This window comes from Hyla sarda, unplaced genomic scaffold, assembly GCF_029499605.1.
Source record: "Hyla sarda isolate aHylSar1 unplaced genomic scaffold, aHylSar1.hap1 scaffold_69, whole genome shotgun sequence".
In the NCBI taxonomy this organism is placed as follows: Eukaryota; Metazoa; Chordata; class Amphibia; order Anura; family Hylidae; genus Hyla; species Hyla sarda.
Window position 1 is genome coordinate 295,867 of NW_026610707.1, and position 107,500 is coordinate 403,366.

The following is a 107,500-nucleotide window of genomic DNA, read 5'->3' on the forward strand; positions in this document are numbered from 1 at the left end:
CTATAATGTAATGTTAAATAAACTATAATGTAAAAATGTTATGTATAATGTAATGTAATCTATAATGTAATGTAATCTATAATGTAATGTATGTAATCTAATAATATAAGTAATGTAATCTATAATGTAATGTTATGTTATGTATAATGTAATCGTAATGTAATCTATAATGTAATGTTAATCTATAATGTAATGTTTATCTATAATGTAATGTTATCTATAATGTAATGTTATGTATAATGTAATGTAATCTATAATGTAATGTTATATATAATGTAATATTATCTATAATGTAATGTAATCTATAATGTATGTTATGTTATGTAATGTAAATGTATAATGTAATGTAATCTATAATGTAATGTTATTATAATGTAAGTTATCTATAATGTAATGTTATCTAGTAATGTAATGTTATGTATAATGTAATGTAATCTATAATGTAATGTTATATATAATGTAATGTTATCTATAATGTAATGTAATCTATATGTAATGTTATTATAATGTATGTAATGTAATCTATAATGTAATTGTTATGTATAATGTAATGTAATCTATAATGTAATGTTTATTATGTAATGTAATGTTATCTATAATGTAATGTAATCTATAATGTGTTAATGTAATGTAATCTATAATGTAATGTTATATATAATGTAATGTTATGTAAGTATGTAATCTATAATGTAATGTAATCTATAAGTGTAATGTAATTATATATAATGTAATGTTATATATAATGTAATGTTATGTAATGTAATGTAATCTATAATGTAATGTATATCTATAATGTGTAATGTAATGTAATCTATAATGTAATTTTATATACGTAATTGTTATCTATAATGTAATGTTATCTATAATGTAATGTTATATATAATGTAATGTAATCTATAATGTAATGTTATGTATAATGTAATGTAATCTATAATGTAATGTTATATATAATGTAATGTTATCTATAATGTAATGTTATCTATAATGTAATGTTATGTAATGTAATGTAATCTATAATGTAATGTAATCTATAATGTAATGTTATGTATAATGTAATGTAATCTATAATGTAATGTTATATATAATGTAATGTTATCTATAATGTAATGTTATGTATAATGTAATGTAATCTATAATGTAATGTTATGTATAATGTAATGTAATCTATAATGTAATGTTATGTATAATGTAATGTTATATATAATGTAATGATATCTATAATGTAATGTTTCTATAATGTAATGTAATGTATATATAATGTTATGTAATGTAATGTAATCTATAATGTAATGTTATGTATAATGTAATGTTATGTATAATGTAATGTTATGTATAATGTGTAATGAAATGTAATCTATAATGTAATGTTATGTATCTATAATGTAATGTTATTTATAAGTTATGTAATCTATAATGTAATGTTATGTATAATGTTATGTAATCTATAATGTAATTTTATGTATAATGTAATGTTATCTATAATGTAATGTTATGTATAATGTAATGTTATCTATAATGTAATGTTATCTATAATGTAATGTTATCTATAATGTAATGTTATCTATAATGTAATGTTATGTATAATGAATGTATCTATAATGTAATGTTATGTATAATGTAATGTTATCTATAATGTAATGTTATGTATAATGTAATGTAATCTATAATATAATGTAATGTTATCTATAATGTAATGTTATGTAATCTATAATGTAATGTTATGTATAATGTAATGTTATCTATAATGTAATGTTATCTATAATGTAATGTTATGTTATGTAATGTAATGTAATCTATAATGTAAGGTTATCTATAATGTAATGTTATCTATAATGTAATGTTATCTATAATGTAATGTTATGTATAATGTTATGTAATCTATAATGTAATGTATCTTATAATGTAATGTTATCTATAATGTAATGTTATCTATAATGTGTAATGTTATGTAATCTATAATGTAATGTTGTTATCTATAATGTAATTTTATTTATAATGTTATGTAATCTATAATGTAATGTTATGTATATGTAATGTAATCTATAATGTAAATGTTATGTATAATGTAATGTAATGTAATCTATAATGTAATGTAATCTATAATGTAATGTTATATATAATGTAATGTTATCTATAATGTAATGTTATGTATAATGTAATGTAATCTATAATGTAATGTTATGTATAATGTAATGTAATGTATAATGTAATGTTATGTATAATGTAATGTTATCTATAATGTAATGTAATCTATAATGTAATGTTATGTATAATGTGTAATGTTATGTAATCTATAATGTAATGTTATGTATAATGTAATGTAATCTATAATGTAATGTTATGTATAATGTGTAATGTTATGTAATCTATAATGTAATGTAATCTATAATGTAATGTTATCTATAATGTAATGTTATCTATAATGTAATGTAATGTATAATGTAATGTTATGTATATGTAATGTTATCTATAATGTAATGTAATCTATAATGTAATGTTATGTATAATGTGTAATGTTATGTAATCTATAATGTAATGTTATGTATAATGTAATGTAATCTATAATGTAATGTTATGTATAATGTGTAATGTTATGTAATCTATAATATAATTGTAATCTATAATGTTATGTAATGTGAACAGCGTCTAATTCACTTGCTTTTGTTTTCATCGCAGGTACATAGGTCCACAAAGGGCAGCGATGACCATGACCGCCAACAAAAACGCAGCCATCCCTCAAACTGCTGGCGGCTGTAGGATCCCGCGGGATACTCTGGAACGGTAAGGACAACATCTATTTAATGAAGAGGATGAGCTGGAGAAGATGCTAAATCTTTGGTGTACAGAACAACAACCCCATAGATCAGTGTTCTCCATACTGTGTTTCTCCATCTGTTGCAAAACTACAACTCCTGTTGTGCAGTGACCAATCTGTGACTCTATAGCTCAGTGGTCTCTAAAGTGTGGACCTCCCAGATGTTGCAGAACTGCAACTCCCAGCATGCATGCAAAGTCGGTAATTTTAGGCTCTAGCTGTTGCAATACTACAATTCCCATAATGCCCTGATCAACCTGTGATTCTCCAGCTGTTGCAAAACTACAACTCCCATAATGCCCTAACAAACTTTTGACTCCCTAGCTGTCGCAGAACTACAATTCCCATTATGCCCTGACTAGCTGTTGCAAAATTACATCTCCCATCATACACTAACCTAACCTGTGGCTCACTAGCTGTTGCAAACCTCCAACTCCCAACATGCCCATTCAGCTGTCAGTGCATGATGAGATTTGTAGTTTAGAAACAACTGGAGAGCCACAGGTTGGTGAACACTGCATTAGATATTTGGCCATGGACTGCGGTGGGTGGCCTTTGAGTCCCTGGGCTATAGAGCTTGCACTTTGTCTGGACCCTCCTCTTCCGTGTTCTGTAATTGGCCTCTTTTATACAACTATCCCCTGTATATCAGATGTCTCCTCTGCAGCATACTTTCCCTATGAAGAAATTTATGTTAAAAACATCTGATGACCTGGCGCCGGTCCAGGAAGCGTTCCACATGTCTCACTGCATTTTATACGGTAAATCAAGGCAGGGACAGCCATGTCTACTAAGCAGTACTGCCGGGCATGTCTGTTATAGCATTCCATGCTGTCTGCATTGTGTGAGTCAGAGGGATCTGTCATGTCTTTAGGCTGGAGGTGACACATGTCAGGACTGTGAGGAGGGAAACGGTATAGCCTGCTATAGAACCTTACCGTATTTCTATAGATCCTAAATATGGCACCATAGTTTGCTATAGAACCATACTGTATCCCCATTGATTCTAAATATGATCTATAGCCTTCTATAGGACCATACTGTATCTCCACAGATCCTGAATGACCCCATAGACTGCTATAGGACCATAATGTATCTCAACAGATCCTGAATGACCCCATAGACTGCTATAGGACCATAATGTATCTCCACAGATCCTGAATTACCCCATAACTTTCTATAGGACCATAATGTATCTCCACAGATCCTGAATGATCCCATAACTTTCTATAGGACCATAATGTATCTCCATTGATTCTAAATATGATCTATAGCCTTCTATAGGACCATAATGTATCACCACAGATCCTGAATGACTCCATAACCTTCTATAGGACCATAATGTATCTCCACAGATCCTGAATGACTCCATAACTTTCTATAGGACCATAATTTATCTCAACAAATCCTGAATGACTCCATTACCTTCTATAGGACCATAATGTATCTCCACAGATCCTGACTGACCCCATAGACTGCTATAGGACCGTACTGTATCTCCACAGATCCTGAATGACTCAATAACCTTCTATAGGATCATAATGTATCTCCACAGATCCTGAATGACTCCATAACATTCTATAGGACCATACTGTATTTCCACAGATCCTGAATGACTCCATTACCTTCTATAGGACCATAATGTATCTCCACAGATCCTGAATTACCCCATAACCTTCTATATGACCATAATGTATCTCCACAGATCCTGAATGACTCCATTACCTTCTATAGGACCATAATGTATCTCCACAGATCCTGAATGACCCCATAACCTTCTATAGGATCATAATGTATCTCCACAGATCCTGAATGACTCCATAACCTTCTATAGGATCATAATGTATCTCCACAGATCCTGAATGACTCCATTACCTTCTATAGAACCATACTGTATCTCCATTGATTCTAAATATGATCTATGGCCTTCTATAGGACCATAATGTATCTCCACAGATCCTGAATGACCCCATAACTTTCTATAGGACCATAATGTATCTCCACAGATCCTGAATGACCCCATAGACTGCTATAGGACCATAATGTATCTCCACAAATCCTGAATGACCCCATAGACTTCTATAGGACCATAATGTATCTCCACAGATCCTGAATGACCCCATAGACTTCTATAGGACCATAATGTATCTCCACAGATCCTGAATGACCCCATAGACTTCTATAGGACCATAATGTATCTCCACAGATCCTGAATGACTCCATAACTTTCTATAGGACCATAATGTATCTCCACTTATCCGGAATGACTCCATAGACTGGGGACCATACTGTATTTCCACATATAGGAATGGGTTGATAGTGAACATGGTGTCGCAGTATCACACATCACTGTCTTAGATACTTGGAGCCGCCTTTCCCCTGGCGATTATGACATTCTCTGACACATTGGGTTGAGTCACCTGTGGTCTCTCTGCTGTCAGCACTCTCTTCGTCCTGAATGACAGCTCTCGGAAGGCTGCGGCTCGTATCTGCTGAGCAGGAAGCCTTTGTAGACATAACTATAGGGCAGAACAATGGTGCACGCTGAGCTCAGTATCCAGGGAGCAGAGATACTGCCTGTAATACAGTGACCCTCATCCCTGCCCAGTGCCATGAAGTCTCTGTAGAGGAGTCAGTGTCACCCAGGCTGTGAAAGTCACAGAAAACTGACCATATATTCCTAAAACATTAGGCTACAAGGGCGATCCCAGCCAACAAAGCAAATCAGCGTCATCTCAATGAGCACAGGCCCGACCGCTATCCTGACCATGTCCGGGCATCTGCCCTTAAGGGGTACTCCAGAGATAAAATAAGATTTTCAAGTCAACTGGTGCCAGAAAATGTAATGGAGTTGTATGTTACTTCTAGTTAAAAACCTGAATCTTTCCAGTACTTATCAGCTGCTGTATGACCTGGAGAAAGGCATATAGTTTTCAAGTACTTTTCAGCTGCTGTATGCGCTGGAGGAAGTCATTTAGTATTTCCAGTACTTATCAGCTGCTGTATGTCCTGGAGGAGTCATGTAGTCTTTCCAGTACTTATCAGCTGCTGAATGTCCTGGAGGAGTCATGTAGTCTTTCCAGTACGTATCAGCTGCTGTATGTCCTGGAGGAGTCATGTAGTCTTTCCAGTACTGATCAGCTGCTGTATGTCCTGGAGGAGTCATGTAGTCTTTCCAGTACTTATCAGCTGCTGAATGTCCTGGAGGAGTCATGTAGTCTTTCCAGTACGTATCAGCTGCTGTATGTCCTGGAGGAGTCATGTAGTCTTTCCAGTACTGATCAGCTGCTGTATGTCCTGGAGGAGTCATGTAGTCTTTCCAGTACTTATCAGCTGCTGTATGCCCTGGAGGAGTCATGTAGTCTTTCCTGTACTTATCAGCTGCTGTATGTCCTGGAGGAGTCATGTAGTCTTTCCAGTACTTATCAGCTGCTGTATGTCCTGGAGGAGTCATGTAGTCTTTCCTGTACTGATCAGCTGCTGTATGTCCTGGAGGAGTCATGTAGTCTTGCCAGTACTTATCAGCTGCTCTATGTACTGGAGGAAGTCATTTAGTCTTTCCGGTCAGAGATGTTGCTCTCTGCTGTCACCTCTGTCCATTTCAGGAACTGTCCAGAGCAGGAAATATTTGTTATGGGTATTTGCTCCTGCTCTGAACAGTTCCAGACACCACAGGCAGAGATGGCAGCAGAGAGCACAGTGTCTGAATGAAAAGACTACTTGACTTCCTCCAGGACATACAGCAGCTGATCAGTACTGGAAAGACTACATGACTTCCTCCAGGACATACAGCAGCTGATCAGTACTGGAAAGACTACATGACTCCTCCAGGACATACAGCAGCTGATCAGTACTGGAAAGACTACATGACTTCCTCCAGGACATACAGCAGCTGATAAGTACTGGAAAGACTACATGATTCCTCCAGGACATACAGCAGCTGATCAGTACTGGAAAGACTAAATGACTCCTCCAGGACATACAGCAGCTGATCAGTACTGAAAAGACTACATGACTCCTCCAGGACATACAGCAGCTAATGAGTACTGGAAAGACTACATGATTCCTCCAGGATATACAGCAGCTGATAAGTACTGGAAAGACTACATGACTTCCTCCAGGACATACAGCAGCTGATCAGTACTGGAAAGACTACATGACTTCCTCCAGGACATACAGCAGCTGATAAATACTGGAAAGACTACATGACTCCTCCCGGACATACAGCAGCTGATCAGTACTGGAAAGACTACATGACTCCTCCAGGACATACAGCAGCTGATCAGTACTGGAAAGACTACATGACTTCCTCCAGGACATACAGCAGCTGATAAGTACTGGAAAGACTACATGATTCCTCCAGGATATACAGCAGCCGATAAGTACTGGAAAGACTACATGACTTCCTCCAGGACATACAGCAGCTGATAAGTACTGGAAAGACTACATGACTCCTCCAGGACATACAGCAGCTGATCAGTACAGGAAAGACTACATGACTTCCTCCAGGACATACAGCAGCTGATAAGTACTGGAAAGACTACATGACTCCTCCAGAACATACAGCAGCTGATCAGTACAGGAAAGACTACATGACTTCCTCCAGGACATACAGCAGCTGATAAGTACTGGAAAGACTACATGACTCCTCCAGAACATACAGCAGCTGATCAGTACAGGAAAGACTACATGACTTCCTCCAGGACATACAGCAGCTGATAAGTACTGGAAAGACTACATGACTCCTCCATGATATACAGCAGCTGATAAGTACTGGAAAGACTACATGACTCCTCCAGAACATACAGCAGCTGATAAGTACTGGAAAGACTACATGACTCCTCCAGGACATACAGCAGCTGATAAGTACTGGGAAGACTACATGACTCCTCCAGGACATACAGCAGCTGATAAGTACTGGAAAGACTACATGACTCCTCCAGAACATACAGCAGCTGATAAGTACTGGAAAGACTACATGACTCCTCCAGGACATACAGCAGCTGATCAGTACTGGAAAGACTACATGACTCCTCCAGGGTATACAGCAGCTGATCAGTACTGGAAAGACTACATGACTCCTCCAGGATATACAGCAGCTGATAAGTACTGGAAAGACTACATGATTCCTCCAGGACATACAGCAGCTGATCAGTACTGGAAAGACTACATGACTCCTCCAGGATATACAGCAGCTGATAAGTACTGGAAAGACTACATGACTCCTCCAGGATATACAGCAGCTGATAAGTACTGGAAAGACTACATGACTTCCTCCAGGATATACAGCAGCTGATCAGTACTGGAAAGACTACATGACTTCCTCCAGGACATACAGCAGCTGATCAGTACTGGAAAGACTACATGACTTCCTCCAGGACATACAGCAGCTGATAAATACTGGAAAGACTACATGACTCCTCCCGGACATACAGCAGCTGATCAGTACTGGAAAGACTACATGACTCCTCCAGGACATACAGCAGCTGATCAGTACTGGAAAGACTACATGACTTCCTCCAGGACATACAGCAGCTGATAAGTACTGGAAAGACTACATGATTCCTCCAGGATATACAGCAGCCGATAAGTACTGGAAAGACTACATGACTTCCTCCAGGACATACAGCAGCTGATAAGTACTGGAAAGACTACATGACTCCTCCATGATATACAGCAGCTGATAAGTACTGGAAAGACTACATGACTCCTCCAGAACATACAGCAGCTGATAAGTACTGGAAAGACTACATGACTCCTCCAGGACATACAGCAGCTGATAAGTACTGGGAAGACTACATGACTCCTCCAGGACATACAGCAGCTGATAAGTACTGGAAAGACTACATGACTCCTCCAGAACATACAGCAGCTGATAAGTACTGGAAAGACTACATGACTCCTCCAGGACATACAGCAGCTGATCAGTACTGGAAAGACTACATGACTCCTCCAGGGTATACAGCAGCTGATCAGTACTGGAAAGACTACATGACTCCTCCAGGATATACAGCAGCTGATAAGTACTGGAAAGACTACATGATTCCTCCAGGACATACAGCAGCTGATCAGTACTGGAAAGACTACATGACTCCTCCAGGATATACAGCAGCTGATAAGTACTGGAAAGACTACATGACTCCTCCAGGATATACAGCAGCTGATAAGTACTGGAAAGACTACATGACTTCCTCCAGGATATACAGCAGCTGATCAGTACTGGAAAGACTACATGACTTCCTCCAGGATATACAGCAGCTGATAAGTACTGGGAAGACTACATGACTCCTCCAGGACATACAGCAGCTGATCAGTACTGGAAAGACTACATGACTCCTCCAGGACATACAGCAGCTGATCAGTGCCGGGAATGCATCCTGTCTCTTGCATCTTATGGATGGTCGTCTGTACATTAGGGATTATCTAAGCATTGTGGCCAAATAAGTTAATTCCTCCATAGCACCATGGCAGTCAATAGGACAATGCACCATTCACTTGGGTCGGCTGTCTGGGCATGCTGGAAGTTGTAGTTTTGCAACATCTAGAGGGCCACAGTTTGGAGACCACTGATCTGCAGGAACAGGACTGTAAGTTCTTCGCAGTCCCCAGATCCTAATCCTATAGACATCTCCGGGGTGAGGCAGAACGGGGCTGTTCAGAGTCTCCATCTAATGTGCGCTGATCCTGTCCACATGGGCCTATATTCCTGCAGAACGATTGCACCTGGGTAGTCAGGACGAGGACCCCAAAGTGTCAGATTACAGGACTATAGAGATAGTGACAGACCGGTCAGCTCCTGTGTAGACGTTCATTCTACCTTTCCCCCGCTCCCGCCCCAGACTGTGGTAATCGGCGCCGTAACTTAAGCCGTCCTGTTTGATTCTCCTTTTAGAGAACCTGTGATTCTTCCGTGAACTCGCTGAATCACCTTATGTAAATGTGCGCGGCTCTCGTAGCCTCCGGGGACGTCAGGTTGTGAAACGCGTTAATCCCATTCATCATGTTTGTGGTGTTTCTTGCATTACATGAAGCCTTTTCTCAGCCTGACAAATTATCGTGTCATTAGGCCTCGCCACAATCGTCTGCTCGCCGCCATTCTGCTCCACAATTACTTTCCTCTCCTGTCCTGAGGCGAAATCATTTGGAACAGGAATTTGTATATGAAATGAATGGAGCGTTCTTAAAGGGCCCCGCCATAATACAGGGGTGCACCTGCAATACACAGCTGTTTATAAAATTGGGGGTATTTTACCTTCTTGGTTTGCCACCTATGTCAACTAATACACAAAAATGTCCGCTGCACATGTGTCCTAGAGTTATGACAGAATCCAAACAAATTCTGTAGAAGCTTCAAGCTATGTATCCTCACACTGACAACCCTAACCCTGACTCTGTGCTGCTGTGGACCCTGCTCCCTCCACCACATAACTAGGTTGCCTCAAGCTGTTGCAAAACTACAACTCCCAGCATGCCCGGACAGCCAATGGCTGTCCGGGCTTGCAGGGAGTTGTAGTTTTGCAACAGCTGGAGGCACCCTGGTTGGGCAACACTGTCTTAGATCATTGTCTCTCAACTTGTGGCTTTTTAGCTAGTGCAAAACCACAACTCGCAGCATGCCCCGACGGACTACACCTAGAGAGCACTGTCAGCTTTCAGACTACAACTCCCAGCATGCTCCAACAGCCTTCAGAACTGCAACACCTAGAGAGCACTGTCAGCCTGCCAAACTACAACTCCCAACATGCCCCGACAGCCTTCAGAATGCAACACCTAGAGGGCACTGTCAGCTTGCCGGACTACAACTTCCAGCATGCCCCGACAGCCTTCAGAATGCAACACCTAGAGGGCACTGTCAGCTTGCCGGACTACAACTTCCAGCATGCCCCGACAGCCTTCAGAATGCAACACCTAGAGGGCACTTTCAGCCTGCCAAACTACAACTCCCAACATGTCCCGACAGCCTTCAGAACTACAACACCTAGAGAGCACTGTCAGCCTGCCAGACTACAACTCCCAGCATGCCCCAACAGCCTTCAGAACTGCAACACCTAGAGAGCACTGTCAGCCTGCCAAACTACAACTCCCAACATGTCCCGACAGCCTTCAGAATTACAACACCTAGAGAGCACTGTCAGCCTGCCAAACTACAACTCCCAGCATGCCCCAACAGCCTTCAGAACTACAACACCTAGAGAGAATTGTCAGCCTGCCAAACTACAACTCCCAGCATGTCCCAATAGCCTGCAATACTACAACACCTAGAGAGCACTGTCAGCCTGCCAAACTACAACTCCCAGCATGCCCCAACAGCCTGCAATACTACAACTCCCAGCATGCCCCGACAGCCTTCAGAACTACAACACATAAAGAGCACGGTCAGCCTGCCAAACTACAACTCCCAACATGTCCCGACAGCCTTCAGAACTACAACACCTAGAGAGCACTGTCAGCCTGCCAAACTACAACTCCCAACATGTCCCGACAGCCTTCAGAATTACAACACCTAGAGCGCACTGTCAGCCTGCCGGACTACAACTCCCAGCATGCCCCAACAGCCTTCAGAACTACAACACCTAGAGAGCACTGTCAGCCTGCCAAACTACAACTCCCAGCATGTCCCAACAGCCTGCAATACTACAACACCTAGAGAGCACTGTCAGCCTGCCAAACTACAACTCCCAGCATGCCCCAACAGCCTGCAATACTACAACTCCCAGCATGCCCCGACAGCCTTCAGAACTATAACACATAGAGAGCACGGTCAGCCTGCCAAACTACAACTCCCAACATCTCCCAACAGCCTTCAGAACTACAACACCTAGAGAGCACTGTCAGCCTGCCAGACTACAACTCCCAGCATGTCCCAACAGCCTTCAGAACTACAACACCTAGAGAGCACTGTCAGCTTCCAAACTACAACTCCCAGCATGCCCCAACAGTCTACAAAACTACAACATCTAGAGAGCACTGTCAGCCTGCCAAACTACAACTCCCAACATCTCCCAACAGCCTTCAGACCTACAACACCTAGAGAGCACTGTCAGCCTGCCAAACTACAACTCCCAGCATGCCCCAACAGCCTTCAGAACTACAACACCTAGAGAGCACTGTCAGCCTGCCAAACTACAACTCCCAGCATGTCCCAACAGCCTTCAGAACTACAACACCTAGAGAGCACTGTCAGCCTGCCGGACTACAACTCCCAGCATGTCCCAACAGCCTTCAGAACTACAACACCTAGAGAGCACTGTCAGCCTGCCAAACTACAACTCCCAGCATTGCCAAGAAGTGTATGTGACAGTGATCAAGGAGGTCATTGTCCCCCAACCTGTGGCTCTACAGCAAAATGAACAGCTCCCATCATGTTTAAGTTTGTAGTTTTTGCAGTAGCCTGGAAGCCACAGGTTGGTCGGGTCATGATGGGAGTTGTAGTTTTTCAATACCTGCAATATAATGTAATATAACAGTGTCAGATGCTAGATTAGCAGACTGTCCTAGAAAAGTCTAAAATCCTGAGGACGTGGTCACATGTGGTGGGAATTCCGCAATCATTTAGGCCTCATTCACATGGCGAATATTGGCGCTGATTTTAGTGCATAATCTGCTCCGAACTTTACACCAAGCTGTAATAGGAATCTGTAACATAGTATAAATGGAGAAATGGCTCGTCAGGAAGATCATACAATATACAGTGATCCCTCAACTACAATGGCCTCAACATACAATAGTTTCAGCATACAATGGTCTTTTCTGTTATTTTCTGGACCATTGTAACTTGAAACAAGACTCAACATACAATGTACAGACAGTCCAGCCCTGCGAAACGTGTCAATGGCTGGAAGAAGCGACCAATCAGAATGGGCATTTCACTAGTAAAACCCCGGTATTACTGCAGCGTATGCACTGAATTCCTGTCTGGTAGCGCCCCCTACAGTACAGGGAGGTATTACATGTTCTGTACTACTCTTAACCTATGACACGGTTAGCTGCTCCTATGGACACCAGGTGAGGGCGGCTCCGTGTTACTTTTTTTGGACAATGTGTTCTGTACAGGACTCTGAAGAGGCTCCTGTCCTCTACATAGACAGTGATTACAGCCCCAGCAGATCGTTATTACTTTTATATGTAACGACTTGCTTTATCTGTATTAGTTATCTACTTGGTTTGGTTTAATCCTCACTTTTTCCTATTTTTGGATGACATTTCGGTGGCTTCAGAACCAATTACCAGGCGCCTCAACATACAATGGTCGTCCTGGAACCGATTAATATTGTAACGTGTAGTGTGACGTAATATAACAGTGTGACGTCATATAATATAACAGTGTGACGTAATATAACAGTGTGACGTCATATAATATAACAGTGTGACGTCATATAATATAACAGTGAGACGTCATATAATATAAGTGTGACGTCATATAATATAACAGTGTGATGTCATATAATATAACAGTGTGACGTCATATAATATAACAGTGTGACGTTATATAATATAACAGTGTGACATCATATAATATAACAGTGTGACGTCATATAATATAACAGTGTGACGTCATATAATATAACAGTGTGACGTAATATAATATAACAGTGTGACGTCATATAATATAACAGTGTGACGTCATATAATATAACAGTGTGACGTCATATAATATAACAGTGTGAGGTCATATAACATAACAGTGTGACGTCATATAATATAACAGTGTGACGTCATATAAGTGTGATGTCATATAATATAACAGTGTGAGGTCATATAATATAAGTGTGATGTCATATAATATAACAGTGTGACGTCATATAATATAACAGTGTGACGTCATATAATATAACAGTGTGAGGTCATATAACATAACAGTGTGACGTCATATAATATAAGTGTGATGTCATATAATATAACAGTGTGACGTCATATAATATAACAGTGTGACGTCATATAATATAACAGTGTGACGTCATATAATATAACAATGTTACGTCATATAATATAACAGTGTGACGTCATATAACATAACAGTGTGACGTCATATAATATAACAATGTGACGTCATATAATATAACAGTGTGATGTCGTATAATATAACAGTGTGACGTCATATAATATAACAGTGTGACGTCATATAATATAACAGTGTGATGTCATATAATATAAGTGTGACGTCATATAATATAAGTGTGATGTCATATAATATAACAGTGTGACGTCATATAATATAACAGTGTGACGTCATATAATATAACAGTGTGACGTCATATAATATAACAGTGTGACGTCATATAATATAACAGTGTGACATCATATAATATAACAGTGTGACGTCATATAATATAACAGTGTGACGTCATATAATATAACAGTGTGACATCATATAATATAACAGTGTGACGTCATATAATATAACAATGTGATGTCGTATAATATAACAGTGTGATGTCGTATAATATAACAGTGTGACGTCATATAATATAACAGTGTGATGTCATATAATATAAGTGTGATGTCATATAATAGAACAGTGTGACGTCATATAATATAAGTGTGATGTCATATAATATAAGTGTGATGTCATATAATATAACAGTGTGACGTCATATAATATAACAGTGTGACATCATATAAGTGTGACGTCATATAATATAACAGTGTGACGTCATATAATATAACAGTGTGACGTCATATAATATAACAGTGTGACGTCATATAATATAACAGTGTGACGTCATATAATATAACAGTGTGACGTCATATAATATAACAGTGTGACGTCATATAATATAACAGTGTGACGTCATATAATATAACAGTGTGACGTCATATAACATAACAGTGTGACGTCATATAACATAACAGTGTGACGTCATATAACATAACAGTGTGACGTCATATAACATAACAGTGTGACGTCATATAACATAACAGTGTGACGTCATATAACATAACAGTGTGACGTCATATAACATAACAGTGTGACGTCATATAATATAACAGTGTGACGTCATATAATATAACAGTGTGACGTCATATAATATAACAGTGTGACGTCATATAATATAACAGTGTGACGTCATATAATATAACAGTGTGAGGTCATATAACATAACAGTGTGACGTCATATAATATAAGTGTGATGTCATATAATATAACAGTGTGAGGTCATATAATATAACAGTGTGAGGTCATATAATATAAGTGTGATGTCATATAATATAACAGTGTGACGTCATATAATATAACAGTGTGACGTCATATAATATAACAGTGTGACGTCATATAATATAACAGTGTGACGTCATATAATAGAACAGTGTGACGTCATATAATATAACAGTGTGACGTCATATAATATAACAGTGTGACGTCATATAATATAACAGTGTGACGTCATATAATATAACAGTGTGACGTCATATAATATAACAGTGTGACGTCATATAATATAACAGTGTGACGTCATATAATATAAGTGTGATGTCATATAATATAACAGTGTGACGTCATATAATATAACAGTGTGATGTCATATAATATAACAGTGTGACGTCATATAATATAACAGTGTGACGTCATATAATATAACAGTGTGACGTCATATAATATAACAGTGTGACGTCATATAATATAACAGTGTGACGTCATATAATATAACAGTGTGACGTCATATAATATAACAGTGTGACGTCATATAATATAAGTGTGATGTCATATAATATAACAGTGTGACGTCATATAATATAACAGTGTGATGTCATATAATATAACAGTGTGACGTCATATAATATAACAATGTGACGTCATATAATATAACAGTGTGATGTCGTATAATATAACAGTGTGACGTCATATAATATAACAATGTGACGTCATATAATATAACAGTGTGACGTCATATAATATAACAGTGTGACGTCATATAATATAACAATGTGACGTCATATAATATAACAGTGTGACGTCATATAATATAACAGTGTGACGTCATATAATATAACAGTGTGATGTCGTATAATATAACAGTGTGACGTCATATAATATAACAGTGTGACGTCATATAATATAACAGTGTGACGTCATATAATATAACAATGTGATGTCGTATAATATAACAGTGTGACGTCATATAATATAACAGTGTGACGTCGTATAATATAACAGTGTGATGTCGTATAATATAACAGTGTGACGTCATATAATATAACAGTGTGATGTCATATAATATAAGTGTGATGTCATATAATAGAACAGTGTGACGTCATATAATATAAGTGTGATGTCATATAATATAAGTGTGATGTCATATAATATAACAGTGTGATGTCATATAATATAAGTGTGATGTCATATAATATAAGTGTGATGTCATATAATATAACAGTGTGACGTCATATAATATAACAGTGTGACGTCATATAATATAACAGTGTGACGTCATATAATATAACAGTGTGACGTCATATAATATAACAGTGTGACATCATATAATAGAACAGTGTGACGTCATATAATATAACAGTGTGACATCATATAAGTGTGACGTCATATAATATAACAGTGTGACGTCATATAATATAACAGTGTGACATCATATAAGTGTGACTTCATATAATATAACAGTGTGACGTCATATAATATAACAGTGTGACGTCATATAATATTACAGTGTGACGTCATATAATATAACAGTGTGACGTCATATAATATAACAGTGTGACGTCATATAATATAACAGTGTGACGTCATATAATATAACAGTGTGACGTCATATAATATAACAGTGTGACGTCATATAATATAACAGTGTGACGTCATATAATATAACAGTGTGACGTCATATAATATAACAGTGTGACGTCATATAATATAACAGTGTGACGTCATATAATATAACAGTGTGACGTCATATAATATAACAGTGTGACATCATATAAGTGTGACGTCATATAATATAACAGTGTGACATCATATAAGTGTGACGTCATATAATATAACAGTGTGACGTCATATAATATAACAGTGTGACGTCATATAATATAACAGTGTGACATCATATAAGTGTGAAGTCATATAATATAACAGTGTGACGTCATATAATATAACAGTGTGACGTCATATAATATAACAGTGTGACGTCATATAATATAACAGTGTGACGTCATATAATATAACAGTGTGACGTCATATAATATAACAGTGTGACGTCATATAATATAACAGTGTGACTTCATATAATATAACAGTGTGACGTCATATAATATAACAGTGTGACGTCATATAATATAACAGTGTGACGTCATATAATATAACAGTGTGACGTCATATAATATAACAGTGTGACGTCATATAATATAACAGTGTGACGTCATATAATATAACAGTGTGACGTCATATAATATAACAGTGTGACGTCATATAATATAACAGTGTGACGTCATATAATAGAACAGTGTGACGTCATATAATATAACAGTGTGACGTCATATAATATAACAGTGTGACGTCATATAATATAACAGTGTGACGTCATATAATATAACAGTGTGACGTCATATAATATAACAGTGTGACGTCATATAATATAAGTGTGATGTCATATAATATAACAGTGTGACGTCATATAATATAACAGTGTGACGTCATATAATATAACAGTGTGACGTCGTATAATATAACAGTGTGACGTCATATAATATAACAGTGTGACGTCGTATAATATAACAGTGTGACGTCATATAATATAACAGTGTGACGTCATATAATATAACAGTGTGACGTCATATAATATAACAATGTGACGTCATATAATATAACAGTGTGACGTCATATAATATAACAGTGTGATGTCGTATAATATAACAGTGTGACGTCATATAATATAACAGTGTGACGTCATATAATATAACAGTGTGACGTCATATAATATAACAATGTGATGTCGTATAATATAACAGTGTGACGTCATATAATATAACAGTGTGACGTCGTATAATATAACAGTGTGACGTCGTATAATATAACAGTGTGACGTCATATAATATAACAGTGTGATGTCATATAATATAAGTGTGATGTCATATAATAGAACAGTGTGACGTCATATAATATAAGTGTGATGTCATATAATATAAGTGTGATGTCATATAATATAAGTGTGACGTCATATAATATAACAGTGTGACGTCATATAATATAACAGTGTGATGTCATATAATATAAGTGTGATGTCATATAATATAAGTGTGATGTCATATAATATAACAGTGTGACGTCATATAATATAACAGTGTGACGTCATATAATATAACAGTGTGACGTCATATAATATAACAGTGTGACGTCATATAATATAACAGTGTGACATCATATAAGTGTGACTTCATATAATATAACAGTGTGACGTCATATAATATAACAGTGTGACGTCATATAATATTACAGTGTGACGTCATATAATATAACAGTGTGACGTCATATAATATAACAGTGTGACGTCATATAATATAACAGTGTGACGTCATATAATATAACAGTGTGACGTCATATAATATAACAGTGTGACGTCATATAATATAACAGTGTGACGTCATATAATATAACAGTGTGACGTCATATAATATAACAGTGTGACGTCATATAATATAACAGTGTGACGTCATATAATATAACAGTGTGACGTCATATAATATAACAGTGTGACGTCATATAATATAACAGTGTGACGTCATATAATATAACAGTGTTACATCATATAAGTGTGACGTCATATAATATAACAGTGTGACGTCATATAATATAACAGTGTGACGTCATATAATATAACAGTGTGACGTCATATAATATAACAGTGTGACGTCATATAATATAACAGCGTGACGTCATATAATATAAGTGTGACGTCATATAATATAACAGTGTGACGTCATATAATATAACAGTGTGACATCATATAAGTGTGACGTCATATAATATAACAGTGTGACGTCATATAATATAACAGTGTGACGTCATATAATATAACAGTGTGACGTCATATAATATAACAGTGTGACGTCATATAATATAACAGTGTGACGTCATATAATATAACAGTGTGACATCATATAAGTGTGAAGTCATATAATATAACAGTGTGACGTCATATAATATAACAGTGTGACGTCATATAATATAACAGTGTGACGTCATATAATATAACAGTGTGACGTCATATAATATAACAGTGTGACGTCATATAATATAACAGTGTGACGTCATATAATATAACAGTGTGACTTCATATAATATAACAGTGTGACGTCATATAATATAACAGTGTGACGTCATATAATATAACAGTGTGACGTCATATAATATAACAGTGTGACGTCATATAATATAACAGTGTGACGTCATATAATATAACAGTGTGACGTCATATAATATAACAGTGTGACGTCATATAATATAACAGTGTGACGTCATATAATATAACAGTGTGACGTCATATAATATAACAGTGTGACGTCATATAATATAACAGTGTGACGTCATATAATATAACAGTGTGACGTCATATAATATAACAGTGTGACGTCATATAATATAACAGTGTGACGTCATATAATATAACAGTGTGACGTCATATAATATAACAGTGTGACATCATATAAGTGTGACGTCCTATAATATAACAGTGTGACGTCATATAATATAACAGTGTGACGTCATATAATATAACAGTGTGACGTCATATAATATAACAGTGTGACGTCATATAATATAACAGTGTGACGTCATATAATATAACAGTGTGACGTAATATAATATAACAGTGTGACATCATATAAGTGTGACGTCATATAATATAACAGTGTGACGTCATATAATATAACAGTGTGACGTCATATAATATAACAGTGTGACGTCATATAATATAACAGTGTGACGTCCTATAATATAACAGTGTGACGTCATATAATATAAGTGTGACGTCATATAATATAACAGTGTGACGTAATATAATATAACAGTGTGACATCATATAAGTGTGACGTCATATAATATAACAGTGTGACGTCATATAATATAACAGTGTGACGTCATATAATATAACAGTGTGACGTCATATAATATAACAGTGTGACGTCATATAATATAACAGTGTGACGTCATATAATATAACAGTGTGACGTCATATAATATAACAGTGTGACGTCATATAATATAACAGTGTGACGTCATATAACATAACAGTGTGACGTCATATAACATAACAGTGTGACATCATATAACATAACAGTGTGACGTCATATAACATAACAGTGTGACGTCATATAACATAACAGTGTGACGTCATATAACATAACAGTGTGACGTCATATAATATAACAGTGTGACGTCATATAACATAACAGTGTGACGTCATATAATATAACAGTGTGACGTCATATAATATAACAGTGTGACGTCATATAATATAACAGTGTGACGTCATATAATATAACAGTGTGACGTCATATAATATAACAGTGTGACGTCATATAATATAACAGTGTGACGTCATATAATATAACAGTGTGACGTCATATAATATAACAGTGTGACGTCATATAATATAACAGTGTGACGTCATATAATATAACAGTGTGACGTCATATAATATAACAGTGTGACGTCATATAATATAACAGTGTGACGTCATATAATATAACAGTGTGACGTCATATAATATAACAGTGTGACGTCATATAATATAACAGTGTGACGTCATATAATATAACAGTGTGACGTCATATAATATAACAGTGTGACGTCATATAATATAACAGTGTGACGTCATATAATATAACAGTGTGACGTCATATAATATAACAGTGTGACGTCATATAATATAACAGTGTGACGTCATATAATATAACAGTGTGACGTCATATAACATAACAGTGTGACGTCATATAACATAACAGTGTGACGTCATATAATATAAGTGTGACGTCATATAATATAACAGTGTGACGTCATATAATATAACAGTGTGACGTCATATAATATAACAGTGTGACGTCATATAATATAACAGTGTGACGTCATATAATATAACAGTGTGACGTCATATAATATAACAGTGTGACGTCATATAATATAACAGTGTGACGTCATATAATATAACAGTGTGACGTCATATAATATAACAGTGTGACGTCATATAATATAACAGTGTGACGTCATATAATATAACAGTGTGACGTCATATAATATAACAGTGTGACGTCATATAATATAACAGTGTGACGTCATATAATATAACAGTGTGACGTCGTATAATATAACAGTGTGACGTCGTATAATATAACAGTGTGATGTCGTATAATATAACAGTGTGATGTCATATAATATAACAGTGTAATGTCATATAATATAACAGTGTTTCCTCCATCCTTCTCCCTGGTACCAGCAGGGGTTAATCTCTTCAGCTCTCACCATTGTACATAGTAATCCGCCCTTTGGCATGCTGGGTACTTTCTGAGATGTCAGGTGAGCTGGGCGCAGGGCACACCCATAGGTGCTGTGTACAGGTAACGGGGAGACAACACTGCAGAGATCTGGATCCCCCCGTGTCCCTGGGGTTGGTATATGCCAGGGTGATGGTTGCTGTCCGTAAGGTCAGTGCTGGGCGGAGGAGTCACATACAGATGTATGGGCGGGCGGGGGCATCCATCATATGTACAGGTGCAGCTTAAAACTCCCGAAGCTGGAACATCCCCCTAAAATTTGTTCTACCTCTTGTTTTTACACCCACAGGGGTCAACAAGAAGCGCTCAGCTGCCTGGCTGTGCAGTTCTGTCATTCAGGGCTCTGGAAAAGCAGAGTTACGACCTCTGATACAGAATAATAGGAAATGAAGAAGTAGAAATTTTTTTTTTTTTTTTACAAGACCCTGATGCTTTGCAGAAGGGAAGGTGTTCTACAGCTTCTATTATGGGGGTCTGCTGTACTCATTGGGGGATTGTGCCAGATCAAACACTTGTGCATGCAACCATGATGGAGGGCGACCAACTGTGCACCTCCAGATGTTGCCAAACTACAACTCCCAGCTTGTCCGGACAGCCGTTGGCTGTGCGGACATGCTGGGAGTTGTAGTTTGTCACCAGCTGGAGGTGTACATGCAACAACTGAGATTTTGTTAGACGCTGTTCACATCTGCGTTCTCTCTTCCGGTTTTCTGTTCCGTCGCAGGTGCACCTGCACGAACACATTGTAACAAACGTATCAGGAGGGGAGATAGATTTGTGCTGCTGATGTGTTGCATTCATGCAGTTGTTTCCTTTTACTGACAGCAAAGAAAGAACTTGTCACTTAAAGGGGTACTCCAAGAAAACAAAATGTAAGTTTTACAAGAATAGTTAGTTAATCAAAATCGTAAATTACTTCTATTTAAAAATCTAAAACCTTGAAAGTACTTATCAGCTGCTGTATGTCCTGGGGGAGTCATGTAGTCTTTCCAGTACTGATCAGCTGCTGTATGTCCTGGAGGAGTCATGTAGTCTTTCCAGTACTGATCAGCTGCTGTATGTTCTGGAGGAGTCATGTAGTCTTTCCAGTACTGATCAGCTGCTGTATGTCCTGGAGGAGTCATGTAGTCTTTCCAGTACTTATCAGCTGCTGTATGTCCTGGAGGGAGTCATGTAGTCTTTCCAGTACTGATCAGCTGCTGTATGTCCTGGAGGAATCATGTAGTCTTTCCAGTACTTATCAGCTGCTGTATGTCCTGGAGGGAGTCATGTAGTCTTTCCAGTACTTATCAGCTGCTGTATGTCCTGGAGGAATCATGTAGTCTTTCCAGTACTGATCAGCTGCTGTTTGTCCTGGAGGAGTCATGTAGTCTTTCCAGTACTGATCAGCTGCTGTATGTCCTGGTGGAAGTCATATAGTCTTTCCAGTACTGATCAGCTGCTGTATGTCCTGGAGGAGTCATGTTGTCTTTCCAGTACTGATCAGCTGCTGTATGTCCTGGAGGAAGTCATGTAGTCTTTCCAGTATTTATCATCTGCTGTATATCCTGGAGGAAGTCATGTATTCTTTCCAGTACTTATCAGCTGCTGTATGTTCTGAAGGAAGTCATGTAGTCTTTGCAGTCAGACACAGCACTCTTTGCTGCCACCTCTGTCTGTGTCAGGAAGTGTCCAGAGCACAAGCAACAGCACAGTTTCTAATATGGACAGAGGTGGCAAAAGAGAGCACAGTATATGACTGGAAAGACTACATGACTCCTCCAGGGTATACAGCAGTACATGACTCCTCCAGGGTATACAGCAGTACTGGAAAGACTACATGACTCCTCCAGGACATACAGCAGCTGATCAGTACTGGAAAGACTACATGACTCCTCCAGGACATACAGCAGCTGAAAAGTACTGGAAAGACTACATGACTCCTCCAGGACAAACAGCAGCTGATAAGTACTGGAAAGACTACATGACTCCCTCCAGGACATACAGCAGCTGATAAGTACTGGAAAGACTACATGACTCCTCCAGGACATACAGCAGCTGATCAGTACTGGAAAGACTACATGACTCCCTCCAGGACATACAGCAGCTGATAAGTACTGGAAAGACTACATGACTCCTCCAGGACATACAGCAGCTGATCAGTACTGGAAAGACTACATGACTCCTCCAGGACATACAGCAGCTGATAAGTACAGGAAAGACTACATGACTCCTCCAGGATATACAGCAGCTGATAAGTACTGGAAAGACTACATGACTTCTCCAGGACATACAGCAGCTGATCAGTACTGGAAAAACTACATGATTCCTCCAGGACATACAGCAGCTGATCAGTACTGGAAAGACTACATGACTCCTCCAGGACATACAGCAGCTGATAAGTACTGGAAAGACTACATGATTCCTCCAGGACATACAGCAGCTGATAAGTACTGGAAAGACTACATGACTCCTCCAGGACATACAGCAGCTGATCAGTACTGGAAAGACTACATGACTTCCTCCAGGACATACAGCAGCTGATCAGTACTGGAAAGACTACATGACTCCTCCAGGACATACAGCAGCTGATAAGTACTGGAAAGATTACATGATTCCTCCAGGACATACAGCAGCTGATCAGTACTGGAAAGATTACATGATTCCTCCAGGACATACAGCAGCTGATAAGTACAGGAAAGACTACATGACTCCTCCAGGACATACAGCAGCTGATAAGTACTGGAAAGACTACATGACTTCTCCAAGACATACAGCTGCTGATCAGTACTGGAAAGACTACATGACTCCTCCAGGACATACAGCAGCTGATAAGTACAGGAAAGACTACATGACTCCTCCAGGATATACAGCAGCTGATAAGTACTGGAAAGACTACATGACTTCTCCAGGACATACAGCAGCTGATAAGTACTGGAAAGACTACATGATTCCTCCAGGACATACAGCAGCTGATAAGTACTGGAAAGACTACATGATTCCTCCAGGACATACAGCAGCTGATAAGTACTGGAAAGACTACATGACTCCTCCAGGACATACAGCAGATGATAAGTACTGGGAAGACAACATGATTCCTCCAGGACATACAGCAGCTGATAAGTACTGGAAAGACTACATGACTCCTCCAGGACATACAGCAGCTGATCAGTACTGGAAAGACTACATGACTTCCTCCAGGACATACAGCAGCTGATCAGTACTGGAAAGACTACATGACTCCTCCAGGGCATACAGCAGCTGATAAGTACTGGAAAGATTACATGATTCCTCCAGGACATACAGCAGCTGATAAGTACTGGAAAGATTACATGATTCCTCCAGGACATACAGCAGCTGATAAGTACAGGAAAGACTACATGACTCCTCCAGGACATACAGCAGCTGATAAGTACTGGAAAGACTACATGACTCCTCCAGGACATACAGCAGCTGATCAGTACTGGAAAGACTACATGACTCCCTCCAGGACATACAGCAGCTGATAAGTACTGGAAAGACTACATGACTCCTCCAGGACATACAGCAGCTGATCAGTACTGGAAAGACTACATGACTCCTCCAGGACATACAGCAGCTGATAAGTACAGGAAAGACTACATGACTCCTCCAGGATATACAGCAGCTGATAAGTACTGGAAAGACTACATGACTTCTCCAGGACATACAGCAGCTGATCAGTACTGGAAAAACTACATGATTCCTCCAGGACATACAGCAGCTGATCAGTACTGGAAAGACTACATGACTCCTCCAGGACATACAGCAGCTGATAAGTACTGGAAAGACTACATGATTCCTCCAGGACATACAGCAGCTGATAAGTACTGGAAAGACTACATGACTCCTCCAGGACATACAGCAGCTGATCAGTACTGGAAAGACTACATGACTTCCTCCAGGACATACAGCAGCTGATCAGTACTGGAAAGACTACATGACTCCTCCAGGACATACAGCAGCTGATAAGTACTGGAAAGATTACATGATTCCTCCAGGACATACAGCAGCTGATCAGTACTGGAAAGATTACATGATTCCTCCAGGACATACAGCAGCTGATAAGTACAGGAAAGACTACATGACTCCTCCAGGACATACAGCAGCTGATAAGTACTGGAAAGACTACATGACTTCTCCAAGACATACAGCTGCTGATCAGTACTGGAAAGACTACATGACTCCTCCAGGACATACAGCAGCTGATAAGTACAGGAAAGACTACATGACTCCTCCAGGATATACAGCAGCTGATAAGTACTGGAAAGACTACATGACTTCTCCAGGACATACAGCAGCTGATAAGTACTGGAAAGACTACATGATTCCTCCAGGACATACAGCAGCTGATAAGTACTGGAAAGACTACATGATTCCTCCAGGACATACAGCAGCTGATAAGTACTGGAAAGACTACATGACTCCTCCAGGACATACAGCAGATGATAAGTACTGGGAAGACAACATGATTCCTCCAGGACATACAGCAGCTGATAAGTACTGGAAAGACTACATGACTCCTCCAGGACATACAGCAGCTGATCAGTACTGGAAAGACTACATGACTTCCTCCAGGACATACAGCAGCTGATCAGTACTGGAAAGACTACATGACTCCTCCAGGACATACAGCAGCTGATAAGTACTGGAAAGATTACATGATTCCTCCAGGACATACAGCAGCTGATAAGTACTGGAAAGATTACATGATTCCTCCAGGACATACAGCAGCTGATAAGTACAGGAAAGACTACATGACTCCTCCAGGACATACAGCAGCTGATAAATACTGGAAAGACTACATGACTTCTCCAAGACATACAGCTGCTGATCAGTACTGGAAAGACTACATGACTCCTCCAGGACATACAGCAGCTGATAAGTACAGGAAAGACTACATGACTCCTCCAGGATATACAGCAGCTGATAAGTACTGGAAAGACTACATGACTTCTCCAGGACATACAGCAGCTGATAAGTACTGGAAAGACTACATGATTCCTCCAGGACATACAGCAGCTGATAAGTACTGGAAAGACTACATGATTCCTCCAGGGCATACAGCAGCTGATCAGTACTGGAAAGACTACATGACTCCTCCAGGACATACAGCAGCTGATAAGTACTGGGAAGACAACATGACTTCCTCCAGGACATACAGCAGCTGATCAGTACTGGAAAGACTACATGACTCCTCCAGGACATACAGCAGCTGATAAGTACTGGAAAGACTACATGACTCCTCCAGGACATACAGCAGTTGATAAGTACAGGAAAGATTACATGACTCCTCCAGGACATACAGCAGCTGATTAGTACTGGAAAGACTACATGACTCCTCCAGGACATACAGCAGCTGATAAGTACTGGAAAGACTACATGACTCCTCCAGGATATACAGCAGCTGATAAGTACTGGAAAGACTACATGACTCCTCCAGAAAATACAGCAGCTGATCAGTACTGGAAAGACTACATGACTCCTCCAGAAAATACAGCAGCTGATAAGTACTGGAAAGACTACATGACTCCTCCAGGACATACAGCAGCTGATAAGTACTGGACAGACTTCATGACTCCTCCCGGACATACAGCAGCTGATAAGTACTGGAAAGACTACATGACTCCTCCAGAAAATACAGCAGCTGATCAGTACTGGAAAGACTACATGACTCCTCCAGGATATACAGCAGCTGATCAGTACTGGAAAGACTACATGACTCCTCCTGGACATACAGCAGCTGATAAGTACTGGAAAGACTACATGACTCCTCCAGGATATACAGCAGCTGATCAGTACTGGAAAGACTACATGACTCCTCCAGAAAATACAGCAGCTGATAAGTACTGGAAAGACTACATGACTCCTCCAGGACATACAGCAGCTGATAAGTACTGGACAGACTTCATGACTCCTCCCGGACATACAGCAGCTGATAAGTACTGGAAAGACTACATGACTCCTCCAGAAAATACAGCAGCTGATCAGTACTGGAAAGACTACATGACTCCTCCAGGATATACAGCAGCTGATCAGTACTGGAAAGACTACATGACTCCTCCTGGACATACAGCAGCTGATAATTACTGGAAAGACTACATGACTCCTCCAGGACATACAGCAGCTGATCAGTACTGGAAAGACTACATGACTCCTCCAGGACATACAGCATTTGATAAGTACTGGAAAGACTACATGACTCCTCCAGGACATACAGCAGCTGATCAGTACTGGAAAGACTACATGACTCCTCCAGGACATACAGCAGCTGATAAGTACTGGAAAGACTACATGACTCCTCCAGGACATACAGCAGCTGATCAGTACTGGAAAGACTACATGACTCCTCCAGGGTATACAGCAGCTGATCAGTACTGGAAAGACTAAATGACTCCTCCAGGACATACAGCAGCTGATCAGTACTGGAAAGACTACATGACTCCTCCAGGACATACAGCAGCTGATCAGTACTGGAAAGACTACATGACTCCTCCAGGATATACAGCAGCTGATCAGTACTGGAAAGACTAAATGACTCCTCCAGGACATACAGCAGCTGCTAAGTACTGGAAAGACTACATGACTCCTCCAGGACATACAGCAATTTACAATTCTGTATGCAGTTTACTATTCTGGAGTTCCCCTTTTAAGCAGATGTGAGGTGTGCGCCTGGTGTCAGCGGCAGGATTGGCGGATTTTGCTTAAGCTCCGCCTCTGTTAGCGGCACAGTTTGGCATTTGCTCAAAACCAATATGAAAGGGCAGAATAGAGGGAGCCGCGGATTTTGTTTGAAGAGCTGCGGAGGCCGTTCTCTTGTGTTTAGAGAGTGAAGATTACTGCGCTCGACGTCAGGGCGACTCCAGCTGTTGCAAAACTACAACTCCCAGCATGCCCGGACAGCAAACGGCTGTCCGGGCATGCTGGGAGTTGTAGTTCTGCAACAGCTGGAGGCACATGTGTTTGGAAACACTGTATTGAATAGGACATGAGGGGGCGGCTGATGTAAAGGGGAGGGGGTCCGGAGTGCAGGGTTTCCCCATAACGTCACCACTGGTGCAGACGGGGCGTTTTTGGTGCAGTTTTTACCTTATTAGTCAGGGCCTCCTGTCTGGCTGGGGCTCAGGAGGATGTCACTGCCAGTCTCCCTACACCCCATCAGTCCGGGCCCCGAGCTGTGCGTCCGGCCCCGTCTGGCTCTGTTTGTCATGGTGATGGGATCCAAGCGCCGGACACCTCTGTGGACCAAGGCTTTTTATGGTGTTTGCTGTAGAGATGGGAGTCCTGTGGCTCGGCCCGCTATGTGGCGTAGACGGGGCCGGCCGTACGCAGCAATCAATTAGGGATGTCACAGTACTAGATATTTTCTTCAGGAGCCTGGGAAAGCTGGGTGGCATACAGTAACATCTGGTATTTCTCTTCATGTCTTCAGTATAGCTGTTACACCAGACAGATATTCTCTTTAGGAGACTGGGAAAGCTGGGTGGCACATAGTACACAGTGCAGGGCTCACAGTACTTCCCCAGCTTTATAAGACTCCTGAATGGCAGAATACTAGTGTGACATCTGGTACTCTTTTCTTTGTCTTCTATATGGTTGCTATACCAGACAGGTATTCACTTCAGGAGACTGGGAAAGCTGGGTGGCACATTGCACACAGTGCTAAGCTTACCGTACTCCCCCAGCTTTATAAGACTCCTGAATGCTGGGGCACTAGTGTAACATCTGGTACTTCTCTTCATGTCTTTAGTATAGCTGTTGCACCAGACAGATATTCACTTTAGGAGACTGGGAAAGCTGGGTGGCAGCCCATACACAGTGCAGGGCTCACAGTACTTACCCAGCTTTATCTTTATAAGACTCCTGAATGGCAGAATACAAGTGTGATATCTGGTAACTTTCTTTATGTCTTCAATATGGTTGCTACACCAGACAGCTATTCACTTCAGGAGACTGGGAAAGCTGGGTGGCACCCAGTACACAGTGCAGGGCTCACAGTACTTACCCAGCTTTATAAGACTCCTGAATGGCAGAATACAAGTGTGATATCTGGTAACTTTCTTTATGTCTTCAATATGGTTTCTACACCAGACAGATATTCACTTCAGGAGACTGGGAAAGCTGGGTGGCACATGGCACACAGTGCAAAGCTTACTGTGCTCCCCCAGCTTTATAAGACTCCTGTGACATCTGGTACTTCTCTTCATGCCTCCAGTATAGTTGTTGCCTTAGATACATATTCTCTTTAGGAGACTGGGAAAGTTTGGTGGCAAGCAGTATAAAGTTCAGAGCTTACAGTTCTCCCCCAGCTTTATAAGTCTTCTGAATGGCAGAATATTGGTGTGACATCTGGTACTTTTCTTTATGTCTCCTATATGATTACTACACCAGACAGCTATTCCCTTCAGAAGACTGGGAAAGCTGGGCGGCACACAGTACGCACTGCAGAGCTTACAGTACTCCCTCCATCCCAGCTTTCTAAGACCCCTGTGTGACAGAATACTAGCGTGACATCTGGTACTTCTTGTTATGTTTTCTATATGGCTGCTTCGTCTAACAGATATTCTCTTTAGGAGACTGGTACAGCTGGGTGGCACACAATACACAGTGCAGAGCTCACTGTACTCCCTCAACTTTATAAGACTCCTGAATGGCAGAATACTAGTGTGACATCTGGTCCTTCTCTTCATGTCTCCAATATAGCCGTTGCCTTAGATACGTATTCTCTTTAGGAGGCTGGGAAAGCTGGGTGGCAAGCAGTTTAAAGTTTAGAGCTTACAGTACTCCCCCAGCTTTATAAGACTCCTGAATGGCATAATACAAGTGTGACATCTGGTACTTCTCTTCATGTCTCCAATATAGCCTTTGCCTTAGATACATATTCTCTTTAGGAGGCTGGGAAAGCTGGGTGGCAAGCAGTATACAGTTTAGAGCATACAGTACTCCCCCAGCTTTATAAGACTCCTGAATGGCAGAATACAAGTGTGACATCTGGTACTTCTCTTTATGTCTCTTGTGCTGGTTCCCCGTGACATTACCGAGAGGGCTGGGGCTATGATGTCATCAGAAGCTCTCAGTAGTGCAGCCTCAGGCTTTAGGCCTAGAATAATCATGAACAGTGAGTAATTATTATTACAGTATGAGAATATTCATTTGCATCTCTACCTTTTAGGCCTTGTTCACACAGTTATTTCACCATGGGATTTAGAGCACAATATGGAGGCATAAGACGCTAAAGGGGTACTCCGGACTAAAACAATTTATTTTCTAATTAACTGGAGCAGAAAATGAAACAGATTAGTAAATAACGTCTATACATTAATCCTAATCCTTCCAGTACTTATCAGCTGCTCTCTGCTGACACCTCTGCCCATGTCAGGAACTGTCCAGAGCAGGAGAGCTGTGCTATGGGGATTTGCTCCTACTCTGGACAGTTCCTGACATGGGCAGAGGTGTCAGACAGAAAAGAACAACTCAACTTCAGCAGCTGATAAGTACTGGTAGGATTAAGATTTTTTAATAAAAGTCATTTACAAATCTGTTTAACTTTCTGGAGCCAGTTGATGTGAAAAAAATTGCTTTTCAGCGGAGTATTTGTTTAACACTGGGTGAAAGGAAGTTTATTGTAGCGCCCCCCAGTGGTAAGCTAACATTAAGGCTCTATATATGCTACATGACCACGCCTGTGATGCAATGCTCCAAACATGTGACGTCACATGATAACAATGTGTCCTCCTCTCTCCAGGTCTCAGTCGGTGTCTCCCCCACCGGTTCTGTCTCCGATCCGGACACCATCGTACCCTCTCAGTGACAGCGAGGAGATCTGCAGAGCCAACAGATTCCCCAACATATCCAACAATAACAGACTGGTCATCAAAGACTGGACCCTGCGAGGATCTACCGTAAGAGACCTGCGCTCTCCGGGGGCCGCCTCCAACCACTTGTCTAAATCGGTCAGCGTCGCTTGTCTGGACAAAAGACTCTCTGTGTATAAGGGACCCAACCAGAAAGAGAATGTATTGGAGGCCAAGGACGGAGACGTAATCGGGAACTGCCAGATCAGCCGGAGCACGCTCTCCTTGGGGTCGGCCGCCAACCAGCGCAGCCGACCGCATAACAACAGATCCACCATCCGCTCCAAAGTGCTCGACATCAGGCGTAAGATTTCAGAATGGGAATGCCGAGGAGAAGCGTCCCCGCGTCTCAGCCTCTTTGTGGACAGAGGAGACCAGGGTGACCGCTCCACCAGTGAAGGATGCCCCAGCACGTTGGCGTCGCCATCATGCAGTGAGAAGACCTTCGACTTCAAAGGATACCGGAGAATGAGCAGAACGTTTTCTGAGTGTTCTTACCCGGAGACAGAAGAGGAGGAGACGACTGCTTCTGAGCGGGAGTCTCTTCACCGGTATGAGAGGCGGTCCAGTAGGACAGAACCCGCCAACGCCTTCGTACGGGGGCCCAGGAAGGAGTCTTCTGCCGTGCTGAACAGGATCCAGAAGATCGAGCAGGCCCTGAAGGAGAACCCGGGTATGGGCCTCCCCCAGCTGCCCAGCAGTTGTTTCAGTGTGGACCTTGGGAGGAAACGCTCCATAACTTCTGGTACTTTAGAGAGTCCGAGCGACAAACCTGCGAATGTAAATACCATAAATGAACAGGAGCATTTCAACGAGAAGAATGCCAAAGCCAAACAAGGACTTACTCCAAACTCTGGTAGTCCGACTGTGGCCCCCGAGAGCCCCGCAACTGACGTCAACCCTGTCCCCAAACCCAAAAGGACATTCGAGTATGAAGCTGATAAAAGCCACAGGAACAACCCAAACAATCTACCTCCATCCTCATCTCCCGTATCCCCACCCCCGCTCCCCTCAACGCCGGCACCGCCTGTCACCAGGAGGCCCAAGAAGGATCACCGCAGATCTCAAAGCAGGTAAGTGATCTTTATATTACCATGTACAGGAGAGGCTGTGTGGTTATACCACTATGGTTCATATCACTATACTGTATACAGGAGATGCCCAGGATATACCACTATGGTCCATATCACTATATACAGGAGATGTCCAGGATATACCACTATGGTCCATATCACTATATACAGGAGATGTCCAGGATATACCACTATGGTTCATATCACTATATACAGGAGATGTCCAGGATATACCACTATGGTCCATATCACTATATACAGGAGATGCCCAGGATATACCACTATGGTCCATATCACTATATACAGGAGATGCCCAGGATATTCCACTATGGTCCATATCACTATATACAGGAGATGCCCAGGATATACCACTATGGTCCATATCACTATATACAGGAGATGCCCAGGATATACCACTATGGTCCATATCACTATATACAGGAGATGTCCAGGATATACCACTATGGTCCATATCACTATATACAGGAGATGTCCAGCATATACCACTATGGTCCATATCACTATATACAGGAGATGTCCAGGATATACCACTATGGTTCATATCACTATATACAGGAGATGTCCAGGATATACCACTATGGTCCATATCACTATATACAGGAGATGCCCAGGATATACCACTATGGTTCATATCACTATATACAGGAGATGCCCAGGATATTCCACTATGGTCCATATCACTATATACAGGAGATGCCCAGGATATACCACTATGGTCCATATCACTATATACAGGAGATGTCCAGGATATACCACTATGGTCCATATCACTATATACAGGAGATGCCCAGGATGTACCACTATGGTCCATATCACTATATACAGGAGATGCCCAGGATATTCCACTATGGTCCATATCACTATATACAGGAGATGCCCAGGATATACCACTATGGTCCATATCACTATATACAGGAGATGCCCAGGATATACCACTATGGTCCATATCACTATATACAGGAGATGTCCAGGATATACCACTATTCTCCATATCATTATATACAGGAGATGCCCAGGATATACCACTATGGTCCATATCACTATATACAGGAGATGCCCAGGATATACCACTATGGTCCATATCACTATATACAGGAGATGTCCAGGATATACCACTATGGTCCATATCACTATATACAGCAGATGCCCAGGATATACCACTATGGTTCATATCACTATATACAGGAGATGCCCAGTATATACCGCTGTGGTCCATATCACTATATACAAGAAATGTCCAGGATATACCACTATGGTCCATATCACTATATATAGGAGATGCCCATGATATACCACTATGGTCCATATCACTATATACAGGAGATGCCCAGTATATACCACTATGGTCCATATCACTATATACAGGAGATGCCCAGTATATACCACTATGGTCCATATCACTGTATACAGAAGATGCCCAGCATATACAACTATGGTCCATATCACTATATACAGGAGATGCCCAGTATATACTGATGTGGTCCATATCACTATATACAGGAGATGCCCAGGATATACCGCTATGGTCCATATCACTATATACAGGAGATGCCCAGGATATACCGCTATGGTCCATATCACTATATACAGGAGATGCCCAGGATATACCACTATGGTCCATATCACTATATACAGGAGATGCCCAGGATATACCACTATGGTCCATATCACTATATACAGGAAATGCCCAGGATATACCACTATGGTCCATATCACTATATACAGGAGATGCCCAGGATATTCCACTATGGTCCATATCACTATATACAGGAGATGCCCAGGATATACCACTATGATCCATATCACTATATACAGGAGATGTCCAGGATATATCGCTATGGTCCATATCACTATATACAGGAGATATACAGGATATATCGCTATGGTCCATATCACTATATACAGGAGATGACCAGGATATACCACTATGTTCCATATTACTATGTACAGGAAATGCCCAGGATATACCACTATGGTCCATATCACTATATACAGGAGATGCCCAGTATATACCACTGTGGTTCATATCACTATATACAGGAGATGCCCAGGATATACCACTATGGTCCATATCACTATATACAGGAGATGCCCAGGATATACCACTATGGTCCATATCACTATATACAGGAGATGCCCAGGATATACCGCTATGGTCCATGTCACTACATACAGGAGATGCCCATGATATACCACTATGGTCCATATCACTATATACAGGAGATGCCCATGATATACCACTATGGTTCATATCACTATATACAGGAGATGCCCAGGATGTACCACTATGGTCCATATCACTATATACAGGAGATGCCCATGATATACCACTATGGTTCATATCACTATATACAGGAGATGCCCAGGATAAACCGCTATGGTCCATGTCACTATATACAGGAGATGCCCATGATATACCGCTATGGTCCATGTCACTATATACAGGAGATGCCCATGATATACCACTATGGTTCATATCACTATATACAGGAGATGCCCAGGATATACTGCTATGGTCCATATCACTATATACAGGAGATGTCCAGGATATACCGCTATGGTCCATATCACTGTATACAGGAGATGTCCAGGATATTCCACTATGGTCCATATCACTATATACAGGAGATGTCCAGGATATTCCACTATGGTCCATATCACTATATACAGGAGATGCCCAGGATATACCACTATGGTTCATATGACTATATACAGGAGATGTCCAGGATATACCGCTATTCTCCATATCACTATATACAGGAGATGCCCAGGATGTACCACTATGGTCCATATCACTATATACAGGAGATGCCCAGGATATACCTCTATGGTCCATATCACTATATACAGGAGATGCCCAGGATATACCACTATGGTCCATATCACTATATACAGGAGATGCCCAGGATATACCACTATGGTCCATATCACTATATACAGGAGAATCCCAGGATGTACCACTATGGTCCATATCACTATATACAGGAGATGCCCAGGATATACTGCTATGGTCCATATCACTATATACAGGAGATGTCCAGGATATACCACTATGGTTCATATGACTATATACAGGAGATGCCCAGGATATACCACTATGGTCCATATCACTATATTCAGGAGATGCCCAGGATATACCGCTATGGTCCATATCACTATATACAGGAGATGTCCAGCATATACCACTATGGTCCATATCACTATATACAGGAGATGCCCAGGATATACCACTATGGTCCATATCACTATATACAGGAGATGCCCAGGATATACAACTATGGTCCATATCACTATATACAGGAGATGCCTAGTATATACCACTATGGTCCATATCACTATATACAGGAGATGCCCAGGATATACCGCTATGGTCCATATCACTATATACAGGAGATGCCCAGGTTATACCTCTATAACAGTTCTATAGGGACTGACAGTGTTATCATGGCCTCTGTATATGGTATAATCCCATTTTCTCCATATATTGAGGTTGTAACCATCTTCTTATAGAAAGTCTCTGGAGTTTGAAGACGCCTCCAGTGTTCAGTCCTTGGGTTCCCCGTCCCCAGTAGAGAATGGTACGGAGAAGAAGCGCCGTTCTGGTTCTAAAAGCACTTTAGAGGAGAACGCCTACGAGGATATTGTGGGTAAGGACCTTAATGTCTACATATAAGTTCTGTGTCACGTTTCCACAGATTTCAAGTTGATAAAATTCTATTTTACACTTAGTCACTTAAAGAAGCACTCCAGGATTTTTTTGCCCATTTCTTGAACACTCCCCATCACTAAGGCCTACAGGACCATCTGTTTCGTTCCAGCACAGCTGCATCTATGCAGTTCATTACTATAACTGGGTCACGTGATCACCGTCCTGACCCACAGAAAATCACAGTATTTAATGTGTCAGAGAAAGTGGTCAGTTCTGAGTCAGCTGACTTCCTGTCAACTACATACATCTATCTGTATACTGCTGCTATCTCTATGTGATCAGTACATATAGCAGTTCTACATCTCATCTCCAGCTCTATCTATATACTGCTGCTATCTCTATGTGATCAGTACATATAGTAGTTATACCCTCCCCTCCAGCTCTATCTGTATACTGCTGCTATCTCTATAGGATCAGGATATATAGTTGTTATATACCTACCCTCCAGCTTTATCTTTATACTGCTGCTATCTCTATAGGATCAGGATATATAAGAGTTATATACCTACCCTGCAGCTTTGTCTTTATACTCTTCTATCTCTATAGGATCAGGATATATAGTAGTTATACACCTCCGCTCCAGCTGGATCTGTATACGGCTGCTATCTTAATGAGATCAGAATATATAGTAGTTATACACCTCCCCTCCAGCTCTATCTGTATTCTGCTGCTATCTCTATGGGATCAGGATATATAACACTTCTACACCTTCCCTCCAGCTCTATCTGTATACTGCTGCTGCTATCTCTTATGTGATCCTGATATAAAGTAGTTATACCTCTCCCTGGATTTCCGGCATGCTGGGAGTTGTAGTTTTTCTACAGCTGGAGGCATCCTGGTTGGGAAACACTGTGATATATAGTAGTTTTACATCTATACTGAGGTTGTGTTCGCACAATTTTATTCTAACACAGCAAAAAAATTAATAAGTGCTGCTGTGCAATTTTGCTAATTACGGTAAAAAAACTGCAACTTTGCATCAAAAACAGCCAAAATGCAGTAAAAATTTGTTAAAATTGAGTAAAAATTGAAGGTGTGAACACAACCTAAAAATTCTGATCTTTATAAAACACCTAAGTTGTGATTTTAGGTCAAATCACTTTCTCCTGACAATGTTTCTCTAAAAAAGGCACGTTAATGGTCTATTCACACGTACAGTATTCGGTGCAGATTTGATGCTGCAGATTTCAATGTAAACTGAACACAGCTTGAAATCCTGCGCATCAAATCTGCGCAGAATACTGTATGTGTGAATAGACCCTAAGAAGATAAATACATATAAACTGCACATGATGTGAACTGATCCCAATCTTTTTAGTTCACCTGGGAGACCTCCAGCACCAGAAACCTGACTCCACACCTTCTCTCTCTGCAAAGCCAAAGGATTCATGGGAAATGTAAGAAGGATTAGGAAATCATTTCAGTGATGAAATTTCAATCGGTATGGCTAAAAACTTATGTCTGCCACATCCGCTAAAGCAGGGAAACACAATGCATACTCCAGAACCTCTACATTATTCTCTAATGATAGACTATTCTGCAATATAAGAAAAAAAATTCCCTGGAGTGCTTCTTTAAAGGGCTACTCCGCCCCTATCCAGAGGAAAAGGATAAGATGTCTGATCATGGGGGTCCCCAGATCTTGGCTGCGGCACCCCAGACATCCGGTGTCCATGCTGGATGACTGGCGATGCGGGGCGGAGGCTGGTAACATCACGGTCATGTCCCCTCGTGACATCACGGCCACGCCCCCTAAATGCAAGTCTATGGGAGGGGCGTGACAGCCGTCACGCCCCTCCCATAGACTTGCATTTAGGGGTTGTGACCGTAACATCATGAGCGGGTCGTGACAGTGACGTCACAAGCCTCCAGCGCTGCACCCGGGAGAGCAGCGGGACCCCTCTGATCAGACATCTTATCCCCTATCCTTTGGATAGGGGGATAAGATGCCTAGGGGGGGAGTACCCCTTTAACTTTCCAAGAGACAAATATAAATAAACGGAATTTTCGAGCTGTTGACATAAGAAGACGACTCGGTGACGTGTAGAATATCTGTATCTATAAATTCCCATGAAGCTCCATTCTTGTGTATTAATAGACTCAGGGATATGGCATGTAGATTGTTGCCCTATCTCTGGTTATGGTTGTCCAGCTTCATTCTCTGGGATTTGGTGGCGGTGCGTTCCGAGGACCAGGACAACCGTAGCCAATAGCGTCTGTCCACAGCCAGAGCCAAACATTGGTGTGAGCGCAAGTTCATTTCTCATATGTTACACGGATAAGTCAGCGGAGCCGATATTAAAAACACATTGTCTGCCGAGCAGCCGGAGCTCCGTGAAGAAGAAGCCATGGCTGTGCTCCAGATTGTATTTATATAAAGCGGAGAAGATGCAGAAGAATCCATCCGTGGGCCGAGTGCGGCGGCAGCGTGACCTCTGGACGGTCCTCGTGTTTATTCTCCCCACGGACAAGATGATCCGTCCTCTGTCTCGCTGATCACTATCTCCTAATATCCCCTCCTCGGAGGGATCAGTCTACAGCACTATATGAATCTCATCCACCAGGAACAAAATGGCATTTTCTGAAAATGTTCTCTCTTATAATATTCAGCTGAAATCAGACAAATCATAGAAGGATTTATTCAAAGGGAACATTGATGACCTATTGATGAACCATAAAGATCATTGTCCACGATTAGGGACCCCAATTTACTGCAAGGACCCTGGACACTATTCTGCTGGTGAGATCACTGTGTACATACATTGCATTACTTATCCTTTACTGATCCTGAGTTATATCCTGTATTATACTCCAGGGCTGTACTCACTATTCTGCTGATGGGGTCACTGTGTATATACATTACATTACTTATCCTGTACTGATCCTGAGTTGTATCCTGTATTATACTCCAGAGCTGTACTCACTATTCTGCTGGTGAGATCACTGTGTACATACATTGCATTACTTATCCTTTACTGATCCTGAGTTATATCCTGTATTATACTCCAGAGCTGTACTCACTATTCTGCTGGTGAGATCACTGTGTACATACATTACATTACTTATCCTGTACTGATCCTGAGTTATATCCTGTATTATACTCCAGAGCTGTACTCACTATTCTGCTGGTGAGGTCACTGTGTACATACATTACATTACTTATCCTGTACTGATCCTGAGTTATATCCTGTATTATACTCCAGAGCTGTACTCACTATTCTGCTGGTGAGGTCACTGTGTACATACATTACATTACTTATCCTGTACTGATCCTGAGTTATATCCTGTATTATACTCCAGAGCTGTACTCACTATTCTGCTGGTGAGATCACTGTGTACATACATTACATTACTTATCCTGTACTGATCCTGAGTTATATCCTGTATTATACCCCAGAGCTGTACTCACTATTCTGCTGGTGTGGTCACTGTGTACATACATTACATTACTTATCCTGTACTGATCCTGAGTTATATCCTGTATTATACTCCAGAGCTGTACTCACTATTCTGCTGGTGAGATCACTGTATACATATATTACATTACTTATCCTGTACTGATCCTGAGTTATATCCTGTATTATACTCCAGAGCTGTACTCACTATTCTGCTGGTGAGATCACTGTATACATATATTACATTACTTATCCTGTACTGATCCTGAGTTATATCCTGTATTATACTCCAGAGCTGTACTCACTATTCTGCTGGTGAGGTCACTGTGTACATACATTACATTACTTATCCTGTACTGATCCTGAATTATATCCTGTATTATACTACAGAGCTGCACTCACTATTCTGTTGGTGAGGTCACTGTGTACCTACATTACTTATCCTGTACTGATCCTGAGTTATATCCTGTATTATACCCCAGAGCTGTACTCACTATTCTGCTGGTGAGGTCACTGTGTACATACATTACATTACTTATCCTGTACTGATCCTGAGTTATATCCTGTATTATACTCCAGAGCTGCACTCACTATTCTGCTGGTGAGGTCACTGTGTACATACATTACATTACTTATCCTGTACTGATCCTGAGTTATATCCTGTATTATACCCCAGAGCTGTACTCACTATTCTGCTGGTGAGGTCACTGTGTATATACATTACTTATCCTGTACTGATCCTGAGTTATATCCTGTATTATACTCCAGAGCTGTACTTACTATTCTGCTGGTGAGGTCACTGTGTACATACATTACATTACTTATCCTGTACTGATCCTGAGTTATATCCTGTATTATACCCCAGAGCTGTACTCACTATTCTGCTGGTGAGGTCACTGTGTACATACATTACATTACTTATCCTGTACTGATCCTGAGTTATATCCTGTATTATACCCCAGAGCTGCACTCACTATTCTGCTGGTGGGGTCACTGTCTACATACATTACATTACTTATCCTGTACTGACTATATATGTTGTACAGCCCCCCCCCCCCCCTCCCTTCTCTTGCAGTTTCTGTCCTGTGGCCCATGTAAAGGGTTAATATAATAGTGTTCAGTTGGGGGTGTCTCCAGGTGCTGATCTCCTATCTCCAGAGGTGTCTGATCTCCCCCCCCTGTCCAGGTTTGTTATTGGATATTTTGTAGCCGGAGTCTTTGATTTCGATCGCAGAATTGAAACATTTAATATATATCATCCTGCACATCTGAACAAATAAACAGCGCTGGGGTCGTGCGGGGCTGCTGATCACGCCCATGGTCTTCTCTCACGTATCTCACTCCATACATATGAGCAAGATTCCCCAGAGGAGACCACCGGCTGACTGCCCAGACCGGAGGAGAACTGCGCTCTACATGGCGCCATTTACCATTGTGTCATCTCAGCACCAGCGAATCCCACAGCAGGATGGATATATGTAGGATTGTTACTATATTCTGGACTCTGTATGAAAACTCCACAGATACCCAATTTAGTGAGAAACTTTAGAAAATCCTTTATGCAGTGTTCTCTAGTGACCTCCAGAGCTGCACTCCTACATCTTATCTTTTCTTGTCATTCACACGTTCCTCTAGGTTACAAAAAAGTGTACAAAATGTGTGTTTGTTTGCAACCTTGTTAGCGTCTTAAAATAAAACAATGCAAACGTTCTTAATCCCTGATCCCTTTATATTCTATCTATAGGGCTCCTGTGCAGAACGATGTGTCTCCATGGTTACAGACTACAAACAATCCCTCTGCAGTCGCTGGTCACTTTACTTCTCTTGTTTTCCTCCTCTTAAAGGGCCACTCCAGTGCCCCATTGTTCTGAACATTTTGTTTAGAACACGCAGAGCCGGAGGCTGTGATCGTGACATCATGGCCACGCCCCCTCGTAACATCATGCCACACCCCCTCCATTTATGTCTATGGGAGGGGGCGTGTTGGCCGACACGCCCCCTCCCATAGACATGAATGGAGGGGTTGTGGCTGTGACGTCATGACCACTGTCACAGGAACCCAGCTTTGTTCAGAACATCAGATCAGACATCTTATCCCCTATGCTTTAGATAGGGGATAAGATGTCTATCAGTGGAGTATCCCTTTAATACTTTACAGCAGTATTCTCCAACCTGTGCCTCTCCATCTTCTACAACTACATCTCCCATTATGTGCTTTAACCCCCATCATTCAGTGACCAATTGGTAGGTCCCCAGCTTTTGCACAACTACAACTCCCATCATACCTGATTAACACATAACACTCTCCAGTTCCTTTATCTTGGCTGTCCAGATGTTTTGGAAACTAGAACTTTCATCATTCCCTGACCAACTTGTGCCTCTCCAGCTGTTGCAGGACTACAACTTCCAGCATGCCCTGACAGCCAACACCTGGGAGTTGTAGTTTTGTTATAGGTAGAGTGAAATGGAAAGACTAAAGTTGGAGAACATTGAAAAGGATAAAAACCAGAAACAAGTAACTGAAGGGGATCAGACTACACAGGGGATTGTATGTAGTCTGTTACCTTGGAGACGCATAGTTCTGCACATGACCTGCAGACACAAAACAGATCATTTGTATTGACACAATTGATAAAAGTTCCATTTAGATATTAGAATCATTGGAAACAAAGTAATAAAAGTCATATAATGAGGAACAGCGGGTGGCACCACCATATAGGTACAGATTACAGCCCAATTGTTGGTAAAAATTACCACGTTAGTGGGGGAGAGCCGGGAAAAACAATAGGGGTGCACATCAAATACAGAAAAAAGCTTTCCATAAATAGAAGAAAAAATAGAAACGTCGATGGCACTCACCTATAAAAACATCCACTTTATTGCTTCATATTAAAACATGCTGGCTCACAGCTGGACAGGAACAAAAGCCGCAGCTGTCGTGGCTGCACGGGGCGATGGCTGCTGCGGTTTTTGTTCCTGTCCAGCTGTGAGCCAGCATGTTTTAATATGAAGCAATAAAGTGGATGTTTTTATAGGTGAGTGCCATCGACGTTTCTATTTTTTGTTCTAAAGTAATAAAAGTGATTGCAAAAGTCTGCGCACCTCCGGAGAGATGAGCGCGTGCGGCTTCTTCAGATTCCACTGGACACGGTCGGTAATATTTGGCAACGCGGGAACGTTCTGTCCTAGAGTTGCAAAAACTCTTGAATGCTAAGAGACCAGATCTGTTTGTAGAAGATTATATTCACTTGTGTTGTTGCCTGGACGGGAGACAGGATGCGGCCAAAATCTGACAGTGACGTCTCCAGAAGCCTGATTGGTACCTGAACCTTCCTCAGTCTGCCCCAATCCATTAGAGATGAAAGAAATTTAAAGGGGTACTCCGTACCCAAGACATCTTATCCCCTATCCGCCACTGGGGACCCCCGCAATCTAGCATGCAGCACGCACCTGTAAGCACTGCAGGGAGCGCTGGAGGCTCTCATTGTCATGCCTCCCGAATACGGGGAAGGGGTATCGTGACATCACACCCCGCCCCTGTGTGACATCATGATCTTATTCAATTTTATAATCCTCCCAGGTCACTGCCCCCATCATGATAACCCCCCCCCCCCCCCCCCTATCTTTATTTTTATTATTTTTTAGTTTTCAACCTTGATATTTCTCTGTATTTTCTGCTCAGTCACATTCACAGACTGGGAAGGGGCGTTCCCCAGCAGGTGTGACATCATCATCTGAAGCCATACAGGGGAGAACTTCCTCCCTCACTCTGCTACACACAGCCCAGAGCAGTTCAGTGTGAGATGAGCTATGATTGGCTAAGGCTGCACATTTCCTGAATTTGGACTTCTGCCAGGCCAGCAGGAGTCCAAAGTCTGTGCAAAAGGTGGTGGGGGGAGGGGGTGATGTGCTCTGGCCAAGTAGGGAGACACCTAGTGGTGGCTTTTTTAAACACAAATAAAACATAGAAAACTTCCTTTTTTATTTAAAAAAAAAAAGTTTAATGAGAGTTCCCATTTAAAAACATCTGTCCAAAATCCTTGAATACACTTTGTAATAATGTCCAGTAATCTGCCAGACACCTGGAAACCATTATAGTCAATGTAGTGTGTTGGGCGCTGTTGGTACTTACTGCAAGATATCTGCTCCACCACCGTACACTCTCAGCCCTGTACTTTATTGTGTTCATAAACACAGAACCACTTGTGACCGCGCCAATAATCACTACAGGGAGGAAAGTCAGTACAGCGCAAATGTTACAAGAAATAATAACAATGATTTTTATTTCATGATGTAACAGCAGAATAGTGAGTGCAGTGAATAGTGAGTGCAGTCTCTGGAGGCTAAGACATGATGTAACAGCAGAATAGTGAGTGCAGCTCTGGAGGATAAGACATGATGTAACAGCAGAATAGTGAGTGCAGTTCTGGAGGTGACTGCAGTATAAGATATGATGTAACAGCAGAATAGTGAGTGAAGCTCTGGAGGATACAACATGATATAACAGCAGAATAGTGAGTGCAGCTGCTCACTGATTGTTGTTCCCGGGCTTATAAATAATATCTGGGGTCATCGTGATCTGGTGATATTGTTTATGGGGCGCTCACTTAATATCGTATCATTTTCCTCTTTCTAAGAAAACAATACCCTGTCTATAGCCGCTCCACGTCCTGGGAATGGAGAGGATTTGTCCCAGACAGGAGACTTGGCAAGTGGAGACGACGCAACACTAGAGCCTCAATACATAGCGGCAAATGATGTCCACATGTAGAGAGGCACCGAGGCCAGATAGTGACTGTGCCTCATCCCTAAGAAACCTGGAAACATAGCGCTACATAGTCACCAGCAGAGGCACCGCTACCTAGTCACCGGCGGAGGCACCGCTACCTAGTCACCGGCGGAGGCACCGCTACCTAGTCACCGGCGGAGGCACCGCTACCTAGTCACCAGCAGAGGCACCGCTACCTAGTCACCGGCGGAGGCACCGCTACCTAGTCACCGGCGGAGGCACCGCCACATAGTCACCGGCGGAGGCACCGCCACATAGTCACCGGCGGAGGCACCGCTACCTAGTCACCGGCGGAGGCACCGCTACATAGTCACCAGCGGAGGCACCGCTACCTAGTCACCGGCGGAGGCACCGCTACATAGTCACCGGCGGAGGCACCGCTACATAGTCACCGGCGGAGGCACCGCTACCTAGTCACCGGCGGAGGCACTGCTACCTAGTCACCGGCTGAGGCACCGCCACCTAGTCACCGGCGGAGGCACCGCCACCTAGTCACCGGCGGAGGCACCGCCACATAGTCACCAGCGGAGGCACCGCTACATAGTCACCAGCAGGGGCACCGCTACATAGTCTCCAGCAGGGGCACCGCCACATAGTCATCCAGTGCTCCCCAGCCTGTTGCAGTGCTGCACCATCCAGTATGCCTTCAGTTGTCCAGGGCATGATGGGGAGCTAGAAGTTTGGGAGTGCTGCTGTACCACCCTCCACCACACATTGGGGGAGATTTATCAAAACCTGTGCAGAGAAAACATTGCCTAGTTGCCCACAGCAACCAATGAGATCGCTTCTTTCATTTTAACAAGGCCTCTAAAAAATGAAAGAAGCAATCTCATTGGTTGCTATAGGCAACTTTACCTCTGCACAGGTTTTAATAAATCTCCCCCATTGTTCTCTGCATTAGCGGGATCAGCTGGTGCATTCTGGGTACAGCTCGGCCATCTGCAGAGATTGGGATTAGATTGTAATTGACTTCAGATGACAAATTCCCTGATTGAATTAATTTGGGAGAGGAAGAAAAGAGACAGTGACGGCCGAATTCCACCCGGAATTATTATATTCAAGGGCACAGTCATTGGTGCGGCCCTTGTCTAAGGCACAGTCATTGGTGCGGCCCTTGTCTAAGGCACAGTCATTGGTGCGGCCCTTGTCTAAGGCACAGTCATTGGTGCGGCCCTTGTCTAAGGCACAGTCATTGGTGCGGCCCTTGTCTAAGGCACAGTCATTGGTGCGGCCCTTGTCTAAGGCACAGTCATTGGTGCAGCCCTTGTCTAAGGCACAGTCATTGGTGCGGCCCTTGTCTAAGGCACAGTCATTGGTGCGGCCCTTGTCTAAGGCACAGTCATTGGTGCGGCCCTTGTCTAAGGCACAGTCATTGGTGCGGCCCTTGTCTAAGGCACAGTCATTGGTGCGGCTCTTGTCTAAGGCACAGTCATTGGTGCGGCTCTTGTCTAAGGCACAGTCATTGGTGCGGCTCTTGTCTAAGGCACAGTCATTGGTGCGGCCCTTGTCTAAGGCACAGTCATTGGTGCGGATCTTGTCTAAGGCACAGTCATTGGTGCGGATCTTGTCTAAGGCACAGTCATTGGTGCGGCTCTTGTCTAAGACACAGTCATTGGTGCGGCCCTTGTCTAAGGCACAGTCATTGGTGCGGCCCTTGTCTAAGGCACAGTCATTGGTGCGGCCCTTGTCTAAGGCACAGTCATTGGTGCAGATCTTGTCTAAGGCACAGTCATTGGTGCGGCCCTTGTCTAAGGCACAGTCATTGGTGCGGCCCTTGTCTAAGGCACAGTCATTGGTGCGGCTCTTGTCTAAGGCACAGTCATTGGTGCGGCCCTTGTCTAAGGCACAGTCATTGGTGCGGCTCTTGTCTAAGGCACAGTCATTGGTGCGGCCCTTGTCTAAGGCACAGTCATTGGTGCGGCCCTTGTCTAAGGCACAGTCATTGGTGCGGCCCTTGTCTAAGGCACAGTCATTGGTGCGGCCCTTGTCTAAGGCACAGTCATTGGTGCGGCCCTTGTCTAAGGCACAGTCATTGGGGCGGCCCTTGTCTAAGGCACAGTCATTGGGGCGGCCCTTGTCTAAGGCACAGTCATTGGTGTGGATCTTGTCTAAGGCACAGTCATTGGTGCGGCCCTTGTCTAAGGCACAGTCATTGGTGCGGCCCTTGTCTAAGGCACAGTCAGCTAAAAGGAGACGTTTTCGAGATATTCTTGACAGCACAGAGTATTTCAGCAGAAGAATGCACTGATCGTATGGGAGGTCACAGACTAAGAATAATAGTGAAGGATCAGGATCCCCTGCAGCACAGAGTATTTCAGGAGATATGTATATACAGCCAACGGCTGTCCGGGCACGCTGAGAGTTGTAGATTTGCAAAAGCTGGAGGCACACTGGTAGGGAAACACTGGCCTAGAATATAGCACAGCATTCCCTGAATAACAGTATTATCTGGGGTCTCTAAATATGGCATAGCGGGTGCTGCGGACCCTGTGGAGGTGGAGGACAGAGGAGTCTGGAGGAGGACAGAGGAGTCTGGAGGAGGACAGAGGAGTTTGGAGGAGGACAGGAGTCTGGAGGAGGACAGAGGAGTCTGGAGGAGGACAGAGGAGTTTGGAGGAGGACAGAGGGGTCTGGAGGAGAAGGACAGAGGAGTCTGGAGGAGGAGGACAGAGGAGACTGGAGGAGGACAGAGGGGTCTGGAGAGGTCAGCTCCTATCACCATGCCTGCTGCCCCCACACACATTAGATCATTGGTGGGCTCAGTCAGCTTGTATATGACTTATACATCCAGTGTATATCAGGTGAACCTTGTCTGGATGGAGGACGCTGTGATACCTAGAACATGCTCCAGAACTGTAGGATCCCAGTGATCATGTCGCTGCACTCACTCCCAGGCCCGCCCCGGTTTATTAATATTACAGATCCCGTCCCACATCATTCAGCCACAGATGAGACTAGAGGGCAGCGCTGTAAGAGTTAATCATCCCCTTCTCTGACTATAACTGGTCATCAGTCACAGAGTAGATGGCAGGAGGAGACCGCCGCTATTCCCGCTCACAAGAGCCCCATCCAGAGACACGGCGCAGCTGGACGATCTCCGCAGCCAGTCTCGTGAGTTATTTTTTTTTTTTTTTTTCGGGATAAAGAAAAAAACCCCATAAAGGATGGATAGTCGCGGACATGGTGCCAGATCCCAGCTGCAGATGGGAGAATGAGTCATGCAGGAATCTTAGACTGAGTTTTCGCTGCGGAGTTCTTGTTCATTACACATCATCGTATTTTTCTAAACCCAACTCTGTTTTTACTTCTCTGTTGAAAAGGCGAATCACCCAAGGAAAACCCTTACGAGGATGTGGACCTGAAGGGGCGACACTCGGCCCGCAAGTCCCTGCTGTCACCTGACAGTTCCAAGACGCCTTCCAACAGGATGCTCAGGACGCCCGACCGGAAGTACACGACGCCCACCCAGGTACGTCAACTCCTCGTCACATCACTACTGGGGTCTGTTAATCAAATGCATTGGGAATGAACCATGTTTCCCAACTAGTGTGCCTCCAGCTGTTGCAAAACTGCCATTCCCAGCATGCCCGGACAGCCGTTGGCTGTCCGGGCATGCTGGGAATGGCAGTTTTGCAACAGCTGGAGGCACACTGGTTGAAAAATGACGGATTTCTTGGCATGCTGGGAGTTTTAGCTTTGCAACAGCTGGAGGCACAATTGTTGAGAAACAACGGCTGTCCGGACATGCTAAGAGTTGAAGTTTTGCAACAGCTGGAGGCATCGCCCACTGGGGTACGTCTCCTTGTCACATGACTACTGGGGTCTGTTAATCACAAGCACTGGGAATGAGCGGTGTTTCCCAACTAGTGTGCCTCCAGCTGTTGCAAAACTGCCATTCCCAGCAGCTGTCCGGGCATGCTGGGAATTGCAGTTTTGCAACAGCTGGAGGCACACTGGTTGAAAAATGACAGATTTCTGGGCATGCTGGGAGTTGTAGCTTTGGAACAGCTAAAGGCACAATGGTTGAGAAACAACGGCTGTCCGGGCATGCTGAGAGTTGTAGTTTGCAACAGCTGGAGGCACTCCAGTTGGTACACAGGCTCAGGACGCCTGACCAGAAGTACACGACACCCACTTGGGTACATCGCCTCCTCGTCACATGACTACTGTTTCCCAACTAGTGTGCCTCCAGCTGTTGCAAAACTGCCATTCCCAGCATGCCCGGACAGCCAACGGCTGTCTGGGCATGCTGGGAATTGCAGTTTTGCAACAGCTGGAAGCACACTGGTTGAAAAATGCCGGATTTCTTGGCATGCTGGGAGTTTTAGCTTTGCAACAGCTGGAGGCACAATTGTTGAGAAACAACGGCTGTCCGGGCATGCTGAGAGTTGTAGTTTTGCAACAGATGGAGGCCCCCCGGTTGGTACACAGGCTCAGGACGCCCGACCGGAAGTACATGATGCCCACTGGGGTACGTCTCCTCCTCGTCACATGACTACTGGGGTCTGTTAATCACATGCACTGGGAATGAGCGGTGTTTCCCAACTAGTGTGCCTCCAGCTGTTGCAAAACTGCCATTCCCAGCATGCCCGGACAAACAACGGCTGGAAATTGCACTTTTGCAACAGCTGGAAGCAAACTGGTTGAGAAATGACGGCTTTCTGGGCATGCTGGAAGTTGTGTAGCTTTGCAACAGCTGGAGGCACCCAGGTTGGTACACACTGACCTAGACTGCCAGCTCAGCTTCCAGGGATGGTCCCCTATAGGACTTCTCCTGTTAGGCCCTTTAAAGAGCTCATCCAGTCTTTTCAATGAAAACTTCTGCAGCTTTCTAATATTCCTTTCCATATAAGATCGCCTACTGCCATCATTGTAGTTTTCTAAAGGCAGTGGGCCCATTAAAGGGGTACTCCAGAGGAAAAAAATTGCTTTCAAAATATCCAGTGACAGAAAATTATACAGATTTGTAAATTACTTCTATTTAAAAATGTTAACCCTTCCAATACCTATCAGCTGCTTTATGCTCCACAGGAAGTTGTGTAGCCTTTCCAGTACTGATCAGTTGCTGTGTGCACCACAGGAAGTTGTGTAGCCTTTCCAGTATGTATCTGCTGCTGTATGCTTCACAGGAAATTGTCTACTAGTTTCTAGTCTGACCACAGTGCTCTCTGCTGCCACCTCAAATCCCCATAGTGAACATCTCCTGCTCTGAACAGTTCCTGACACAGACAGAGGTGTCAGCAGAGAGCACTGTGGTCAGACTGGAAAGAACTACACAACTTCCTCTGGAGCATGCAGCAGCTGATAAGTACTGGAAGGATTAATATTTTTTTATAGAAGTAATTGCGAATCTATAAAACTTCCTGGCTCCAGTTGATTTGGAAACATTTTTTTCCCTTTGTAGTACCCCTATAAATCTGCAGCTTTAAAAATCTTTTTACATGTCCTACAGCAGGTCTAAGGACCCGCTGCAATCTGAACGTTTGTTACGTCTGAGCAACATGTAAAAAGTTTTTGCAAATGACACGAACGCTTTATTTCCTGTTTAGTTTTTTAGTTTATTGGATTAATCCTGCAGTATAAAGATGGAGGGTTGCGTACTTTTTGAGACATATATACTTATGAGGACAATTTCTCCTCCAGTTTTTATGAAATATATTAAATATTAGAATCGTAAAGTGCTGCAGAATATGTTGTTGCTATATAAATATTATTATTATTATTGATGGTGATGATTATAATAAAAACAACTAACATAATTAACAATAATAATAGTTATTGTTAATAATAGTAATAGTTAATATTAATATTATTATTATTGATGATGATGATTTTGATGAGTATAATAATAACTAATGTAATTAACAATAATGATAGTTATTGCTATGTTAATAATAATAGTTATTATTATTATTATGTTTATTAATAATATAGTTAATATTATTATTGATGATGATGATTTTGATGAGTATAATAACTGTAATGTAATTAACAATAATGATAGTTATTGCTATGTTAATAATAATAGTTATTGTTATTATGTTTATTAATAATATAGTTAATTTTATTATTGATGATGATGATTTTGATGAGTATAATAATAACTAATGTAATTAACAATAATGATAGTTATTGCTATGTTAATAATAACAGTTATTGTTATTATGTTTATTAATAATATAGTTAATATTATTATTGATGATGATGATGATTTTGATGAGTATAATAATAACTAATGTAATTAACAATAATGATAGTTATTGCTATGTTAATAATAATACCGGTAGTTAATATTATTACTATTATTATATATTCTTGTTGTTCTTATTTTTACTATTGTCAGACATCTGTGAAGTTTAGTGGTGGATACAACAAATATTAGAAGCTTCATGCTGTACACTGCAGGCTCAGTTCAGTAAACACAACATAATTTTGTTACAAAACAATCTGTATTTTAATTTTGTTATGAAACCTCTCTATGGACAGACTTTTTGCGGTTTCCTCAGTTGACTGTATGTTGTCCTGTTAGGGTTGGGTTCACACTGCGTTTTTGTTTCTGTTTAACATTTTGTTGTTTCTATTTAACATATATATTTTTTGTACACTTAAAGCTTTGCTAAACACGAGGCCATTTCTCATCAACTTACATCATGAAAAAAAAAGTAGACTCTCCATGTTTTATTTAGCCTACACAATCGCATAGTTTACTACGTTTTGACGTGCAGCAAAATGAAACGTTCTGTAATGGAAATTAAACCGCAGTGTGAACCCAGCCTTTACTTGGAAAGGTAGATTTTTGAGGGTGAAGTGTTGGGTTATCCTTCCCATGAACAACCCCTTGAGGGTCCCTGTTTTTTCCCCGATTCCTTGTTCGCCAGTTTGGCTTCTCCACCATGATCTAAATCTCTAATATTCATCATTGTCATTTTAGATAACGTCTAAGACTGGTAGCCATTCACTGCGAGTCGGCGATTCTTCCGAGAGGAAAGGTCATCGTACAGCGCGTCTGCCGAAGCGGCACAGCCACGACGACATGCTGCTCCTGGCACAGCTGACCATGCCGTCCTCTCCCTCTAGCCTGAATGAAGACAGCCTCAGCACCACCAGCGGCCTCCTGACATCACGTAGGGCCCGGCGGATCCCCAAGGTCTGTCTCCGCATTCGCAGTTTATATTTGGGTTTGCGAATCTATTCTGTAAAGTTATAAGAGTTCTTATCTCTCTTCTGCAGCTTGTGCAGAGGATCAACTCCATCTATAGCGCCAAAAGAGGCAAGAAACGGTTAAAGAAGCTTTCCATGTCCAATGTGGAGACCGCATCACTACGAGGTAGTGGATCATGTGACCAGATCATGTGACCTTGTTGTGTGTCAATCACCTGGTGTTAGGGGTTGTTTTTATGAATAATGAAGAATCCCACAAAAACTTTATGGATAACATTTCCTTCTTTGTGCAGATGACAACAGCGAGAGCGAAAGTGACTCAGATGACCGCTTTAAAGGTGAGCACTGAATCCATGGGGTTAGAAGCAGAGCTGCAGTGTACTTCATGGAGGAAAGACATAAAAGCAGCCTCAGCCACCAATCAAAAAAATGGTGCAGTTTAAACAACCACTGACTCTAATAGGCAGTACAGCTGAGCCATAGTCATTGATCATGGAGCAGGAGCTTATAAACATGTAAATAATTATAAGGATGATTTATAGATAATATCTAAGCACCACATCTGCTGTCACATATAAAAAAATGTATAATTCTGATCATCAGGAATCTTTTACCTTCACTGTTTCTTCATGGTTGGTAGATGGCATTTTCTGACCCTTTGACATTGGTTCCTGTTTCAGCACACACCCAGCGTCTGGTCCTCATCCAGTCCCTGCTAAACAGAGCTCCCAGTTACCGTACACTGGAGCTGGAGCTCATCGAATGGCAAGAGCGCGAGCTGTTTGAGTATTTCGTGGTGGTTTCTATGAAAAAAAAACCTTCAAAAAACACTTACATCCCTGAGGTCACATATCAGTTTCCCAAGGTATGTAAGTACTATAATACTGTCCTATGTAGTATAATACTGCCTCTATATATACAAGAATATAACTACAGCGATCCCTCAACTTACAATGGCCTCAACATACAATATTTTCAACATACAATGGTCTTTTCTGGACCATTGTAACTTGAAACCAGACTCAACATACAATGCACAGACAGTCCAGATCTGTAAAACATGTCAATGGTTGGAAGAACCAACCAATCGGAATGGGCATTTTACTGGTAAAAACCCTTCTAAAGTGCATGCACTGAATGGCTGTCTGGTAGCACCCCCTAGAGTACAGGGAGGTACTACACGTTCTGTACTACTCTTTACCTGTGCCAGGGATAGCTGCACCAGGTGAGGGCGGCTCCATTTTACTTTTTTGGGACACTGTGTCTACTGTACAGGACCCTGAAGAGCTCTTTTTAATTTTTTTCATGTAAGGACTTGCTTTATCTGTATTAGTTATCTACTTATTTTTCTTTAATCCTCACTTTTTCCTATTGGTGCTTCAGAACCAATTACCAGGCTTCCATAGATTTGTGGTCTCATCATACAATGGTCTCTACATACAATGTTCATCCTGGAACCACTTAATATTGTAACTTGAGGGACCACTGTACTATAATTTTGTCCTCTGTGTACAAGAATATAACTAGTATAATACTTCCCCTATATATGTACAAGAATATAACTACTAAAATAATGCCCCCCCCCATATACAAGAATATATCTACTATAATACTGCCCCCTATATACAAGAATATAACTACTGTAATACTGCTCCTATATACAAGAATATAACTACTATAATACTGCTCCTATATACCAGAATATAACTACTATAATACTGCTCCTATATACCAGAATATAACTACTATAATACTGCTCCTATATACAAGAATATAACTACTATAATACTGCTCCTATATACAAGAATATAACTACTATAATACTGCTCCTATATACAAGAATATAACTACTATAATACTGCTCCTATATACAACAATATAACTACTATAATACTGCCCCTATATACAAGAATATAACTACTATAATACTGCCCCTATATACAAGAATATATCTACTATAATACTGCCCCCTATATACAAGAATATAACTACTATAATACTGCTCCTATATACAAGAATATAACTACTATAATACTGCTCCTATATACAAGAATATATCTACTATAATACTGCTCCTATATACAAGAATATAACTACTATAATACTGCTCCTATATACAGGAATATATCTACTATAATACTGCTCCTATATACAAGAATATAACTACTATAATACTGCTCCTATATACAAGAATATAACTACTATAATACTGCCCCTATATACAAGAATATAACTACTATAATACTGCTCCTATATACAAGAATATAACTACTATAATACTGCTACTATATACAGGAATATAACTACTATAATACTGCTCCTGTATACAAGAATATAACTACTATAATACTGCCTCCTATATACAAGAATATACCTACTATAATACTGCTCCTATATACAAGAATATAACTACTATAATACTGCTCCTATATACAAGACTATAACTACTATAATACTGCTCCTATATATAACAATATAACTACTATAATACTGCCTCCTATATACAAGAATATACCTACTATAATACTGCCTCCTATATACAAGAATATACCTACTATAATACTGCTCCTATATACAAGAATATAACTACTATAATACTGCTCCTATATACAAGACTATAACTACTATAATACTGCTCCTATATATAAGAATATAACTACTATAATACTGCTCCTATATATAAGAATATAACTACTATAATACTGCTCCTATATATAAGAATATAACTACTATAATACTGCTCCTATATACAAGACTATAACTACTATAATACTGCTCCTATATATAAGAATATAACTACTATAATATTGCTCCTATATACAAGAATATAACTACTATAATACTGCCCCCTATATACAAGAATATAACTACTATAACACTGCTCCTATATATAAGAATATAACTACTATAATGCTGCCTCCTATATACAAGAATATAACTACTATAATACTGCTCCTATATACAAGAATATATCTACTATAATACAGCTCCTATATACAAGAATATAACTACTATAATACTGCTCCTATATATAAGAATATAACTACTATAATACTGCTCCTATATACAAGAATATAACTACTATAATACTGCTCCTATATACAAGAATATAACTACTATAATACTGCTACTATATACAAGAATATAACTACTATAATACTGTCTCCTATATACAAGAATATAACTACTATAATACTGCTCCTATATACAAGAATATAACTACTATAATACTGCTCCTATATACAAGAATATAACTACTATAATACTGCTCCTATATACAAGAATATAACTACTATAATACTGCTCCTATATACAAGAATATAACTACTATAATACTGCCTCCTATATACAAGAATATGACTACTATAATATTGCCTCCTATATACAAGAATATAACTACTATAATACTGTCTCCTATATACAAGAATATAACTACTATAATACTGCCCCTATATACAATAATATAACTACTATAATACTGCTCCTATATACAAGAATATAACTACTATAATACTGCTCCTATATACAAGAATATAACTACTATAATACTGCCCCTATATACAATAATATAACTACTATAATACTGCTCCTATATACAAGAATATAACTACTATAATACTGCCTCCTATATACAAGAATATAACTACTATAATACTGCCCCCTATGTAGATTCTATTTCTCATCCGCAGCTAGAACGGCCCACTAAGCAGATGCGGGAGGCAGAGGAGCGGCTTAAGGCGATCCCTCAGTTCTGTTTCCCTGATGCCCGGGACTGGGTGCCAGTGTCGGATTATAACAGGTAGGTGCCACCTCTGCAGCTATATCAGCTTCAGAATAGGCGTCACGTCTCGTATTTATCTGCAGTATGGTGACCATTAACAGCATGTCTTCCGTTACAGTGAGACCTTCTCCTTCATGCTGACTGGTGAAGATGGCAGCAGGAGGTTTGGCTACTGTCGGCGACTACTGGTAAGTTCTTGATATTTTCGCTTTTTGTACCTTTTTGTATTGAAGATCAGTTTCCCTTAGTTTGTTCAAACCTGGGTGCCTCCAGCTGTTGCAAAACTACAACTCCCAGCATGCCCAGACAGCCTGTGGCATATGATGCTTTATTAAAGAGGTACTCCGGTGGAAAACTTTTTTTTTTTTAATCAACTGGTGCCAAAAAGCTAAACAGATTTGTAAATGATTTCTATTAAAAAATCTTAATCCATCCAGTATTTATTAGCTGCTGAATACTACAGAGGAAACTCTTTTCGTTTTGGAACACAGAGCTCTCTGCTGACATCACTAGCACGGTGCTCTCTGCTGACATCTCTGTCCATTTTAGGGGACTGTCTAGAGTAGGAGAAAATCTCCATAGCAAACATATGCTGCTCTGGAAAGGTCCTAAAATGGACAGAGATGTCAGCAGAGAGCACTGTGTTGGTGATGTCAGCAGAGAGCACTGTGTTAAAAAAAATAAAAAAGAATTTCCTCTGTAGTATTCAGCAGCTAATAAGTATTGGAAGGATTAAGATTTTTTTTAATAGAAGTAATTTACAAATCTGTTTAACTTTCTGGCACCAGTTGTTTTCCACCAGAGTACCCCTTTAACTTTTGTTAGGCCTGGCTGGAAGCCCTTTAAGGTCCTAGGGCAGTGTTTCCCAACCAGGGTGTCTCCAGCTGCTGCAAAACTACAATTTCTAGCATGCCCAGACAGCGGAAGGCTGTCCGAGCATGCTGGGAGTTGGAGTTTTGCAACAGCTGGAGGCACCCTGGTTGGGAAACACTGTCCTAGGGTGAAGCTATACAAAGCCTTGTAACAGTGTAACAGAAACTAAACTGTTATGACAGCCAGAGGGATATCAAATGGTTAATACGGACCCCCGGGGATGGTATAGGGCCTGTATATGAGCCCCTCCCCTCCGGATTGTAGGAATACTCTCAGCAGTGTTATTGCTGTCTCCCTAGTGATTTCCGGAGAAGTTGTTCTGTGCGATTGTACAATGAAATCTCTATTTGCCTTTATAGCTCTTGGCTGGTACACAGAGTGACAGGCAGGAATGTTATTGTCAAGGTGCATGTCAGCACAGCTGCCGAGAGCAAATACACTGTAACAACACCCCCGCCACACATAGCACCGCAGGATGGGGGCTGTAGTGCTGCGTGCTTCACTGACAGAAGTTTCTTCTAATAAGTGACTGTATCACACATGATAGGATTAGATACAGCAAGTATCACACATGATAGAATAAGATACAGCAAGTATCACACATGATAGGATAAGATACAGCAAGTATCACACGTGATAGGATAAGATACAGCAAGTATCACACGTGATAGGATAAGATACAGCAAGTATCACACGTGATAGGATAAGATACAGCAAGTATCACACATGATAGGATAAGATACAGCAAGTATCACACATGATAGGATAAGATACAGCAAGTATCACACGTGATAGGATAAGATACAGCAAGTATCACACGTGATAGGATAAGATACAGCAAGTATCACACATGATAGAATAAGATACAGCAAGTATCACACGTGATAGGATAAGATACAGCAAGTATCACACGTGATAGGATAAGATACAGCAAGTATCACACGTGATAGGATAAGATACAGAAAGTATCACACGTGATAGGATAAGATACAGCAAGTATCACATGATAGGATAAGACACAGCAAGTATCACACATGATAGAATAAGATACAGCAAGTATCACACATGATAGGATAAGATACAGCAAGTATCACACATGATAGGATAAGATACAGCAAGTATCACACATGATAGGATAAGATACAGCAAGTATCACACGTGATAGGATAAGATACAGCAAGTATCACACATGATAGGAATAGATGGAGGAGATATCACATGATAAGAATAGATGGAGGAGATATCACATGATAGGAATAGATGGAGGAGATATCACATGATAGGAATAGATGAAGCAGATATCACATGATAGGAATAGATGGAGGAGATATCACATGATAGGAATAGATGGAGGAGATATCACATGATAGGAATAGATGGAGCAGATATCACATGATAGGAATAGATGGAGGAGATATCACATGATAGGAATAGATGGAGCAGATATCACATGATAGGAATAGATGGAGCAGATATCACATGATAGGAATAGATGGAGCAGATATCACATGATAGGAATAGATGGAGCAGATATCACATGATAGGAATAGATGGAGCAGATATCACATGATAGGAATAGATGGAGCAGATATCACATGATAGGAATAGATGGAGGAGATATCACATGATAGGAATAGATGGAGGAGATATCACATGATAGGAATAGATGGAGCAGATATCACATGATAGGAATAGATGGAGCAGATATCACATGATAGGAATAGATGGAGCAGATATCACATGATAGGAATAGATGGAGGAGATATCACATGATAGGAATAGATGGGGGAGATATCACATGATAGGAATAGATGGAGGAGATATCACATGATAGGAATAGATGGAGGAGATATCACATGATAGGAATAGATGGAGCAGATATCACATGATAGGAATAGATGGAGCAGATATCACATGATAGGAATAGATGGAGCAGATATCACATGATAGGAATAGATGGAGGAGATATCACATGATAGGAATAGATGGAGGAGATATCACATGATAGGAATAGATGGAGGAGATATCACATGATAGGAATAGATGGAGCAGATATCACATGATAGGAATAGATGGAGCAGATATCACATGATAGGAATAGATGGAGGAGATATCACATGATAAGAATAGATGGAGGAGATATCACATGATAGGAATAGATGGAGCAGATATCACATGATAGGAATAGATGGAGCAGATATCACATGATAGGAATAGATGGAGGAGATATCACATGATAGGAATAGATGGAGCAGATATCACATGATAGGAATAGATGGAGGAGATATCACATGATAGGAATAGATGGAGGAGATATCACATGATAGGAATAGATGGAGGAGATATCACATGATAGGAATAGATGGAGGAGATATCACATGATAGGAATAGATGGAGGAGATATCACATGATAGGAATAGATGGAGCAGATATCACATGATAGGAATAGATGGAGCAGATATCACATGATAGGAATAGATGGAGGAGATATCACATGATAGGAATAGATGGAGCAGATATCACATGATAGGAATAGATGGAGCAGATATCACATGATAGGAATAGATGGAGGAGATATCACATGATAGGAATAGATGGAGGAGATATCACATGATAGGAATAGATGGAGGAAATATCACATGATAGGAATAGATGGAGGAGATATCACATGATAGGAATAGATGGAGCAGATATCACATGATAGGAATAGATGGAGCAGATATCACATGATAGGAATAGATGGAGGAGATATCACATGATAGGAATAGATGGAGCAGATATCACATGATAGGAATAGATGGAGGAGATATCACATGATAGGAATAGATGGAGGAGATATCACATGATAGGAATAGATGGAGGAGATATCACATGATAGGAATAGATGGAGGAGATATCACATGATAGGAATAGATGGAGCAGATATCACATGATAGGAATAGATAGATGAGGCATCATACATGATACAATTAGATACAGCAGGTGTCACACATGTTAGGATTAGATACCGCGGGTATCATACTTGATAGGACTAGATACAGCATGTATCATACACAGGTATCACATGTAATAGGTTTAGATACAGAAGCTTATCATACAACATCACATATGATAGGATTAGATGGAGCAGGGAACCTCACATAAAACATTAGAATTATCAGGTATCACACATTATAGGTTTAGCTACAGTAGGTATCACACATGACAGGATTAGATACAGCAGGTATTACACATTGTAGGTTTAGATACATTTGCTCAGCAAACAGTATCACACAGGGTAGACTTAGATACAGTGGCCATGCAGTACATTAAGTGAATGTTGCGTTGTGCTTCCCTTTTTGTGGGCTAATCCTGTATTGCCCCCTCTTATTCTGTATTATGGCGTCTTGTGAGGACAGTCAGGGGGCTGATAGTTATACTGCAGGGACGCACAACCAGACTTGGGGAGATATATATGTGACACATGGGGGTCCCCCGACCTGAGTATTTGTATCTACAGGCTGGGGTGTGCGGCGATCGATGAGGTGTGCACTGATTGATGGGGTGTGCACTGATTGATGGGGTGTGCACTGATTGATGGGGTGTGCACTGATTGATGGGGTGTGCACTGATTGATGGGGTGTGCACTGATTGATGGGGTGTGCACTGATTGATGGGGTGTGCACTGATTGATGGGGTGTGCACTGATTGATGGGGTGTGCACTGATTGATGGGGTGTTTGACGATTGATGGGGTGTTTGACGATTGATGGGGTGTTTGACGAGTGATGGGGTGTGGGACGATCGATGGGGTGTGCTGCTATCGATGGGGTGTGCGACGATCGATGGGGTGTGCGACGATCGATGGGGTGTGCGGCGATCGATGGGGTGTGCGGCGATCGATGGGGTGTGCGGCGATCGATGGGGTGTGTGGCGATCGATGGGGTGTGTGGCGATTGATGGGGTGTATGTTGATTGATGGGGTGTACGCTGATTGATGGGGTGTGCGCTGATTGATGGGGTGTGCGCTGATTGATGGGGTGTGCGCTGATTGATGGGGTGTGCGCTGATGGGATGTGCGCTGATTGATGGGGTGTGCGCTGATTGGGGTGTGCGCTGATTGATTGGGGTGTGCGCTGATTGATGGGGTGTGCGCTGATTGGGGTGTGCGCTGATTGATTGGGGTGCGCGCTGATTGATTGGGGTGTGCGCTGATTGATGGGGTGTGCGCTGATTGATGGGATGTGCGCTGATTGATGGGGTGTGCGCTGATTGGTGGGGTGTGCGCTGATTGATGGGGTGTGCGCTGATTGATGGGATGTGCGCTGATTGATGGGATGTGCGCTGATTGATGGGGTGTGCGCTGATTGGGGTGTGCGCTGATTGATGGGGTGTGCGCTGATTGATGGGATGTGCGCTGATTGGTGGGGTGTGCGCTGATTGGTGGGGTGTGCGCTGATTGATGGGGTGTGCGCTGATTGATGGGGTGTGCGCTGATTGATGGGGTGTACGCTGATTGGTGGGGTGTGCGCTGATTGGTGGGGTGTGCGCTGATTGATGGGGTGTGCGCTGATTGATGGGGTGTGCGCTGATTCATGGGGTGTGCGCTGATTGATGGGGTGTGCGCTGATTGATGGGATGTGCGCTGATTCATGGGGTGTGCGCTGATTGGTGGTTATGCTGTCTTGATGACTCAATGACTTTATTTGGTGGACTCTTCCCATAAATGATGTCGTTTCTCCACAATTTCTCAGCAGATTTTATATTATTTGCTTTTTCTGTCTCCTGGAGATAAATGTTTTTGATTCATTATAATAAATGATCTTCTTCGCCTGAGCCAACTGAGTGATTTCAGTCCCATCTGATATTGTTCTAGTGACGAGACGGCTCCGCTGGTTAGAAATGCAGCAGTTATCGTATGTGCGGGAAGTTAGTAGGAGACAGAGAAAGGATGCAAGGAGGGAGAGGACCCCAGGAGGGAGAGGACCCCAGGAGGGAGAGGACCCCAATAGAGAGAGGACCCCAGGAGGGAGAGGATCCCAGGAGGGAGACAACCCCAATAGGGAGAGGACCCCAGGAGGGAGAAGACCCCAGGAGGGAGAGGATCCCAGGAGGGAGAGGACCCCAATAGGGAGAGGACCCCAGGAGGGAGAGGACCCCAGGAGGGAGAGGACCCCAGGAGGGAGAGGACCCCAGAAGGGAGAGGACCCCAGGAGGAATAGTACTTCAATAGGGAGAGGACCCCAGGAGGGAGAGGACTCCAATAGGGAGAGGACTCCAGGAGGGAGAGGACTCCAGGAGAGAGAGGACCCCAATAGGGAGAGGACCCCAGAAGGGAGAGGATCCCAGGAGGGAGAGGACCCCAGAAGGGAGAGGATCCCAGGAGGGAGAGGACTCCAATAGGGAGAGGACCCCGGAAGGGATAGGATCCCAGGAGGGAGAGGACTCCAGGAGGGAGAGGACCTCAGAAGGGAGAGAACCCCAGGAGGAATAGGACTCCAATAGGGAGAGGACCCCAGGAGGGAGAAGACCCCAGGAGGGATAGGATCTCAGGAGCGAGAGGACCCGTATATGGAGAATACCTGAGGAGGGAGAGAGGACCCGAGGAGAGAGAGAGGACCCGTATATGGAGAATACCTGAGGAGGGAGAGGACCCGAGGAGAGAGAGAGGACCCGTGTATGGAGAATACCTGAGGAGGGAGAGGACCCGAGGAGAGAGAGAGGACCCGTGTATGGAGAATACCCGAGGAGAGAGAGAGAGGACCCGTGTATGGAGAATACCCGAGGAGGATGAGGACTCGAGGAGGTAGAGGACTCAGTGAAAACATACAAACCTTCCGGTGCTGGTTCAGTTCACTAAAATCATATACCTTAAGTTAATTTATTCCATAACTATGTTATGGGCAGAATAGTAATCAAGGAGGGACGTGTTTAAAATTGGGGTCTCTTTACTTGTAGGTGAAATGGGTCTTAGACCTGACATCAGATTGGCATCTGACGAAGAGTCCAAGACCCAAAATGCGTTATTGATTTGAATAAATATACCTGGATCATACTACAAGATCCCTGCTTGTCCATTCCACATTGCGCAGCTCCTAGCCTACTGAGGGATTTTTTTTTCTGTTTATACCTTCAAGAATTGGAATCCTTTTTATCCCCCCAGATCAATCCCATGATCTTGGCTTTCCCCGGCTGAGCGTTGACCCTCTCGCTGGGAGACGTGAGTCATGTGTCACTTTCTTTTTCTTGAAACCAAGAGAAAAGAAGTATCGCTGAGCTGGAAACCCAACTGGGTGTCACAGAATGTAATCTGGCCACAAACACATCGCTGGACGCCGTCCAACCTGCCGATAAGAAGATTGAGAATTCTGGGCTCACACTCTCCAGTGAAACACTTTATATTTATAGAAGAATCCGAATTTCTATTTTTTTTTTATATATCAACACAAAAAAGGGGGAAAAACACATTGTACTCAGTGGTAATGAAGCGGAGCTGTGCACGAACTGTGAACACGTAGCAAGGTGCTGGAAGGCGCTGTCGCTACAAGATCTGGGCTCCGTCCCATGTCTACCCAGGCAGATAAAATACAAATCAGGAACACTACTCACTGTAGGAGTCGGGTGTCAACGATGAAACCAGGGGCCCCTCCAGAGGTTGGTGATAGAATTAAATCCGCCCCTAGACATCTTATCCCCTATCTGAAGGATAGGGGATAATATTACTGATCACAGGGGGCCCGCCGCTGAGGAACCCCACGATCTCGGCTGCGGTACCCCAGACATCCAGTGCACAGAGCGAACTTTTCTCCGTGCTGGATGACTGGCAATGTGGGGTGGAGGCTTGTGATATCACAGTCACACCCCAATCGAGACGTCACGGCCATGTCCCCTCAATGCAAGTCTATGGTAGGGGGCATGATAGCCGTCACGCCCCCTCCCATAGACTTGCATTGAGGGGGCCTGACCATGACGCCGCGAGCTGGGTGTGGCCGTGATATCACAAGCCTCCGGCGCCGCACCCGACACTCTAAACGAACACTGGGTGCAGCAGGGAGATCGGGAGATGTAGTTTTGCAACAGCTGGAGGCACACTGGTTGGGAACCACTGCTTTAGATTCTGCAGTCAGACTTTGTCCCAGGCCTGGCCAAAAGCCCCATTGGGTCCTAGGGTGAAGTTATGGGGCTCCTGTACTAAGTCTTTGGCTGTCTAGGCATGCTGGGAGTTGTAGTTTTGCAACAGCTGGAGACACCCTGGTTAGAAAACACTGCTTTAGATTCTGTGGTTTGACTTCGTTCTAGTCCTGGCTGGAAGGCCAATAAGGTCCTAGGGTGATGCTATGAAGCTCCTGTACAAAACAGTTGGCTGTCCAGGCATGCTGGGAGTTGTAGTTTGCAACAGCTGGAGGCACACTGGTTTGGAAACTCTGCTTTAGGTTCTGCAGTTTGACTTTGTCCTGGCCAGAAGCCCGAAAAGGTCCTAAGGTGAAGCTACGGGGCTCCTGTACAAAGCTGTTTGCTGTCTGGGCATGCTGGGAGTTGTAATTTGCAACAGCTGGAGGCACACTGGTTGGGAATCACTAATATAGGCCAATCCTATGGGTCGAGGGTGCTTAGTACAGTGGACATTTCGTGTGTATTACTCTTTTATTGTGGGACCATGGCAGAATATAAATCATGTGACCTACAATTCCTCGGCCTATATCAGAGAGCGTTTCATCTCTCCAGAATTTTCCTTCTTTGAACTTCATATTGAATTTTTATTTGGTAAAGGTGACAAGGTTCGCTCCAATGTTCCTAGAAGGCCTTGTAGACTTTGTTGGCCGGGAACCTATAGGAGGGCGTCAGACGTTTTCCTGGAAGTTCTAGGGCAGCAGTTATGTAGAACATCTATTTCTCATTGATGGGCGACTATAGTTCTTAGTATTGAGGATCAGAGTCATGTGAGGACGGGCGATTACGGGTCCATTGATTGTGTAACAATGAACGTGCGGTGGTCCAGAGGCGACACAGAAGGACCACCGGGTGCCATTCCTCATCCAGAGGAGTGAAGTCTGAGCCTAAGGTCACCAATCGCCTGATGTGAAAGGCCTGAGAAGTGTAAATGATTGTGGCGTCGGGATTAGGGCTGCGTGTGGTTTACATTCACTTCTCATTGTATTGGCAAATGTCAGAGATTACTCATAGATCACTATGGAGACGTCACAAACACAGGCCGGAGTAATGTCATTACCGCAGACAGGATCTGGATCATCTACATTTCCTCATTATTGATAATCTGATTATCAGAGAATTCCTGATGTGAACTCAGACAAATGACCAGTGAACTATGTGCACCGGGCACTGAGGACCAAAACGAAAGTGCTTAGAAAACTGCATCAGACTGCTCTGTGTGAACTTGGCCATGAGGCATTCCAGCCTTTAGATACCACCCATCATTCTCTTCTTTGCTATGCTTTTCCTGTGCTCATTCCCCCTCCTTCTGCTGCTCTCATTCCCCCTCCTGCTGCTCTAATTCCCCCTCCTCCTTCTCTCATTCCCCCTTCTCCTTCTCTCATTCCCCCTCCTCCAGCATTCATTCCTCCTCCTGTTCTCATTCTTCCTCCTGTTCTCATTCCTCCTCCTGCTCTCATTCCTCCTCCTGCTCTCATTCCTCCTCCTGTTCTCATTCTTCCTCCTGCTCTCATTCCTCCTCCTCCTGCTCTCATTCCTCCTCCTGTTCTCATTCTTCCTCCTGCTCTCATTCCTCCTCCTCCTGCTCTCATTCCTCCTCCTGTTCTCATTCCTCCTCCTGCTCTCATTCCTCCTCCTCCTGCTCTCATTCCTCCTCCTCCTGCTCTCATTCCTCCTCCTCCTGTTCTCATTCCTCCTCCTGTTCTCATTCTTCCTCCTGCTCTCATTCCTCCTCCTCCTGCTCTCATTCCTCCTCCTGTTCTCATTCTTCCTCCTGCTCTCATTCCTCCTCCTCCTGCTCTCATTCCTCCTCCTGTTCTCATTCTTCCTCCTGCTCTCATTCCTCCTCCTCCTGCTCTCATTCCTCCTCCTGTTCTCATTCCTCCTCCTGCTCTCATTCCTCCTCCTCCTGCTCTCATTCCTCCTCCTCCTGCTCTCATTCCTCCTCCTCCTGCTCTCATTCCTCCTCCTCCTGCTCTCATTCCTCCTCCTCCTGTTCTCATTCCTCCTCCTCCTGCTCTCATTCCTCCTCCTCCTGCTCTCATTCCTCCTCCTCCTGCTCTCATTCCTCCTCCTGTTCTCATTCCTCCTCCTGCTCTCATTCCTCCTCCTCCTGTTCTCATTCGCCCTCCTCCTGTTCTCATTCCCCCTCCTCCTGTGCTCATTCCTCCTCCTGTGCTCATTCCTCCTCCTCCTGCTCTCATTCCCCCTCCTCCTGCTCTCATTCCTCCTCCTCCTGTTCTCATTCCCCCTCCTCCTGTGCTCATTCCTCCTCCTGTGCTCATTCCCCCTCCTCCTGCTCTCATTCCCCCTCCTCCTGTTCTCATTCCTCCTCCTCCTGTTCTCATTCCCCCCTCCTCCTGTGCTCATTCCTCCTGCTCGCATTCCTCCTCCTGTGCTCATTCCTCTTCCTCCTGCTCTCATTCCTCCTCCTCCTGTGCTCATTCCTCCTCCTCCTCCTGTTTTCATTCCCCCTCCTCCTGCTCTCATTCCTCCTCCTGTTTTCATTCCCCCTCCTCCTGCTTTCATTCCTCCTCCTGTTCTCATTCCCCCTCCTCCTGTGCTCATTCTTCCTCCTCCTGCTCTCATTCCTCCTCCTGTTCTCATTCTCCTCCTGTGCTCATTCCTCCTCCTCTCATTCCCCCTCCTCCTCCTCCCATTCCCCCTCCTCCTGTGCTCATTCCTCCTGCTCGCATTCCTCCTCCTGTGCTCATTCCTCTTCCTCCTGCTCTCATTCCTCCTCCTCCTGTGCTCATTCCTCCTTCTCCTGTTTTCATTCCCCCTCCTCCTGCTCTCATTCCTCCTTCTGTTTTCATTCCCCCTCCTGTTCTCATTCTCCTCCTGTGCTCATTCCTCCTCCTCCTCTCATTCCCCCTCCTCCTCCTCCCATTCCCCCTCCTCCTGTGCTCATTCCTCCTCCTCTCATCCCCCCTCCTCTCATTCTCCTCCTCCTGCTCTCATATTCCTCCTCCTGTGCTCATATTTCTCCTCTCATTCCCCCTCCTCTTCCTCCCATTCCCCCTCCTCCTGTGCTCATTCCTCCTCCTCCCATTCCCCCTCCTCCTGTGCTCATTCCTCCTCCTGTGCTCATTCCTCCTCCTCTCATTCCTCCTCCTCCCATTCCCCCTCCTCCTGTGCTCATTCCTCCTCCTCCCATTCCCCCTCCTCCTCCTCTCATTCCTCCTCCTCTCATTCCTCCTCCTCCCATTCCCCCTCCTCCTGTGCTCATTCCTCCTCCTCCCATTCCCCCTCCTCCTCCTCTCATTCCTCCTCCTCCCATTCCCCCTCCTCCTGTGCTCATTCCTCCTCCTCCCATTCCCCCTCCTCCTGTGCTCATTCCTCCTCCTCTCATTCCCCCTCCTCCTGGAATCATATGGTTATTATTGACATTCATGACTTTCATTATGTTAGGATTAGATTGTTGAGGATACAATAATATTCTTGATCATATAAAAAGTTTGTGTAGAAATTACCAGTATATCCAAAAATGGAGCATCTTCATGCCAAAATCTTTTGCGTACAAAAAAAGGCGATCTTTTGATTCTACAAACTTAGACTGAGCATCTAGAATATCAGAAATGACCAGTCACTACGCAGTCGCCTTCCCCATTTTCCCAAATTTCACAATGGAAATTCCTGAGCGTCCATGAAGCTGCAGTTTTCCCTATTGTAACAGAACGCGGTGTCAGCTGAGACCTATTTCACCATGTGGATTCTGAGCTCGGCGCAGATATTATTCCTGGACTAATCTGGGACTCGGAATGTGATGCTTTTACTGGCACCCGCGCTCCTCCCTGGTGTCTCTCCAGGACCGCTGGCTGCATTCAGAATTCCTTCAGATTTGACACAATGGGGTTTAACTAACATCCAACATACTTGATTTAATGACTATGGCCGTCTGCTCTGCCTAATATGGACAAAAGACGAGATGGGTCCATGTATGTGCTTCACATGTAATTGTCTTAGCAGGTAGATTATCCCGGCAGGAAATCTCTATAAAGTTTGTGTCTATTCGCACGGCGGAATTTCCACTTGCGGAATTCCGCCTCTAAATTAAAGCCCATAGACTTCTATGGGATTCCGCACTCCCATTCACACTTCTGAACTTCCGTTTGCAGTAGCTGGAGGCACACTGGATGGGAAATACCGCCATCGCCTGTAAAAGGGGAAATTATGAAACTGTGCTGATACCTGAGAAGGATCCTGTACACACCGGGGTACACATCCACAGGAGATTACATGCGGCTCAGTGTGCATATATATTGGAGAGGGGGGGGGGGGGGCTTTTTATATATATATATATATATATATATATATATATATATATATGAGGGGGGCTTATATATATATATATATATATATATATATATAAGGGGGGGCTTAGTGCAGCTCTGGGGGATAAGACAGGATGTAACTGCAGAATAGTGAAAGCAGCTCTGGAGGATAAAACTTGAGGTAACAGCAGAATGGTGAGTGCAGCTCTGGAGGATAAGACATGATGTAACAGCAGAATAGTGAGTGCAGCTCTGGGGGATAAGACATGATGTAACAGCAGAATAGTGAGTGCAGCTCTGGGGGATAAGACATGATGTAACAGCAGAATAGTGAGTGCAGCTCTGGAGGATAAGACATGATGTAACAGCAGAATAGTGAGGGCAGCTCTGGAGAATAAGACAGGATGTAGCAGCAGAATAGTGAGTGGAGCTCTGGAGGATAAAACTTGAGGTTACAGCAGAATAGTGAGTGCAGCTCTGGAGGATAAGACATGATGTAACAGCAGAATAGTGAGTGCAGCTCTGGGGGATAAGACATGATGTAACAGCAGAATAGTGAGTGCAGCTCTGGAGGATAAGACATGATGTAACAGCAGAATAGTGAGTGCAGCTCTGGAGGATAAGACATGATGTAACAGCAGAATAGTGAGTGCAGCTCTGGAGGATAAGACATGATGTAACAGCAGAATAGTGAGTGCAGCTCTGGAGTATAAGACATAATGTAACAGCAGAATAGTGAGTGCAGCTCTGGAGGATAAGACATGATGGAACAGCAGAATAGTGAGTGCAGCTCTGGAGTATAAGACATAATGTAACAGCAGAATAGTGAGTGCAGCTCTGGAGTATAAGACATAATGTAACAGCAGAATAGTGAGTGCAGCTCTGGAGCATTAGACATGTAGATTACCAGGATTCATGGTCCTGACTAGACTCAGTAATTCGGATGTTTTGGTCATTGTGAGGACTTCAGTTTATCAGACATGGTGGATTATAGCAGTGCTGGAGGAGCGCAGGAGTAGAGAGCGTTCCTGACCACACACAGTCTGGAACTACTTCTTCAGAATAACATTGACTATATGTGGGTTATTGTGTCGGACCAGCTCCAAATTACAGGCTGGAGATTCCAAATTACAGGCTGCGGGGCGGCCACAATACGGTAATGACGGGGAGGACGGCCGCCATCATCTGCTGCAAACAGCTTAATATCAGGGTTCACTGTGCGGTGCCGGCTCATGTTCACCACCATACCATGTAATGGTTTATGTATTAATATCCATATTACTCCGGTGGGTCCCCCTACAGGGCGGAGAGCCCCTTTAGGGCCGGGGCCATGCACTGCACCATTACGGTTTTATATTGACCTTTTCCCTTCTCTCTCCTTACAGCCCAGTGGAAAGGGCCCCCGACTCCCCGAGGTTTACTGTGTGATCAGCCGGCTGGGGTGCTTCGACTTATTCTCCAAGGTAAGGGGTGAAATCCCCATAACAGTGTCATCTACAGATCCCCTCCCCCAATAACAGTGTGTCATCTACAGATCCTCCCATAACAGTGTCATCTACAGATCCCCCATAACAGTGTCATCTACAGATCCCCCCCATAACAGTGTGTCATCTACAGATCCCCCCCCATAACAGTGTGTCATCTACAGATCCTCCCATAACAGTGTCATCTACAGATCCCCCATAACAGTGTGTCATCTACAGATTCCCCCCATACCAGTGTGTCATCTACAGATCCCCCCATAACAGTGTGTCATCTACAGATCCCCCCATAACAGTGTGTCATCTACAGATCCCCCCATAACAGTGTGTCATCTACAGATCCCCCCATAACAGTGTGTCATCTACAGATCCCCCCCATAAGTGTGTCATCTACAGATCCCCCCCCATATGTGTGTCATCTACAGATCCCCCCATAAGTGTGTCATCTGCAGATCCCCCCCATAACAGTGTCATCTACAGATCCCCCCATAACAGTGTCATCTACAGATCCCCCCATAACAGTGTGTCATCTACAGATCCCCCCCATAACAGTGTGTCATCTACAGATCCCCCCCATAACAGTGTGTCATCTACAGATCCCCCCCATAAGTGTGTCATCTACAGATCCCCCCCATAACAGTGTCATCTACAGATCCCCCCATAACAGTGTCATCTACAGATCCCCCCATAACAGTGTCATCTACAGATCCCCCCCATAACAGTGTGTCATCTACAGATCCCCCCCATAACAGTGTGTCATCTACAGATCCCCCCATAACAGTGTGTCATCTACAGATCCCCCCATAACAGTGTGTCATCTACAGATCCCCCCCATAACAGTGTGTCATCTACAGATCCCCCCCATAAGTGTGTCATCTACAGATCCCCCCCATAACAGTGTGTCATCTACAGATCCCCCCCATAACAGTGTGTCATCTACAGATCCCCCCCATAAGTGTGTCATCTACAGATCCCCCCCATAAGTGTGTCATCTACAGATCCCCCCCATAACAGTGTCATCTACAGATCCCCCCATAACAGTGTTATCTACAGATCCCCCCATAACAGTGTGTCATCTACAGATCCCCCCATAACAGTGTGTCATCTACAGATCCCCCCCATAACAGTGTGTCATCTACAGATCCCCCCCATAACAGTGTGTCATCTACAGATCCCCCCATAACAGTGTGTCATCTACAGATCCCCCCCATAACAGTGTGTCATCTACAGATCCCCCCCCATAACAGTGTGTCATCTACAGATCCCCCCCATAACAGTGTGTCATCTACAAATCCCCCCCCATAACGGTGTGTCATCTACAAATCCCCCCCCATAACAGTGTGTCATCTACAAATCCCCCCCATATCAGTGTGTCATCTACAGATCCCCCATAACAGTGTGTCATCTACAGATCCCCCCATAACAGTGTGTCATCTACAGATCCCCCCCATAACAGTGTGTCATCTACAGATCCCCCCCATAACAGTGTGTCATCTACAGATCCCCCCCATAACAGTGTGTTATCTACAGAACCCCCCATAACAGTGTGTCATCTACAGATCCCCCATAACAGTGTGTCATCTACAGATCCCCCCCATAACAGTGTGTCATCTACAGATCCCCCCCATAACAGTGTGTCATCTACAAATCCCCCCCCATAACGGTGTGTCATCTACAAATCCCCCCCCATAACAGTGTGTCATCTACAAATCCCCCCCATATCAGTGTGTCATCTACAGATCCCCCATAACAGTGTGTCATCTACAGATCCCCCCATAACAGTGTGTCATCTACAGATCCCCCCCATAACAGTGTGTCATCTACAGATCCCCCCCATAACAGTGTGTCATCTACAGATCCCCCCCATAACAGTGTGTCATCTACAGATCCCCCCAATAACAGTGTGTCATCTACAGATCACCCCCCCATAACAGTGTGTCATCTACAGATCCCCCCCCCCATAAGTGTGTCATCTACAGATTCCCCCCCATAACAGTGTGTCATCTACAGATCCCCCCCATAACAGTGTGTCATCTACAGATCCCCCATAACAGTGTCATCTACAGATCCCCCCATAACGGTGTGTCATCTACAGATCCCCCATAACGGTGTCATCTACAGATCCCCCATAACGGTGTATCATCTACAGATCCCCCCCATAACAGTGTGTCATCTACAGATCCCCCCATAACAGTGTGTCATCTACAGATCCCCCATAACAGTGTCATCTACAGATTCCCCCCCCCCATAACAGTGTGTCATCTACAGATCCCCCCCCATAAGTGTGTCATCTACAGATCCCACCCATAACAGTGTGTCATCTACAAATCCCCCATAACAGTGTGTCATCTACAGATCCCCCATAACCGTGTGTCATCTACAGATCCCCCCATAACGGTGTGTCATCTACAGATCCCCCCATAACGGTGTGTCATCTACAGATCCCCCCATAACGGTGTGTCATCTACAGATCCCCCCATAACGGTGTGTCATCTACAGATCCCCCCATAACGGTGTGTCATCTACAGATCCCCCATAACTGTGTCATCTACAGATCCCCCATAACTGTGTCATCTACAGATCCCCCATAACAGTGTAACATCTACAGATCCCCCATAACAGTGTAACATCTACAGATCCCCCCCATAACAGTGTCATCTATAGATCCGCCATAACGGTGTGTCATCTACAGATCCCCCATAACAGTGTCATCTATAGATCCCCCACAACAGTGTCATCTATAGATCCCCCACAACAGTGTGTCATCTATAGATCCCCCATAACAGTGTGTCATCTACAGATCCCCCCATAAGTGTCATCTATAGATCCCCCATAACGGTGTGTCATCTATAGATCCCCCATAACAGTGTGTCATCTACAGATCCCCCCATAACAGTGCCATCTACAGATCCCCCCATAACAGTGTCATCTATAGGTCAGCAATCAGTGATAATGTTGTGGTCTTATTTAGATCCTGGATGAGGTGGAGCGGAGGAGGGGGATCTCGGCCGCCCTCGTCTACCCCTTTATGAGGAGTCTGATGGAATCTCCCTTTCCGGCTCCTGGGAAAACAATCCGAGTGAAGACGTTCCTCCCGGGCGCAGGAAACGAGGTACTGGAGACGTCTGGGATCTGTAGTCCCCCTCCACGTCTCCCTGGTGCTCACACATGTTCCTGTCCCTGTAGGTCATTGAGCTGAGGAGACCGATGGATTCACGGCTGGAACATGTGGATTTTGAGTGTCTCTTCCGATGTCTCAGCGTCCGACAGATCATCCGAATATTCGCCTCGCTGCTGCTGGAGAGAAGAGTCATATTTGTGGCAGAGAAGCTAAGGTGAGGGGCTCTGGGCGGAGTAGTGCAGTGATGTCATATATTGGGGGCACTGTAATGATGTCACATAGGGGAGGAGTAGTGATGTCATATATTGGGGCACTGTAATGATGTCACATATAGGGGAGGAGTAGTAATGTCATATATAGGGGCACTGCACTGTAATGATGTCATATATAGGGGTGGAGTAGTGATGTCATATATAGGGGAGAAGGAGTGATGTCATATATAGGGGCACTGCACTGTAATGATGTCACATATAGGGGAGGAGTAGTGATGTCATATATAGGGGCACTGTACTGTAATGATGTCACATATAGGGGAGGAGTAGTGATGTCATATATAGGGGCACTGTACTGTAATGATGTCACATATAGGGGAGGAGTAGTGATGTCATATATAGGGGCACTGCACTGTAATGATGTCATATATAGGGGAGGAGTAGTGATGTCATACATTGGGGCACTGCACTGTAATGATGTCACATATAGGGGAGGAGTAGTGATGTCATACATTGGGGCACTGTAATGATGTCACATATAGGGGCGGAGTAGTGATGCCATACATTGGGGCACTGTAATGATGTCACATATAGGGGAGGAGTAGTGATGTCATATATTGGGGCACTGTAATGATGTCATATATAGGGGAGGAGTAGTGATGTCATACATTGGGGCATTGTAATGATGTGACATATAGGGGAGGAGTAGTGATGTCATATATAGGGGCACTGCACTGTAATGATGTCACATATAGGGAGGAGTAGTGATGTCATATATTGGGGCACTGTAATGATGTCACATATAAGGGAGGAGTAGTGATGTCATATATAGGGGCACTGTAATTATGTCACATATAGGGGAGGAGTAGTGATGTCATATATTGGGGCACTGTAATGATGTCACATATAGGGGAGGAGTAGTGATGTCATACACTGCGGGACTGCACTGTAATGATGTCACATATAGGGGAGGAGTAGTAATGTCATATATAGGGGCACTGCACTGTAATGATGTCATATATAGGGGAGGAGTAGTGATGTCATACATTGGGGCACTGCACTGTAATGATGTCACATATAGGGGAGGAGTAGTGATGTCATACATTGGGGCACTGTAATGATGTCACATATAGGGGCGGAGTAGTGATGTCATACATTGGGGCACTGTAATGATGTCACATATAGGGGAGGAGTAGTGATATCATATATTGGGGCACTGTAATGATGTCATATATAGGGGTGGAGTAGTGATGTCATACATTGGGGCATTGTAACGATGTCACATATAGGGGAGGAGTAGTGATGTCATATATAGGGGCACTGCACTGTAATGATGTCACATATAGGGAGGAGTAGTGATGTCATATATTGGGGCACTGTAATGATGTCACATATAAGGGAGGAGTAGTGATGTCATATATAGGGGCACTGTAATTATGTCACATATAGGGGAGGAGTAGTGATGTCATATATTGGGGCACTGCACTGTAATGATGTCACATATAGGGGAGGAGTAGTGATGTCATATATTGGGGCACTGCACTGTAATGATGTCACATATAGGGGAGGAGTAGTGATGTCATATATTGGGGCACTGCACTGTAATGATGTCACATATAGGGGAGGAGTAGTGATGTCATATATTGGGGCACTGCACTGTAATGATGTCACATATAGGGGAGGAGTAGTGATGTCATATATAGGGGCACTGCACTGTAATGATGTCACATAGGGGAGGAGTAGTGATGTCATATATTGGGGAGGAGTAGTGATGTCATATAGGGAAGGAGTAGTGATGTCATATATAGGGGAGGAGTAGTGATGTCATATATTGGGGCACTGTAATGATGTCACACATAGGGGAGGAGTAGTGATGTCATATATTGGAGCACTGCACTGTAATGATGTCACATATAGGGGAGGAGTAGTGATGTCATACATTGGGGCACTGCACTGTAATGATGTCACATATAGGGGAGGAGTAGGGATGTCATATATTGGGGCACTGTAATGATGTCACATGTAGGGGAGGAGTAGTGATGTCATATATTGGGGCACTGCACTGTAATGATGTCACATAGGGGAGGAGTAGTGATGTCATATATTGGGGAGGAGTAGTGATGTTATATATAGGGAAGGAGTAGTGATGTCATATATAGGGGCACTGTAATGATGTCACACATAGGGGAGGAGTAGTGATGTCATATATTGGAGCACTGCACTGTAATGATGTCACATATAGGGGAGGAGTAGTGATGTCATATATTAGGGCACTGCAATGATGTCACATATAGGGGAGGAGTAGTGATGTCATACATTGGGGCACTGCACTGTAATGATGTCACATATAGGGGAGGAGTAGTGATGTCATACATTGGGGCACTGCACTGTAATGATGTCACATAAAGGGGAGGAGTAGTGATGTCATACATTGGGGCACTGCACTGTAATGATGTCACATATAGGGGAGGAGTAGTGATGTCATATATTAGGGCACTGTAATGATGTCACATATAGGGGAGGAGTAGTGATGTCATATATTAGAGCACTGCACTGTAATGATGTCACATATAGGGGAGGAGTAGTGATGTCATATATTGGGGCACTGCACTGTAATGATGTCATATATAGGGGAGGGGTAGTGATGTCATATATTGGGGCACTGCACTGTAATGATGTCATATATAGGGGAGGAGTAGTAATGTCATATATTAGGGCACTGCAATGATGTCATATATAGGGGAGGAGTAATGATGTCATATATTGGAGCACTGCACTGTAATGATGTCACATATAGGGGAGGAGTAGTGATGTCATATATTGGGGCACTGTAATGATGTCACACATAGGGGAGGAGTAGTGATGTCATATATTGGAGCACTGCACTGTAATGATGTCACATATAGGGGAGGAGTAGTGATGTCATATATTAGGGCACTGCAATGATGTCATATATAGGGGAGGAGTAATGATGTCATATATTGGAGCACTGCACTGTAATGATGTCACATATAGGGGAGGAGTAGTGATGTCATATTAGGGCACTGCAATGATGTCATATATAGGGGAGGAGTAGTTATGTCATATATTGGAGCACTGCACTGTAATGATGTCACATATTGGGGAGGAGGAGTGATGTCATATATAGGGGAGGAGTAGTGATGTCATATATAGGGGAGGAGTAGTGATGTCATATATAGGGGAGGAGTAGTGATGTCATATATAGGGGAGGAGTAGTGATGTCATATATTGGGGCACTGTAATGATGTCACACATAGGGGAGGAGTAGTGATGTCATATATTAGAGCACTGCACTGTAATGATGTCACATATAGGAGAGGAGTAGTGATGTCATATATTAGAGCACTGCACTGTAATGATGTCACATATAGGGGAGGAGTAGTGATGTCATGTATCGGGGCACTGTAATGATGTCACATAGGGGAGCAGTAGTGATGTCATACACTGGGGCACTGCACTGTAATGATGTCACATATAGGGGAGGAGTAGTGATGTCATGTATTGGGGCACTGCACTGTAATGATGTCATATATAGGGGAGGAGTAGTGATGTCATGTATTGGGGCACTGTAATGATGTCATATATAGGGGAGGAGTAGTGATGTCATGTATTGGGGCACTGCACTGTAATGATGTCACATATAGGGGAGGAGGAGTGATGTCATATATTATGGCACTGCACTGTAATTATGTCACATATAGGGGAGGAGTAGTGATGTCATATTGGGGCACTGCACTGTAATGATGTCACATATAGGGGAGGAGTAGTGATGTCATATTGGGGCACTGCACTGTAATGATGTCACATATAGGGGAGGAGTAGTGATGTCATATATTAGGGCACTGTAATGATGTCACATATAGGGGAGGAGGAGTGATGTCATATATTAGGGCACTGCACTGTAATGATGTCACATATAGGGGAGGAGTAGTGATGTTATATATTGGGGCACTGCACTGTAATGATGTCACATATAGGGGAGGAGTAGTGATGTTATATATTGGGGCACTGTAATGATGTCATATATAGGGGAGGGGTAGTGATGTCATATATAGGAGAGGAGTTGTGATGTCATATATTAGAGCACTGCACTGTAATGATGTCACATATAGGGGAGGAGTAGTGATGTCATATATTGGAGCACTGCATTGTAATGATGTCACATATAGGGGAGGAGTAGTGATGTCATATATTAGGGCACTGCACTGTAATGATGTCACATATAGGGGAGGAGTAGTGATGTCATACATTGGGGCACTGCACTGTAATGATGTCACATATAGGGGAGGAGGAGTGATGTCATATATTAGGGCACTGCACTGTAATGATGTCACATATAGGGGAGGAGTAGTGATGTCATATATTAGAGCACTGCACTGTAATGATGTCACATATAGGAGAGGCGTAGTGATGTCATATATTGGGGCACTGCACTGTAATGATGTCACATATAGGGGAGGAGTAGTGATGTCATATATTAGGGCACTGCACTGTAATGATGTCACATATAGGGGAGGAGTAGTGATGTCATATATTGGGGCACTGCACTGTAATGATGTCACATATAGGGGAGGAGTAGTGATGTCATATATTAGAGCACTGCACTGTAATGATGTCACATATAGGAGAGGCGTAGTGATGTCATATATTGGGGCACTGCACTGTAATGATGTCACATATAGGGGAGGAGTAGTGATGTCATATATTAGAGCACTGCACTGTAATGATGTCACATATAGGGGAGGAGTAGGGATGTCATATATTGGGGCACTGCACTGTAATGATGTCACATATAGGGGAGGAGTAGTGATGTCATATATTGGGGCACTGCACTGTAATGATGTCATATATAGGGGAGGAGTAGTGATGTCATATTAGGGCACTGCACTGTAATGATGTCATATATAGGGGAGGAGTAGTGATGTCATATATTGGGGAGGAGGAGTGATGTCATATATTAGGGCACTGCACTGTAATGATGTCATATATAGGGGAGGAGGAGTGATGTCATATATTGGGGCACTGCACTGTAATGATGTCACATATAGGGGAGGAGTAGTGCAGTGATGTCATATAGTGGGGCACTGCACTGTTGTGACATCACATATGGGGCGGAGTAGTGTAGTGGTCTTATATATTGGAGCCCTGCACTGTTGTGACGTCATATATAGGAGTAGAGTGATGTCACATATATACCTGCATACAGCACCCTCCCCCCCCCCCATATCTTATATAAAGTATACAGAACCCTGGACAGGTCGGCCCCCTGTATCTTATATACAGTATACAGAACCCTGGACAGGTCGGCCCCCTGTATCTTATATACAGTATACAGCACCCTGGACAGGTCGGCCCCCTGTATCTTATATACAGTATACAGCACCCTGGACAGGTCGGCCCCCTGTATCTTATATACAGTATACAGCACCCTGGACAGGTTGGCCCCCTGTATCTTATATACAGTATACAGCATCCTGGACAGGTCGGCCCCCTGTATCTTATATACAGTATACAGCACCCTGGACAGGTCGGCCCCCTGTATCTTATATACAGTATACAGCACCCTGGACAGGTCGGCCCCCTGTATCTTATATACAGTATACAGCACCCTGGACAGGTCGGCCCCCTGTATCTTATATGCAGTATACAGCACCCTGGACAGGTCGGCCCCCTGTATCTTATATACAGTATACAGCACCCTGGACAGGTCGGCCCCCTGTATCTTATATACAGTATACAGCACCCTGGACAGGTCGGCCCCCTGTATCTTATATACAGTATACAGCAACCTGGACAGGTCGGCCCCCTGTATCTTATATACAGTATACAGCACCCTGGACAGGTCGGCCCCCTGTATCTTATATACAGTATACAGCACCCTGGACAGGTCGGCCCCCTGTATCTTATATACAGTATACAGCACCCTGGACAGGTCGGCCCCCTGTATCTTATATACAGTATACAGCACCCTGGACAGGTCGGCCCCCTGTATCTTATATACAGTATACAGAACCCTGGACAGGTCGGCCCCCTGTATCTTATATGCAGTATACAGCACCCTGGACAGGTCGGCCCCCTGTATCTTATATACAGTATACTGCACCCTGGACAGGTCGGCCCCCTGTATCTTATATACAGTATACAGCACCCTGGACAGGTCGGCCCCCTGTATCTTATATACAGTATACAGCACCCTGGACAGGTCGGCCCCCTGTATCTTATATACAGTATACAGCACCCTGGACAGGTCGGCTCCCTGTATCTTATATGCAGTATACAGCACCCTGGACAGGTCGGCCCCTGTATCTTATATACAGTATACAGCACCCTGGACAGGTCGGCCCCCTGTATCTTATATACAGTATACAGCACCCCGGACAGGTCGTCCCCCTGTATCTTATATACAGTATACAGCACCCTGGACAGGTCGGCCCCCTGTATCTTATATACAGTATACAGCACCCTGGACAGGTCGGCCCCCTGTATCTTATATACAGTATACTGCACCCTGGACAGGTCGGCCCCCTGTATCTTATATACAGTATACAGCACCCTGGACAGGTCGGCCCCCTGTATCTGATATACAGTATACAGCACCCTGGACAGGTCGGCCCCCTGTATCTTATATACAGTATACAGCACCCTGGACAGGTCGGCCCCCTGTATCTTATATGCAGTATACAGCACCCTGGACAGGTCGGCCCCCTGTATCTTATATACAGTATACAGCACCCTGGACAGGTCGGCCCCCTGTATCTTATATACAGTATACAGCACCCTGGACAGGTCGGCCCCCTGTATCTTATATACTGTATACAGCACCCTGGACAGGTCGGCTCCCTGTATCTTATATACAGTATACAGCACCCTGGACAGGTCGGCCCCCTGTATCTTATATACAGTATACAGCACCCCGGACAGGTCGGCCCCCTGTATGTTATATACAGTATACAGCACCCTGGACAGGTCGGCCCCCTGTATCTTATATACTGTATACAGCACCCTGGACAGGTCGGCCCCCTGTATCTTATATACAGTATACAGCACCCCGGACAGGTCGGCCCCCTGTATGTTATATACAGTATACAGCACCCTGGACAGGTCGGCCCCCTGTATCTTATATGCAGTATTCTCTTTGAGTTTTGCTGCCCCCTACAGGTGACTATTAATAGCACATGCATCTTAATGACTGGAAACATAGTAAAGGTCTCACTATAAATGCCCAATGCAGTGTTTCCTAACCAGGGTGCCTCCAGCTGTTACAAAACTACAACTCCCAGCATGCCCGGACAGCCAACGGCTGTACGGGCATACTGGGAGTTGTAGTTTTAAAACAGCTGGTGGCACGCTGATTGGGAAACACTGGTGTAATAGATGTGTGGCCCCTCGGTGCTCACCTGTGTCCCCTCTCTCCCCAGCACTCTGTCCAGCTGCTCTCATGCCGTCGTCGCTCTTCTCTACCCCTTTTCCTGGCAACACACCTTCATCCCCGTCCTGCCCTCCGCCATGATCGACATCGTCTGCTGCCCGACGCCCTTCCTGGTGGGATTGCTTTCCAACTCGCTGCCGAAACTTAAGGATCTGCCGGTGGAGGAGGTTAGAGCGATGCTACAGCACCAGACCCTCTGCTGTGAGGATGTGTGTCTGTACTGGTGGATTACGCTTGTCATGTGACTCCTTGTTGTCTTCACAGGCGCTGATGGTGGATCTGGGATCCGACCGATTTATAAGACAGGTGAGAGTCTGTGATGTTTTCTCTTACTATAGATTTATATGTTTTATGTTATGTTGTGGGTTTGTTTTTGTTTTTTTGGTTACTCTATGACTTCGTAGTCAGTGTTTATTGGGAACCGGTTATCTGAGCTGCAATGTCTGCTCCGTGTTTGCAGATGGATGATGAAGATGCCTTGTTACCCCGAAAGCTGCAGGCGGCTCTGGAGCAGGCGCTGGAGAGGAAGGGCGAGCTGATCGGTCAGGACTCAGACAGCGACACTGATGAAGGTGAGGGGTGGGTGATTCACTGCTGACACCTTCTCTGCGCACATCTTCACTGCTGACACCTTCTCTGCGCACATCTTCACTGCTGACACCTTCTCTGCGCACATCTTCACTGCTGATGGCTTCACTGCTGACACCTTCACTGCTGACACCTTCTCTGCGCACGGCTTCACTGCTGACACCTTCTCTGCGCACAGCTTCACTGCTGACACCTTCTCTGCGCACAGCTTCACTGCTGACACCTTCTCTGCGCACGGCTTCACTGCTGACACCTTCTCTGCGCACGGCTTCACTGCTGACACTTTCTCTGCGCACGGCTTCACTGCTGACACCTTCTCTGCGCACGGCTTCACTGCTGACACCTTCTCTGCGCACGGCTTCACTGCTGACACCTTCTCTGCGCACGGCTTCACTGCTGACACCTTCTCTGCGCACGGCTTCACTGCTGACACCTTCTCTGCGCACGGCTTCACTGCTGACACCTTCTCTGTGCACGGCTTCACTGCTGACACCTTCTCTGTGCACATCTTCACTGCTGACACCTTCTCTGCACACGGCTTCACTGCTGACACCTTCTCTGCACACGGCTTCACTGCTGACACCTTAGCACACAGCTTCTTTGTGTGCAGAGAACCTGTCAGAAAAAAACAGTGTGTAAAGAAGCTGTCAGCAGAGAAGCTGTCTCCCTGCTCCTTCTCCCGGCACCCGCAGGATGGTGTGGCCGTTGTGTGATAATAAATTGTGAAGTTGCACCTGTCCTGTGTATTCTTCGCAGTTCGCCATTACATACATGTACACGCACATGCGTCAGTATCAGCACTGCGGTGTCAGAGAACAGCTGCTCACTCTGCTGGATCCTGTGCTGATCTATTGGAGGTCCTCCTGCTGGTCTGGCATACTGAACTCCTGCCACATTATTCTGTGTGGTCCACAGAGAGTCTCTTCCCTCTCACCCTGTCAGTAACGCCGTCTGTGTCTCTCGCAGAGTGTAACACGCTGAACGGCCTCGTGTCGGAGGTCTTTATCCGTTTCTTTGTGGAAACCATTGGCCATTACTCCCTGTTCCTGGCTCAGAACGAGCGGGGGGAGCGGGTCTTTCAGAGGGAAGCCTTCCGCAAGTCCGTGGCCTCCAAGAGCATCCGCCGCTTCCTGGAGGTCTTCATGGAGTCGCAGATGTTCGCTGGGTTCATCCAGGACAGAGAGCTGCGGAAATGTCGGGCTAAAGGTGAGCCATGGACGCAACAAAAGGCCTTAGCCTTGTATTATCTATGACAGAACACACACGTGACCCCTGTATTATCTATGACAGAACACACACGTGACCCCTGTATTATCTATGACAGAACACACACGTGACCCCTGTATTATCTATGGCAGAACACACACGTGACCCCTGTCTTATCTATGGCAGAACACACACACACACGTGACCCCTTTATTATCTATGGCAGAACACACACGTGACCCCTGTATTATCTATGACAGAACACACGTGACCCCTGTATTATCTATGGCAGAATACACACACGACCTCTGTATTATCTATGACAGAACACACACACACGTGACCCCCTGTATTATCTATGGCAGAACACACACACAACCCCTGTATTATCTATGGCAGAACACACACGTGACCCCTGTATTATCTATGACAGAACACACACACGACCCCTGTATTATCTATGGCAGAACACACACGTGACCCCTGTATTATCTATGACAGAACACACACGTGACCCCTGTATTATCTATGACAGAACACACACGTGACCCCTGTATTATCTATGGCAGAACACACACACGTGACCCCTGTATTATCTATGGCAGAACACACACACGTGACCCCTGTATTATCTATGGCAGAACACACGTGACCCCTGTATTATCTATGGCAGAACACACACACACACACGTGACCCCTGTATTATCTATGACAGAACACACACGTGACCCCTGTATTATCTATGACAGAACACACGTGACCCCTGTATTATCTATAACAGAACCCTGTGTTATCCGTGACCCCTGTATTGTCCGTGACCCCTGTATTGTCCGTGACCCCTGTATTGTTGATGGCAGACCTCACACCTTACTCATCTCCTCCTTCAGGTCTGTTCGAGCAGAGGGTGGAGCAGTATCTAGAGGAGCTGCCGGACCACGAGCAGAGCGGCGTGAACAAGTTCTGGAGGGGTCTTGGTGAGTGTATTGAGGGGTGTAAACACATAGGGACTGCTCAGGACCCCCACAACCACTATAGCCACTGGAATGGCTGATAACAGAGAGTAATAGATTGTATATCCCTCTCCTCAGTAAACACAGCTGACACATTCCATCACAGCAGACACTGATCCAGCAGGGGGCAGCAGTAAGATGTGACGCACTCTGTATATAAGGAGCAGGAGATGTTTCGGAGGAAATGACCCCCAGTTCCCCCCCTCCATGCACTCATAGCCCCGTCTTCTGCATCCTCTTGGAGGGATTAGTCGCTGACTGTTTGTGTCTTTATGCAGGAAACAAGATGAAATTTCTCCATAAGAAGAACTGAGAAGTTATCAGGGACACCCAGGACCGATCCTGCGGCGTCTGATCGCAAAATAGTCCCCGGACCCCCAGGACTGATATGAGGGGCACAGGGCACGGACTGACCACCGGGAATCACCACTTATTATATATTTGTAAATATTGCGGCTTTTTGGATTTTTTATGTGTCATTTTTTTTAAATGAAGAGACTGTGGTAATTGGCACGGACAGCGCCTCTGCGGAGTGAGGACGGCGGTGGACCGTGTGTGTAATACTGTACAGATGGCGGACGCTCTGCACATTCGTACGTCGGTCATCGTTAATGGTCAGTAGACTTGCACTATGACAGCACAAATGAAGAAGACCCTATGGGAGCGGCAGCGCAAACAATGTGCGCAACGTAATAAACCATACCGAGACCGAACCCTCTGATGTCATGTGATCATTTACTGAACTAAAGGAGTCCATAGAGTGACAACTGCAGTCCTATGTAACACCACAGATAGCACAGAGAACTGAGTACAGATAATGTATAAATGGGACCTGCAGTCCTATGTAACACCACAGATAGCACAGAGAACTCTGAGTACAGATAATGTATAGATGGGACCTGCAGTCCTATGTAACACCACAGATAACAGTGACAACTCTCTGAGTACAGATAATCTATAGATGAGACCTGCAGTCCTATGTAACACCACAGATAGCACAGAGAACTCTGAGTACAGATAATGTATAGATGGGACCTGCAGTCCTATGTAACACCACAGATAACAGTGATCACTCTCTGAGTACAGATAATGTATAGATGGGACCTGCAGTCCTATGTAACACCATAGATAATATTGATAACTCTCTGAGTACAGATAATTTATAGATGTGACCTGCAGTCCTATGTAACACCACAGATAACAGTGATAACTCTCTGAGTACAGATAATGTATAGATGGGACCTGCAGTCCTATGTAACACCACAGATAACAGTGATAACTCTCTGAGTACAGATAATTTATAGATGTGACCTGCAGTCCTATGTAACACCACAGATAATAGTGATAACTCTCTGAGTACAGATAATGTATAGATGTGACCTGCAGTCCTATGTAACACCACAGATAATAGTGATAACTCTTGTAGTGTCTTTATGATCTTATACGATCTGTATTATAGTGTAAAGTAACAACCCGTAGTACTGTAGACGCTCCTGTAGATGGCGCCATTGTCCAGATTATTTTTCTTCTGTGTACAGTTCAGGTTTATGTAATGACTAGCTGAGTACCCTGCGTTTCCCGGATTTTCCTTCCTAATCCTTGTTGGAGAGGAAAATAAAGGAGGAAGCTTTTGACTTCATATCCCGTCCTCATATATTGTTGTCCTATCCCAACCCCATATCTCGACCTCCTATCCCGACCTCCTATCTCGACCTCCTATCTCGACCTCCTATCTCGACCTCCTATCCTGTCCTCCTATCCCGACCTGTAATATGTGACCAGGTAATGAAATATCTCCAGCCGTACAGAAGTTATGTGGGAACATACATTTCCCATTGATTTGCATGGGACTTTAAACAAAAACCCCGACCCTCACAAATGGGGGTAGTTAAGGGTTAAATTATCTATCCTATATTTTAAGTGGACATATAAGTAACATGCGACCAGGTATTATGGAAATATCTCCAGCCGTACGGAAGTTATGCAGTAACATATATTTCCCATAGACTTGTATGGGACTTTAAACATAAACCCCGCCCCTGGCAAATGGGGTTGAGTAAGGGTTAAATCACCTATCCTATGTTTGTTGGTGACATATAAGTAACATGTGTGCCAAGTGTAATGTTAATATCTTTAGACTTAAATCCACATTAAGTCCTCTGTTCTTGGAGTCATAAAGAACTATCATTTTATGACTCCAAGAACAGAGGACTTAATGTGGATTTAAGCTTCTTATCCCATTATCAAAATTTCCTATAACCTTTGCTAAACTCTCTACTCTCTCCCTGCTCTAACACCATCACACCCCTGCTCCCCCTCCCCTGTCTAGTCTTATCTTCAGTCTATGGTTCTGTAGTAAAATTGTCTGTCCAGCGTAACCACTATTCTCACCTCTGCTCTCCAGCCCCCCCCCCCTCCTCATCCTTATCTGTATCTATCGTCCTATTGCTATACAATTTATGGCCCAACTTAATGTCCATTCTCCACTAATGTTGTTTTAACCCCTGCATATTTTGTGAGATAGAACCTGTGTTTTCTCCTTGTGAGCTCAGAAATGCTTATGACTTGATAAAGGGAGGAATCCCGAAAGCTTGTCTCTACAAAATCTTGTTAGTCCAATAAAAAAGGTATTACAAGATACTGCAACTACCGATGATTTTGCTTTTTATATATATATATATATATATACACATATATACACACACACACGTTGAGATATATATATGTTTAATTTCTCCGTCATTGACACATTATATTCATCCCCGAGGTCGGACAGGATGAGGCTCCGCCCCGTATCCCATGGTGCACACAGTGTGATAGACGCATTACACATGTTTTCTCATTTCCTGTAGTGTAATAAGAGATCAGGACACACAGTCCACCTCCTGTAGTGTAATAAGAGATCAGGACACACAGTCCACCTCCTGTAGTGTAATAAGGGATCAGGACACACAGTCCACCTCCTGTAGTGTAATAAGAGATCAGGACACACAGTCCACCTCCTGTAGTGTAATAAGAGATCAGGACACACAGTACACCTCCTGTAGTGTAATAAGAGATCAGGACACACAGTCCACCTCCTGTAGTGTAATAAGAGATCAGCACACACAGTCCACCTCCTGTAGTGTAATAAGAGATCAGGACACACAGTACACCTCCTGTAGTGTAATAAGGGATCACCACACACAGTCCACTTCCTGTAGTGTAATAAGAGATCAGGACACACAGTACACCTCCTGTAGTGTAATAAGAGATCACCACACACAGTACACCTCCTGTAGTGTAATAAGAGATCAGGACACACAGTACACCTCCTGTAGTGTAATAAGGGGTCACCACACACAGTACACCTCCTGTAGTGTAATAAGAGATCACCACACACAGTCCACCTCCTGTAGTGTAATAAGGAATCACCACACACAGTCCACCTCCTGTAGTGTAATAAGAGATCAGGACACACAGTCCACTTCCTGTAGTGTAATAAGGGATCAGCACACACAGTCCACCTCCTGTAGTGTAATAAGAGATCAGGACACACAGTACACCTCCTGTAGTGTAATAAGAGATCAGCACACACAGTACACCTCCTGTAGTGTAATAAGAGATCAGGACACACAGTCCACTTCCTGTAGTGTAATAAGAGATCAGGACACACAGTCCACCTCCTGTAGTGTAATAAGAGATCAGGACACACATTACACCTCCTGTAGTGTAATAAGGGATCACCACACACAGTGCATCTCCTGTAGTGTAATAAGAGATCAGGACACACAGTCCACCTCCTGTAGTGTAATAAGAGATCACCACACACAGTCCACCTCCTGTAGTGTAATAAGAGATCAGGACACACAGTCCACCTCATGTAGTGTAATAAGGGATCACCACACACAGTCCACCTCATGTAGTGTAATAAGGGATCACCACACACAGTACACCTCCTGTAGTGTAATAAGAGATAAGGACACGCAGTCCACCTCCTGTAGTGTAATAAGAGATCACCACACACAGTCCACCTCCTGTAGTGTAATAAGAGATCAGAACACACAGTCCACCTCCTGTAGTGTAATAAGAGATCAGGACACACAGTCCACCTCCTGTAGTGTAATAAGAGATCAGCACACACAGTACACCTCCTGTAGTGTAATAAGGGATCACCACACACAGTCCACCTCCTGTAGTGTAATAAGAGATCAGGACACACAGTCCACCTCCTGTAGTGTAATAAGGGATCACCACACACAGTCCACCTCCTGTAGTGTAATAAGAGATCAGGACACACAGTCCACCTCCTGTAGTGTAATAAGAGATCAGCACACACAGTACACCTCCTGTAGTGTAATAAGGGATCACCACACACAGTCCACCTCCTGTAGTGTAATAAGAGATCAGGACACACAGTCCACCTCCTGTAGTGTAATAAGAGATCAGCACACACAGTACACCTCCTGTAGTGTAATAAGAGATCAGGACACACAGTCCACCTCCTGTAGTGTAATAAGAGATCAGCACACACAGTACACCTCCTGTAGTGTAATAAGAGATCAGGACACACAGTCCACCTCCTGTAGTGTAATAAGAGATCAGGACACACAGTCCACCTCCTGTAGTGTAATAAGAGATCAGCACACACAGTCCACCTCCTGTAGTGTAATAAGAGATCAGGACACACAGTCCACCTCCTGTAGTGTAATAAGAGATCAGGACACACAGTCCACCTCCTGTAGTGTAATAAGAGATCAGCACACACAGTCCACCTCCTGTAGTGTAATAAGAGATCAGGACACACAGTCCACCTCCTGTAGTGTAATAAGAGATCAGGACACACAGTACACCTCCTGTAGTGTAATAAGAGATCAGGACACACAGTCCACCTCCTGTAGTGTAATAAGAGATCAGCACACACAGTCCACCTCCTGTAGTGTAATAAGAGATCAGGACACACAGTACACCTCCTGTAGTGTAATAAGGGATCACCACACACAGTCCACTTCCTGTAGTGTAATAAGAGATCAGGACACACAGTACACCTCCTGTAGTGTAATAAGAGATCACCACACACAGTACACCTCCTGTAGTGTAATAAGAGATCAGGACACACAGTACACCTCCTGTAGTGTAATAAGGGGTCACCACACACAGTACACCTCCTGTAGTGTAATAAGAGATCACCACACACAGTCCACCTCCTGTAGTGTAATAAGGAATCACCACACACAGTCCACCTCCTGTAGTGTAATAAGAGATCAGGACACACAGTCCACTTCCTGTAGTGTAATAAGGGATCAGCACACACAGTCCACCTCCTGTAGTGTAATAAGAGATCAGGACACACAGTACACCTCCTGTAGTGTAATAAGAGATCAGCACACACAGTACACCTCCTGTAGTGTAATAAGAGATCAGGACACACAGTCCACTTCCTGTAGTGTAATAAGAGATCAGGACACACAGTCCACCTCCTGTAGTGTAATAAGAGATCAGGACACACATTACACCTCCTGTAGTGTAATAAGGGATCACCACACACAGTACACCTCCTGTAGTGTAATAAGAGATCACCACACACAGTCCACCTCCTGTAGTGTAATAAGGGATCACCACACACAGTACACCTCCTGTAGTGTAATAAGGGATCAGCACACACAGTCCACTTCCTGTAGTGTAATAAGAGATCAGGACACACAGTCCACCTCCTGTAGTGTAATAAGAGATCACCACACACAGTACACCTTCTGTAGTGTAATAAGAGATCAGAACACACAGTCCACCTCCTGTAGTGTAATAAGAGATCAGGACACACAGTACACCTCCTGTAGTGTAATAAGAGATCACCACACACAGTACACCTCCTGTAGTGTAATAAGAGATCAGCACACACAGTACACCTCCTGTAGTGTAATAAGAGATCAGCACACACAGTACACCTCCTGTAGTGTAATAAGAGATCAGCACACACAGTACACCTCCTGTAGTGTAATAAGAGATCACCACACACAGTACACCTCCTGTAGTGTAATAAGAGATCACCACACACAGTACACCTCCTGTAGTGTAATAAGAGATCAGGACACACAGTACACCTCCTGTAGTGTAATAAGAGATCACCACACACAGTACACCTCCTGTAGTGTAATAAGAGATCACCACACACGGTCCACTTCCTGTAGTGTAATAAGAGATTAGGACACACAGTCCACCTCCTGTAGTGTAATAAGAGATCAGGACACACAGTCCACCTCCTGTAGTGTAATAAGGGATCACCACACACAGTACACCTCCTGTAGTGTAATAAGAGATCACCACACACAGTCCACCTCCTGTAGTGTAATAAGAGATCAGGACACACAGTACACCTCCTGTAGTGTAATAAGGGATCACCACACACAGTACACCTCCTGTAGTGTAATAAGAGATCACCACACACACAGTCCACCTCCTGTAGTGTAATAAGAGATCACCACACACGGTCCACCTCCTGTAGTGTAATAAGAGATTAGGACACACAGTACACCTCCTGTAGTGTAATAAGAGATCAGCACACACAGTACACCTCCTGTAGTGTAATAAGAGATCAGCACACACAGTACACCTCCTGTAGTGTAATAAGAGATCAGGACACACAGTACACCTCCTGTAGTGTAATAAGAGATCAGGACACACAGTACACCTCCTGTAGTGTAATAAGAGATCACCACACACAGTCCACTTCCTGTAGTGTAATAAGAGATCACCACACACAGTACACCTCCTGTAGTGTAATAAGAGATCAGCACACACAGTACACCTCCTGTAGTGTAATAAGAGATCAGGACACACAGTACACCTCCTGTAGTGTAATAAGGGATCACCACACACAGTACACCTCCTGTAGTGTAATAAGAGATCAGCACACACAGTACACCTCCTGTAGTGTAATAAGAGATCAGCACACACAGTCCACCTCCTGTAGTGTAATAAGAGATCAGGACACACAGTCCACCTCCTGTAGTGTAATAAGAGATCAGGACACACAGTCCACCTCCTGTAGTGTAATAAGAGATCACCACACACAGTACACCTCCTGTAGTGTAATAAGAGATCAGCACACACAGTCCACCTCCTGTAGTGTAATAAGGGATCAGCACACACAGTCCACCTCCTGTAGTGTAATAAGAGATCAGGACACAGTCCACCTCCTGTAGTGTAATAAGAGATCAGGACACACAGTCCACCTCCTGTAGTGTAATAAGAGATCAGGACACAGTCCACCTCCTGTAGTGTAATAAAAGATCAGGACACACAGTCCACCTCCTGTAGTGTAATAAGAGATCAGGACACACAGTCCACCTCCTGTAGTGTAATAAGAGATCAGGACACACAGTACACCTCCTGTAGTGTAATAAGAGATCACCACACACAGTCCACCTCCTGTAGTGTAATAAGAGATCACCACACACAGTACACCTCCTGTAGTGTAATAAGAGATCAGAACACACAGTCCACCTCCTGTAGTGTAATAAGAGATCAGGACACAGTCCACCTCCTGTAGTGTAATAATAGATCAGGACACACAGTACGCCTCCTGTAGTGTAATAAGAGATCAGGACACACAGTACACCTCCTGTAGTGTAATAAGAGATCAGGACACACAGTCCACCTCCTGTAGTGTAATAAGAGATCAGGACACACAGTACACCTCCTGTAGTGTAATAAGAGATCAGGACACACAGTACACCTCCTGTAGTGTAATAAGAGATCAGGACACAGTCCACCTCCTGTAGTGTAATAAGGGATCAGAACACACAGTCCACCTCCTGTAGTGTAATAAGAGATCACCACACACAGTCCACCTCCTGTAGTGTAATAATAGATCAGGACACACAGTAAGTACACCTCCTGTAGTGTAATAAGAGATCAGGACACACAGTCCACCTCCTGTAGTGTAATAAGAGATCAGGACACACAGTCCACCTCCTGTAGTGTAATAAGAGATCAGGACACACAGTCCACCTCCTGTAGTGTAATAAGAGATCAGGACACACAGGCCACCTCCTGTAGTGTAATAAGAGATCAGGACACACAGTCCACCTCCTGTAGTGTAATAAGGGATCACCACACACAGTCCACCTCCTGTAGTGTAATAAGGGATCAGGACACACAGTACACCTCCTGTAGTGTAATAAGAGATCAGGACACACAGTACACCTCCTGTAGTGTAATAAGAGATCAGGACACACAGTACACCTCCTGTAGTGTAATAAGAGATCAGCACACACAGTACACCTCCTGTAGTGTAATAAGAGATCAGGACACACAGTACACCTCCTGTAGTGTAATAAGAGATCAGGACACACAGTACACCTCCTGTAGTGTAATAAGAGATCACCACACACAGTCCACTTCCTGTAGTGTAATAAGAGATCACCACACACAGTACACCTCCTGTAGTGTAATAAGAGATCAGCACACACAGTCCACCTCCTGTAGTGTAATAAGAGATCAGGACACACAGTCCACCTCCTGTAGTGTAATAAGAGATCAGGACACACAGTCCACCTCCTGTAGTGTAATAAGAGATCACCACACACAGTACACCTCCTGTAGTGTAATAAGAGATCAGCACACACAGTCCACCTCCTGTAGTGTAATAAGGGATCAGCACACACAGTCCACCTCCTGTAGTGTAATAAGAGATCAGGACACAGTCCACCTCCTGTAGTGTAATAAAAGATCAGGACACACAGTCCACCTCCTGTAGTGTAATAAGAGATCAGGACACACAGTCCACCTCCTGTAGTGTAATAAGAGATCAGGACACACAGTACACCTCCTGTAGTGTAATAAGAGATCACCACACACAGTCCACCTCCTGTAGTGTAATAAGAGATCACCACACACAGTACACCTCCTGTAGTGTAATAAGAGATCAGAACACACAGTCCACCTCCTGTAGTGTAATAAGAGATCAGGACACAGTCCACCTCCTGTAGTGTAATAAGAGATCAGGACACACAGTCCACCTCCTGTAGTGTAATAAGAGATCAGGACACACAGTCCACCTCCTGTAGTGTAATAAGAGATCAGGACACACAGTACACCTCCTGTAGTGTAATAAGAGATCAGGACACACAGTACACCTCCTGTAGTGTAATAAGAGATCAGGACACAGTCCACCTCCTGTAGTGTAATAAGGGATCAGAACACACAGTCCACCTCCTGTAGTGTAATAAGGGATCACCACACACAGTCCACCTCCTGTAGTGTAATAAGAGATCAGGACACACAGTCCACCTCCTGTAGTGTAATAAGAGATCAGGACACACAGTACACCTCCTGTAGTGTAATAAGAGATCAGGACACACAGTACACCTCCTGTAGTGTAATAAGAGATCAGCACACACAGTCCACCTCCTGTAGTGTAATAAGGGATCAGCACACACAGTCCACCTCCTGTAGTGTAATAAGAGATCAGGACACAGTCCACCTCCTGTAGTGTAATAAAAGATCAGGACACACAGTCCACCTCCTGTAGTGTAATAAGAGATCAGGACACACAGTCCACCTCCTGTAGTGTAATAAGAGATCAGGACACACAGTACACCTCCTGTAGTGTAATAAGAGATCACCACACACAGTCCACCTCCTGTAGTGTAATAAGGGATCACCACACACAGTCCACCTCCTGTAGTGTAATAAGAGATCAGGACACACAGTCCACCTCCTGTAGTGTAATAAGAGATCAGGACACACAGTCCACCTCCTGTAGTGTAATAAGAGATCAGGACACACAGTACACCTCCTGTAGTGTAATAAGAGATCACCACACACAGTACACCTCCTGTAGTGTAATAAGAGATCACCACACACAGTCCACCTCCTGTAGTGTAATAAGAGATCAGGACACACAGTCCACCTCCTGTAGTGTAATAAGAGATCACCACACACAGTCCACCTCCTGTAGTGTAATAAGAGATCACCACACACAGTCCACCTCCTGTAGTGTAATAAGAGATCAGGACACACAGTCCACCTCCTGTAGTGTAATAAGAGATCAGGACACACAGTCCACCTCCTGTAGTGTAATAAGAGATCAGGACACACAGTCCACCTCCTGTAGTGTAATAAGAGATCACCACACACAGTCCACCTCCTGTAGTGTAATAAGAGATCAGGACACACAGTCCACCTCCTGTAGTGTAATAAGAGATCACCACACACAGTCCACCTCCTGTAGTGTAATAAGAGGTTAGGACACACAGTCCACCTCCTGTAGTGTAATAAGAGATCAGGACACACAGTACACCTCCTGTAGTGTAATAAGAGATCACCACACACAGTACACCTCCTGTAGTGTAATAAGAGATCAGGACACATAGTACACCTCCTGTAGTGTAATAAGAGATCAGCACACACAGTCCACCTCCTGTAGTGTAATAAGAGATCAGGACACACAGTCCACCTCCTGTAGTGTAATTAGAGATCAGGACACACAGTCCACCTCCTGTAGTGTAATAAGAGATCAGGACACACAGTCCACCTCCTGTAGTGTAATAAGAGATCAGGACGCACAGTCCACCTCCTGTAGTGTAATAAGAGATCAGGACACACAGTACACCTCCTGTAGTGTAATAAGGGATCACCACACACAGTCCACCTCCTGTAGTGTAATAAGAGATCAGGACACACAGTCCACCTCCTGTAGTGTAATAAGAGATCAGGACACACAGTCCACCTCCTGTAGTGTAATAAGAGATCACCACACACAGTACACCTCCTGTAGTGTAATAAGAGATCAGGACGCACAGTCCACCTCCTGTAGTGTAATAAGAGATCAGGACACACAGTACACCTCCTGTAGTGTAATAAGGGATCACCACACACAGTCCACCTCCTGTAGTGTAATAAGAGATCAGGACACACAGTCCACCTCCTGTAGTGTAATAAGAGATCAGGACACAGTACACCTCCTGTAGTGTAATAAGGGATCACCACACACAGTACACCTCCTGTAGTGTAATAAGAGATCACCACACACAGTCCACCTCCTGTAGTGTAATAAGAGATCAGGACACAGTACACCTCCTGTAGTGTAATAAGGGATCAGGACACAGTATACCTCCTGTAGTGTAATAAGAGATCACCACACACAGTCCACCTCCTGTAGTGTAATAATGTTTCGGATGATGGAAGTTGAGCCTCCAATTAAACACCAGCTGGAGTCTCACTGTTCTTAAACTACAACTCCCCTGATGGAAATTGTAGTTTAGCAACAGTTGGAGACTCCTGGTCTTAAAATGGCTCCCCGGCCACATCCCCCACCCGCCCGCTAACTGTTGCAAGACTACAACTCCCAGCATGTCCTTACACAGGTCGGTGTGTGGTAGATGTGGGCGGTTGGCCAGGGGGCGGAGCTTTACAAAAAGTCACAGCTGAGACTTTTTAAAAATGCATTTAGAAGACAATCATGTGATCGCGGCCGGACGTCGGCTTTGACTTGGGATTTTTTAAAGACGATTTGCGACTTTTTTTTGCTAACGTGCGACATTTGCAGGTAACGTGCGACATTTGCAGGTAACAAATTCCCAAACACTGCAATATGAAAACTGAAGCTGACGGCTCAGTACTCGAAGAACTCAACTCTGTAGTTTGGATTTATGAAAAGTTTGTTACATAGTTACATCTCACAGCTGACTTTTGTCACAGTGTATCCAGCTGAACAATCCTTCAGATCATTGATTAAACTTTGAATTCCAATATTCACGGAGTATCGAGCAATTCCATCTGTCTAATGAGACCCCGGAGAGAACCAGAAGATGGCGCAACAACGGCAGCCATGACTCTCAGGTTACGTCATTATTCTTCAGGGTGGTGGTCTCATCAGTACACAGCGGAGGTGCTAAATATAGGTGGAGTTAATACAGTCTATTGGTCTCTGTTATCAGCCATGTCAGGCTGGGAGAGGTGACTGTAGGACAGGTGAATATAATCTATTGTTCTCTGTTATCAGCCATGTCAGGAGAGGAGAGGTGACTGTAGGACAGGTGAAAGCAATCTATTGTTCTCTGTTATCAGCCATGTCAGGAGGGGAGGTGACTGTAGGACAGTTGAATACAGTCTATTGTTCTCTGTTATCAGCCATGTCAGGAGAGGAGAGGTGACTGTAGGACAGGTGAATATAATCTATTGTTCTCTGTTATCAGCCATGTCAGGAGGGGAGAGGTGACTGTAGGACAGGTGAATTTATCTATTGTTCTCTGTTATCATGTCAGGAGAGGAGAGGTGACTGTAGGACAGGTGAATATAATCTATTGTTCTCTGTTATCAGTCATGTCAGGAGAGGAGAGGTGACTGTAGGACAGGTGAATATAATCTATTGTTCTCTGTTATCAGCCATGTCAGGAGAGGAGAGGTGACTGTAGGACAGGTGAATATAATCTATTGTTCTCTGTTATCAGCCATGTCAGGAGAGGAGAGGTGACTGTAGGACAGGAGAATATATCTATTGTTCTCTGTTATCAGCCATGTCAGGAGAGGAGATGTGACTGTAGGACAGGTGAATATATCTATTGTTCTCTGTTATCAGCCATGTCAGGAGGGGAGAGGTGACTGTAGGACAGGTGAATATATCTATTGTTCTCTGTTATCAGCCATGTCAGGAGGGGAGAGGTGACTGTAGGACAGGTGAATATAATCTATTGTTCTCTGTTATCAGTCATGTCAGGAGAGGAGAGGTGACTGTGGGACAGGTGAATATAATCTATTGTTCTCTGTTATCAGCCATGTCAGGAGAGAAGAGGTGACTGTAGGACAGGTGAATATAATCTATTGTTCTCTGTTATCAGTCATGTCAGGAGAGGAGAGGTGACTGTAGGACAGGTGAATATATCTATTGTTCTCTGTTATCAGCCATGTCAGGAGGGGAGAGGTGACTGTAGGACAGGTGAATATATCTATTGTTCTCTGTTATCAGCCATGTCAGGAGGGGAGAGGTGACTGTAGGACAGGTGAATATATCTATTGTTCTCTGTTATCAGCCATGTCAGGAGGGGAGAGGTGACTGTAGGACAGGAGAATATACCTATTGTTCTCTGTTATCAGCCATGTCAGGAGAGGAGAGGTGACTGTAGGACAGGAGAATATACCTATTGTTCTCTGTTATCAGCCATGTCAGGAGAGGAGAGGTGACTGTAGGACAGGTGAATATATCTATTGTTCTCTGTTATCAGCCATGTCAGGAGGGGAGAGGTGACTGTAGGACAGGTGAATATATCTATTGTTCTCTGTTATCAGCCATGTCAGGAGGGGAGAGGTGACTGTAGGACAGGTGAATATATCTATTGTTCTCTGTTATCAGCCATGTCAGGAGAGGAGAGGTGACTGTAGGACAGGTGAATATATCTATTGTTCTCTGTTATCAGCCATATCAGACTGGTAAGCTGTGACTGTAATGATTTTAAACATCTGGCATCCGCCATCTTTCCAATAAGAGATAATCTCACTGCTGAGGATGATGAAGGTCCCAGAAGATCTCATTGTGACGACCCCACGTAGGGACCCAGGAATAGAGATCCAGGGGCCCCGGGGAGAACATGATGTAATTTAATGAGATTTTACAGTAGTGTTTTCCAAACAATGTGTCTCCAGCTGTTGTAAAACTACAACTCCCAGCTGGAGGTTCACTGAAGATTCTTTACCCTAAATGTTGTAGCTTAATGGACTCATCTATTAAATAAAAAGGTGAACATTTAATCTCGCATCATGTGACAAGAAGATACATTTAAAAATACATAAAAAATTAAAATTGGAATAATTGGGAAAGTGGAAAAACTGATGATAAAATGATAAATTCCACTGCTTCCTGGTTTCTTCTTGCTGTCAGTGAATGGAAACATCCAGAGGCTGAAACCTGCAATTAACTGAAAATACTGCCGGCAGGTGCGGCAACAGATCGAGGTGTAAACTCCATTCGTCAGTCCTCTAGAAAGCGCCCGCCTTATATGGCAGTGAGGGGGTCACATGACTGTAACGTAATTAGCGGATAAGGTGATGGCGATAATGACAATGTAGAGTGTCAGCTCTTGGGGTGAGACTGCTGTAGTGTCAGCTCTTGGGGTGAGGCTGCTGTAGAGTGTCGGCTCTTGGGGTGAGGCTGCTGTAGAGGGTCAGCTTTTGGGGTGAGGCTGCTGTAGAGTGTCGGCTCTTGGGGTGAGGCTGCTGTAGAGTGTCGGCTCTTGTGGTGAGGCTGCTGTAGAGTGTCAGCTCTTGGGGTGAGGCTGCTGTAGAGTGTCAGCTCTTGGGGTGACCCTGCTGTAGAGTGTCAGCTCTTGGGGTGACCCTGCTGTAGAGTGTCAGCTCTTGGGGTGACCCTGCTGTAGAGTGTCAGCTCTTGGGGTGAGGCTGCTGTAGAGTGTCGGCTCTTGGGGTGAGGCTGCTGTAGTGTCAGCTCTTGTGGTGAGGCTGCTGTAGAGTGTCAGCTCTTGTGGTGAGGCTGCTGTAGAGGGTCAGCTCTTGTGGTGAGGCTGCTGTAGAGGGTCAGCTCTTGGGGTGAGGCTGCTGTAGAGTGTCGGCTCTTGTGGTGAGGCTGCTGTAGAGTGTCGGCTCTTGGGGTGAGGCTGCTGTAGAGTGTCGGCTCTTGTGGTGAGGCTGCTGTAGAGTGTCAGCTCTTGTGGTGAGGCTGCTGTAGAGTGTCAGCTCTTGTGGTGAGGCTGCTGTAGAGTGTCAGCTCTTGGGGTGAGGCTGCTGTAGTGTCAGCTCTTGGGGTGAGGCTGCTGTAGAGTGTCGGCTCTTGGGGTGACCCTGCTGTAGAGTGTCGGCTCTTGGGGTGAGGCTGCTGTAGAGTGTCGGCTCTTGGGGTGACCCTGCTGTAGAGTGTCAGCTCTTGGGGTGAGGCTGCTGTAGAGTGTCAGCTCTTGGGGTGAGGCTGCTGTAGAGTGTCAGCTCTTGGGGTGAGGCTGCTGTAGAGTGTCAGCTCTTGTGGTGAGGCTGCTGTAGAGGGTCGGCTCTTGGGGTGAGGCTGCTGTAGAGTGTCGGCTCTTGGGGTGAGGCTGCTGTAGAGTGTCGGCTCTTGGGGTGAGGCTGCTGTAGAGGGTCGGCTCTTGGGGTGAGGCTGCTGTAGAGTGTCGGCTCTTGTGGTGAGGCTGCTGTAGAGTGTCAGCTCTTGGGGTGAGGCTGCTGTAGAGTGTCAGCTCTTGGGGTGACCCTGCTGTAGAGTGTCAGCTCTTGGGGTGACCCTGCTGTAGAGTGTCAGCTCTTGGGGTGACCCTGCTGTAGAGTGTCAGCTCTTGGGGTGAGGCTGCTGTAGAGTGTCAGCTCTTGGGGTGAGGCTGCTGTAGAGTGTCGGCTCTTGGGGTGAGGCTGCTGTAGAGTGTCGGCTCTTGGGGTGAGGCTGCTGTAGAGTGTCGGCTCTTGGGGTGAGGCTGCTGTAGAGTGTCGGCTCTTGTGGTGAGGCTGCTGTAGAGTGTCGGCTCTTGTGGTGAGGCTGCTGTAGAGGGTCAGCTCTTGGGGTGAGGCTGCTGTAGAGTGTCGGCTCTTGTGGTGAGGCTGCTGTAGAGGGTCAGCTCTTGGGGTGAGGCTGCTGTAGAGTGTCAGCTCTTGTGGTGAGGCTGCTGTAGAGGGTCGGCTCTTGGGGTGAGGCTGCTGTAGAGTGTCGGCTCTTGGGGTGAGGCTGCTGTAGAGTGTCGGCTCTTGGGGTGAGGCTGCTGTAGAGGGTCAGCTCTTGGGGTGAGGCTGCTGTAGAGTGTCGGCTCTTGGGGTGAGGCTGCTGTAGAGTGTCGGCTCTTGGGGTGAGGCTGCTGTAGAGTGTCGGCTCTTGTGGTGAGGCTGCTGTAGAGTGTCAGCTCTTGGGGTGAGGCTGCTGTAGTGTCAGCTCTTGGGGTGAGGCTGCTGTAGTGTCAGCTCTTGGGGTGAGGCTGCTGTAGAGTGTCAGCTCTTGGGGTGAGGCTGCTGTAGTGTCAGCTCTTGGGGTGAGGCTGCTGTAGAGTGTCGGCTCTTGGGGTGACCCTGCTGTAGAGTGTCGGCTCTTGGGGTGACCCTGCTGTAGAGTGTCGGCTCTTGGGGTGACCCTGCTGTAGAGTGTCAGCTCTTGGGGTGACCCTGCTGTAGAGTGTCAGCTCTTGGGGTGACCCTGCTGTAGAGTGTCAGCTCTTGGGGTGACCCTGCTGTAGAGTGTCAGCTCTTGGGGTGACCCTGCTGTAGAGTGTCAGCTCTTGGGGTGACCCTGCTGTAGAGTGTCAGCTCTTGGGGTGACCCTGCTGTAGAGTGTCAGCTCTTGGGGTGACCCTGCTGTAGAGTGTCGGCTCTTGGGGTGAGGCTGCTGTAGAGTGTCGGCTCTTGGGGTGAGGCTGCTGTAGTGTCGGCTCTTGGGGTGAGGCTGCTGTAGAGTGTCAGCTCTTGGGGTGAGGCTGCTGTAGAGTGTCGGCTCTTGGGGTGAGGCTGCTGTAGAGTGTCGGCTCTTGGGGTGAGGCTGCTGTAGAGTGTCGGCTCTTGGGGTGAGGCTGCTGTAGAGTGTCGGCTCTTGGGGTGAGGCTGCTGTAGAGTGTCGGCTCTTGGGGTGAGGCTGCTGTAGAGGGTCGGCTCTTGGGGTGAGGCTGCTGTAGAGTGTCGGCTCTTGGGGTGAGGCTGCTGTAGAGTGTCGGCTCTTGGGGTGAGGCTGCTGTAGAGGGTCGGCTCTTGGGGTGAGGCTGCTGTAGAGGGTCGGCTCTTGGGGTGAGGCTGCTGTAGAGGGTCGGCTCTTGGGGTGAGGCTGCTGTAGAGGGTCAGCTCTTGGGGTGAGGCTGCTGTAGAGTGTCGGCTCTTGGGGTGACCCTGCTGTAGAGGGTCGGCTCTTGGGGTGAGGCTGCTGTAGAGGGTCGGCTCTTGGGGTGAGGCTGCTGTAGAGTGTCAGCTCTTGGGGTGAGGCTGCTGTAGAGTGTCGGCTCTTGGGGTGAGGCTGCTGTAGTGTCGGCTCTTGGGGTGAGGCTGCTGTAGTGTCGGCTCTTGGGGTGAGGCTGCTGTAGAGTGTCGGCTCTTGGGGTGAGGCTGCTGTAGAGGGTCGGCTCTTGGGGTGAGGCTGCTGTAGAGTGTCAGCTCTTGGGGTGAGGCTGCTGTAGAGTGTCAGCTCTTGGGGTGAGGCTGCTGTAGAGTGTCAGCTCTTGGGGTGAGGCTGCTGTAGAGTGTCAGCTCTTGGGGTGAGGCTGTAGTATAGAAGCAGCTCTGATCTGAGGCCCTGCTCCTCCCTCCCCCAGCAGTCTGGGGCCCCCAGGGGCCGCTATTTACATCCAGGACTTGCATCATTCACCTCTTCTTATAAACAGCTGCGCCGCCTGGGACTGAGCTGAGATCGCGGCTCCTGCGTCTGTAACTGCTGCACCGAGGGCTGCGCCACCTGCACCGGACCCCGGGCCACAGACACTACAGGTACCAGCATGCCCAGTCGGGGGGGGGGGGGGGGGGGGGGGGTGTCTGTGCTCCAGGGCTCGGGCAGAGGAAAGATGCTCTGCCGAATTCTTTTGTTAAAGGAACACTCTGCAGAACTGTAGTGGGCATTGAACAGGTGAGATGTTCTGCACAGCTCTGGATGATGAGAGTGATAGTGGATGATCTGCAGGAGGGGAACTTGTTCTGTTGAACTATGGAGCCAAGAAGTTCTGCAGATCTGGGAATGAAATGAAATCAGTCCAGGTGAGATGTTCTGCAGAGTTGTATTCTATTGAGTGACCTTTGCCTTTGGTGAAATGTTCTGCAGGATTGTAGATTAATTGGGGGTTCAATTAGGAGAAGACCTGATGCCTTCCAGGGTTATAGGATCGTGTGAGATATTCTGCAGAACTACATTGACACGTGTATTTATCAGGAGGTGAGATATTCTGCAGCTATACTGAGCTATGTGTTGAACAGGTGAGATGTTCTGCAGAATTGTAGCTATAGTGTGATATGTGTTCAACAGGAGATGAGATACTCTGTAGAACTGTAGCTACCTTGAGATATGTGTTGAAATGGAGGTGAGATGTTCTGCAGAACTGAAGCTATACTGGGATATGTGTTGAACAGGAGGTGAGATGTTCTGCAGTACTGTAGATATTGTGAGATATGTGTTGAACAGGAGGTGAGATGTTCTGCGCTGTAGATGAATTAAGTGTAATCAGCAGCAGGTGAAATGTTCTGCAGAGTTATAACTATTGTGACAATGTTTCTTCCATCATGGAGGAGGGATATCTGTTCCTCAGATGGCGCCCCCTCTAGGCCTCACATATTATCAGCGTTCTTTATACACAGCCGCGGTATATGTTGTGATATTCTGCGCAATTATTTTACTGACAGATAAATATGAACCTGTAAACGTGTCCTGCCTGTAGTGCAGAAACATGGCGTCCTGTGGTATATACGGTCCCTGTGATGGTGTACGGTCCCTGTGATGGTATACGGCCCCTGTGGTAGTATACAGACCCTGTGGTGGTGTACGGCCCCTGTGGTAGTATACAGACCCTGTGGTGGTGTACGGCCCCTGTGGTGGTGTACGGCCCCTGTGGTGGTGTACGGCCCCTGTGGTGGTGTACGGCCCCTGTGGTGGTGTACGGCCCCTGTGGTAGTATACAGACCCTGTGGTGGTGTACGGCCCCTGTGGTAGTATACGGCCCCTGTGGTGGTGTACGGCCCCTGTGGTGGTGTACGGCCCCTGTGGTGGTGTACGGCCCCTGTGGTGGTGTACGGCCCCTGTGGGTGTACGGCCCCTGTGGTGGTATACGGCCCCTGTGGTGGTATACGGCCCCTGTGGTGGTATACGGCCCCTGTGGTGGTATACGGCCCCTGTGAGGGTATACGGCCCCTGTGAGGGTATACGGCCCCTGTGAGGGTATACGGCCCCTGTGAGGGTATACGGCCCCTGTGAGGGTATACGGCCCCTGTGGTGGTATACGGCCCCTGTGGTGGTGTACGGCCCCTGTGGTGGTGTACGGCCCCTGTGGTGGTGTACGGCCCCTGTTGTGGTGTACGGCCCCTGTGGTGGTGTACGGCCCCTGTGGTGGTGTACGGCCCCTGTGGTGGTGTACGGCCCCTGTGGTGGTATACGGCCCCTGTGGGGGTATACGGCCCCTGTGAGGGTTTACAGGGGCCGTATACCCCCACAGGGGCCGTATACCCCCACAGGGGCCGTATACCACCACAGGGGCCGTATACCACCACAGGGGCCGTATACCACCACAGGGGCCGTATACCACCACAGGGGCCGTATACCCTCACAGGGGCCGTATACCCTCACAGGGGCCGTATACCCTCACAGGGGCCGTATACCCTCACAGGGGCCGTATACCACCACAGGGGCCGTATACCACCACAGGGGCCGTATACCACCACAGGGGCCGTATACCACCACAGGGGTGTATGGCCCCTGTGGGGGTGTACGGCCCCTGTGGTATATACGGTCCCTGTGATGGTATATGGCCCCTGTGGTGGTGTACGGCCCCTGTGGGTGTGTACGGCCCCTGTGGTGGTGTACGGCCCCTGTGGTGGTGTACGGCCCCTGTGGTGGTGTACGGCCCCTGTGGTGGTGTACGGCCCCTGTGGTGGTGTACGGCCCCTGTGGTGGTGTACGGCCCCTGTGGTGGTGTACGGCCCCTGTGGTAGTATACAGACCCTGTGGTGGTGTACGGCCCCTGTGGTGGTGTACGGCCCCTGTGGTGGTGTACGGCCCCTGTGGTGGTGTACGGCCCCTGTGGTGGTGTACGGCCCCTGTGGTGGTGTACGGCCCCTGTGGTGGTATATGGCCCCTGTGGTGGTATATGGCCCCTGTGGTGGTATATGGCCCCTGTGGTGGTATATGGCCCCTGTGGTGGTGTACGGCCCCTGTGGTGGTGTACGGCCCCTGTGGTGGTGTACGGCCCCTGTGGTGGTGTACGGCCCCTGTGGTGGTGTACGGCCCCTGTGGTGGTGTACGGCCCCTGTGGTGGTGTACGGCCCCTGTGGTGGTGTACGGCCCCTGTGGTGGTGTACGGCCCCTGTGGTGGTGTACGGCCCCTGTGGTGGTGTACGGCCCCTGTGGTGGTGTACGGCCCCTGTGGTGGTATACGGCCCCTGTGGGGGTATACGGCCCCTGTGAGGGTTTACAGGGGCCGTATACCCCCACAGGGGCCGTATACCCCCACAGGGGCCGTATACCCCCACAGGGGCCGTATACCACCACAGGGGCCGTATACCCTCACAGGGGCCGTATACCCTCACAGGGGCCGTATACCCTCACAGGGGCCGTATACCCCCACAGGGGCCGTATACCACCACAGGGGTGTATGGCCCCTGTGGGGGTGTACGGCCCCTGTGGTGGTGTACGGCCCCTGTGGTATATACGGTCCCTGTGATGGTATATGGCCCCTGTGGTGGTGTATGGCCCCTGTGGTGGTGTACGGCCCCTGTGGTGGTGTACGGCCCCTGTGGTGGTGTACGGCCCCTGTGGGGGTGTACGGCCCCTGTGGGGGTGTACGGCCCCTGTGGGGGTGTACGGTCCCTGTGATGGTATACGACCCCTGTGGGGGTATACGGCCCCTGTGGGGGTATACGGCCCCTGGGAGGGTATACGGTCCCTGGGAGGGTATACTGCCCCTGTGGTAGTATACGGCCCCTGTGGTGGTGTACGGCCCCTGTGGTGGTGTACGGCCCCTGTGGTGGTATTATATGGCCCCATGTGGTGGTGTACGGCCCCTGTGGTGGTATTATACGGCCCCTGTGGTGGTATACGGCCTATGTGGCAGGATAATTGTCAGGGCTTGTTCACATGACTGTACCTTCTGTATGTGGCATTACATGTGGGGTTATCTCTGGAGGACTGGTGATGTCACATTGAGGGGTGGGGTTATCTCTGGAGGACTGGTGATGTCACAGTGAGGGGTGGGGTTATCTCTGGAGGACTGGTGATGTCACAGTGAGGGGTGGGGTTATCTCTGGAGGACTGGTGATGTCACAGTGAGGGGTGGGGTTATCTCTGGAGGACTGGTGATGTCACAGTGAGGGGTGGGGTTATCTCTGGAGGACTGGTGATGTCACAGTGAGGGGTGGGGTTATCTCTGGAGGACTGGTGATGTCACAGTGAGGGGTGGGGTTATCTCTGGAGGACTGGTGATGTCACAGTGAGGGGTGGGGTTATCTCTGGAGGACTGGTGATGTCACAGTGAGGGGTGGGGTTATCTCTGGAGGACTGGTGATGTCACAGTGAGGGGTGGGGTTATCTCTGGAGGACTGGTGATGTCACAGTGAGGGGTGGGGTTATCTCTGGAGGACTGGTGATGTCACAGTGAGGGGTGGGGTTATCTCTGGAGGACTGGTGATGTCACAGTGAGGGGTGGGGTTATCTCTGGAGGACTCGTGATGTCACAGTGAGGGGTGGGGTTATCTCTGGAGGACTGGTGATGTCACAGTGAGGGGTGGGGTTATCTCTGGAGGACTGGTGATGTCACAGTGAGGGGTGGGGTTATCTCTGGAGGACTGGTGATGTCACAGTGAGGGGTGGGGTTATCTCTGGAGGACTGGTGATGTCACAGTGAGGGGTGGGGTTATCTCTGGAGGACTGGTGATGTCACAGTGAGGGGTGGGGTTATCTCTGGAGGACTGGTGATGTCACAGTGAGGGGTGGGGTTATCTCTGGAGGACTGGTGATGTCACAGTGAGGGGTGGGGTTATCTCTGGAGGACTGGTGATGTCACAGTGAGGGGTGGGGTTATCTCTGGAGGACTGGTGATGTCACAGTGAGGGGTGGGGTTATCTCTGGAGGACTGGTGATGTCACAGTGAGGGGTGGGGTTATCTCTGGAGGACTCGTGATGTCACAGTGAGGGGTGGGGTTATCTCTGGAGGACTCGTGATGTCACAGTGAGGGGTGGGGTTATCTCTGGAGGACTGGTGATGTCACAGTGAGGGGAGGGGTTATCTCTTGAGGATTGGTGATGTCACAGTGAGGGGTGGGGTTATCTCTTGAGGACTGGTGATGTCACAGTGAGGGGTGGGGCTATCTCTGGATGACTCTGTCATCCAATAAGACCTAAAGAAAAACCCTATATCCCCCCCCCCCCCCCCCCGTGTCCTCCCGTTCCTGGATCTTAGGTCATGTGATTGCGGTCTTGGTTGCTCAGAGATCATCTCGGGTCACTCGTAGACTGTCGGACGTCTTGCTGGTGGTGAGATCTTTGTTGGTCGCCCAGGAGGCGGTAATAATGTTCCGGAATCTTCTCCACAATCTGTATATCCGTGGATTTGATTTGGTTCTTTATTTACTTTAAGACAGTGTTTACCAACCACGGTGCCTCCAGCTGTTGCAAAACTACAATTCCCAGCATGCTCGGACAGCCGAAGGCTGTCCGAGCATGCTGGGAGATGTGGTTTTGAAACAGCTGGAGGCACCCTGGTCAGGAAACACTGCTTTAGTATTTTCTAGCAGCACTGTAAAGAGTTAAGTAGCGGACTTGCAGGCACAGGGTGCCTGGAGGGGCCCCTGGCAGCTTATGTCATCATGTTGCCTCATCCACGGGCCCCCAGATATCAGGAGCAGTGACGCAAGAGAGGGCCCTCATGGCTTGTGATTAACCCGGCATCAGCTGTGGTGACGGGTCCCCGAGCAGCAACCAGGACGGCAGCGAACAGCCTGCTGCTGCCAGGAACCGGGAAAATCCTGTGAAAGATCATGTGAGCGGAGAAGAAGATCTCATTGGTGGAGCCTGATATCAGATCCAGGAGAAGATCTCATTGGTGGAGCCTGATATCAGATCCAGGAGAAGATCTTATTGGTGGAGCCTGATATCAGATCCAGGAGAAGATCTCATTGGTGGAGCCTGATATTAGATCCAGGAGAAGATCTCATTGGTGGAGCCAGATATCAGATCCAGGAGAAGATCTCATTGGTGGAGCCTGATATCAGATCCAGGAGAAGATCTCATTGGTGGAGCCTGATATCAGATCCAGGAGAAGATCTCATTGGTGGATCCTGATATCAGATCCAGGAGAAGATCTCATTGGTGGATCCTGATATCAGATCCAGGAGAAGATCTCATTGGTGGAGCCTGATATCAGATCCAAGAGAAGATCTCATTGGTGGAGCCAGATATCAGATACAGGAGAAGATCTCATTGGTGGAGCCTGATATCAGATCCAGGAGAAGATCTCATTGGTGGAGCCTGATATCAGATCCAGGAGAAGATCTCATTGGTGGAGCCTGATATCAGATCCAAGGAGAAGATCTCATTGGTGGAGCCTGATATCAGATCCAGGAGAAGATCTCATTGGTGGAGCCTGATATCAGATCCAAGGAGAAGATCTCATGCCATACATCACCCACATAACAGTGCTATACATCACCCACATAACAGTGCTATACATCACCCACATAACAGTGCCGTACATCACCCACATAACAGTGCTATACATCACCCACATAACAGTGCCATACATCACCCACATAACAGTGCCATACATCACCCACATAACAGTGCTATACATCACCCACATAACAGTGCCATACATCACCCACATAACAGTGCTATACATCACCCACATAACAGTGCTGTACATCACCCACATAACAGTGCTATACATCACCCACATAACACTGCTATACATCACCCACATAACAGTGCTATACATCACCCACATAACAGTGCTATACATCACCCACATAACAGTGCCATACATCACCCACATAACAGTGCCGTACATCACCCACATAACAGTGCCATACATCACCCACATAACAGTGCTATACATCACCCACATAACAGTGCCATACATCACCCACATAACAGTGCTGTACATCACCCACATAACAGTGCTATACATCACCCACATAACAGTGCTATACATCACCCACATAACAGTGCTATACATCACCCACATAACAGTGCTATACATCACCCACATAACAGTGCCATACATCACCCACATAACAGTGCCGTACATCACCCACATAACAGTGCCATACATCACCCACATAACAGTGCTATACATCACCCACATAACAGTGCCGTACATCACCCACATAACAGTGCCGTACATCACCCACATAACAGTGCTATACATCACCCACATAACAGTGCTATACATCACCCACATAACAGTGCTATACATCACCCACATAACAGTGCTGTACATCACCCACATAACAGTGCCGTACATCACCCACATAACAGTGCCATACATCACCCACATAACAGTGCTATACATCACCCACATAACAGTGCTATACATCACCCACATAACAGTGCTGTACATCACCCACATAACAGTGCCATACATCACCCACATAACACTGCTATACATCACCCACATAACACTGCTATACATCACCCACATAACAGTGCCATACATCACCCACATAACAGTGCCATACATCACCCACATAACAGTGCTATACATCACCCACATAACAGTGCTATACATCACCCACATAACAGTGCTATACATCACCCACATAACAGTGCTATACATCACCCACATAACAGTGCCGTACATCACCCACATAACAGTGCTATACATCACCCACATAACAGTGCCATACATCACCCACATAACAGTGCCATACATCACCCACATAACAGTGCCATACATCACCCACATAACAGTGCCGTACATCACCCACATAACAGTGCTATACATCACCCACATAACAGTGCTATACATCACCCACATAACAGTGCCATACATCACCCACATAACAGTGCTATACATCACCCACATAACAGTGCTGTACATCACCCACATAACAGTGCCGTATGGCTATTCTGTAACTGTGTATGGTATATAGAATACTGTATATGTGTATATCTATGCTGTATATATGTGTGTATATATATCTATACTGTATGTATGTGTGTATATATATCTATACTGTATGTATATGTGTGTATATATATCTATGCTGTATATATGTGTGTATATATATCTATACTGTATGTATGTGTGTATATATATCTATACTGTATGTATATGTGTGTATATATCTATACTGTATGTGTGTATATATCTATACTATATATATGTGTGTATATATCTATACTGTATGTATATATGTGTGTATATATCTATACTGTATGTGTGTATATATCTATAATGTATATATGTGTGTATA

The 107,500-nt window shown here is 44.5% G+C and overlaps 1 protein-coding gene across 1 annotated transcript; it reads left to right on the forward strand.

Annotated features, from left to right (window-relative positions):
- The first annotated feature begins 2,680 nt into the window (after positions 1-2,680).
- DENND2B (DENN domain containing 2B) lies at positions 2,681-83,374 on the forward strand. The gene is made up of 19 exons (XM_056554377.1): positions 2,681-2,781; positions 31,047-32,228; positions 35,760-35,896; positions 47,463-47,611; positions 51,074-51,289; positions 51,373-51,469; positions 51,597-51,641; positions 51,984-52,168; positions 54,993-55,102; positions 55,203-55,272; positions 68,765-68,842; positions 71,832-71,972; positions 72,047-72,195; positions 79,633-79,810; positions 79,908-79,949; positions 80,104-80,215; positions 81,198-81,437; positions 82,325-82,411; positions 82,726-83,374. Exons 1-19 carry the CDS (start codon positions 2,702-2,704, stop codon positions 82,758-82,760), a joined length of 3,333 nt encoding a protein of 1,110 aa, XP_056410352.1. The 5' UTR covers positions 2,681-2,701; the 3' UTR covers positions 82,761-83,374.
- Positions 83,375-107,500: the final 24,126 nt, after the last annotated feature.

Excerpts from the sequence above, each read along its gene's own strand:
- DENND2B (XM_056554377.1), top strand. The coding sequence starts at position 2,702 with ATGACCATGACCGCCAACAAAAACGCAGCCATCCCTCAAACTGCTGGC. Across the intron at positions 55,273-68,764 it reads GCTACTGTCGGCGACTACTG|CCCAGTGGAAAGGGCCCCCG; the intron begins GTAAGTTCTTGA and ends CTCTCCTTACAG. Across the intron at positions 68,843-71,831 it reads GCTTCGACTTATTCTCCAAG|ATCCTGGATGAGGTGGAGCG; the intron begins GTAAGGGGTGAA and ends GGTCTTATTTAG.